Here is a 131,115-nt window from a genome sequence, read left to right on the forward strand (position 1 = left end):
ATTCTTGTCAGAGACTCTTTAAGTGTTTGGTACAGATCAATGCTAACAACCCTGTTTGAATTCTTTTATACGCACTAAAGATATACCTAAATGACTACTGTGTTATTTCGGTTAACTCGCTTTCATGCGGTATTTTCTTTTATTTTAGATTTGGTAAGCAAATAAAGTATGTACGCCTAAACGGCAGTTTTTTTCTACTTTGATTTGTTTGAAGTTTAAATTATCAGTATTTATTATAATTATAATATTGATTGCAGTTGTAACTGAAAGTGAAAAAACAGTTTCTAAAAAATAATCTAAATCATCTTTGTTATTTGTTTCCAAAAGGATTACCCTTCAGATATGTCTTGAAGTTAAAAAATTTCTCATCTACTAGTTTCATCTTATAGGTTAAAAAAAAATCCTTCATTGAAATCACACAGAAACATTTCAGTATGGTTGTCCCGTTAAAGTATATTCTATTTATTTTTTAATTTACTTAAATGTTATATCTATTACTAGATAATTGAATTGATTTTAATTAATATAATATAATTGAAAAAATTTAAAGTTGAAATTTCAAAAACATGCATGCATAAATGTACAGACATACCCAAACAACTGTAATTATCGTTTAGAAGATGCAGGTATATTCATTATATGAGGTTTGTTAAAAAAAAAATAATCAAATTGTTGAGGCTTATCTAGGAATTATTAATACTTGACACCTTCAAGGAGTAGTAAGCCTCCTCTATTGATACACATATCCCAATTTATTACCGTCATAAAAAGGTTTGGTTGGAATTACTTTCAGTGCCACGGTTAATTTTTTTTATATCTTAATCATGCGTTTTAATATGGATTTAAGTAAAGGAAACAAAAAATGTGGAGTTGGTTAGGAAACTTCAGGGTCTGTGGAAAAACTGTTGTTTCTTTTTTTTAAACAACTTGTAAATTAGCGGCACTGTACATGTGAGTATTGTCATAATTTTGAGTAAGAGAATTTAGGCCTCTTCCTGCTGATTTTTTTTTTATATCTTTTAAAATTTCCAATATTTATAGGTTGTCCTTCAGGCAAAAATGTATAAACTAGCATTACCACTGGTTAAAAAGTATCAGTCTTCTGTCTTTTTCGTTTTTTTGTGGATTTTCCCTACCATTCTAAACACGGATATTTCAATATTGTAGCCAATAAATCCATGATTCATCATTTGTTATAATATTTAAACGTTTTTCATCCTCTTTGTCACAGTTTAACAACAGCTCCAAATAAATGAGTCAGTTGAAATGTTGCGTTCATATGCTAATTCTCACACAGTTAAACAGCACTTGGAACGCATGAATTCCTTTACTTTTGTTGCATAATTGGTGTCTGTTGATGTTGATGGTGGCATTTCTGGTTCATATCATTATAAACTGAGTCATATCCGTTTTTAAATTGTGTAGACCACTCAAAATATTAAATACATTTTAAGTGATCATTACCTTAACCTTATGTTTCCATAAATATTTTTCTGAGTTTGAACAAAATTTCATATTAATATATTGCTTGCATAGATAACTTGATTGGAAAAATATCAACACACACACAATTAATGTCTTAAAACAATCGTGTTTGGTTTTGCTTCACACATTGGACTACACATTGATATAATTTTCTGCATCTGTGCAATTCAAAACTTTTAACAAATCTTGTGTTGTTATATATATCATTGTGTATGTGTTTTGGCTGCAAAAATTATTGATAATTTATGTATATGTTATCAAAGTAAGGACAGAAATGCATGTTTCAAAGCAGGTTTCACTTTTTATTGCTGCTGCTCCCGTTAAAGCCAATCAGGACTATGAACAAGGGGTGATGGCGACCGGAAGCGTCACAAGGCGGTTGTCTTCCCCTACGTGGTTAGGATGGAGTAGTTTATTTTAGTTAGGTATTTTCAGTCTTGCTTAAAACACGGTTAGATTTGTTTTGTTTTGAGTTCATTAAATAGTAGTACACCGATGGGAATGTCACTTGTGGCATTCGCATCGATGGCATCCTGGCTGAGGTAGACTGGAATATGTCAAACGCTGAGGTTTCGAAGATGACCTCCGGTAAAGCCAATAAGGGCTTGGAACGGAGGGGGTGGCGGAGGGTATCTTCTCCTACATGGTCAGGATGCTGTAGTTTATTGTAAATTTTTAATGTTGTTTAATAAGAAATCACAGATATTACAATACTCTTTCATTATTATTTGTATTTTACACTTGTTGATAGGTTTTTTCCATAAAACTTTTCCTGATTCTCACGCGCAAATATAGTGTGGAAAGTATTTTTTTATATATGGTCTACATTTAGTATTTTATCTAAATATTAGCCTATATTTTTTTTTTGCGTAATCGCACCTGTGCATATTATATGAAATACATTTACGTGCAGTTATTAGAAAATTACAGTTTAAACTGTATTATACCTTATAGTACAGGCAATTTGTCATCAAAATAGGCTATTTGAAAATCCTTGCCTACCGATTGATCTTTTGTCCATGCGTTAGCGGTGATGAGGGAAGCTTAACTCCCCTTTTAATTCTTGGCAACTTCAGCGCCACCTAGTATTTCAATTTCAAATTATACGGCATAACTTCAAAGACATTAATTGTAGAGGAGAATGTCCTCTACATTTTTTGTTTGAAAAACTTTTCTAAAATGCATAGATTCAGAGAAAAATGCATTTAAAAAACTTTTTGGGTTTTTCAAAAATCTATGGTAGGGGGATGTTAAAAATCTGGAGTTAAGCTTCCCTCATCACCCCTAACATATGGAAAAAACATCAATCAGTAGATAAGGATTTTCAAATAAAAATAAAAATTGACTGTACTATTATAGCTTGTCAAAATCTAAAGTATCCTTAATGCATTAATAAATAAGATATTAAATATTATTTTATTAATTCAGGTAGAGAAAAGTTTAAAAGTAAGGCTTTCTGTAATGATTAAGAAATAACACAAATTGATTATCTTCACTTATTTTCAGGCCATTTGCATTAAACCATTTGTTCATATTACGTAAAATTTAATAAATATATTAATAAAGTTTTATTTATTTTTTATATTTGTGACAAATTGCCAGGCTCATATCACAATATACATTATACATGCATATTTACCAATAAAGTAAATAAAAAAGGGACCACGACCTGAACTGTGACAGTCCCATATGTACTTCATAAAAGTCACACATAGATCTAATCTGTAAAGCAACTTTGACCATTTAACCCACAAGGTTTGAAGAAAGCCAATTTCATACTGTAAATCAACATCATATAAAATCTCTTTATTTCTTTGTGAATGTTTCTGTTTCTTTCATTGAAGTTTTTTTTTTGTTTGCCAAGATTCATCCTTCAATTGTTATGAATGTTTTTCAGCAGTCCGTAATGCAAAGTTCTTACCAGTTTGTATTATAAGTAAATCTTATTGATATTTGCTATGTATTTTATTGTGATAGATTTATTTTTTGAAAAATAAACTGTTTTTTTGCACCTTTCTGAAAAGTTAAATATGTTTATAATATTTTCAGATTAAAATAATTAAGTATGTGAGTAAACGTAAATACATTACCTGTAAATTAATAGTAGATAAATATATCATGTTTAAAATTAATTAAAAGAGATTTAATCACGCAAAAAGTCATTTTATGACTAATTGAAATTACTACAAAAAAAAATTTGAATGTTATTTTTGGGTTTATTGTACCAAAACTGGCAATAATAGAACATGAGAGATTACAATTTTTATGTATGGGTAAATTTTTTTATTGCTGGTAACAAACATATAAAGATACTATGAAACTTATTTGAGAATTAATATAAGGTGTGATAAAAAAAGTAAGAGAATTTTAACTTTAATAAAAAAAAATTACATATTCTATGGTGGCATTTTCCTCTTTAAAGTAATCCCTCACAGATGCAATACATACCAGTATTTCTTCCAACCCTCAAAAAAGTTTTGGTATAGCCTTCACTTAGAGATTTGTTCTTTATTTCATTTTCATGATAAATTGTAAATTGTTGTCCTTTTAATCAGTGGAAACAAGAAAATGTTACAAGTGACATGTCTGAAGAATATAGAAGATGTGGTGGTATCAGTATAGTGTTTTTGGCCAAATAATTTGTTGTGAAATATGAGTTGGAACATTTTAGAGGTGCAAAATCCAAGAATTGTTTGCCCACACTTATCATTTTCTTTGGATTGCATCGCATTTGTGGCCTAAAGATTCTAAGTAATACTGTTTGTTGGTCGTACAACCTTGTAGAAAGAATTTGCAGTGGATGGCACCATTGTAATAAAAAAAATTAGGAAAATCTTAACATTCTATTGAACTTGCCTTGTTTCTTTAGCTTTGGTTCTTCAGGAAAATTCCATGGAGATAATTGGACGTTTGTTTCAATATCATTTCTGTACATCTGTGGTTTGTCACCTGTTATGACATATTTCAGTAGTTTTGAATTATCAGCAGGTCAGCTAAATGTTGTTCTACGATGTTGATTTGGTTGAAAATTTAACAATTTTAGAATAAATATTGTTTGATACCTAAAATGTCAATCAAATTAGTTTCACACAGGCTGTAAGAGATGCTGCCTCTTCAGCAATGTCACCTTCAACCATTTCCCATCTTCAATCTCTTCAGCCTTGTTGAAACCATATCCTTGTTGTTGACATGATATTCTTGCCGAAAGCCTTCTATAGTATCTTTACCACTTCGCTGCACTTTATTCCATTTTTAATGTAAATCCTTTGTTCTGTAGTTTTCAAACAGAAAAAAATTGTCACTCATAGTAAATTAAGTCCCAATTATTCGGCTGCCAAATTTTAATTACGCATCTAATATGGCTAAAAATATTGGTGTATATATATATATATATATTACTTAAAGTGTTTACATAGCAAAGACGAACTCAATTAAAAGTACTTAAGATGGAGAATTAGAAAATTCAAATTTTTTTTATCATACCTTGTATAATATAGAATTAATTAAAAAGTTTAGTTTTATGTTCTTTTTTGTAATATTATGTACAGTGGCGGCTCACATATAGGCACTGTGGAACTATACTGCATCCTCCTATTTCCACTTGATATTATCGATAGCATTTAATATGAGTCCTTTTTTCTTTAATTTTTTCTTTATACTTTTACAATATATAATCCTTAAGCTTAATGTCAGTAGTCATCCCCAGTTTATGAAAAAGATACAAAAATATTTATATGGAACTGTGCACTTCACAGTTCCAGCAGGATGGTGTTTGGCTGTTCTGTGCATGCACACATAGGAAGCTGAATGCAAGGCTGTGAGGGAGAGAGCATTGTTTCTTCTGCAGTGCTGACCCTGGCGTGCCAGTGGAAGAATTTTTTTTTTTACTCCACTTGTGTATGGAACGTTCCTTGTTTGTTCCCTTTTCTATTTTATTCGACGGAAGGAATATAAAATCGGTTTAGTTGTTTTTTCAGTAGCCATCAGAAGATGGTGGAAAGCAAGGTCTCTGTGATTGACAAATCTGTCCAAAGATACGCTGGAAGGGCGAAAGAGAAGGTAATTTGTAAAAACTAATTACGTGTTTGTTTCTGTATATATAAAAATTTTAATTAAGCACCGTTGGACTATAGTTTTTTAAGCGGAGATTTTATTAAGTTATTATCTAATCATACTAAAAAATATTATCTGTATTAACATTTTATTATTTATTCAATTAAACAAATTATGGTTTTAAGCACAATGCGCTTAAAAACTGTGTACCGTGTTCTTGAATGTGGTAAAGTGTAGAATTAGATTATTATCCTGCTTCCATCAATTTTATTTGATTCATTTTTTTTCAGTTCTTTTATTTTACAGACAACTTTAACCACGGCCTTGAAAAGGCCAGAAAAGTTTTTCTGGAACAGCATCCCCAATAATTTTAACTACGAGCCGCCACTGACTATATAACTCATTTTCAGTATAGCAGAAGATCATATATTATGAATCATATTTAAGTTGATGATGTGAACTTAGTTTGAAAAAGAAATCAGAATATACCTTCTCATTTATAGTTTAAAACATTTTATTTCTTTTGACAGCAGTCAGTTTAAATTTCTATTATTTTATTAATAGATAGTACATTTATTTACAATAATAATTAATTAATTGTGAAACAGCATTTATACTTTTAAAATATCACCACAGAATAGCTATTACTTTTTCATTTTGTAACTAATTAGATTATTTTTTCTTTTTACTCTCATGCTGTTTCTGTGCCTCTTGTAGAATTTGCCTTTTATGTAAATCTTACATTATTATATTTTATTGTACGTAAATACAGTACCTATATAATAATCTCAAGAATTATTTTCATTTATTTTGTAGAACTTAATTTGCTTTTAAAAACTTTCTTTATAATTACATATAAAAGATATTTTTTATCATAGTTATAGATTTTGCTAATTATTACATAATACCTTATTTTAAAAAAAGTCACAAATTTACTCATTTATTCTGTGAAATAAAAGATTTTATTGCTGTATAACATTATTTCATAAAATTATAATAATTTATTATGTATCATGTATTTCACACCAAAGTATTTTTACGTAGTTGCATCAGTTTTCATGATATTAAAAAAAAAAAAAAAAAGTATATACATATACACGTTTTCAACATTTTGTTATATTACTATTACAAATATTTGATTATTTTAAAAGAACTTGTATTTACAGGAAGTATTTTAATATATTTAGCATTGCGTAATCTGCTTGCTTTTTTATACGTGTGTACTGATATTGGATTTATTATTTCATTAAAACTTTAAATATATGTCACTTTGTATAAATATGCCAGTTCCTTTGGCATTCACTATAATTGTTTTCAGATACCAGAGTAAAATTTATTACTACTTATTTCTAATTAAATAAATAAAATTTGTAAATCTAAATATAATAATAATATCGTACAATTTCATACTGATTTTTTAATTATTGACTTATGTTTTTTTTAATTTTTTTTTTCTAATTATTATGTAAGTTATAAATATATATACGAGGTGTGTTCAAAAAGTAACGAGAATTTTTGTTTTTTGGGAAGAATTTTATTTATTCGTCTACATTAATGTTATCTCCTTCCTAATAGTCCCCACTCAATATTATACTCTTATGCCAGTACTTTTTCCAATCCCCGAAACACTTCTATCTTTGGAATAGTGTTTAGCTCTATCAGCTATTCGCTTTTAATCTCATCTATACTTGTAAAATGACGATCCTTTATGGTTTTCTTTAGTTTTGGGAATAGAAAAAAGTCACACAGGGCCATGTCTGGTGAATATGGTGGCTCGGGTATCATTACTCTGTTGTTTTGGGCTAAAAATTGGTGAACAAGCAATAAAGTGTGAGCAGGCGCATTATCATGGTGCCAAAGCCGTGAATTGTTTTGCCACAAATCCGGGTGTTTTTTCAAATTGTTTCATGCAAACGGCATTGAACTTGTAGATAATACTCCTTATGGATCGTTTGATCTTGTGGTAAGAACCCGTGATACACTATGCCATTAAAATCGAAGAACACGATGAGCATAACCTTCACATTGCATCGTACTTGTCAAGCTTTTTCGGTCTTTGTGATCCAGAATGCCTCCACTGGGACGATTAAGTCGTAGTTCGACATCATATCTGTAAACCCATATTTCATCACCTGTTATGACACGTTTCAGTAGTTCTGCATCGTTTTTGACTTCATTTAGCACCTCCTGAGCAGCTTCCATTCGCCACAGTTTTTGTTTGAAATTCAGCATTTTGGAACAGATTTTATTGTCACATTTCGTACACAAAACATCCAAAAACATTTCATGGCATGAGCCGATTGATATCCCAGCATCATCAGCCACTTCACGGATTGTGATTCAGCAATCATTCCTTTGACTTTTTCCACGTTTTCATCGGTTGATGTGCTAGAGTGTCCGGGGCGCTTGTCATCTTCAATGTCTTCACAACCTTGGAAACACTTATACCGTTCGTAAAACTTGGCTTTGTTCATAGCAGATTCACCAAAAGTAAAATTTAATATTTTAAAACATTGCTACACTTTATTCCATTCTTACAGCAAAATTTAATACAAATTCTCTGATCTATTATTTATGCAAATAAAAAATCGTCAATCGTAACAAAACACGTGTTATCCTTTTGACACTTGACAACAGACTAAACATACAATATGGCTAAAAATGTACAGATACTTTTAAGATATGTTTACCAATACAACAACAAAAAATCCAGAGAATCGGACTAATACAACCTGCAAAATTTCAAAATTTTTATTACTGTTTGAACACATCTTGTATACACAATAATCCCTCACTTTTCATAGTGGTTACAATTCATGAACTTGCCATGAGTATGAAAACCCTTTCTTTATGAAAAAAGTGGGTTATTTTGCTAAATCACAGTCAAATAGATTTTTATATATAGTAAAAAAATAATAGACTATTATAAATGTTTACCAGAAATACATCCACATAAGATAAATATTTTTTTAGATTTTTTTTTTTGCCTTCAGTCATTTGACTGGTTTGATGCAGCTCACCAAGATTCCCTATCTAGTGCTAGTCGTTTCATTTCATTTACATACTCCAAACGTTGCCTGCCTGCACAATTTTTTCCTTCTGTCTCTTCGATATTAAAGCGACTATTCCAGAATGCCTGAATATGTGGCCTATTATAAGTCTGTCTCTTTTTTTAACTATATTTTTCCAAATGCATCTTTCTTCATCTATTTGCCGCAACACCTCTGCATTTATCACTTTATCCACCCATCTGATTTTTAACATTCTCCTATAGCACCACATTTCAAAAGCTTTAAATCTTTTCTTGTAGGTACTGTAATCGTCCAAGTTTCACTTCCATATAAAGCTATGCTCCAAACATACACTTTCAAAAATCTTTTCCTGACATTTAAATTAATTTTTGATATAAACAAATTATATTTCTGACTGAAGGCTTGTTTTGCCTGTGCTATTCAGCATTTTATATCACTCCTGCTTCTTACATCTTTAGTAATTCTACTTCCCAAATTACAAAATTCTTCTACCTCCATAATCTTATCTCTTCCTGTTTTTACATTCAGTGGTCAATCTTCATTATTTCTACTACATTTCATTACTTTTGTTTTGTTCTTGTTTATTTTTATGCAGTATTTCTTGTATAGGACTTCATCCATGCTGTTCATTGTTCCCTCTAATTCCTTATTACTCTCAGCTAGAATTACTATATCATCAGCAAATCGTAGCATCTGTATCTTTTCACCTTATACTGTTACTCAAATCTAAATTGTTCTTTAACATCATTAACTGCCAGTTCTATGTAAAGATTAAAAAGTAACGGTGATAGGGAGCATCCTTGTCAGACTCCCCTTCTTATTACGACTTCTTTCTTATGTTCTTCAATTATTACTGTTACTGTTTGGTTCCTGTAAATGTTAGCAATTGTTCTTCTATCTCTATACTTGAACCCTAAATTTTTAAAATGCTGAACATTTTATTCCAGTCTACGTTATCGGATGCCTTCTCTAGGTCCATAAATGCCAAGTATGTTGGTTTGTTTTTCTTTAATCTTCCTTCTACTGTTAATGTGAGGACTAAAATTGCTTCCCTTGACCCTATACTTTTCCTGAAACCAAATTGGTCTTCTCCTAACACTTCTTCCACTCTCCTCTCAATTCTTCTGTATAGAATTCTAGTTAAGATTTTTGATTCATGACTAGTTAAACTAATTGTTCTGTATTTTTCACATTTATCTGCCCCTGCTTTCTTTGGTATCATGACTATAACACTTTTTTTGAAGTCTGACGAAACTTCATTTTGATTTGTTAACGAAGCTATGTTTTCATCAGTTATGAGTCTGCAAATGGCACCTGTCTAGCTGTTCAGACAAAGACTTTTTTATGTTTATTCTTCTTCATGAATATTTTCCCATATTTACAGGCTTATATTTTAGACTAATGACATAAGAGTGGTTATAAATAATTTTGTTTTCTCAAGCTGTGGTCATTAGAATACAATGCAAATACTGAACAGTATACAGTTTTTTCAATTTTATTGTTAAAAAAGATTTTTTTTTTAAATTCTTGTGATCATAAATAGTGAACCCACAAAGAGCTAGGGGATTACTGTATATATTATTTAACTTGACATTTACACACTCGATATTTTTTTATGTATTTTTTCTCCTGCTGAGTTGCCATATCACTTCAACCGTGAAAACGTCTATTCAAGTTGTACTACTAAAAAATAATATTAATTTTTTATTTATATTTCTTTATTAGCGTTGTTATCATAAAAGATTTGAATTATTTAGATCTGTAAAATTATTTAGGGGACATTATCAGACGAGCTATTTCAAATTATGAATATATTGTGTTACTTTAAAATAACAATGTTATTATTTAACTGGAAAGTAAATGTAGAGATATAGTTTATTCAATAAGTTGAGTAAATTATATACAATGTATTAGTTGTAATTTTGTTTAAACTGACAACCATTAAATTTGATGAAAGAGAACATTGTTTCAGTCATCATATGATTGAAGAGTGTAACGATTATTTGCACAAAGCTTTGTATGTCTAACTTAACAGCATCTAACTTTAAGCATGTCTGGAGTTATCAGAACTTCAGGTGAAATTGTCAAAATAGATGAATCAATATTTACAAAAATAAAAAAAAAAACGAGTGCATCAGTGCACATGACTGAAACGAAGCTTCTTATGCAATATTGTATGAATTATTGTTAATTCAAAATAACATATATGCAATATAAACCAACAATAAAATATACATATTATAAAAAAAATATTTTTTAAATAAAACAGAGAAATTTAAACATAACATTGAAGTGTAATCATCTCATTTTATTACAGTAATTATTGGTTTTTGGTAACTGAAGTAGGATGCAAATGTTTGAGACTCTATTTTATCTAAGTATCTTAAAAAACAGTGTAATGGTTGTGCCATGTTTTGTTGTAACTTACACCGGTTGACTATTCCTTGATAAATTAATGTTTCAAAAAGAAATTGTTTAAATGCTTCTGATTTTTGTCACGAAAATTGGCATTGAAGTCACCAGATAAAATAAGTGATAATTCATGATGTTTGTGCCCCATCCATTGAGCAATTTTTTCATTAGCAGGTGTGTAAATATGAAACTGGAATTTTTGTATAGAAAATACACGTTTATTGTTTGAAAATGATAAAAAATATTTTATTCGAAATATTGTCCATCGCTAGCTATACATTTTTCCCATCTCTCTGACGATTTATGAATGCCATGCCAAAAAAATTGTTGCTCTTTGAGACAAACCATTCGTTGAGTCATTTTCATAAGAAGTGAAGCGCTGCTCAGCAAGTGCATGTCCCATCGATGCAAATAAATAGTAGTCAGATGGAGCCAAATCTGGTTAGTAGCCCGCGTGCGAAAGTGTTTGCCAACTGAACGCCTCAATCGTTTCCTTGACCGGTTTTGCTGTGTGTGATAGTGCATTATCATGAAGTAAATTCACTTTATGTTACCTTTTTTGATATTCTGGTCGTTTTCCATGGAATGCATGATTCAAATCAATCATTTGTTGGTAGCGTTCAGTATTAATGGTTTCACCAGGTTTTACCAGCTCATAATAGATCATACCCTTCTGATCCCACCAAACACAGAGCATTGTCTTCTTTCCATAGCAATTTGACCTTGAAATCTATTTCAATTGTTCGCCTGGAGTTGCCTATGATCTTTTACGCTGAGGATTCTTGAAATATATCCACTTTTCATCACATGTCACTATTCAATGGAGAAATGACTTTCCCTTGTACATGGCGAGCGGTATTTTACAAGTGGTTTTTCGGTTTTCTTACTGTGTTTTTTTCAGTTCATATGGAACCCATTTTCTCATCTTCTGGATCTTGCCTATGGCTTTCAAACATATGAAGGCAGCTTTTCTCATATTACATTTAATTGATCCGTGAGTAGTTGTTGCATGTGAGCCAACATCCTCATCCAACAATGCTTGCAATTTGCTGTCTTCAAACTTTTTTGGTGGTCTTCAATGTTCTTCGTTTCTCACATCAAAATCATCACTTTTTAATTTTTTAAACCGCTCAAAGCACTGTGATGCTTTGATAAGCATTCAATGCGATTCTGCAGCAGTTTTCTTTAAATGGTAACAGAAAATCTGTGCTGTTTCCAAATCGTTATTTGTAAGTACAAAACTCGACATGTTCAATGCTAATTAAAACTATGCTGTTGTATGAAACTTGTATTGTTGCGAGTTGAAAATCTTGTCAAAGAAAGCCTAGCTGTCAAAGAAAGAAAATTGTGCCAATGATACAGTTTGATGGTAACTACATTGACAGCTAGGGCCATCTATGGGCGAATTCTGGTTTCATATTTACACACATGGTATACTCTGCTATTACTTACAGAACATTATTATTTCATCAGTTTTTTTTATTTGGTGAAATTTATAAAACTGCCATAACCAATTCCATGCTGTTTTCCAACTTGCATGTAGCTGAATAAAAATTCCAATATTTGAAGTTCGTAGATTTATTTCACTTAGATTTGTCTTAGTTATATCAAATTTTGAGGTTATCACATTTGTAATGTATTTTATATATATATATATATATATATATATTACAACACCTGCAGCACGATTTTCATCTCTTTATCTCATGGAGATAAAACCCATAATTGTCGAACTTTCGTTGTTATTTAACGATAATCTTTGTAATTCTTTTAATGATGCAGTACATGTGTTTCTTTGTGGCCGTGATATATAAATTTAGTCTTATCATCATGAAGTGTAACAATATACAAGTTTTCAATGTTGGTGATGCATGAGAGTGCTACATAAAAAAGCTGTTGGGAATGTATTTTGTCGTAATCGTAAATGACTTCATTATATTTCCATCTTATGACTTATGTATGGTCATTGCACACGCTACCAACAAAGGGAAATGTTTTCGTTTGACAGTAATTTTTTTTTATTAGTTGTTAAAAAGTATGTTAGCTGTCTTGTTAAATTACAGAATTGATTTTTTTATAGCTAGTTGAGTAACTTTTTTACTGACCAATCTTTGGCAAATCAGGAAATCCCAACCAAACTTTGCAAATGATCTTATCTCAGGCATGAGAAACGCCTTTGTTTATTATAATTATATAAAATTTACCTTTTACAAAAGATATTTCATAAGCTAATCCACCAGTATCAGTTACCGACATTTTATGTCTTTTTTTTTTGATAGCAACCTTTTGTTGACCTCAGTCCAAAAATTACATCATGAGCTATGAAAATATCTTGTTGTTCAGCTTGCTGTAAAACAAAATTATTGTACACGTTTGCAGCTTAATTTGTTAGATACAAATGAACTGGATCGGGGCATAATGCATGAACGCGTCTATAATAAAGTAAGAGATAGCGTTTACAGAACACACGTTAGTATATATAGCACATGGTAAGCATAGTGGAGGAATCCGCTACGGTGTAACACTTGTTTTTTATTGGTTAATTCCCCATCCCAAAGCTTGTATTAAGAAGCTTAGTTTCAATAAGTTTTGAAGTTAACTGTTTAATAATGAGTGTTCAGCAGACTTAGCAGGCAGATAGAGAAATATTTTCTATCTGCAGTTTCAGTTTGTACTGTGATGTTATATTATTTGTAATCAAACAGCTCTGAAAACAAAGTAGTGTATGATAAGTGTTACATTTAAAATGATAGAGAGTGAAAATTTTACTCTTTCAAACTGGTCAACTTATACAAACGGTTGAAAATTGTAAAGGTCTGCCAAATCGCAACGTAAATGTGAAAGTGGCACAGCAAGCTACTGATGTTAATTTCTATGGTGCCCCTTCCTTCAGACATCAATCAATTTTAATATGACAATAGAAATTTTCCCCTCAGTCTGTAAGTTTATATTTTTCAACATTAATAACCGTTACAACTTGAAAGACGAAAGTACCTTAATACCTTCATAGTTAACGTTAAGGTACCTTAATTTGATTTTATTTATTATGAAATCTGATAATTGATTGTAATTTCTTTAGTCATTTTTTTTTTTTTGGTTATGCCATAAGTAAACAGCTTTACTGCTATTTAATAAGTATTTTTCTAATTAAAAATAAATAAGAATAATTTTTATGTTCTATAACAATGTAATTTAACAAATCTAAGCAGTGAATTAATTGTTTTTTAAAATTGATAAAGTAACTTTACTAGAGGGTTTTTATTTGGATATATTAGTCATAATTGTTTCGCATGATGAAGAAAAATTGTATCAGTTATAGAGCAGCAGCAGATGTTTATTTTAGATAAGCAGGTATTTACAATTTCCATGGTATTCTTAAAAGTAAAATATTAAGTATGTAAAATCAGTACTCAGATTTTATAAAATTCATGTATTATACATTATAAAACTATTTCTTTTGAAAAAAATTGTTTAGTTTTTGTGATAAATTTTGAATTACATAATTTATTAATTATTTAATAAAATTAATATGAATTATTTTTTAATAATATATTATTATTATTTTATTTATTTAATTGTTTTATAATTTTTAGTAACTTATGTTTGAAATAATATAAACAGCTGTGGTTTTTTCAACTCTTATCATTTGTTTATCTATTTCTACTTTCAAGATGATAACTTAATATTTGTTGAGTTAATTTTTTTTATCTTAATCAGATCTATGTTTGCTGTCATTTTTTTTTCTAATGAAGGCACAGGAAAGCGAGGTAAAAAAATATATCTGAGAAAATGTTTTATTAACTCTTTCTATATAAAATTTTTATATATGTTAATTTCGTTTACAGTTCAGCTTGTAAATTACCTATTTATAATTACATATATCTTTTTTTTTAATTTTTTTATTGGAAAAAAAACATTGTTAATTTTTGCTATAAAAAATGTAGGTGTGATTGTTGGAGGTTGTAATCTGAACCCATTAGGAAAAGAAAAAAAAAAGTGAGTTTATTGTTATGTATGCAATTTGGCTTTATCGATTTTTATATGTAAAAAAAAAAAAAATTTCTTTAAGAATTCATTCTACAATCCCCAATATTGATTTTGAAATACTATTTTATAATTAATTTAAGGCTGAAAATTCAAAAAACATAAACCCATGCCTAAGTATAGAAAATCAAGAGAACTATTAACTACAACAGTTAGAATAAATAGAAAGTTTATTACATATAATACTTTTTTGGGTAATTATTTAGTTGAGATGCCTCGCCCTGAAATCACAAAAACATATCAAATTCATTCAAAATTAATATTTATTCATTTAATTATGTATTTTGGTTGTCGGAAAATAGAAAATTAGTAAAAGTTTACATAGTGATACAAATAACACACGTGTAAAATTTTGTGTATCTCGCTTATAATTCCCCATAAATGGTGAAATTGTGTTTTATGATCACAATACTTCCTTTAAAATAAAAATTCAGCCATATGTCCATGGAAATGGTGTTTGGAATTTCCATAACGCGGCACATTGCTTCATACTTCTTTCCATTCGATCACAAAAAACATATCAAATCATTGTAAAATCTTTTGAAATGTATTTTATGATAGAAATGAAGTGTTGGAAAGGTAGATATTTGAATATTGATACACTTGATAACGCATATTCATACACATATGGTGTGTAAAAACCTTGCTAGTCAAAGTTAGCGAGCGTAGGTTAAGTTTGGTTAAATTTGCCGGAACGTTAACAATATAATTTAACCAAACTTAACCTATGCTTGCTAACCTTGACTAGCAAGGTTTTTACATACATATGTGTGTGCATTATTGAGTATATCAATATTCAAATATCTATTTTTCTGACAATACATTTCAAAAGATTTTACAATGGTTTGATATGTTTTTTTTTTGTGATTTCAGAGTGAGGCACCTCAACTAAATAATTACCCTTTTTTGGTTTTAACAAACATAACTTATTCTGGCTGAATGAATAATGAAATATCCAATAATATCATCTAAGCCATGATTTGTAACTGAAATGCTACATAAATTCACACAACTGACTGTTGAGCATTTCCTGATAACTGCTACACATTTTCTTATTTTTCATCTTTGTCAAAATTCTACATCTGTTCCATATTCTGAGTATGTGTTGCATTTCTGGATCGATAAAAGTTCAACTTACGGTTAACGATTAGGTGATTAAATGTTCCATCATTACTTACCGTATTATATGCCTTCCATAAATATGAGATAATGATGGAACGTGTTTCTAACAATGTCAATAAAATTATAGAGGTTTGGTGCAATGACTAGAAAAATCATTGTTGTTACAAATTCCTCTCCCAATATACACTGTTACGGAAGAATTTTCTGTTTCCTTGGTTATTCTACTTCTGATTCATCAATTTACATTATTATCTCAGGTCCTGAATTTAACAACGCTAATAAATTAATTTTACATTCTTCAAAAAATCATAATCAACTGTTAAAGAACTATCTGCTATTCAAACACTACAAATCATTTACTATATTGCCATACCACTTCCTTATTACATGAATGAGTCTCCTCTGTTGTAAAAATTCAGTGGTATTTTTTTCAATTAAAATTCAATCGTAATAATTAAACCTTACCAACATGCAAATGTAAATGAACAGTACCAAAAGAAATTTACAAGTAACAGCTTATTCTTTTACCTTGTATAATATTATCTAAGTAAATCCATAACTACTGGATGCAAATATTCTTATCTTTTAAATACAATGTACTAAATAATCAGTAACTAATGGATTTGTAACAAATCCAAGTAACTCTGATTGATTTGCATGGCATTTCTTCCACCACCACCCCAATCGGTCGCCCTGACAATGCCTGTGCAATGTCTGTGCCACAAACGGCTACTGAGCCTAAAAACAGTTTAGCGACCAGTGTCCAAACTAGTTCCTAGAGCTAACCTAAAAGCATGGTATCATAACCACTCGTTTGCATGTCCCACCTCCCACTTGTCATATGTCATTAAAATGGGTATGTGCACCCTGTCAACTACTAAAACATATGACTATCAATAATTAAATTTATCTTGTCAAAAACAGCAATTCGATGCTATGCCTAGGATGCTGAATGCCAGCAAGTACCTGTCCACCATTAAAGCGCTTGGAACCTTAATCTGGCTGATTGTTAGCCATATCTCTGGTTTAGCTTCCTACAGCAGCATAGTAGGAGTCTTTCCCCTTAGGCAAGATACTAATGTCGGTTGAACAAAGCAACTGCATCAAGGAACAATGCGGCTCTCACCACTTGTGAGTGGCCAACTTTCCCCTTGACCTCTAAGTTCCAGGGTGGCCTGTTCTTTGCCATCCCCCCCCCCCCTCAAGAATGGAACAGTCAAATATAATGTGTTCGTTTGACTGGACCTTGCCGCAGATGCACAGCTGCCAGGCAGAACCGAAACAAATATTAATTTAAATTTACATGGTTGGAGAGCATTCAGGCTCCTGTTGCCCTTAAAAACTAAGAAGAGGCATACTATCCTCCCAAATACTGTATAAACTTATACAAGGATCTTCCCTTAGTCGTGGCATGTCATTCTTGCTGCCATGCTTCCATCGTGAGGCTGTAAAGCACAAAAATCACCAGTCAGTTTCTTTCTTTAAAAGTAATGATGTTCACTAAATAGTCTTTGGTGAAGAGAATGAATGGAAGGAATATCTTGTATAGGGTTGTATTTTAGTGAGCTTGTATGCAAGTATAACTTTATTTGCCATACTGGTAAAGACCACAGGAAATAATTAACTCTTCCCTTTATCTATTATTCCTTGAATGGAATGTGTATTATTCTTTAAAACAGCTATGTCATTTTTGGTAATAACTTATGAGTCATGTTAGATCATCTTCAGCAGTTATAATTATAAAATTTAACACATATATTTCATATTAATATGTAAAGTTTCCAATAATTAGTTTATTAATAGATCGATTTTCTACATTATTGTCACCACCTTGTGCTAAATGCTTCATATGATTTCAGTTACTGGCTCTTGCGAAAGATAGTTTTCTTCAATTTTTATTATACCCTCCCTTTTTGGAATCTATGAGTGGTTCCATTTGAAAAAATTCTCTTTACGTAATATCATTATATTGATTAATTTAAAGGAATTAACTACATTAAATGACATAATTCTGTGCAACATACTTTTTTTAGCTTTATATTATGCAATTAAGGTAAGGTTTTATATGTGGTTTCCTTAAAAGAAATTGTGAAGTCCTTATTCTTTTATGTTCTCTAATATTTAAGATAAAGAATTTTTTCACAGAGATTTTGGTGCAACACATATCTGTTATCAAGGCATTACATTGATTTTTGTTTAAGCCACTTAACATGGTTTGCTTTTTCCATTTATTATTTTTTTCATTATGAATTCACTGTATAAGCTCCGGGCTTGTGTACAGGAATATGAAAATTGAAATTTGCTAGCATATGAAAAACGTCATGGTTGATCGAGATTCTAACCCAGGACCTCCAAATAAAAGGTCGAGACACTACTAGTCTATCATAGAGATTGGCAGAGTTGTCTGATTATAATTGTAGTTTTAATAAATTTTTAAAATTCACACATTTGTATAAAACCTTCTCAATGTGCAAAAATGAGATTTTTTCCTTTCTACAACAGTGATATTTTTGACGTTGAAATTGTTTGATCATGTGATTTTGTAATGTATTTTTCACATATAAGAAATCCTATGATGCCTTGCAGTCCGATCGATCAGTATGATTTAGCTGATGACTAATAATAGTTAATGCTTTACTACTACATAACTAATTTTGTAAATATACAATGGGAAAAAAATGTATGGTGCTTACGTATGATCGATTTTTGGTGTCTATTACTTTTGAGGCTACATTGGACCACTTAAGTCATCCATATTTCAGTTCCTCTTGAATTTCTGTATTAATCTGGCATTTTGATTTTTCCAGTATTTCTTCATTCTATCGGATCGTTGCTTCCTGATGTCATCTGTGACCTCCACTTTTTTAACGTTAAATCTATTGTTTTGAAGTGCGTAGTTCATTTTCATTTTATCAAAGGCGTTCTCAACCGTCAAGCCAATTTCTTGAAGATCTCTGTTTTTCTCAACATATTTTCCACAGGTTTTTTTTTGTTAATATTCCTTGTGACCAGTTGTTTAGGTTCTCAGGTATTTTTTATATGTGGATAAAATGGTAAATCCTTTGTTTTTTTCATCGTACTGAGAATCGGGTCTTTTTGTTTGTAGGCCGTTTCATTTGTGGCAATTCGCTACACTCCATCATTTGATAACTTTTATTTAAACAAGTTCTGATAATTCACTTTTCTGTTTTAAGTAATTGGTTCATTTTATTTTCATTCTTAATCTGAAAGATTGTCTCACAAGCATAAAGCGGCACTGGAAAAACTACTTTGTTATAATGGTGAATTTTGGATTTTATTGTAAGTTTACAAAGTTAGACTTTGTGCTCTTTTAATTTTAGTTATTCTGTTTTGCCGTGTTTGTTTTTCCTTCAATCTGCAGTGAATTATTTCACCTAAGTATTTAAACTGTTCAACTATTTTTATTTCTTTATCGTTAACTTTGATTTTGCTTATACAAAGGGAATTCACGGCCATTATTTCTTCCTTTTCATAAGAAATTTTCAGTCCAATCCTTTGGGAAATTTTTTCTAGGCTGTGATTTTTTTTTTAACTTCCATATTTACATCTAGTTAATTTTTACATGTTCCTATTATTGTTTTCATTTGTCAAATTTTAATTATGTAATCCAGTGTAATATTGAATAGCAGTTGGGAAAGTCCATCACCTTGTCTGAATCCGGTCTTTATCAGGAAGGGTTCAGACACCTCCCCTCTTAATTTAACCTTGGACTATGTGTTTGCTAATGTTAAATCTATCATTTTCATCAATTTTGGGTGAAGTCCATAATTTTGTATGATCTCTAGCAAAGTTGGTCTATGAATACAGTCATATGCCTTTTTAAAGTCAATGAAAGTTATAAATAATTGCTTGTTGTTTATTTTAAAGATTTCAGTTATTAATTTTAACATAAGAATCTGGTCTGCACAACTTTTATATAGCCTAAATCCACCTTGATATTTCCTTAACTGGGACTCTAATGTGTTTTTAACTTTAAGATTATTATGGAGAGCATTTTATAGGTGCAGTTTAACAGCGTTATCCCCCTGTAGTTGTCTGGATTTGTCTACCTCCTTTTTTTGTAAAGCGGGTGGATTACACCAGTCATTCAGTGTTCCGGTACTGTTTCTTCTTTCCATGTTCTTATCAAATATCTCTGCATTTCTCCAAACTGGCATTTTTCCAAACTTCGCAAACACTTTATCTTCACTTTGGTGTCTATATTATATATCAATCTAAATGGATAGGTGATGTTGAAAAGTCAGAAGATTTTTAAAGTGGCAGAAGAGATAAAAATGATTGTTATAGTGTACTCTTATATTTTAATTTTTTGGAACTAATAGAACAGTTCCGCCACAGATTTTTGTATACATTTTATTGTCTGTAATATGATGAAAAAACTTAATTTTAGAGAGAATAAGTAGCTGTTTTGTTTCCACCTTCTGAATAATATAAATGTTCGGCGACTATTCACTGGAAGCATGTAGAGTTAACTTTAATATTCTTCAATATAGTTCAGTGTTAAATATGCTAACTTAGTTTCGTTATTTTTTCAATGGTCAGACCTTTTTTCTAGTGTTTTAACATTCTGAATTGCTTGTTTCTTTAACTTTAATTTGCCAGTATTTTCTTTTCGGTTAAGCATTTTTTAAACAACTTCCAACATATTTTTAAAAAAAGTGCTTCAAGTACATAGTTTTTTCTGGTTCTATAGAGTATTATTAATGTTATTTTCAATCTCTAGACTTACATAAAACTGACAGAAAAATGGTTAAATGTAATTTTTTTAAAAATCTATATTAGAAACACCAAAGTTTTATAATTTTATACTTGGAATTTGTTAATTGGTTTTAGAAATAGTATTAAAAAAGATATGTATTTAACATTTTGAGTATTAATAATAATAAAATTTAACAACAAAAAAAAAAGGAAGATAATAATTTTTTAAACAGTGTAGCATGTGATACACTGGGTTGGTCTAGTGGTGAACACATTTTGCCAAATCAGCTGATTTGGAAGTTGAGAGTTCCAGCGTTCAAGTCCTAGTAAAGGCAGTTATTTTTATACGGATTTGAATACTAGATTATGGATACCGGTGTTCTGTGGTGGTTGGGTTTCATTTAACCACACATCTCAGGAACGGTTGACTGAGACTGTACAAGACATTTCACTTACACTCATACATATCATCCTCTGAAGTAATACCTGAACGGTAATTCCCGGAAGCTAAACTGGAACAGTATAGCATGTAAGAATTTCTTGTAATAACTACCAAAAATAATAATTAAATGCTTATTTTTATTCCTTTACAAGGACCCATATGTCCAGAATTTAACGTATCCTTAGAAGTACAATTAATTTTTTCCAGTAATTGTGAACTTTTCTAAATTAGTATTTTAGTTTGGTTTTAAGATTTGGAATACAAATTCTACAAAATATTTGTTTTTATAAAGAGAAAAAGCCACAGCAGTTTGTCTAACAATGTCAATTTTTTTCTTTATCGGTATGGCATCCAGATGTTATATACTATAGTTTTACCATTTCTGTAAAAGAGTGTATTTTAATTAGAATTTCTTTTTAAAAAAAACTTAGTAATTTACAAATATCAATAAATAAAAGATGAAAACCCACTAACTGATAATTTATTACTTAGTTACATAATTACAAATCTGTACTTTTCAAGAAGATGCCTGCAATTGATAAGGTGATCTGTTAGGTGGCGCCACTGAAGACTATCGCTATCGCTTAGTTAGTGAAGATAAATTATTTATTGCTTTAATATTAATAATAATAACAAAATCCATTGCTTAGCAAAGTTAAAATTGATATCTGATTATATTTATAACTTTTAGGTAATCTAACCAAACTTAACCTATGCTCGCTAACCTTCACTAATTGGTTAGAATATATTTATAATTCTATTTATTTATTTATTTTGTTATTTCAATATAGACTTTCACTGACGCCATATGCAAACTTACTGACTAACTATAGATCGCCTTATCGGTTGCAGGCATAGTCTTGAAAAGTACCTACAAGTCTTAGTTGATATTATAATTATTTAAACAGTGCTGTAATTTTTCTGTATGTTAGGATGTGTCAATTTGTGTTTGTGCCTTTTAACGTAATTGTATTAATGTGATATGACAGTATTTGTTGTTGAATATTACCTGAATTAATTTTAATTGTATGTATATGTATATATTTGTTAAAATTAAAATACTTTTTAATTTTAGATTTAAAAACTTAGATTTGGTGTAATTTAACTTATATTGTAAAATTTTGTTTCTGGCTGGATTATAGTTATAAAGAAAAAATATTACATCACAAATTTTGTTACATTACATCACTATATACAATTAAATATGATCGTGTATTAATTATGATGTATGTTCTAAATGTTGCAGAACTTTTTGGATGTATGTATAATCTAGTTAGTTTTATCTTTTAAAGATAATTAAATTTATCTTTAAGATAAATTTTAAAGATTATTTCCCTTAGGTGATGTACCATTTCTGGTGCTATTGTTACATTTGAAATCAGTCCGGTAGGCTTTGTTTTGGGATTGAACATCATAGCTGTTTCTTCAAATTATGATTAGCTGTTGTTCACGGCTTAGCATAGATGGATTTTGGATTTTACAATAACTTCTCAAAAAAAAAAAAAAAAAAAAAAAAAAACCATTACATTTTTGTTAATATTGTACAATAATTTAAAGGTGGATGTTTTAGTGGGCACGTTGGCAATCGATCTATTTACTTTGGCAAAGATTTTGGTCTTCTCATGTAGTGTCTATCATACAGACACCATCATGTAGTCTCTGTTGTGGGAACCTTTGTACACTGCAAACTTTGTTTATCAGCAATGTTTAGCGTTCATGAACAATGTACTCTTAGTAAACTACAGTTTTCAATCAGGTGCAAAATTGACCAGAGAGTTTGGTGAACTCACTTTTGTACAGATAATTTAAAATGATCCATGAGAGAAGCAGCCTTCCTGTCAAGTCAATTTCTGCCAACTTCATCATCTGTCTCTTTGACTTGATAGTCATGGCAAGGCAAAGCTTTCAGGGAAATGAATTCTTTTGAATTCAAACAGATTTCAAATGGTGTAAGAGATATTCGCAGAATAAACACAGATTCCCCTTGGCCTGGCCATGACTAATTAGACTGTTATAGCCTCATTTGCAGAAGAAATTTAAATCGCAATCTAGTGTCATTGCAGGGTTTGGTAGAATACAGTCATTATTTGTTATATATAGTTGAAATTAAAAATTTTCATAAGAATTTTTGGCCTCCCCCTTGGTCTTCCCAATTGAATTTTTTGAAAAATGGTGAAATATGGCTTTATATTTTCAGTGAAAAATCTAAATATCAGTTTTCACCATTTTAACAACTGTGGTTTCTGAGATATAAAATTTTCATACAAAAATTTGCACTCCAAATTGGATTTTTAAAAAATTGTGACACTTGTCAGTTTGGTTTTAAAAAAATTACACCAATTTTCACAACGGTAACATGATTTCTCGAGATGTAGATTTTTCATTATAAAATTCAACCCTCCTTTTGATCCCCTTACAAATGGAGAATGGAGTTTTCCAAAAATTTACCTTAGTGGGTGACTATGTTATAAAAAACAATGATCCTTCAAAATTCAACTATCTAGGTTAGGCAGTTTGAGTTGTGCATTAATAAGTTACTCATTCAGTCAGTTAGGACACTTTGTTGTATATATTTTCAATCATTTAAAATTATCATCGTTTCAGAAAGGATTTCAGTTTGGGAAATAAGAAAACATTTGTTTAGTCATTTCCAGCAAGTTTGATGCGTGAGGAAGCATACTTGTATTATTGCTTTTAGCGAAAAAAAATCATAAGTAGTCTATGAATTGGCACACCTTCATGAAGAAGAATCCAGGAGTTGTTTCTCCTGATGATTTCTTTAAAATTTTTACCAATTAGATATTTTATGTATAATATATATTAGCTATTTATTATACAAAAATATGAAGTATTCATATCCTGTAGAGATAAAAAAATCATCCTTTATGTAGATGGTCTGGCGTAAAATAAGTGACATTAACAAAATAAACACATGAAATTAAAAAATATATATGTTGTTATAACTATGAAAGAGGTGGATCAAAAAGTAAGTTACACCTTGCCGTATTCTTGAACTGAAAGGGATGTATTAATATCTTTTGGGGCAGCTCTGGTTGTGTTGTTGTCTTCACACTCCCCTAGCAACAATTATGTATGACATTCATTCAGTACATATGTAGTGTCGTCAATATGGCTTGTCCTCTAGAGATTTCATCCAGCATAGAAGTGCGTTCAGTAGTCCAATTTTTGTGTAAAAATTACAATTGTTGTGAAATTCATCACCAAACTGTTGAGGTGTACGGTGAGAATGCAGTGTCATGCCCCATTATCACAAATGTGAGTGATGAACTGCGTGCTGGGTATCTTTCAACTGCAAACACGACTAGTAACACGGAACGCGTGAATGAAATGATATTGAGTAACTGACAAATTAAAATTAGAGAGATTGCAAGTTATAACATCAGTTATGGTAATGTGTTTGCGATTATTCACAATTAGCGTGGTTACCATAAGATGTGTGGATGTCCTGGATAACTCCAGGACTGGTCCACAATTTTTGAAAGAAATCATTACAGTGGAAGAGAGCCGGGTGTTTCATTACACTCCTGAGACTAAACGATCGTAACATGAATGGAGACACAAAAACTTTGCGCCAGCCAAAATAAGTGAAAACATTCTCACATGTTCAAAAGGTTATGGTGACAGTCTTTTTTGATTCTGAAGGAGTTATTTACAGTGAATTTATGCCCTGAGGAACAACAATCATTGCCAAATCTTACTGTGAGACTTTAAAAAGATTATGTAAAGCTATTAAAGATCGAAGACCCGGAAAATTGAGTGATGGAGTCTTGTTTCTTTACGACAACGCTACACCTCATTTATCTCATGTGACACAGGAGTTACTCCAAAAATTCAAGTGGGAAGTGTGTTCTCATCTGTCTTGGAGCCCTGACTTAGCATCTTGCGACTACCACCTGTTTGGTTCTCTCAAGAGAGACCTGGGAGGGGAGAGATTTGCTAATGATGATGAACTGAAAGAAGCGGTCCTTAAATGGTTTAAGGAAATTGGACAACATTTTTATGAGAGTGGAATTGAAAGACTTGTCACAATGTATGAAAAGTGTTTAGAAAAACTTTGTGGTTATGTTGAAAAATGGATAAAAATATATAGTTTTTGTATATGTGGTTTCATAGAGGTTGAGGGAGTGTAACTTACTTTCTGATCATCCCTCATATTTACCAAGTCTAGACAGTTTGTGCATAACAACTTTTTTTGAGTAATCTCTTTACTAAACATTTAACAAATTCACTGAAAATGTAAACTGGACACTTTTCTTTAGTTTTTATCCCCATCTCTATGACAGCATTTTTTTTGCTCGGTCAACAAGAAATTGTTCGGTTTGCTCCTCTATTCATTGTTTTCTGCCTATAAGCCTAAGTTAGCCTGTCCAAACCATTTTCTTTATGGAATGCTACACCACTTCGTGTAAAGTGTAAAGGGGATAAGAATTGCTGTCTATCAATATATTAAAATTTTCTTTATCAAATTTTTTCATCTAATGCTTATGATTTATTGTGGGATTAATTCTTGTCGTGAATAGTTTTTAACTTCTCATTCATTATCATTTTATAGTAGGTACCATTTTTGGATTTTCTTAATGAATTAATATAACCGTGAAACATTTTGTCATAAACACATTGATTGAGATAACTGTTTCTATGTTATACACAAACAGTTATACACAAACAGTAATACACAATCAAGCCTTACACATTACAATTCAGTGTAGAGCACTGAAATCATGCACATGTGTTTGAAATTAATTTGCCTTTGAAGTGTTAAATCATTTTAATTTAATTTTACCTGTAAAAACATTATTAATTTATTAAAAAAGCATTATTAATACTTAATTTTCTCTACCGTTTAGTATTTGTTTTTCAAATTGTGATCGTGTGGTTGATGGTTTTTCATTAACAAACTGAATATATGTCTTGTCATGTTGTTGTCTAACATAAAGGTCACTTTACTTTCCATCTTGGTGGACTATCACAAATTTTATTCACCTTTTATACCAATTTGAATGTTTGATCACTTTTTTCTCTTAATTTTTCCCAACAGCCATTTATTAAATTTGTAATGAACTACTCATTAGATTATCTTTAGTATCTGACATAATTAAAATTGTATTGTAATTATTTGCTTTTTATTGTGGCTTGTGGAATTTTATTTTCAAGAAATATACTTCATCTTTTCCTTTTAAACCAGATTCTTTTTAACTGTTATCTTTCTGTTTGATAAATATCCAACATTATAAATTTAATGTAATTGACTAATGAAAATGGTTTATTTCTCAATATATATTTTTTCTGTTATAGGTAATAAAAAAACTGATTCTCTGAAATAGAAAATATAAATTGATACGTCAAAAAGAATCCATTTAAATTTATTTTAAAGTATTTTCTAAGGATTTGACTGCCTGTTTCAGGTATATTTCTAAAAATTACATTTAACCCGTTAATGCCTTTTTATTTTTTCGTACCATCTTTAAACTCATGAGGGGCCCAGCATTCGCGTAATAGAGACATTACCTCAGTCACACCTGTGAGCCGTGGCAGCAAATAAACCCACCCTAGCTTAGGGCCCATATTGGCCTCCCTTGTCGGGGTCCCTCCCAGCTCATCAGAACACCCTGACCTTCTGCTTCTGGAAGGCCAGACCACCCCTCCACAAGAGGGCTGCCCTTCCTGTGCCTATATCTATTCAGGGTCCAGGTATGCTCCCTGTGCATACCCTCCCCCCCATCATGCGAGCCTGCCCATCATACGTTACGGTCCTCATTGCGTCATCAACATGTCCTGACCTAAACCAGTTGCTTGCAGTTTAGATCTAGATGCCCTCACCAATGAGGCTGCCCCTTGGCCGTGCAAACCTGTTAATACCTGAATTAATTTTTTGTAACATTTATCGTTTTATTATAAATATTCTTTTATTATGTTATTTTCACTACAAGAATAGTGATTATATTATTTATTGAGCCTTATGTAAAAAGTAACATGAAAATTCAGCGCTTGCTGCTTGGCATTGCTAGATACTTATACTGTCTTGCTGGGCACGAGTAGCAATTGCCATATGGCATTGATAGGCGTTCTTATTCTCTTTGTTTAAAATCAAGTATATATAATTCCCATCAAGTGGAATTTTTATTCATTATTGTCATATATTTTTTTTTTTATAAAATTTTCTGCAAACCTCATTTTTGAAAGATTTACAAGAGAGGGAAATTTTTACAATTATTTGCAACAAAGTCTACATTGTTTACAGCGTGAATAAACCGATTTATTGATAGAAACTGGACTCTTCTTATTGACCCATGCACAAGTTCATTTATATATCGGAACTCATTTCCCAGTATCAACATTTTCCTAGCAGTGTATTGTAGTCAGATACAATTAGTATACCAAGAAATACTCTTATTTCTTCCTTTGTGTTGAAAGGAATTTGGGTTATTTGTGAAAAGGGTGTAACGGTTAGTCTCGGTTACAAATACATTTAGGATCTCATCAATAAAAGATAATTTGAAAATATCACCCGGAGACATTTCACAATATTTTGTATATTACTTTGTAGAAAAACTTTGCTCTGCACTGATACTTCATTGTTTGTCAGTGTTCTTGAAACGATTTTTTTTTGTACTTCTATCTTTTGTACTTCGACTTTTGTTGAAGTACTTCTATCATTATTTTGACTGAACACGAAGAACCATCTGAATCATTACTATGATGGTGACAAACAGATATGTTATCAAGTACAAAGCCAGTAGACACATCGGCTCCAATTCTCTACAAATCAGAATAAACTACTTCAGCTCCAGTGAGTAGCTGATGTTTGCTAAAGTTATTTATCATTCCATCATTGTCTTGATCAGCTGAATCTTCCCCTGAATGAATTTTCAGACAGACACCTGAAAACCGCAATTACGAATTAATAGTTTCACACACATACCATTTTATAAAAAAATAATAATAAAAAGATTATTTTGTGAACAATCTAGGAAAGATTTTCCCACATATTTTTAAATTGTGACATTATGGTAGAAATATTCAGAAATTCACTTTACAAGGTGTATCGCTGTAATTATTTTTCTTTGTGTTATTAGACATAATAGTTACGATAGCCATATCTAATTATCATCATTGTCTGTGACAATCAAAAGATATAAAAGAGCATTTCAAATATATGTCAAAAAATAATAAAAAATAAAACATTAAAATATCTAACAAAATCAGTATTGGTTGAATTAGCAGTGTAAACCACTTAGTAGTGCCACTTGGCATCTGCTATTCTTAGTTACAGTTAATAAAATAACTATCTGGATTATTGAAAAACTAGAATGTGATTTCATTTTTAGGATCACTAACCAACGTATTAAGACATTTGGCAGAAAAAAAATTGTGACAAGTGACAAAGAACTCTCTTTAATTTCCTTAATGAATTTTCCATTATAACCAAAATTACCGAAAGTAAATTTAGTCACAATAACTGGCGTATTCAAAATAGTAGTAATGTTGCAGTGTCAGCTTACGTGTAGGCACTGTGGAACTGCAGCACCCCCAATTCCACTTTATATCGATAATATTTAATATAATGAGTCCTTTTTTTTTTCTTTATGCTTTTACAATATATAATCCTTAAGCTTATGTCGATAGCCTGTGGATTATGAAAAAGATACAAAAATCATTGTATGGAACTGTACACTTCATAATTCCAGCGGTGTGGTGCTTGGCTGTTGTGCACATGCACACGTAGGAAGCTTCACACACGAGGCTGCAAGGGAGAAAGAGACTGTCGCAATGCCAACCTTGGTTTGTTGGTAGATGGTAGATTTTTTTACTGTGCATATATATGGAACATTCCCTTTTCAAGTTAAGTCAGTGGAAGGAATATGAAAATTGTCTAGTTGTTTTTTCAGTAGCGGTCAGAAGATTGCAGAAAGAAAGGGCTCTTTGATCGCCAAATCTGTCCAAAAACATGATGGAAATACAGAAGAGAAGGTAATTAGTGAAAATTAATTACGTATTTGTTTCTGTGTATGTAGAAATTTAAATTAAGCACCGTTGGACTATAGTGTTTTTAAGCAGACATTTTATTATTCAGTTAAACCGAATATGGGTTTTTTAAGCTCAATGTGCTTAAAAACTGTGTACCATATTCTTGAACGTGATAAGGTGTAGAATTAGATTATTATGCTGTTTCCAGTTATTCTATTTGATTCATTTTTTTTCGGTTCTTTTATTTTACAGAAAACTTTAACCATGGTCTGGTTAACGGCCCAGAAAAAGTTTTCTAGTGCACCCCCACTAATTTTAGCTACGAGCTGCTAATGAATGGTTGTACTCATTGTTACAAACCTTACAAACTATTTAATTGTATTTTACTAACAGCACCACTTAAATTGAGGGTCATAGAGAATAAAGAATTGTGGGTGCCATTTGGCACGCCTAGGCATTAATGGGTTTTTGGAAGTCGAGAGTTACAGCGTTCAAGTCCTAGTAAAGCCAGTTATTTTTACATGGATTTGAATACTAGATCGTGGATACCGGTGTTCTTTGGTGGTTGGGTTTTCAATTAACCACACATCTCAGGAATGGTCGAACTGAGATTGTACAAGACTACACTTCATTTACACTCATACATATCATCCTCTGAAGAATTATCTAAACGGTAGTTGCCGGAGGCTAAACAGGAAAAAAAAAAAGAAAAAGGCATTAATGGGTTACCCACCGGGTTGGCTAATAGTGAATGCATCTTCGCAAATCAGCTGATTTGGAAGTCGAGAGTTCCAGCGTTCAAGTCCTGGTAAAGGCAGTACTTTTATACGGATTTGAATACTAGATCATGGATGCTGTTGTTCTTTGGTGGTTGGATTTCAATTAACCACACATCTCAGGATTGGTCGAACTGAGAATGTACAAGACTACACTCATACATATCATCCTCATTCATCCTCTTAAGTAATACCTGACAGTAATTCCCGGAGGTTAAACAGGAAAAAGGGAAAGGAAAGGCATTAACGGGTTACTTACTAGATGTGGTTTCTTGACACAATGATAAGATCTAAATTAATTTTCTTTAACAATAATTTGATTTCAAATAATTTTATGTATTTTACTTTACAGTATACCGAATTATATTTTTCCTTAGAACCTTTCTTCTCCGGTTATATTTTTTTTGTATGCTTAAAAGTGGTTTTGGATTTTTATAAATATTGATATTGTTTGTTCTATGAATTTTTTTTTCAAAGTTTTGTTTTATCTTTGTAAAATAAGTATTAAAGAGTATCCAATACAGTAAGTTGTATATAAAATTTCAGTAAAATTGTCAGTTTTGTAATAAAAAATTTTGGAGTTTCTTCTACCTTTATAAATGAAAAACCTCCCTACACGAAAAAACCTGTTGGTACCTCGAGATTCTATTTATGTTTCGAATACTTTAACGTAAATATAAAAATAATTTACTATAAGATGTAATTAATAGAATCTTATAATATATGAAAGCTGTTTGTTATAAACCACTATTTGTAGAAATAATACATATAAAAGTAATTTAAGTTTAAGAATTGTACATTTAAGTTTGCATTTTAATTTCAGTTGAAATATGTTGATTTTATCTATGTTTCATTTGAATTTCTGAATACAGTTATAAAACCTCATATTTAGTGTGCCTTCATACGTAAGTCATTGATCATCAGATAGATATTGGTGAAATTTTTATTTATATTTCTTTTTAACTTTTGTTGTTTTTATTGAGCCTCCTGTATTATTCAGTTGTTATTCTTCTGAGTTGACAATATCAAATTTATATATTTTGCTATTAAATTGTTATTTTGTAGAATAATAGAATTATTGAAAACTTTTTCTCGTCAACATTTAAAGTTAAAGTTAAATGTATTATATATATTTTGCCTTAATTTGGAAAAGCAATTGATGAAACAATTTTAATGAAATTTTTGTGTATTGTATTTATTGTTATTTTAAATACTGTATTGCTTTCAATAAATGTATGATTATTTCATTTTGTATTCAGCTCAAAAAAAAATTATATATTGGCAAACATGTATTTTCATATAAAATATAATCCATTTTACTTATGTTTAAAATTGATGTAAATAAACCATTCCAGTGCAAGGTAGGAGTAATAAAATATTTCTACTGTGGTTGACAGACCTCTATATACGAGATGTGGCTATTAAATAACCAGACTAATGCTGTAAAATATTTTATTTTAGATTTACACATATTTAGTTATTATCCCTTCAATATAATTACACCCTTCCTCTATCCCTACAACGCTCCATGCGAATTTTCCGTTGTTCAAAACAGTGCTGGAAGTTTTCATCTCTGAGCTCTTTCGTGATGCATGCTGGTTTTTCTTTCACAGCTTCAACAGTCTGAAATCTTCTTCCTTTTAATGTAGATTTGACCTTAGGGAACGGATAAAATTTAGTGCCAGGTCAGGCGAATAAACCCACCAGGTTGGTTTAGTGGTGAACGCTTCTTCCCAAATCAGCTGATTTGGAAGTTGAGAGTTCCAGCATTCAAGTCCTAGTAAAGTCAAGTTATTTCTATACGGATTTGAATACTAGATCGTGGATACCGGTGTTCTTTGGTGGTTGGGTTTTTACTTAACCACACATCTCAGGAGTGGTTGAACTGAGACTTTAAAAGACTACACTTCATTTACGCTCATACATATCATCCTCTGAAGTAATACCTGAACAGTAATTCCCATAGGCTAAACAGGAAAAAGAGAGAGGTCAGACGAATACAGTGGATGGTTTAACTCTGGGATGTTATAACTTGACAGACAAAGCAGTTGAGCCGGTGCGCTGTCCTGATGAAAAACACAACTTGACTTGTTCTTCCTTAATTCAGGTCGTTTTTTTTTTAATAAAGACAATAGTTAACCATAGACGCTCAGATTGGATCAGATTAAAATTTTTTTCTATATTTTTATCCATTTTTGACATGGAAGGGCGACCCATGCAAATATCATCTTCATCATCTTCTCAGCCATCTTGGAAACAATTAAACCACTCAATAATCCATGCACGTGATAAACATTCATTGCCATATACTTTTTTTTTTTAATAAAAGACATGTTTCAGTAGCTGTTTTTCCAAGTTTCATTTGAAATTTCATGACAATTCTTTGCTTTTATAAAATATTTATAATTTTTTTGGCAAATCAAAAAACATTTAATCAAACGAAGGCCACGGCCAGACTAATATGTCTACAGAAACTGGACTGGCAACAATCGAAGGAGAAGACTTCACACTACACAGCTGTCAGTCGTATGAATTGTTGCATGTGCGATTTTTCTGTAATGGCATTAGTCTCGTTATTTAATAGCCACACCTCGTATAACACAACCAGGCATCAACGGTGATAAATAAATTTCATCTATTTATAAGAAAGTAATTAATTTATGTGTATTTTAATAGTACTGAATTTACCGTGCTAAGGATAAGTAAGCTGAAGAGTACATACAATCTATAAATGATTAGAATGTATGCATCAGTTTCAAATTAAAGTGAAATGGTCTTTAGTATTAGTAGTTAAAAATATAAAATAAATAATTTAATATGTTAACAGGCCTGATTTGGATGTATTGTATCGTACCATAACACATTCAATTTGAATTTATATATTAATTGATATTTATATCTGTAGTTGAATTATTACTATAAATGCACATTATGCATACCCATTTATAAGCCAGCGCATTAATACAATGTCAAGAGTCTTATCAGCTCTTAAATCAAGAAATAGAATTTGTAAAATTTGAAGGCTGACAATGTTTCATATATATGTTTATCTTTTCTTTTTTTTTTGTATAAAGATAAAATACAATGATATTAAAATGTAGTGATATATTGAAAAGTATTAGATGCTGAGTGCCTTACTTGTATCAAAATAAAAAAAAAAGAAAGTTAGATTTTTTTAATGCTCAAATTCTGCTGTAAATCAAACATTTTCTTGTATAAAATTGTAGAGCGAGACTGTTTGTTTGTAATGTGCATTAACCGTTAAACTATTAACCATTAACCGTCAATACTATTGTTAAAATGATCAAGTACTGTTTTGTATAATCTTGTTAGATGTAGATGTACCTGGACATGAAGTAAAAACACATTTTCGCTGTACATTAATTTTTTTTTTTAAAGCAGAAGCTTCTACTTGGTGTTGATAGTGTTCTACTCAGTGTTGATAGCGCGTTATTTACAAATTTTCTTACCAGTCTGCTTGTGGAGACTGTTTAGCCCTGATCTTATTATTTGCATAGTAATGAATAGTTTATGGTAAAGAATTCTTCTGGCAATAGAAAAATATTAAAATGTTTCCGTTGGATTTTTATTTTAAAATGTATATTGTTTAAGAAATTATAAATTTAAAAAATTTTAATTTACTTTTGAAATTGATAAAAATAGGAGAATAGATTACTTGGATGTTAGTATCGAAATTAACAATAAAAATAAAAATAGTCAATTTATTACCTCAGTATATAGGAAAGCCACAACTAACAAAACCCCGCAATACAGATATTCAAATCATCTGCAGTCACACAAAGTATAATGAAAATAAAAATAAATTAAACAAAGAAATTGATAATATAAAACGGATCCCTATATATAATGGTTATAATGAATCTTTAGTAGATATATACAAAAAACAAATGTAAAAAATTAACAATAATACATATTTAATACCAATAAATAATACACAAAAAATTGACAAAGGTTTATGATAAAAATAAATTTAAGCCTACATATCAGACAAATATATAATAAATCATTTAAGAAACAATAAACATACTGATTCACATGGTTTATACGGTTTGAGTGGAATTTATAAAATAAAATGTAGTAATTGTGATCATATTTATACAGGAAAAACCATTAGATCTTACAAAACTAAATTAATTGGAAAACTAAAACATTTTACATATTATAAAAATGGAAAACTGGATTTCTCTAATGTTTCTGACCTATTATTAATAGTAAACTTTTAATATCTGATATTCAAACAAATTTGGAAATATTAGAAATCAAAAAATATAATATGAATACAAATAATAGGGATTTAGACATTTTAAAAAGATTCTATATACATAAATATAAAAGTAGATTTAATTTGACCAACTTTCAAACAAGAGTATGAGGATGACACGATTATAAAACCACTTTTAGATGGCAGCACTTCTTCAGACATTGTTAATGTATAATTCAATTTATTTCAACTCTGTTTAATAGTGTAACATTAGCTAGCTAAACCATATATATAATTATTTTATTTAAACTATTTTAATTTTTTATTAATTGACGTCATATTTCTATAATGTAATTTTTTATTTATTAATATTTAATTTTAAATTTGAAAAAAAATTTAAATATATAAAAGATAATTTTTAATTTTAATTCTTAACTTTGAATCATTCATTTTTATATATAATTCATATTTAAAAAACCTAATTATGAAATATTAACAAAATTCTATTCTCTTTTATAAAAAATAAAAAAAATTGTATTACTTTGTAATATTTATGTATAAAATGTAATTTGATGTGAAAAATTTGAAAAAAAAATGTAATGCAACTGATGATGCGAGAAATTCGCAAAAACATTTTTACATGTATAATAGAATAAGGTAAGTGTCATCCTACTTTATTTATAGTTCTGTACTTAAGTTGATCAAATAAATATAATTTTATATATGTACCAGGTGTATAAATATGAAACCGAATTTTTGTATAGAAAATACACGTTTATTGTATGAAAACGATAAAAAATATTTTATTCTAAATATTGTCCATCGCTAGCTATACATTTTTCCCATCTCTCTGACGATTTATGAATGCCACGCCAAAAAAATTGTTGCTCTTTTGAGGAAAACTAATCATAGAGCCATTTTCGTACATTTTCATAAGAAATAAAGTACTGCTCAGCAAGTGCGTGTCCCATCGATGCAAATAAATAGTAGTCTGATGGAGCCAAGTCTGGTGAGTAACCCTCATGTGAAAGTATTTCCCAGCTGAACGCCTCAGTCGTTTCCTTGACCAGTTTTTCTGTGTGTGATTGTGCCATGAAGCAAAATCACTTTGTGTTTCTTTTATGATACTATGGTTGTTTTTCATGCAATGCTTGATTCAAATCAATCATTTGTTGTCGGTAGCGTTCATATTAATGGTTTCGCCAGGTTTTAGTACTTCATAATAGATCATAACTTTCTGATCACACCAAACACAGACGGCATTGTCTTCTATCCATAGTAATTTGGCCTTGAAATCGATGTTGATGGTTTGCCTAGTTACCAATGATCTTTTACGCTTAGGATTCTCTAAATATATACACTTTCATCACCTGTCACAATTCGATGGAGATTGTACCTGGCGAACAGCATTTCATAAGTGGTTTTTCAGTTTTCTTGCTGTCTTTCATTCAGTTCATATGGAACCCATTTTCCCATCTTCTGGACTTTCCTGTGGCTTTCAAACATATGGAGATGATTTCTCTTGTTACATTTAACTGATCCACAACTTTTTGTTGTATTTGAGCATCATCCTCATTCAATAATGTTTGCAATTTTTTCAAAATTTTTTCAGTGGTCTTCCACGTTCTTTGTTTCTCACATCAACATTGCCAGTTTTGAATTTTTTAAACCACTCACAAGCACTGTGATTTACCAATAGAATGCTCACCGTAAGGTTCGACAAGCATTTGATGTGATTCTGCAACAGTTTTCTTTAAATGGTAACAGAAAATCAATGCTGTCCCAAATCGTAGTTTGTAAGTACAAAACTCGACATGTTCGATATTATTTAAACTATACTTTTTGTATGAAACTTGTATTGTTGTGAGTTGAAAATCTTTGTCGGCTGTTAAAGAAAGAAAATGGCACAAATGATGCAGTTTGATAGTAACTATATTGATAAATAGGGCCATCTATGGGCAAATTCCGATTTCATATTTATACACCTGGTACGTATATATTTTCTTCCATTCATTTTATAAAAATGGCTTGCAATTATTCAACTCATATGATGAAGTAAGAATTACAGAATTGTTATGAGTAGAGAGAGTTATTTTTAAAAAATAATTTTAATATTACATTACTTATATTAATGTCAAAAGATTAGGTAGACATTCATTAGTAATTTTGTAATGCAGTTACATTTAAAACTTATTATTGCATGATCTGAAGAGGCTGTTCCAAGTTCCACTAACTTAAAAGGATAAATTTAAAAGTGTAATTATATTAAAAAAGTGATAAGGTATTTTTTTTTAAGAACTATTTGGTTTCTTTTTTTATATTTTATTTAATACAAATACTAATTTTGATTTGCACTTCTGTTAAATTTATATTTTCAAAATTTTAGTTTATTAAGAAGCTTTAATAACAATCTGAAATAAATGGTTGCATAAATATCTTCTATTAAAACATCAGGGGTGTTTGAGAGTGCATTTCAGAATTTCGATCAAGATTGGAGACCTTTTGTGAGTTCGATTATTTTGTTATCAGAGATGTGGCTACATGATGAGATTAGTGATTTTGAACTTGGTTGTACAAATTATAGCATAACTGCTCATTATTTATAAATGAAAAGTAAAGTGATGAGTTTTAATTGCTTTTAAAAAAAATATGTTGTTTTCAAAAGAAAACATAAGGATCTAATAAAAATTCAATATAATTATGCTTACACTGTTAGGATTTAATTGATGGTTGAACTCCAATCAACCTCTTCAGAAATAATTATTTTTTGTCTTCAGTCATTTGACTGGTTTGATCCAGCTCTCCAAGATTCCAAGATCTAGTGCCAGTCATTTCATTTCAGTAATACCCCCTACATCCTACATCCCTAACAATTTGTTGTACATATTCCAAATGTTGCCTGCCTGTACAATTTTTCCATTCTACCTGTCCCTCCAATATTAAAGCGATTATTCCAGGATGCCTTAATATGTGACCTATAAGTCTGTATCTTTTAACTATATCCAAATGCTTCTTTCAATTTGCTGCAACACCTCTTCATTTGTCATTTTATTTGATTTTTAACATTCTCCTATAACGACGCTGCTCTGGTTGTCCAAGTTTCAAGCTACTGTCCAAATATATACTTTCAAAAATGTTTTCCTGACGTTCAAATTAATTTATGATGTAAACAAATTATATTTCTGACTGAAGGCTCATTTCGCCTGTGCTATTTGGCGGCATTTTATATCACTCCTGCTTCGTCCAGCTTTAGTAATTCTACTTCCCAAATAACAAAATTCTTCTACCTCCATAATCTTTTCTCTTCCTATTTTTATATTCAGTGGTCCATCTACATTATTTCTACTACATTCATCACTTTTGTTTTGTTCTTGTTTATTTTCATGCGGTAGTTTTTGTTTTAGTTTCATCCATGCCGTTCATTGTTTCTTTTAAATCTTTTTTACTCTCGGCTAGAATTACTATATCATCAGCAAATCGTAGCACCTTTATCTTTTCACCTTGTACTGTTACTCCGGATCTAAATTGTTCTTTAACATCATTAACTGCTAGTTCTATGTAAAGATTAAAAAGTAACGGAGATAGGGAACATCCTTGATGGATTCCCTTTTTTTAATATATATATATATATATATATATATATATATATAATAATAATTATATATATATATATATATAATAATAATTATATATATATATATATATATAATAATAATTATCTATAATATATATCGTTTGAAAACCCATATTCCTTTGTACTAATATATTAATATAAACCAAACTGATCCACCCAAGTACAAAAATACACAATAAATAAGATGACACTTATTTTTTTATATCTCTACAAAAATGCTTTGTGGAAACTCATATCTTCAGTTGTAATTTATTTTAAACTGTTTATATCAAATTACATACTACACTAAAATTTATCAAGGTAAATATAAAAAGTTTCGACTTGTCAAAAATTTTCAATATGTCCTAGTACTTTCGCAGTCACTACTCCCATCATCGGGGATTTCATAGATGTTAATTCAAAATTAATACGTGTAACTTCTCCTCTGTATGTATAATTATATTTTTAATTAAAATTGTTATATTCATAATAGCCGATTGTGAAAAAAAATTTACATGTCAATAAGAATGTAACATCATGTCCGTAAGATGTTTATGTTCAATACATTCTCTCAATTCTATCCTCAACTGTGTCCAGCCATCCGGACAAATTAGAAAAATAATCAGTGAGATTATCAACTGAATTGAGTTGATTATCAGTTGAATTAAAATCCTGATCAAAATACAGTTTAAATTTGGTTCAAGATTTTCAACAGGTTCCTTCTCAGATTCCAAAGAATCCAATTAAAGTAGATTTCTTTGTGTTATTAGCTTTTTTATTCTTTAACGAAACAACTTTTTCATTCCACAGCATGGATTATAATTTTTGACTAGTATTTAATATTTTAACATCGATGTGCCATCCTTCATTTTACATAAAAAAAGCCACTTATGATCATACACTAAAGTGCAGTAGAGATTTATAACAAGCACATTGTTGGTTTAACTTATAAATAAATAAAAAAATGCTAGAATCTGTTATTTTAATGAAAATTCAATTGATAAATAATAATAATAAAAGTTGATTTTGGTACTAACAAATGCTGTAACTGATTAAACAATTTTTCTGATATTTTTCCTATCTAAAGATAAAGTCTGACTTTCATCAACAATTGGTGCCTAACAATGTGTTCTTAATTGTATTTAAAAAGAAAAAGAAGAATTTCTACTTATATTTGAACCCCTGTCATTTCTCAAAATATGATTCATATTTGTAAATTAACAATTTAACACAGCAATATATGGAAGAAATTAACTTAATTCCTAAAAACTCTTGAGTAGGCAAATTTGACTTAAATAATTTTTTTGAACATTTATTCCTTTCAATTATACAAAATGTAGAAACAATTTTTAATTTTTCTTCATCCATACAAAAAAAAATGTCAATCTTAGGTATATGATGCATAACATTGTAGTATTTTATCAAATCTTGAATGGTAGCATTAGCTGGATATCATTACAGGTTAGATTTGTTTATAAGAGGCCTAACAAATATATGAATTGCATAGTTTGTTGAAATTACTATCACAAATTAATGATTTTCAGCAGTGTTTCACAGTTTTATTTATATATGAGCATTCTTAAAAGACTTGTGTTATACAATATTCAAAATGTTTCACAGATTTATACTGTTATTAAAAGATCAAATTCTCTCATGGCGGAATTCTTTTTATTATAATTTTAAAATATAATTTTGACTGATGAAAATTAACATTTTTTTTTATTGAAAGATTGTAGCAAAATCAGTATCCAGGAATTTGAAATTTGTCATACAATTGTAAGTATTAGATACATAATAAAAAAATAATGCTGTTACCAAATGTTGGTGCTTTCAAAAAATAGTATAAGAGCTAGAGAATTTTTTAGATAATGCATTTATTGAAAACATTGAAGAGTTAAGTGGAAAGGTCTTAGTATTTAAATTTTTAATTTTCAGATTTTCATAGATATATTTAAAAAAGTTTTTTTCTTCATCATAACTGAAAATGTATGTCTACTGTTACTATCAACAGTAATATAGCGACATTATTTCTAATTGGTTGAAATGTTTGATTATGAAAATCATTTTTTTCCTAACTTACCAATGACATTGTTCTCTTGTAAAATAATTTTTTCTGTAGATATTTAATCTATCACTTTATTTATTTATTTTTTTTAACTTGGAATTATTTAATTTAATGGCATTATTAAGTATTTATTACACAATTAATCCTATTGTTTATGTATCAGTACATTCCATTACTGCTTACTCATATATATTTAATTTATTATTTTTATTAATAAATTAATTAGAAAATTTATTTATATTATGTTATATATATGTAGTTATTAATTGGATAAGTATGTGCAATCACATTAATTACATTTTGTAATGTTTTAATATAGTTATTTGTATATAATAAGTACTTTTATTTTATTTTTTTTTAGAATTTAAAATATACAACTTTATTACTGTTTTATTTGATAAATTCTATTTTCTTTAAATTATTTTGTTCATTTATTTTTAGACCCGCTCAATCAATATTTCCCTTTAATACGTCATGCAAATGAAATTACAGGTACTACAAATAAATTTTACATCAATATTTGCAAATCCTTTATTTATTATCCAAATAATGATAGGAACAGTAACATACTTATTTCAACGCACTTAAGTTTACAGTTGCTCAATATGTCCACCATTTGCCTCCAGGCATGCCTGAATATGTCTAAACATATTTAAAGATATATGCTGAAGCTCCAGAGTGATTGCATTTACAAATCTAGTTTTATTACTTTTTAGTTCATCCAGAATAGGAGAATCATACCTGTAAAAAGATTCCTTTCACTGCTTTCCATAAATAAAAATTTGTAGGTTTATGACCTGGAGATCTCTGTGGAAAAATGTTTGTAAATGAGCATATCCCCGAAAACTAAACAAATTTAGTGAAATACCAGCTGCAGGGCGTGGCTACGGCACGCAGCTAGACCATCCAGGCGGCTTCTTGAATGGAATTATTAGGTGTCCAAGATTGATTACCTCTTGTGTAAATATATTTATTTTTGAATGATGAAAATTGATATAACTAAAGTTAAATTAGAAATTTAACTCTAGATGATACTAACGAATCGGTACAGGTACATTCTGGTTTTTGGTTATAGTTAATTATTTTATGAAGAAAAATAATCAATCGCATATATAAATAAAAAATATGTAAAATAAATTTTTAAAACGCCACTCTTAAATTAAATGCACTGAAAGGAAAAAAATAATTTTTGGTCGTTATCTCAGAATGGATTTGACAAGCTTTGATGGTGATATATGAAAATCGTAGGTTCAGGTTAGAAGTTTTATTTTGCCAATTTTTTCATATGCGTAATGAATAGCCAAAACATTGTATAAAAGTAGTGGACATAATCTATCGAGTTTTTTTCGATGTCAGCAAATTCGTATTCCTTCAGTTGGCAATCATTTAATATAGATTGTGAAGATTTCAACGTCATAATGATTTTTGGGCATTCTGAACATTCATCACCGTAAGAGTATGTACTACCACATTTAAATTCATTAGCTCACATTTTTTCCATCGAAAAAGAAGATTCGTTTAGAGTGGAATTTAACTCTTTAACAGCTGGACTTAATTTAATTTCAGAAAATGTCAAAAACTTGTTTACTTTTCTCGATCGCCATAAACCATTATACATAACTTGCCATTTAAAGAATCATATTGACAAATATTTAGTCATGGGTGAAGTGAATAAAACGTAGCAACTTCGTACTGGAATAGCCTTTAAGTCGGATCGAAGTGAATAAACAAACACTACATCTAGGTAGTTATGTCGACCCTGACAGGAGTGGTATCTGGAAAACTGAAGGTACAACTACGGATAGTTATAACTATAGTGCAGCAATATTTGTCTTTAATGTTGCAACTTGTTTGTTGTTTCCTCTGCCTCCATCTTTCATTGCTCCTCTCTCCATGTCAATCTTAGCTAGTGTGCAGTCTTAGCTCATAACAGGATGATTTTTTTATTGTTCTAGAACACTCATTTTAATATGTCATCAAGTGAAGATGAATGGGATGTTAAGAACGCTGTTGACAGATATTTATTTGTCAAATTACTTTGAGAACACCTAGTGTTGTTGAAGAAGTCAAGAGTGCCTAAAGTTATTAAGAAAAAAAGGTGTATGTATGGGAACATGTATGTAGAATATGCCCTCAAGCTACAGGGATTAAAACGTCCGCACCCCAATTAAGAAAATGCTACAAAACATGCAGGCCAAAGTAAAAAAAGAAAACTGATAAAAAAACCAAGGGAAATAAAAAGATCAAACTTAAAGAATGGGAAAAGATTGTTTTATTAATATTGGGTGAAACAGAAAATCCAGTTTTCATCTGGAAGTATTTCCATTGGGATACCACAGCAAACTTAAGGAAACAGCTTCTTGTCTAAATGACAAACTCAGCAACCCACTAACGTCTCAATTAATAACTTTACTTATTCTCAAGTTGTGCAACAGGCAAATACCACATCTGGAAAGTCTTATGCGAAACCCATTATGAAAAAGATGGTGTCCTATGAAAATGAAGAAATGAAAGACTTCTCAACTGCAGAGACTAGTCTTGTTGCAGCAATTTGAACTGCAGAAAATCCAAATAGAGAAAAAAGAATTAGATAAAACTAAGTAAAAATAACACTTGACAGTGAAACACAGATTGACATAAACCTCAGATGTTTATATTTATGATATGTTAAAATAAAATCATAAATAACTTTTTCCTTTTCTTTTTGAAAATAAAATAAATAAATTTAAAAAAATAGAAATGTAGGCCAGTACAATTGGGACGGACTCTCTCTCTCAGCCTCTGGAACCACCATAAGGTATTACTTCAGAGGATATGTATGAAAGTGAATGAATTGTAGTCTTGTACAGTCTCAGATCAACCATTCCTGAAATGTGTGGTTAATTGAAACCCAACCACCGAAGAAAACTGGTATCTGTGATCTAGTATTCAAATCCATATAAAAGTAACTGCCTTTACTAGGATTTTAACCTTAAAACTCTCGACTTCAAAATCAGCTGATTTGTGATGATGAGTTTTAACCACTAGACCAACCTGGTGGGTTAATTTGCATGGTCTCGCTATGCTCATGGTTACTAGTTAAGCTGTTGTCTCTGGTTGAGTGACCAAACACTTTCTATTATGACTCTTTCTTTAATGTGTTTGCTGTTAAATAGATGTTGAATGTCAACCCACTGGCTTGGTCTAGTGGTGAACGCATCTTCGCAAATCAGCTGATGATTTGGAAGTTGAGAGTTCCAGCGTTCAAGTCCTAGCGAATTTGAACACTAGATCATGGATACCGGTGTTCTTCATTGGTTGGGTTTCAATTAACCACACATCTCAAGAGTGGTCGAACTGAGACTATAACAAAACTACACTTCATTTACGCTCATACATATCATCCTCTGAAGTAATACTAGATGGTAATTCCTGGAGACTAAACAGGAAACAGGAAAGAAGATGTTAAATGTCGCCTTCAGGTGTCTTGAATGGTGTGATCAGCCACAAAGATATAATACCATAGCTGGAGTCGCTTAGCAAACTAGCAGTGGCATCATATTGAGAAATTATGTCCTGAATATCATTCCTTCTCCATATTCTTGCACAGACCCCAGCCACTCGGCATTAATACTCGGAAATATTTACTCTGCATCACACCTTGCCGGAACATTTACACTTGCATAACTCTTGCGATTAATATATTTGTCCCTGAGTATTGATAGATGTTTTATTTTTATGTGGGTGTAACCTAATGCACCAACAATTTGTAAATGATAGGGATTTCCCACAGTAACTTTGCATTATTCATTTGTTGTGTTGTTCTGGGAAAATGAATGTAGTTATGACTTTTTTTAAGAATATGACCCATAACGTTGTTAACAGTGCTGCTCGCATATAGGCACTGCGGCACCCCTATTTTCACTTGATATTATTGATAACATTTAATATAAGTTGTTTTTTCTTTAATTCGTTATTTATAATTGTAAATATATAATCCTTAAGTTTAATTTTAGTAGCCATTCCTAGTTTATGATAAAGATACAAAAATCTTTATATGGAACTGTGCACTTCACAGTTCCAGCAGTTTGGTATTTGGCTGTTGTGCGCACACACACATAGGAAGCTGCACATGAGGCTGCAAGAGAGAGCACTGTTGCTCCTATTTGCTGACTCTAGCATGCTGGTGGAAGGTAGTTTTTTTCTCTGTATGTGTATGGAATATTCCTTGTTTGTTCCCTTTTCTAGTTTAGTCAGTGGAAGGAATATGAAACCGGTTTAGTTGTTTTTTCAGTAGTAATAAGAAGATGACAGAATGCAAGGGCTCTTTGATCACCAAATCTGTCCAAAACCATGTTGGAAGGGTAAAAGAGAAGGTAATTAATAAAAACTAATTACGTATTTGTTTCTGTATACATAGAAATTTAAATTAAGTGCTGTTGGGACTATAACGATTTTAAGCAGACATTTTATTAAGTTATTATCTAATAATACTAAAAAATATTATCTGTATTGACATTTTATATTTATTCGGTTAAACCAAATATGGTTTCTAAGCACAATGTCGTTAAAAACCATGTACCGTATTCTTGAATGTGATAAAGTGTAGAATTAGATTATGATCCTGCTTCCAGCTATAATATTTGATTCATTTTTTTTCGGTTCTTTTATTTTACAGAAAATTTTTAACCATGGCCTTGAAATACCCAGAAAAAAAATTTATGGAGCAGCACCTCCATTAATTTTAGCTATGAGCCGCCACTGGTTGTATTATATTTTTTACTCACTGTTGATGGGTTTACGCCAAAATCTTCTGTCATTCTACTTCGAAATCCAGAATCAACAAAATAACGTAAAAGTATTTCCGTATGATTTCTTGGGATTAGTGCTTTTCCCTGAATTTCATCACTACTTGGCATAAATTCTGAAGTTAGAAAATCAATACTTTCAGTCTTAAAACATACCAGTTTCTTGCATCTGCTCATAATAAATTTATACATTTTCCCTTCCTCACATGTGTAAACCAAATCGAAGGTTACTGATATACTGATAAATTGTACTGTACCTTACCTCAGATTCCAAAATAGAACTTATAACTACACTTAAGTAATTGTATCTTCACTTTAATCACATCAAAAATAAAGTTATAACTATCTTTTTGGAAAAACGAAGTTGTAACTATAGGAGGTAGTTGTAACTTGCTTTTATTCACACCAAAAGTAGTTGTAGCATCAACTCCTTTTTATTTACTTTACACATTGGGTAACATGTGCGCAATCTCTGCATCAGGACGAGAACTTTCTGCACGACTGTTATATAGGCTGATTTATATAGGCTTCATATCAGCTTGCCAGGGGTAAATTGGTTTGAATGTTCCCTTACCCTCAGTAATGCAAGTCCCTCAGTAGTGATTACAACTCTGCATAACCTCAAATTGTGAGGAAGTCCTTTTTCTGTTCCATAGGTTAAGTTCTTTGACAAACTGTATATTTAATTTATATTAATGATGTATTCAACATTTCTCTCAAGGGTCTTTTTACATTTGCTGATGATTTCTCTCTTCTAAGATATAATTTATACCTAAATGAAGTTGAGATTCATATGAAAATGCCTTAATCCATTCGTCCTAATAATAATTTGTAATTAATACTAAAATAAATTACATACATTTTTTGACTCTTCAATTTTTCACTGAAGTGAATGAAGTTGATAAGTGAAATTGCTTGGTATTAGGATAAAAAATGTTTTTTATGGGAATCTAATTTCAAGATAATTATGAAAACAATCTTAAGTTAAAAAACCTCCTCATAGCTGCATACTCTGCATTTGTACATTCTCATTTTATGTGTAGTATCATTCTATGGGAAGATGACAGAACAAAGGGACAAAGCATCCTCTGTTCTGGCAAAAGAGTGTGGTTAGAGGCATAGAAGAGCTAAGATAGGAAGCACCTTCCTTAGAAGCTTATAGAAAAAATAAAATATTAACTGTACCATCCCTTTACATATGAGTTTTGTTTTGAGCAAAGAGATTTCAAAAAAAAAACATAAGAGGGGTAAGTGAAAATTATAATGGACCTCATTACCACAGCCATCTTTGAAAGAAAAAGTAAAAGATTTCCTCTTTTTTAGAACATAACTGAAAAAAAAACGTAAACGTAAATAATTACAGTAACAATAAAAACTGTGAAACTGAAATTTTTTTTCAATTTCCTAATAATAAATTGTTAATGTTTATGCATGTATTTTTTGATTCTAGTCATTGTAAATCGAATTAAGCTTTTACATTTTAATGTGCTGTTTTTTTTCTTTTTTGTGGAATAACGTGCATTTTTATTTATGAATTACAAGAAATTATGATGTTGATAAATTCATGTTACAAATCAAGCATGCGAGATAATTTCTCGCTGTGTTAGTTACTGATATTAAAAAAAAAAATAGGTAAATACTGATAAATACAAATAAATACTAAAAAAAATTACATGCAAATACATAATATAAACGTATTTACGTATAATAATAAGTTTATAATATGTAAGTACAGCATAATATAAATGTAAAACTGTTTACTGTAAATAATTTTTCTGCCAAAACTGTTTTGAGTCAGGTTTTTTAATAGTTTTTTATTTTATTAATAGTAAAAGTTTAAAATAATTGCAGATTTATTTTTATTCAAAATTATGTTTCCGATTATTCGAATCATCTTGCAGTGAGCTGTATCGAAATTCCTGCGTAATTTATTATAAATCCACTACGATCGCTAGTACTGAATCTTGTAGCTAGTTTCTCTCCTTGTTAAAATGTAAATGTAAAGTTCAATCATTGTCGACCAAATTTGCGGTTATATTTATTTTAAATGTGGCGTGTTGTGCCATAAAGTATTTTATGTAGAAAAATCACGTTTAACGTAAAGTATGTAATAAACATTTTCATATTTAGGTGTTGAAAAGCTTAACAGCATAAATGATTTTGAAAGACGAGTTGTAAAATCATCTGTTATTATTGAAGTAATATCATTTTGTTGTTTAATCTTTCCAAATTATGTTCGATGATGAGTGGTAAATCACAAGAAGCTGTGGAAGGTAGAAAGAAAGTACGTTGTCATATGTTCTTTTAATGTTATGTTTATGTTACGAAAAATACCATAACCAATACCGGTTATGATTATGACATTGTTATTTTAATTGTATTTCTCGGGTATTCTATTATTTAGATAACACTTTTTGTTTAGATTTATTAGTACTTTTTGTTGATTTCCTCAATTTTTGTTGTAATTTTCGCTTTTTAATGATTAGTCATTCTCTAGTATCTAGGGTTAGTTTTTTTATGTAGCAATTTTAACTGTTCAATATTATAGTTTGTCATTTATGTTTGTAGTAACTTTGCCATTAATACCAAGTTTTCAGATCAGATGAATTAATTTTTATTTATAAAAATAACTTGTTCTTGTGATTTTAACCTTAAACAGTAATTGGATAGTGCATGTATCATCTAGTTGATTATGTATATGTGTTTGCTTTTAATTAGACTAAGTGGAATTTGATGAATTTCCATTTAAAATTTACATCAGCCTTTTTTTATACATTAAAAGTTTACTTTTTAATTAGACAGTAACATTAGATTTGATTTACAATGGTTATAATTTTTAAACGAAGTAATTTTTCAATTTAATTGATCTCTTTTATAGATTTTTAACATTTCAAAAAATTATTCATTGTATTTTTTATAACCATCTAACTTTAAATATGGATAAAACCGTGGCACTGTGCTTTTAACATAAATGTCACATTGCTGATCACATGGACAGAATTTCCATTAATGATAATGATAGTGATAGTATTTCTGTTGACTACAGAGCAAAATTTCTGGCTGTTTTATTAGATGACAAGTTCATTTCAGTGATGAAAATCAATTTGATTTTTAAAAAACAAAGAAATGTCTATCAACTTCATCACAAACTCCTATGTTGTTAATAACTCAATGACAGATAACCTCAGTTATCTCGTTGCATGCCTCAGTGATCAGCATTGCAGTTCCATTACTGCATGAGGATGTTTAGGGAAAATCTTTTCCATTATAAATCCTCCATGAAAATTATCACATGGATTCAAATTAAGACTGTTCTGGGACCAGTTCTGCCCACACACAAAATGATTAGGAAATTTGTTTGAAATGACATTTGTGTTAAAAGTTTCTTGCAGAAAGTCTAAAGCAACATTAGCTGTGTTCGTCTGGCTCCATCCTGTGTGAATCACTCGTTTTCTAATTGAAACCCTTTTGGAGGAATCTGAGGAACAAAATTATTATGCAGCATGTTTAGATAATATTCACTATGTTGAAAAAGATTTGAATATTGTGTACATTTTTTTAGTTTGTTGGTGCGTATTTTCAAACGTGCACGAAACTGTCTTTATGTAAGCATCACACTTTTCATTTCATTAAAAAATAACAGTCTTTATGTGCTATTCAACAGTCAGTTTTTCATTATCAGCCATCTTGGAACGACACACAAACAAGAGAAGAAACTGATATCCATGAACTGTTGTCACATCTGCCAGCATGAAACACATTAATTATTATTAACCTAAACAATTATTGCCAAAACAAATGTAAGTTTATTTCATGCGCCACCCTGTGTGTTTCCACTGCCATTTTTAATTGCAAATCATTTGAAAATTATTCCAACAAATTTATTACCTGTATAAATATTTGCTCAAAATAATTTCCAGTAGCACCTTCTGAATTATGAATTATTTTGTTGTAATTTTTTATGTTTATTGTATTTTCCTTAACATTATTTCAGTCGTTGTATTTAAGTAATTAATATGGATTTTTTTCACATCTATTTTTTATCTTCTAATTGGTTTTTATATTTTACAATTTATCTTATATAATTAATCTATTTTTTTTAATTATTATTATTAAAAATATGTTGTATTTTTCATGCGTACTATCATATCAATCAACCATGAAGTAGAAACTTACCTTAGTTTCTATTATATAGGTATAATGGCCTCAAATATGAATTGTGAGACATTGCCGATGGTTAGGGGGCTTGACTGCTCAGTGATGCAGAGTAGCTGGACTGAAGGTGCAACCATATCATAGTGGTATCTGTTGAGAGTCAGACTAAGGAATGATTCCTGAAAGAGAGCAGCAGCTTTTTCAGTACTTGGTAAGGACATAGGTGACTTAAACTGCCATATCAACATCACTTAATCTTCTGAGTAGTGCGCAGCTGGAAGCAATGGAAAACTACTGCTGTTTTTTCCCAAGAAAATATACAACAAAGATGGAGGCACCTACCTTGGTAAAATATTCTGGAAGTAAACTAGTCCCGTGTTTGGATCTCCAGGTGGGGACTGCTAAGGAAGGGGTCACCAGAAAATTAAAAAAATAGTATTCTATGAGTCGGAATGAGGAATGTTAGATGTCTAAAAAAGTTTGGTAGGTTAGAAAATTAAAGAGGAAAATGGGTAGGTTAAATGTAGATGTAGTAGGAATTAGTGAGGTTCGATTTGAAGAGGAAAACTACTTTTGGTCAGGTGATTTTAGAATAATTAGAAGAAGAAGAAGACAGGAAAGAGAGTAGAGCATTTTAAAATGCATAGCGATAGAATCAATGTAATAAGGATAAAATTGAAACCTAAACTGACCGTGCGCGCCAACGATTGTTAACGTCTATATGCTTACAAGTGTGCATGATGATGATGATGAGGTAGAGTGTGTATATGAAGAAATTGACGAAGCAATTAAACACATAAAAGGAGATTAAAATTTAATAATAATTGGTGATTGGAATGCAATCACTGGAAAAGGTAAGGAAGGAAATTAGTGGGTGAATACGGGCTGGGCAAAAGGAATGAAAGAGGGGACTGACTTAGAGAGTTTGGCATGAAGTATAATTTAGTAATTGCCAACACCCAGTTAAAAAATCGTAGTAGAAGAATATACTCATGGAAAAAGCCAGGTGATACAGCAAGGTATCAGATAGATAAACAAAGGTATCATGGTTAAACAAAGATTTAGAAATTAACTTGCCGACTGCAAAGCTTACCCTGGAACAGACATTGATAGCGACCATAATTTAGTGGTAATGAAATGAAGATTGGGGTTTAAAAACCTGAAGAAAAGATGTCATATGAATCTGTGGAATTTAGAGTAGCTTGAGGAAGAGGAGGTAAAGAAGATTTTTGAGGAGGACATCGCAAGAGGTCTGAGTAAAAATGGTAAGGTACAAACTATAAAAGAAGAATGGGAGAATGTTAAAAAGGGAATCCTTAAATCAGTAGAAGCGAACTGAAGTGGAACAAAAAGAACTGGTTGAAAACATTGGGTATCAGAGAATCAGCAAATTAACAAAAGAAGAATGGATCAAAGAAAAGTGTTTAGAAGTAGAAAGAGAAATGATCATTGGTAAAATAGACAAAGCATACAGGAAAATTAAGGAGAATTTTTTGGTACATCAGTTAAAATCTAATATTGTGTTAAATAAAGATGGTATTGTCAATTTAGGTTGGTAGGTTGGTGGAATATATTGAAGAGTTGTACAGAAGAAATGAATTAGAAATTCGTATTATAGAAGAAGAAGAGAAAGTTGAAGAGGATGTAAAGGGAGGTACAGTACTGAGATCTGAATTTAATAGATCATTAAAAGATTTGAATGGGAGAAAGGGTCCTAATAGATAGATTATACAAACTGATGTGTAAGATAATTTTTTTTATTGTTGTACAATCCCCAGTTGTTGTTTGCTCACTTATATTGCATGTAACTTATTTTCATTTTAAATAATACTTTGTGTTAACATTGCTTTTTTATTATTAGATTGGTTGTCTACAAGTGGATGGAAAAAATTATGATTTGTTTACTGGCAAAAATACCATCGGTAGTGATGATTCATGCACTGTTGTTCTCAAGAGTAAGGTAAGATTATCATAATTTCAGTTTTAAGTATATAAGAAGATCCCTTTATAATGCTTAAATTATTCTTGTAGGTAAATGATTTGAATAAATGGAAGCACTTAATACAATGTGTGTCCAATGTCATATGACAGAACGTTTTTATTGTGTAATTAATAATTTATGATAAAATATCTCAGCCAAATATTTTTATATTTGGCTGAGATAAGTTATGTGCTATTACTGTCTTAAATAATAGCCAGAAAGAAAAAACTCAAATCATTTTTATGATAGGTATACTTCTTTTAATAAATCTTTAAATATATTTTTAATCTTAATAACAATATTTTTAGTTAATCCCTGAGGAGTATAAATGAACAAACTTGATGGTCTGCCAACCCTTGAATACGTAACATATAATTGCTATGGAAAAAGCACGGAATTTCCAGATCCAACCCACAAATTGACATTGTTTGGCCTTGTCATTGCAAATGCCAAGCGAATTGGAAATTGCAGACGTTTGAATGGAATGGGCGAGTCTGAAGGAATCATTGGAATCTATGGTAGAAGAACAACTTCACCTTGAAACTTGCCGTTTAAAATGTTAGCTTCAAGAACATTGCCCATGATTTTTTTTTATGACCAATTGCATGCCATTACATAGCTTTGGTGTATTCAAATTACGAAGCAAAATGATTGGTGAACCAATCTTCAATCGCAAGTTATGTGTGGCATTCCAGGTAAATTCAGTGAATTCAAGAATTCAACAGGATAGTTGACAACTTCTCAGGATCGACAACAGTGTCGATCGATTTGAATATTTCATTGCGAGACAATGACTATTGTATTTTAAATTGTAAATTAAAATCAAATTTTAGAAATTTTTTTATAAAATTAATTGGCTACAAAAATTATAACTTCAATTTTTTAAATATACTTTAAACTATAATTATTAAGTAACTTATATTTTAATTTTATAAATGATATAATTTATTTTACAAACTCCATTTTTATTTTCAAAGAGCCGTTCAATACTTCATAAGTTGCATAGAATCAAATGAGAACTGACAATTTAAATTTGTAGGTTAAGTTGATTGTTATTGAATGCACGTGTATACATCATTAAAATTCATGAAAAATTATGTAAAATACTCACTTTAATATTCCACCTTATAAATTTGCACAATGTATATTTTTTAATTACACTTTAAAACGTTATTTCAATAAAAATAATATAATATTCTCAATAAACATGCAATTCTAGTACATAATAATTTTAATGTAATAACAACACTAAGCTACGACGCAAGTAGCTGATATGCAAGAAAGCAACAAAATAAAAAAATTTCCTAGAATCCGATCGCTGCACCAACTACTGGGTCTGACTGATATGCCAAAAATTAAAAAAAAAATTCTAAAATGCAATCGAAGTGCTGCCTACCGGATCCAATTGTGAACCTTAACCATCTCAAAATCAACAACAACACATAAATAAATAAATAAATTTAAAAAACATTTTCTATCTGATCAAATTGTGAATCTAAACCCCATCTTCTAATCAACTTAATCACACACACAACATTTCATCGAAATCACTCCAGCTGTTTAGGAGGAGTTCAGTCACATACACAGACAGATGAATATATATACTTGCATGTGTGCATTTGTGTGTATACATATTTGTACACATTTGTATTATTCAATTTTATCCATAGTTTTACATGTTGACTTTTCATATGCGGAAAGGTACATTTATTTATTTTACAGTATTATACAAATATACATATTTACTTTTATCACATTCTGTACACTGTTGTGGGATTTAGTAAGTTTGATTAGGCCAGTCGAGATCCTTGATCTATGCAGGGACTTGAATTCAAGCTCATTGTGTGGATTTGATAATTTGAAGAATATCTAGTACTTCTGGTGGCTGTTAAGAAGCATGAAGGTAATCTCAGAGCATAGAAACTTGTGGAGACTTATTATCCTCAGGCAGAAAAGCTGTAATTTCAAACCCAGCAGAGTAGGCTGTACTGTTGGCTCAGGTGGTCATCTTGCCAGTTCTGGGATCCTATGCTGCAAAGTGAGTTTTCCCTAATGCTTTGTGCGCATGAAAGAATGTAGTGAATTGGTTGGAGCCAGTGAAAAATACCATGAGTTTGCCGTACCTGAAACTCAGTGATCCTCAGATCAGGTTTACCGTAACAAACATTTTTTTCCTACGTACATACTGCTGCTGAGCTGTGTGAATTGATTGTAACGCATTCGTCATGTGTAATTTTCCGGTGGAATTTTTGAGTGGACAACACTAATCTTTTTTTACTGATCTATGACAACAGTGATAAGAAGAGGTAGAAGGTTGAAGGATGGTCTGTACCCTTGGTAGGCCATAAACTTATTGTGGTAACAGCTGACACTCATTTTCGAGAAGTGGTTTTTGATTATGCAGTAGGCTCAGTTATCCAGCTCATGATTATCTGGCCTCAGTAGTATCTTGCCTAGTTAAAAAAAAAAAAAATAATGTGATTCTCCATAATAAAATGAGGAATAATTTACTTTGCCAAGATGTTGTAAACAGGTGTCTCCCAGAAAATTGTACTTTTCCATATATCAACATTTTATTTGCATAACACAAGTTGAAACATGCAAAGCGTGAATTTTCCCTGCCTTGTTACCTCCTCTTCACTTTGTCAGTTTTGTATCGGTTGTCAACAAGTGGGGAATACGTTTGCCATTGTTCCTGGTTACATTGGTAAATTGTTTGGTGTGCTTTGTTGTTTTTTTTTTTTATTAAAGATTGCAAAATGGGTGATAAATGGAAAAGATTGTAGTGACTCTGAAAAGAATCTAATGCTATAAAGCGACTGGACTCTGGAATTTTTTTTTGCAAAAACTATAGCTTCAGAGTTAGAAATTGGGAAAAGTACAGTTGGAAACTGGAAGAAAAATCAGAAGTGGAATGAAAAGGTAAGCGTAAAGAAGTTAAGGAAGCTTTATTTTTGTGACATGAACACTTATAAGGAAAAGGCTTGCAGGAAAAAGCATTGTAATTTAAGAAACAAATATAAGGAGAAGATTCAAAATTTATTACCAGTGATGGACGGTTAGATCATTGGAAAAAAAAATTCAGTATTGACCAGATTACCATAAGTTGGGAGGCTTTATCTGTTGATGTAGAGACTGATTTTTCATCCTTTCTTAGTTTAAAGACTATTTTTTTAAGCCTATTGAAAAGGATGGAATTTCTGGGGAGCAGTTGTACTGCTGTGATGAGATCGGTTTTAATAATAAAATGCTCCCTACAAAAACATTTACATAAAAAAAAAAGAAGCTGCTGCACCAGGATGCAAGTAAAGGAAGGAAGGAATTACCATCTTGGCTTGCAGTAATGCAACCGGCAAATGCAACCGTAGGTTAATGTTAATAGGAAAATCAAGGAAACGTAGAGTTTTTTAAAACTGAAACATCACGAATTACACACACACATCCAGATAAATTCAAAAATCTTTAAAACACAAGTCCAAAATTAATTCATACTGTTTTTCATACTGAAAAACATGTGAGAGATGACAATTTGCTGAGAAAAGCTGTGCTACCTCTTAATAACGCAGCTTTGTATCTGGCCACCGATGAGCTCACAGATTGAGACATCAGTGCTGTATTTTTCCAGTTAATGTGGTGGTTGTTTGTCAGCTGCTGGACCAGGGCATCCTCAAAATGCTAAAGAAAAAGTGTCATCAGCATCTTCTCAGTTCGTTGGTATAAAAAGACTAATAGGTATGGGTGTGGCAGGAAGTGTGTATTTATAGAACACTGGTCTATCCGGCATGCCCTTCCGTCTCAGGCCAGATAGGCGGGAGTCTTCTGTATTTAATAATAGGCTAGTATTGCAGTCAATGTTTAGAAGGTAGCACATTTCTTGATTAAAATTCTGTCAGGGATAAATAATACTTCTACCTGTTTCTGACAGGGTAGGTATTGAGTACAATTAGAAATTTGTAAAAATATTCTGATGTGTGACTAATTATGAAACGAGATGAATTAAGTAGAATTTTTTTTTAAAGTATATTACCATCTGTCAAACAACACATATACAAAATTTCAGATTTAGTCATAGGTTAGTTTTTATTTGACAGCCATTTACGTATGTAGTGTTTTTTGATACAATGGAAAAAACTAGTATCGATCTGTAATTCACTTTTTATTTTTGGATGGAAAAGCGAATGAAGAAATAAAAACGGAAGCTGGTTTCTGTTTACAGGAAGTATTTACCATCTATGACAACTGTAAGATATTGGTTTAATGAATTTAAACGTGGCTGTACATCTGTTTTTGATGAGGAGTGCCCAGGTCGCCCAGCAGATGCGGTTACTGAGGAAATTGTTGAAAAGGTCCACGACTTTATTCTTGCTGATCACTGAAAGAAAGTGCATAAAGTAGCAGAGGCCATATGTGTGTTGTTACAGAATGGCAATAAGCATTTTACAGAATGAAAAAGCTGTCAGCCCGACGGGTGCCACAATTAATTGCTCACTTCGGACAACCGGATACAGCTATCAATTTCTTAGCAATGTTTAGACTTTAAATGAAATCTACAGGAGATTTTAAATTGAGTTGTCACCATTGATGAAACCAGGATCCATTACTATATGCCAGAGATCAAACGAAAATCTAAACAACAAAGCAGTTGGTTTTTCCAGGCAAATCTGCCCAAAGAAGGCCAAGATGGTTCTTTTGTATGAAAAGGTCACGGTTAAGATTTTTTGGGATGCAAAGGGCATAATCCTCATAGACTTTCTGGAAAAAGGAAGCTCAATTACGAGACAGCACTACAGTGAATTATTGGACCGACTCAACAAGAAGTTGAAACAGACATGGCAAAACAGAAAGTGCTGTTTTATCTCGGCAACACACTAGCTCACTCACTCCTGAATCGTGGCAGCCAAATTGCATGGATTGTTCTATCAATTGCTGCTGCATCCTGGCTCCTTGTAACTTCTTTCTGTTCCCAACATAAAAACGTGGCTTACAGGGGAATAATTCAGCTCAAACCTATTTTGAAGAGTTTGACAAATTGTATTTTTTGATTTTAGGGTTTAAAAAATGGCAGGGATGTTGAGAGAAATGTATCCCTCCTAAAAGGAGATTATGTTGAAAAATACAAAAAAGGTTTTTCTGAAAAAACCTGCATTTTCATTTCTAACGTGAGTACTTATGTGATCCATCCTCGTATACGCCAAGATTTACTTTAAATGTTTATCATGGGGACTTTTGTTTCCGTCTAACTTTTTTACTTCCAAACTTTACATTTTATCATGATCATAGTGATTATGCTATAAATTTTTATGGAGATCAGATCATTAAATGGTTACGAGTATTGCTTCGGGTTTGTAATTTGTTGACCTAATAAACCCTATTGTTAGTTATAATATTATAACATTTTGTCATAATTTATTGATTTGTTTAATTTATTTACCTGTGTAATCTTTTGTTTAGGCCATTAGTAACCAACATGCAGTTATATCTGTGGATGATCCATCATTCCCTATGTTATGCGACAAAGGGAGTAAATACAAAACAAAATTAGGAAAGGTAACATTTTTTTCATTATGTACTGTTTTAATGATAAGTATTGAATAAACTTTCATTTCGTTATCTTTTATGATCAAGAGTATTTATAGGCGAGTAAAATCAGATTTGATGGATAATTACCCATTTATTCTTGATTTTATTATTTGTAGTGTGTTTTGTTTGAAGTATTCAACAACAAAGTAATTTTGAATGATCTTTTAGATTAAAGTTTTTGGATAAAACTGAACTGATTGCAAAAAAAATATTCATTGTTTGTTGTATGTGGGATTTCCAAATGAAGGGTCCAGTTTGTATTTATCATTGTAATCTATAATTTATAATATACTATTGCACAATAGTAATGTAAACACGTCCTAGTGTGAATTTTAATAACTTTTGATACATCATAATTGCCTGTTTATAAATAGACTTGTCGTGAAAAGTTTTATTCATCTCTGCATTTCCGGTTATTATAACATTTGTTAATATTCATCATCCTGTATTTTTATTTAGAACACAAGTTATTTCAGCTAAACACATAACTGTATTCGTTTTGTTTTAGTTGAATGAAGGTAGATTGTGTCGTCAGTTAAGCTTTTCCAGTTTGTACTTTAGGTGAGATAGTAAAAATGAATTTTGTAAAATCTTTGCCTTGATTTAACCGGCAAAAAATAAAAAATTGTTCACTTAGTTAGGGAAATCTGTAATCGTGCAGCAGGCCCTAAATATGATATTCCAGAATCATGTATAAGAGATTGGAGAAAGAAAAAAAAGATAAGCTTATGGATAGTTGAAAAAATTGTAAAAAACATTTCATTGCAGAATTCTGAAATAAATGAGCAGTTTTCTTACATTCAAGACGTATGTGAACAAGGATTTGCTATTTGAACAGAGATTGCACAATTAATTGTTGTAAAAATCGTGGGGGAACTTCAAATGCTGGATTTTAACCTTTTCAGATCATTAGTCTTGGAACTGGTTATGTACGACATCAGTTTTAAAACACTGTTACAAAATCATTTTATATGGCATCTAAGTCAGTTATTTTGTCTTATATTCACAAAGGAATCAGTTTTATTACATAATTTGATTGACGTTTATACGATGTAAAATGTTTTATTTAGACTAGAAAAAATATGACCAGTTTTTTCTCAGAAATGTGCTTGTGTGTGTGTATGACTTGTGTATTATAATTGCTATGAGGATTACGGATTTATTTATTATTTACAAAAATAGCTTATCTTACTAGCAACATATCGATGTATTGAACGCATAATAAACTATGATATATACGGCACACAAAAAAAGGAATTTGTGGTCATAAATACGTCACTTTTACTTGAGGTCTATAAATAATCTTTTCTGACAAATGATATCGGTAAACATGTAACACACATCATTCGTAATGAATAACAGTATACAGTAAAAATGGTTTTTTTTCAATCTGAATAGCCTTTTGAGTGGTGGGGATTTTTATAAAACGTAGTTTTCTAATTCTACTTTCACTTATAACATATGTTACTAATCTGTGATTTATGACATGGGTTTTTCATCATATTTTTCCCAGTTTTCAACCGATTTGCTTGAAAGTATTATTTTTAAAATCAGCAAACTATGTTTCATAAACGCAAAGAAAAACAAAATTTTGCTAATAAAAAACGCGGTAGAAATGGATGCACAAAAAAAAATCTGCAATTAAATTATTGTAATTTATTTACTGTTTCAATTTTTGTTGTTGTTACAGGCATAAAAAATATCCAATTGTAATGACTTTTTTGTCAAAATCTTAAATCTCTTTAATGTACCGTAATTTGTTTGAAATTTTTTTCACAAGAAGGTAGCATATGACTGACTATGAAGGGAGGCAATCAGATACCAACATATTTTCGCGGAGTGCTAATCAACCGCAGATCATTGTGATTGGAGAAGGTTAAAGCAAGTTGAGGATGGTTAAATTGTTTTATGAAAAGGTATAAATTATCAGTAAGAAAATGTACATCTATTTGTCAGTATTTTCCAGATTTTTTTGAAGAAAAATGATTGGCTGTCCAGAGAGAGACCTGTAATTCAGTTCCGATAAGAAAATAAAATTTTTAATGGGGCAGGCAGGACTGTTTACCTTACCTTACCTTCTGTTTACCTTAATATGCTAACAGAATCAACAATTAATGCTGTCAGTGATAAAACTGTTCCCTTGTGTAGTTGTAATGAAAAACAGTGATGACAGTACTTGCAGATAACAAAAAACTCCCACCATTTATTGCATTTAAAATAAAAACCTTTCCAAAGGATGAAAAATTACCTGTTTGTGTCATTGCTAGTTTCCAAAAAAAAGGTTGGATGGATAATGCACTAATTCTAGAGTAGGTAAAATGTGTGACGCAGCAGTGGCCTGGTGTTTTTTAAAATTTAAAAGTATGTTAATTTCGGACAGTTTCATCGGCATGTAACAACAATGTGAAAAAAAAGACTGAAAAAGTCAAACTGTACAAGTTATTATTACTACTGAAATGATGTCATTACTCTAGCCACTTTATGTTTGTATTAATTGGCCTTTCAAAGCAAGCCATTTGAAATGTTTTTTATTTAGAATGAATGGCGATTACAGTCCATGAAACGACTCCTACAGGAAGACTGAAAAAGTCAAGTTTGACATTATTATGTCAGTGGATCTTAGTTACCATGGGATTATAAATAATAATTTAATTGTAAAGAGCTTCAAGGAAAACGGATTTTTTTTTTTTTTTTGTTAAATCTTTCATATCAAAAAAGTCAGAGGAGATCTCTTGTCACATCCCAAGCCTTCAGTAAATTAAAATCAAAATTAATTATTTCCCTCTTTCAGTTAATGAAAATTAAATATTTTGACCTTCTATATTTTCTTTATTTTTCAAAACTTCTGTTTTTAGGTGCAAATAAAGAATTTGTTGATGAATTTTGGGCCCTCCTTGATCCTTCCAAAGACCCTTCAATTGTGAAAATCTGACAAGATTCACAATTAGCAAACAATATTTGAGAAAATTATCATAATCTATAAATATAACTTTCATTATTTTAAATGTTCACATTATAGTTTTCTTATTTCTTAATGTTTTAATATAAAATTGTTGCAAGCAAGCCCATTTCTGTCCCATGTTATTACCGTTGGGTATTAAACAGAAAAATGATCTGTTTGAGGCTATCCACGAATTGAGCCGCTTTTTGATATCGTCAAAAGAAAACTGAAGTTGGTCAGACAGGTGGTTCTGCACAAATCGAAACAAGTGAAAATCAGAAGAAGCAATGTCTGTTGAATATGGCAGGTGGGTTAGAACATCTCATTCGAGGAGCTCTAGCGTTTCCTTGACTGTTTAGCAACATATGGCCAGTGTCATGTTGGAAAATCAGTTTGTCATGTCTTTTGTTATATTCTGATTATTTCTCTTTTAATTCTCGATTTTACTACATGAGTTGTTGTTGTTAACAGTCCCCAGTAATGGTTTCGCCAGATTTTAAACACCTTTGTGATTCCATCCAATACAGAGCAATACCTTTGAACAATGGATGTTCAGCTTTACTGTTGATGGGGTTGGTTGGCCAGGTTTGTGCACCATGATTTTTAGCGCTTGGGATTGTCATAATGTATCCAATTTTCATTGATAGTGATGATAAGATGCGAAAAACCCTTCTTTTTTTGGCATTAATACAGTAATTTACAAGTGAGAAAATGCCTTTCGATGTACTTTGGCTTCAGTTCGTGTGGCAACTGATTTTCTTACTTTTTTGAACCACTCCCATTGATTTCAAATGTTTAGAGATGGCCATTTTGGTCACTTTTAATGCTTCTCCCAATTCTTTAAGCGTTCGACATTGATCTTTGTCCAGCAATGCCTCAAGTTTTTCGTCTTCGAACCTTATTGATTAGCTAGGTTGCTCTTTGTCCTCCAAATCAAAATCTTAAATTTTGAATTGTCTAAACCAGTACTCACATGTTGAAATCGATAGAGCATAATAGCTATAAGCTTCGGGCTGTAAACAAAGACATTTAGCTGCCGATTCCTTCAAAAGTAAAAAGTAACGCTTCTCGCAAATGTGTTTCATTGGCTCGAAACTCAACATATTCAGTTCATTGTAAAAATAATATATTGTTTACACTTCAACCAAATGACGTATACTAATTCTTAAGGCCTAAAGATAGGGCTTTTATTAGCAGGTGAGCTTTAGTATAAACTGATACCATTAGGTACCAGTTGCACAGTCTCTTGTAAATTTATTAAAATTAAGTTATATATTTCTTTCATTTGATTTTTGCTTATCACCCAACTACAATGATATGAGTTGAGTGTGTGTGTGATAAAAATTAATTTTGTTAGAATAAAATTTACTGTTGAGTAGTTAATGGTAGTAGTATATGACCACACCTGGGTGAACTTGCTAGTAATTTTAATTACTTATAAAATTTTAAAATTTGTACTACCTCATTTTCTGTTACCTCATGCATAAATATAAACAGATCATTTTGTAGAATCATTTAAATGGGCGTGAAGTTAACAATATTTATTTGCGAATTATAAAATTGATTTTGTATTTTTTTCAGACTGTTCTGGAACCTAATCGTATTTATTGTTTTCCTGATAATGCAAAAATTACATTTGGAAATGTCAAGGCTACATATGTGAAGGTAAGAAATATTCATTCATTTTAAATATTAATTGTATACTCCTAATCTTACATTGACATTACAAAAACTGGTTTGCCCTCCCCCTATTTATTTTTTGTCATATTTCTGACACATATATAAAGTATTTGGGAAAAATATTTAAAACATTTTTTTAGATTGTTTCTTTTCATTTAAAAAATCTGATGTGGGCACCACATGATTTCCTTGTATGCCTATTAAATTAAATATGCACATTTTTAAAAAAATGAAAAGTACATAAAATCTTATTTTATTTTGATATTTTTTCATATATATATATATATATATCCAGTAAAAAGAAAAAAATATATACATATATATATATATATATATATATATATATATATATATATATATATATGTATATATTTTTTTCTCTTTATTGAATTATTGTTTATCGTAAAGATTTTTTTACAATCAGAGGTTAATTATTAGTAGATTAATATATTTAAATTAAGTCGATTTGAACCGATCTGCCTTCCCCTTCTAAGATCCAAATATTTCATTAATTAAAATTAATGAATACCACGTATGGTTATCATTGGAAATCTCTCAATGAGGGCTTATTGTTGTAGTTAAGAAAAAGTCCAAAATCCAGTTTTTTTATTTTTTTATTTTGGGCTTTTTTTTGGACACATTTGGTTCAGTCAATTGCAATCAAAATGGGAAATACACAACTAGATGTTACACAGTCCTAAATCCAAAATTTCAACATCCTACGGCTAATCGTTTTTGAGTTATGCGAGATACATAAGTACGTACAAATTTCACGCTGAAACTAGTCAAAATGGATATTTCCATTGAAATCTGAAATTTTGAATATATCTGAAATCTGAGATAGTAATATTTGAAATATTGAATATGTACATATTTATTTATTAGTTGCAGTGATAAATTATATGTATTTCAAGTACAATCTAATACTTAATATAATACTATCTAATACTTAATATATAGGTAAACGTAATACCTATACTTAGGATTGGAAAATACAATTTAAAAAAAATTCGTACAAAACTAAATCATAGCCCACCAAAATTTTAAGCTAAATAAAAGTTCATACGGCAGATGTATATATAGTTTTTATCCATTTCTTAATTTTACATCCATTGTTATTTTTTCTAATATCTAAAGTTTTTAGGTTATTTGACAGTTCATTATAAATTTTGGTAGTTAATTTTACTACTCTTTTGATAGGCTGCTCTTTTACTGTTGGAAGAACAATATTCTTATTTCTTATCCCACTAGTTTGATTGCATACATTAATTTGTAATTCGTTATAGTGAAGTTTAAGTGATTCAAATTGAAAGGCTTGCATAATATTTAATGATAATGAAGGCATTTTTTTTTCGTAATAATTTTCAATAATTTATTTTGTTGACTTTGTTAGATATCTTATTATGCTGTTATAAGCCCAATCTCGTGCAACAATACCATATGTCATTAAGTTGTGAAAAAAGACATAGTAAATTGTTAACATCAGTTGCCAAGACAGTATTTTGTAATTTTGCAAAAATGAAAAGTATTTTGTTTTCTTAATTATGTATTCAATATGGATGTCTCCAAAAGATTTCAACTCTTTTAAGAAAAGTTTGATAATATAAATATAATTTCTGGCAGCTACAATATTTTTGTATATTTAAAACAGTTTTAAGGATAACTGATTTATACAAAACCATTCATTTATTTTGTTAACTACTCGTATATGAATATTTTTAGAAACTTTCTTCTTAAAATCTTTTCCCAATCTCTAAAAAATATTTTTTTTTGTTTTTTGGCTTTAACTTTTTTTATTATTAATAGCTAGGAAAGTCATACAATACTTTGTCAGATTTTTATAGATGAGATCTTAAATAAATGTTCAGTATTTCCAGCTGAGTTTCAAGATTGTAAATCCTGTTACAGCAAGCCTAATCTGTAGAAATTTGATATTCTTAAGTATCGATATATTTGATTCTTTTATCAGACAATTTGGTAAACATTTCTTCATCAACAGTAGCAGTTATGCGTATGAAATGATCATACTGTAGGCAAATGTAATGTGTGCACATGCACACACACACATACACCTCTCTCTCTGTGTGGGTGTGTGTGTGCATGCGTTTGTGTCTGTCTGTCTGTCTCACAATCACACACTCATTCACTCGATGATACAAATAACAGGTCTCAAAACAACTTGAGCATAGAATAAGCATAATTATATCTAAATGCAGTAATTTTAACAACTTTATCTAAACTAGTATATCCCTCAAATACGAATGTAACACAGTGGAAAGTACAGGTGCATGAGTGAACGTAAAATATGTAACATATATACATAATAAAAATTTGTATTTAAGGATCTAACTGAAATTATGACTAATTACTAAAAAGTAACAGTTTTTTAACTTTTGAAAAATTAAGGGACAAATCTGCTTGCTGTTCCTGGATAATTCAAATTCTGTATTATAAGTATTACAATTCTTTATAATAATTTAGATTCAGAGTAACAGTACAAGGTGAAAAGATAAAGATGCTACGATTTACTGATGATATAGTAATTCCAGCTGAGTGTAAAAAGGATTTAGAAGAAACAAATCAGTGCTGTGGATGAAGTCCTACGTCAGAACTACCGCATGAAAATAAACAAGAACAAAATGAAAGTAATGAAATGTAGTAGAAATAACAAAGATGGACTACTGAATGTGAAAATAGGAGGAGAAAAGATTATGGAGGTAGAAGAAGTTTGTTATTTGGGAAGTAGAATTACTAAAGATGGGCGAAGCAGGAGCGATATAAAATGTCGAATAGCACAGGTGAAACGAGCCTTCAGTCAGAAATATAATTTGTTTACATCAAAAATTAATTTAAACGTCAGGAAAAGATTTTTGAAAGTATATGTTTGGAGCGTCGCTTTATATGGAAGTGAAACTTGGACGATCGGAGTACCTGAGAAGAAAAGATAAGAAGCTTCTGAAATGTGGTGCTATAGGAGAATATTAAAAATCAGATGGGTGGAAAAGGTTACAAATGAAGAGGTGCTGCAGCAAATCGACGAAGAAAGAACATTTGGAAAAATATTATTAAAAAAAGAAACAGACTTACAGGCCACATATTAATCCTGGAATAGTTGTTTTAATAGTGGAGGGACAGGTAGAAGGAAAAAATTGTGCAGGCAGACAACGTTTGGAATATGTAAAACAAATTGTTAGTGATGTAGGATGTAGGGGGTATACAAAAATGAAACGACTAGCACTAGAATGGGAATCTTGGAGAGCTGCATCAAACCAGTCAAATGACTCGACAAAAAAAAAAGAAAGTATTGTAAGTGTTAAAATAATTTGTTTTTTCTTCCATTAATTGAGGCAACCTTTTTTCATTCAGAATCCTGATGAAGATGAAGACGATGAGGAAGAAGAAGACTTTTTCTTGAACGCATCACAGTCACAAGTTCATGAAACAGATGACGTTACCGCCACAGCCTCAACAACTGAAGAGGGTCTGTATTTATTCTGTTATTTACTCTTGATTTAAATTTATTTGTGAAGCAAATTAATTATGCAAGATATCATAATTTTAAATTAAGGTTTGGTAGTGTTAACGATGTTTTCTTTACGCAGGAAAAACTTGAGAATTTTAGTTCTGATTATAATGAAATTACAAAATATAATTGAAACCAATCAAGCTAATCCTTTTGTTATATTAATAAATCTTAATTAATTGTTCAGATTATGTTTTAAGATTTTTTCTTTTTCAGAAATTTTAATAACATTTTTTTATTTTCAACTTGCATTTCAGTCATCACATTTAAACTGAGATGGAGGACTTTATTTAATGTTATATTAATGGTTCCATGTGAGAAGATTGCTTATGGCACATAATTTTTACAACTTTATTTATTATTTTTTACTGTAGCAATATTAATATATTAGTTTTGTATTTTAAACTGTAGCAAACATCGATAAAGTTTTTCTTTGCACATCAAAGGAAAACTTGAATAACTACTTTATAGATTTTTTTATATAACATACACAATTATGTTTATTAAATTTTTAAAATATTTGTAATACATAAAACATTGAATATATTATTGTTTTTGAACAACTAAGAAAATGTATTTTAATAAATAATTTTTGAAGTAATGAAAACTGGAATAGAGTAAACAGGAATGGGACATTTTTACATTTGTTTGTTGTGGATAGTGAGCACACAAAACATCATGACCAGGTAATTTTTCCAGGTTTACTTCTCTTTCTGCTACAACTTGTTTTTTGTTGTTGTTGGGACTATAAAAGTAAATTGTGATGGTGCTTGTTGATATGTATCCTGATCCCACCTAGGGGAAGACACCCACCTTGTGACAATCCTGGTTCACACCACCACCTCCCCCTCAGGGCTTTATCGGAAGTCATCTTTTAGACACTCTGAATTTGATAACACAACATAGTTATTGGTTTGGTCTTAATATATTATAGTCTTATTAGAACTGTAGTATTGAATGTAAATTCAGTAGTCTATTTTATTAACAGGGTTAAATTCATATATGATATGGCTGTGTATGCATCAATTGCTTTAAGAGAGGTATAACCACAGTCAAGAGTCATCTATTATTGATCACGCTGTTATAAAGAGAATTTGAGCATTTTTTCCCTTTTTTGTTATGAGGTCTGTTCAGAAAATAACCAAACATTTTTAATTATACGCCAACAGAAGTATTTAGTGACGTACAGTTGACAGCATTGTGTTCCGCAAACCTCCTCTGTAACCAGATGTTCTTGGATTGTTGATATCTCATTTAGTTTTCGTGTTATTGTTAGTTGAGTGCAACGTGCTTCAGTATTAGTAGCAATTTTTGTAATGTGCAATTTTTGGGAATGATACAACGTAACATTTTGTATGAAACTGGGGAAAACGTTCACAGAAATGTTTCGACTTTTGAAACAAGCTTACAGAGATGATGCTCTGGTTTGTATGCAATGTTATGAATGCTTTTCACGATTTAAAAGTGTTCGTCGGTCAATTGAAAATGACGCTCGACCAGGAAGGTCTTTGACTTCGACTGGTGATACCTACGTTCGGAAAATCTACTATTCGGTGTTTGCAAATTGGCAGTTGACTGTCAAGAGAACTTGCAGAAGATCTCGAACTTGCATCTCGATTAGATTGTGCCCTGACATTTTGACTGAAAAATTGAACATTCGAGTTGCAGCAAAGTTGGTTCCTCGTTTGATGACCGAACAGCAGAAAGAACATTTCATTTAGTGGACGTGTCGGCAACCTCTTGAACAAGCCAATGATGAAACATTCATACAAAGGATCATAATGGATGGGTTGATGTCTACAACATTGAGACAAAAGTTCGGTTATCCAGTGGATTGGCAAAGGATCTACATGCCCCAATAAAACACGTCAGTCTTGATCCAATGTCACAATGATGCTTTCTGTTTCGTTTTTAATGGAATTATGAATTTTGAATTCTTGCCTCTACCTGAAACTGTAAACAGTACGTACTATCAAAGCATTTCGTAACAGTTATGTAAAAAAATCCGCAAAAAGAAACTGGCGTTGTGGGCAGACAACTCATGGTTCCTTCATTATGACAATGCATCTGCGCACTCAGCTTTGTCAATTCGTCAGTTTTGTGGCGAAAATCAGAAAATCAGATGATTGTTCGTTCTCCCTCCCTTAGCTTACCTATTTGCCAGATTAGGTCCTTGCGATTTTTTCTTATTTCTGAAATTAAAATTGATGATGAAAGGACACCGTTTTGAGACTATTGATGAAATTAAAGCAAATTTATCATGGACCTTTTAAAGTCCATTTCAAATGAAGCTATCAGGACTGCTTCATGAAGGGGAATCACTGCTGGTAAAGTGTATGAATAGGGGAGGAAAGTACTTTGAAGGGGACAAGGACCAATAATCTGTAAAATTAATAATAAAGATTAAAAAAATAGAGTTCGTTTATTTTCTCAACAGACCTTGTAGATGTAAGAAGTTACTTCTCAGGAAAATTATACATGCTGTTAACTGATCTATTTTCTATTTCAAGAATATTGGAGTAATTTCTTCTTTATGCAGTGTTGCAGCTATTGTTAATGTGGAATTTTGTAAATCTACAGAAAGTGCTAAAAATGTGAAATAATTATAGATTGTGGCATTTCTTCCTGTAAGTTTTATTAGAATCCATTGGTTTGCTTTCCTATGCAAATTTCTAGATTACTTGTGCAAAACATTCCACAGTCAACCAATAGTTGGCTTATCAGAATTGAATTTTTCCCTCAAACTGGAAACTGGATATTAGGCTGATATAGCAGTGGATGGTTTGTTTGGCAGTGTGTTGCCAGAGCTTGCAGTGTTCAAAGGGCATCAAGCATTTCATCTACCGTTGTGTACTTTTCATTTTGATAACATTGTAGAAATTTAATTAAATAAAATTATTTTTAATTTTATTTGATTTTTTTATTTATAAATTATCTCCCTTATTGGAACTAAATTAAGAATTAATTTTTCTTTCTTTCTTTTTGTCTGTTGTCATAAAATTTAAGAGCCCAAAGAGTGTATAGAAATGCCTCATTGGTGTAGTTGTTCAGAAATGGTCAGAGTAAGACAGTAAGCTGTCAGCTTTGTAAACGGTTTGCTTTGTGTTCTATTATTACAATAAGTTACTAGGTTGTGTAACCTCAAGCAGATATAATTAGTAACAGATGTTTATAGTTTCTTTTTTTTAAATAATAATAATAATTATTAAGTCACATCTGAATCTGTCACCTCAGTGTTTTCTCAGGGTCAAATTTTTCATTATCTATATTATATTCACTGTTCTCAGTTTCACAATCACTCTTACTGTCATAACCATCAGTAGGTCAAATGTTGGTCTTCCTCAACCAAATAAATACTGTATCAGGTTTATTAGTGTCACGTATATATGTTTATATCTTTTATAGTTTTATTATTATTTTATTTTATAATACAATGATTTAATCTGTTAACAATTAATTACTTTTAACAATATACTAGGACCATTCAGAAAGTTCTTGGCTTGATACCGAGATGGCGACAAATATGACCAAATGATTATAATTGTCAAGTATGATCCTTTATCATATGTCCAAAAACCACTGTGATTGAGGAAATTGTCACAAAAATTACAATTTTGTATTAAATGATCAACTGAAGGTATCGGGGTTTGTTGATGGAACAATTATCTCTATAGATTGCACCCATTACAATTTACACAATATTTTGGGTATGGAAAAGCTTTCTGCTGGATGGATGCTATGTTTGTCACTCGAAATCATGTTTGTCAGTCAATCGAAAAATGGAATGAACTTGAGAGTGTTTAGACTTACTTAAACATGATTCTGCCTGAGTTTCTTTGGTGTTTTATAACAGCATATGAAATATGGATTCATCATTAACTGCCAGTGATCAAACAGTAAGTTGGAGTAAGTGAAAATGTGCCAAAGAAAGAGAAAACGTCTGCAAGAAAAGTCATCACTATGGTTTTTTGGGATTTTTGTTGTTTGGTGCTCATAAACTACCCAAAAAACTACCCACCAGGTTGGTCTAGTGGTGAACGCATCTTCCCAAATCAGCTGATTTGGAAGTTGAGAGTTCCAGCGTTCAAGTCCTAGTAAAGACAGTTACTTTTATATGGATTTGAGTACTAGATTGTGGATACCGGTGTTCTTTGGTGGGTATGTTCTTTGGATTTAACCACACATCTCAAGAATGGTTGAACTGAGAAAGTACAAGACTACAATTTATTTGCACTCATGCATATCACACTCATTCATCCTCTGAACTGGTATCTTAACGATAATTCCCGGGGACTAAACAGGAAAAGAAAAAAGATTACAATGAAATGAAACAGAACTCAAGAATGGTGGGAGTTCCAATATTTCTCCCTACAGATTGCAGAGCTTGGACAATGTCCCTTGCTGCTGTATCTTTCTATTATCGGGCGAGTTTCATCGGTTATTTTGTGGCGGTTATAAATTTTAAGTTTTATTTATGGACAGATTTGGAAATTTGCATTCCTATCTGTATGGACCAGCATGAAATTTATTTACTGGGTCTGACCGTGGGAGACTAAGCTTTTGAGCCTAGTAATTCCGGCGTGATTCCACTTCAGTCCATCCGCTAAAGTCCTATCAGTACCAGCACCTATGGGCTAGCAGGAATATGCCTATCAGGGCCCCCAGTTTTTTGGAGGGAGAATGCACCCACTTCTCTGGAGGAAGTCGCATATACTGACTGAATGAAATTGCGGTTTCTTCGTGGGACGGTGTGGGGTGTTGTCTAGGTTTTTATAGTTTTAACAAATTTTAATTGTGAAAACTGTCACTTTCGCGGTCGGAATTTTCGCGCCGTTTCCATTTGTAGGTTACGTGATATAGAGGCTCCTAAGCCTGGTTTGTTTTTTGACTCTCGTACCGCTTCTTCACGGTGGTTCGTTTAATACGGCATAAGGCCGTTTTCTTATACCCTGTGTAGTAGGGTCCTCTCGGCAGATGTCCCGGAGATGGCCGCGTTCGGACACGGCCGCTCTCCCGAACAGTTTGCGTGCCTGCGCCACCCCTACCTTTACGGTGTGCAGTCCCGCATCGTAGCGAAGATTGACGCTTCTGACGAACTATGGTGCTCCAAATATTGTCCGCAAGCTGTTTTTGACGGCTTCTAATTTCTTTTGAAGCGTGGAGTTCAAGAAAGCTCCCCATGCCGAGTGAGCATATGTTAAAATCGGCAGGACGTATAGCCGAAAAATGAGCAGTTTGATTGCCAGTAGATATGGGCTGGCACTGTTCAGTACAGGGTATAGTGAGGCCATGACGGCCTTTGCCCTTGGGTCACATATTTAACATGTTCTCCTAAGGTAAGCCGTTTATCCAGTACTACTCGTAGGTACTTGACTGTTTTCCCAAAGGGGATTTTCTCTCCTGAGATTTCCAGCTGCCCGGCTGGAGCACGTGTCTTGTATGTAAACATCATTGCTACCGATTTATTACCGTTAACCTTGATTCTTCATACATGGAGGCATGGCCCTACCAGTTAACATTTCTTCGTTAATGGTTGTCATTGCTTCATTAATCCTATTTTTTAAGTGGTTTAGGTCGTGAATTTTTTGTGTATAAACAACGCTTTTGATGTATCCCTGCAAGAAAAAATCGCAAGGTGTCAGGTCTGGACTCCTTGGAGGCCAAAGTACGGGTCCTTGCCGGCCTATCCATCGATCTCCAAATTTTTCATTCAAAGCGTCCGATGCATTGAAGTGTGGGGGAGCACCATTTTGTTAGAAATGAAGTCGATGAATATTTTCAAGTTCATCCGGCTGAGGAAAGCAATAATCGGTTAACATGTCAAGATACGCAACTCCATTAATTGTTTTTTCAGCAAAGAAGAAAGCCCTATTACACGATTTTTCATCACACCACACCGAACATTAACTTTAGGCGAATCGTGTTGTTTCTCGATAATTGCGTGTGGGTTTTCATTCAGAGCCCCATATTCCTGAATTGTGTCTGTTAACGCATCCATTCACGTGGAATGTAGCTTCGTCTGTAAAAATTATATCGTCTAAAAATGATTCGTTTTCACTTATTCTGTCCGACATTTCAACGGTGAAATTGTAACGTTTTACACCATCATCAGGTCTCAATTCCTGCAGTATCTTATAAGGATAATCCTGCAGGATTTTATAAAAGTGTAATTTCAGTTTTTTATGTAAAACTTTGTGAACTATTGATTTTGGAATACCTAATTTGACGCTTCGGCGGGGGATGGACTTCCCAGGACTTCTAATTGCCGATCCTCTAATTAGTTCAACCGTTTCGTCTGGTACACTTGGTCTGCTGCCGGTTGATTTCTGTTTCTTAACCGATCCGGTTTCTTCGAATCGTTTGCACCAACGTGTTATGTTATTTTTGTGTGGTGGATCTCTTCCAAATTTACGTCGAAACTCACGTTGAACTAAAATTACGGATTTTAATTCGTCCATCAATAAAAGACACTTTGCTTTGTCTTTATCCGAGAACACAGTAACTCACTAAACTCACCGCAACAACAATACAAGAACAGACGTTGTGGTTACAACTGCTGATAAACAAACTTTTGGGTTGGAGGCTTTCAGGGATACCAATATAATATCTAGAAATTTCCCTACAATCTTCTTATGAATTACTGAAACCACACCATTCTTTTATGATAACCCTGTACATTACAATAACTAATATTGTTTAGAATGAAACATTTTATAAACACACTCGTTTTACGGAACAATATATACCCACAAATATGAAAGTCATCTATGAAACTGAATGTTACACACATGAGAACTCGCACTTGAATGAGAATTAAAAATATTTCTCAAGTCTGCACAACAGTTTATAAGTAAATATAATGACAGAAATAACTACTGAGTGGATGATATGTATATAGTAAGATGAAAATAGGAAGAATGAATTTTTGTTCATTTTAATTGGTGTGTAAATGATAAACATGATGACTTATGTCTAACAAATCAATGTGACAACAATTAATGGACTCTGTAATAAATATAAATAATCAAAGCTATTTAGTTGATAAATAATATAATAAAATACGTTCACAAAATGCTTTGCTTGTGGCGTTAATGCATGATGCTACCTGAAAATAAGAATGGTAGTTAGAAAAAAACTAAGCCTGATAGAAGAATTCCGATTTCATATTTGAAATCAGCATGAAAAATACTATAAGAATCGGTTATTCGCTCTCATTTAACAAAATCATTGTTTATTGTAATTTTTGACACCTTCGTAACTTTGAGAGAATATGTCTTCAGAAAATGATGTATTCAGTATATTTTACTTTTCTCAATAGGGTTTCCAGTCATCATTGATGGAATTAATTTTCTCCATAGTTAATTTTCAACATTTGTGAAAGAAAATGTTGTGTTATGACTCGCCACATGCTTTTTACGACTGACCATACCATCTCGATCGGATTCAAATCAGGATGGTATGATGGGAGTCTAAAAACACGATGAAAATTTGTCAAAAGTTTGTCAAAGTGATATTTTTGTACTGTAGTTTTAATGTAACTTTACTAATTCTTAAAACTGTAGTTTCAGCGTTTTTGAACTACACGGAATATGGGTTTTCTCTAGCCAATCTGTTATATCTTTTCTTCTGGAGTTAGAATTTGGCATTTTATCAATACCTGTATTGTGGTAAGGGGTGTTATCAACAACTGCTACTGACATTGGTGAAAGATTTTGAATCAATTTTTCACGCGCCCATTTCATGAAATTGTCTACATTCATCTTGTCATAGTAGACACAATTTTTTGAACTGGCTTTCCAAGTTAGTAATACGTTTGGAATAAAACTGATTGCTAGTGTGATTACTATTATACAGTCACCTTTATTAATCAGCACGTGAAATCCCTCAACAATACCATCAGACCACGACTTTGACGAACAATGCGAACTTAAAATGTACGTTTCATCCAAATAAACAATTTTAGAATTGCTTTGTCTATACTTAGCCATTGCCTACAAATATTTAATTCTCTTCTACCTGATATCGAATTTCTCAATTAAACGTTTGTTATTTTTTTTAAAGTAGGTAGTTTATTCTTGTTTGAATGAAACTCATTAACTGTTTAAAACAAAACTGTCCAGTTCACTTACAGATTTTGAATATCATTTATACTTTTTCGGCGTGCTGAAAGAACACGATTGGGATGTTGATTGAAGAATCATGTCTTTATTTTCTCTTCTGAGTTTTTGAACCTGTGTTCTTGATATCTCACAAGCAGCAACAGTTCTTTCTTCGCATTTTTGAATGTCAATTATATGTTTGTCGTCAGTTAATTTACGTATTTTTAAAGCTTCTTTTTTCATAAAATGATAAACATTATTTATAATTTCACGTGCTTGACTCCTAAGTGTGTTTTTCTTAAATACAGATTTAAATTCTGCCATAACAAACAAAACACACGAACAAAAAATAATATAATAAATTTCCAAAAAACAATGAGTAATCATAAAATAATATGACCCCAATGACCCCACAAGAACACTACTCGAATACCTTCACTGAACACGATATAAGCTGGAGTAAAGTTTATTTCTTTACACACATTGTGTATTACGAATCATCATCATCATTCACTAAAGGCTATGCCTTGTCGATTTAGTCACGTCACTCTCATCTCCACTTCTCTCTTTAAGTCATTATATGAACTAAGGCCCATCTCTTCTTTAACATTGTTAATGATGGTTGTTCTCGGGCTACCTCTAGGTTTTTTCCCCAAAACCTTGCCCTCAAATATATTCATGAACTGGTCCTGTTGTATTACATCAATTTCACTCTTCTTCTTCTTCTTCGTATAACATTTAGCAAGGACCTCCTCTCACTCACTTTTGCTAACGCTTGATCATTTCTTTTTACCCAGCTTGTTCTTTTTATTCTCCTTCAAATCTACATTTCCATTTCTTCCAGTCTTTCTTTGTGCTTTCCCAAGCTTCCGTGTTTCACACCCATAAGTTAGAACACTCGAATGACAGATCTAAATACAATCATGACAAAAAGACATCATTTCTAACTGCATGTATACATTTTTGTAGGCCTATACATAAAACCAATTAGAGCATTAGTCATTGGCTAAGGGATTGTTATTGTTTATAAAATTGAGTCATTAAACATTTTTATATGTGTAATCAACTCAAGTGGAAATAACTGAACACACAACAACATAATGTATTTTTTGGGTGCCTGTACCATTTGTAAGTTGAAAAAATAAATAAAAATAATAATTACACGCAAAAATAATGTTTTCTAAAACAGTAATATAATAAGGTGTCAGCATGTGATGTCACAAGCTCATAGATCCGCTGCAACAACTATACAGACATGATGTTACATTTTTATTAACATATAACTTATTTTATTAATTGATAATCGAATATTATGAAAGTAATGATTTTATTTTCAATTTAATTATAATTATTTACAGGAATATTAAATTAATAACTTCAAATAATCCTTGACAAATATAGGCGAATCCCTGATGAAAAATACAGTGATTCTTAACTCTTCATTTCTTTGTAAACCAAAAGAGATGGAAAGTGTAAAGCTTTTATAAAATAAAAAATTTGTTGATCTGTATTCTTTGCTTTGTATGCTTCTCTTTTCAGTTTTCACATCTACTTTTTACAATTTTACTGTTAAAAAATTCAGAGAATGGCCACAGAAAAATGGAAAGTTGAAAATCATTTTCAGAAACCAGGCCTCCTACTGTCAATACAATTTTTTTATTCCTGTTATTAACTTTTCTCAGGATATTATATGATGTAATTGAAGTCTCTTAAGTATTGGAAAACCTTTTTTAACCAAAAATGATCTTAAAATAATTGGCAAAAATGTTTAATTAAATAAAATTTTATGGAACGATTCATAGATTTTTATACAGTTTTTTTCATTTTGGAAAATGAAAGGGTGATAATTAAATATAAATGCTAGTAATTGTTACTTCATTTGATTTTTTTTTCCCCAAAATATTTAATGTCAATCACTATTAACAAATAACATTAAAATATTGGTTTATTTTTCATAAAACAGGGCCTTCTACTTCAAATAAACATGAAAACTCTGAACCAGTTGATGCAGAAAGAACACCTGTAAAGAATGATGACAAACCAGTTATAATTGAAGAATCTCCTGATTCGAAGGTAAGTTCTGGCAGTTGAGTGAAATACATAATATTGAATATTATTTTAATATTGTTTAACATACTTAATTGAATATTTTTTTGCTTACTTTTAAAATTTTTAGTGGAAATTCTCAATTAAATGTGGTACTTAATTAATCTTTTCCTAGTGTTAAGGTAGGATAAGGGAACAAAACAGAAGTCTTGGTATAAGAATGGGTAGAGACAGCAGTGTTGCAAAGGACTGACAGAACACCGGACAATGATTCTGATGATTATGGTAGTAATGAAGATAGGATGTTGTAAACATTAATTTAAATTAGAATAAAGCTACCAATACAGCTACCCAGAATCGTTTTTATAAGTCTTGACAAAAATATGACACTGCTTCACCTGCTAAGCTATGAATAAAGTATTTTATTAATTTTCCTTTTACCAATTAGTCTGCTTAACACATTACTAGAATTATCAAATTTTTTAAACTGTTTTGGAAGTGAAGGTAGTATTTCTCAACTGGAGGTGCCTGTACGAGAGTTCATTCTGGCTTATAAAATAATTAATAAACGTTGCCGTCACATGAAATGCCTTGTCAGATGTTACTTCCCACCTTAAAATACAATTCTCATCTTCATGTAATTGTTGTTCACATTTGCATGCAGAAAGTAATGTAACAGTTACTTTGTAATTTAATTCTTTATCATATTCTCTTCACGGTGCTCCAGAAGTGTTGCGATAGGTTTAACTAAAATGCGAAAGAAAACTGAAAATGGCATTTGATTTCTAAATCTTTGTAGCTTCATAATTCGTTAGAATTACAATATTATTAGATTATCTTCTCATGCCTGATTCTTGACACAATTTCAATAAAAGTGGTGAACTTAATAACTTTTCATTTAGTCGCTTTGGAAATAAAAATTCAATACATTTTGTAAAGATGCATTAATGAGTATCGTAATGTGTAGGCAATTATGACTTTTTTCATCTAATGAAATAAAAAACTCGCTAACTTCCTAATGTGCAACGTTGACAGAAAGTTTGTACCTTCTTACTATCAGAAGCACACGCGTGAAAACTCAAATGTCCTACGGAATACACTGATAGACAAAAAAAAAATCTTTTTAATGTTTCTATAAGTAAGATAACCATTGCTTTTTTTGCGTACATTACAGATCTGTAAATAGAATTTTTCTATCACCCTTTCTTTTAAATAAATTACACTTAAAAAAAAATTAAGGGAAAATATAGTTAAAATCTGTAAAATTTATAATTTTGCATCGTCATACCTGTGTTAGAATGATTTTGCTGATTCTTATCTTTTATAAATAGCCTCAGGCACATCCTGAATTAATGTCCAACAGTAATCAGCTAGCATGTTAGTATACCTTTATAGCAGCTTTCCATCACTGAAACGTCTTGGTGGTAACATTTGGGTTCATCACATATATCTCCGAGGTTGTCTGGGAAAAAATCCAGATGTGAGTGGAGGAAATGTATTTTCAAAGCCATTTCACATCCTGTAGCTCTGAAGTAAGAAGTTAATTAACAATATCGTAGTAATTGTCGGATTTTTGTTTGCTAAGACAATTTTTGCAAACGTCTAAATGAAGCCCAAGCTGCACTTCCTGCATTATTTAACATAGTTATATGCGTCATCTTTGACTGACTTTTTTATTTGAGGACCAACAAATATTCCTTCTTTAATTTTTCCTTCGCTTACATTTGGAAATTTGTGCCTATGTACAAAAATCTAGGACTATCCTAACATTTTTCATTAGTCCTAGCTGGATATGGAGAGGTGGTAAAAATATTTTTTTTGGGTTCAACTAAGGGCTCGTGAATAATATTTTTCCCATTTGCAGTTAAGTTGTCTCATTTTTTCCATTCTTTGGTAACATAATTTATCCCTAGCTCGGCTGTCCCATTTGCAAAGAAAGCACATGTATTTAGTATAGCCTAACTGCATGCCTAACAAAATAGCTATAACTTTGAAATCGTCACACATGTTCCAGCTATGTTTTTTATAATTTTTTTTTTCAAGAACGTCTTTCATCACATCGTATGTCTCTTTCAAATTAATACCATAAGCGATTGATATCGAAGGATATTTGTTACCGTTGTGTAGTAGAACCACTTTTAAACTACCCTTGGACAAATCTATGAAAAGGCGCCAGTTTTGAGTTTTCAGCATCAAAAAATACATTAAAATCATATATCGCATGTTAGGAAACAAAAATTATGTTCATGAGTGATATTTATAAGGAAGGCTATACAAGTTTGATATGGAATCTCTTGTATCTGCTGAAAAAGAGAAAAGACTAGTTGTTTGGGCAGATGCAGAAGATATGTTAGAAATGGTGGTAGAAAAAGGCACTTGATCGGCAGTGTCAACATCAAAATCGTGGTAAATGGTGGTCAAGAGTTTTTCAAAATTTGGTTCTCTGTGTTTCCAAAAGATTCTTCATTACAGATATACGTATTCAAAAGGTGGAACAACAGGTCCTAAGTGTGATAACATGCGTCAACAGATTGATTTCACTGTGCATGTTCCTTCATATAAAAGAAACCTGCAATAACATTCAACTGCTGTTCAAATTGACAAACACTAAACATTTCACTCAAGTTTGTATCAGATTTCAAGATTCTGATCATGATCATGGTCAGCAAACAACAGCAATATTTCTTTGCCGTTATTCCTTCATTACATCAAGTGTAATATAGTTGATGTTTCTAATAATAATAATGATGTAAAAACTTATGGAGATTTTCACAAGGAACTATAAGCTGTTTTGTTCCATGGGCAAAATAAAAATGTCACTAAACTCTGCTGCAGCACTGTTAATCCACTGTTATTTGACGAGCACGATAGCATTTACATTATTCAGGAATGCATTATTCCCAAACTTCATATTTTACTAGGGTATGTAAATAATTTGTTTCGGAATAGTTTGTTTCCTCTTCTTCTAAGCTGTGAAAAGGGTTTGTTATGGTCTCCAAAGTTAAAGCTTGTTCCCCACTCTAAACATTATCAGGGAGACATTTTTGAAGGAAATTCTTGTGGAGTATTGCTGAAAGAAGCCAACAGAGTTTTCAGTCGTGAGATCTGTGGTGACTTTGGACCTTTAAGATTAGTGCCATATGTTTCAGCATTCAAAGAAATGGACAAAATTGTGAGCACTTATTTTTCTATGAAGAAAGATAGTGAACGCAGAAAAGAACTATGCAAAGCATTTAAAGCTACAGGTTTCTCAATCCTTAAAATTCCATGTTGACATTCAGCCATATGATCTAGATCATATGGCTGAATGTTTGAAATTTTTGGACAGTGCTGGAACAAGCTGGACACTGGTCCAGCAAGCAGTATATTCTTGCTTCTGGGTAGTCGAGATGTCCCGTCCTAGGAGAGCTGCCCTTGCCCTTCCAGGCCCTAACCAACTAGGTTCCAGGCATGCTTTTCCATGTCCTTACCCTCAACACGCCCTCTCATACCATCAGGGTCCTCTGTGCCATCATCGGAAGTATCTGAATTCTCCCGCTCTTGGGTGTGGGCGAACCAAGGTGTCCTAGGCAAGGAGACTGCCTGCCTGGCCCTAGACGACGCCACTTTTCGTCTCGACTTTATTTTTGAAATCTCTTCCCATATAATTTTTTTTACCCTAATGTCTCCCGCTCTCTTTGGTGCCATAATACCTCCTTTCCTCTGGGACACTGGTCTGAGCAAGCAGTAGAGTCTGTCTGTGGAAAATTATTGGAGTAAGTTTAAAATAAATCTGACGCATCTGATTCAAAGAGATTAAAAAAAGCTGTGGTTCAGTTTTCTTCACAGAATATTTAAATAAATATTTGTTTTTATTGCGTGTGTTTATTATGGTACAAATAAATTCTTCATATGTTATTTTTATTTAATTACTTTAATTAGTAGCAAAATTGTATTTCTGCTGAGCAGAGCAGCTTTAGTTGTTTGGGCAAAAACAATTTGTTTAGTTAATATAAAAAAAAAATAAATATATTTATTAGTAAGATAAATTATTTTGTAAATTTAAAGAACTTGATCAACCTAGGTACAGAATAATAAATAAAGTAGGATGACATTTATCTTATTTTATCATATATAAAAAACGTTTTTGCAAATTTCTCGCATCCTCAGTTGTCATCCATTTTTTTAAATTGTCTAAGTCAAATTATATATTACACATAAACAGTATCATTTTTTTTAATAAAATGCAATAAAAATTTTATTAAATTTGTTTTAAATGCAAATTATAAAAATCAATAATTTAAAGTTAAAAATTAAAATGAAATGTTTTTTAATATTTAAAGGATGTTCCCTATCCCCGTTACTTTAATCTTTACATAAAGCTAGCAGTTAATAAGGTTAAAGAATGATTTAGATCCAGAGTAACAGTATAAGGTGAAAAAATAAAGATACTACAATTTGCTGATGATATAGTAATTCTAGCCAAGAGTTTATATGATTTAGAAGAAACAATGAAACGGCATGGATGAAGTCCTCTGCAAGAACTACCGCATGAAAATAAATAAGAACAAAATGAAAGTAATGAAGATGTAAAAATAGGGACAGAAAAGATGACGGAGGTAGAAGAAGTTTGTTATTTGAGAAGTAGAATTACTAAAGATGGATGAAGCAGGAGCGATATAAAATGCTGATAGCACAGCCAAGACGAGTCTTCAGTCAGAAATATAATTTGTTTACGTGAAAAATTAATTTAAATGTCAGGAAAACATTTTTTAAAGTATATGTTTGGAGCATAGATTATATGAAAGTGAAACTTGGATGATCAGAGTACCTGAGAAGAAAAGATTGGACGCTTTTGAAATGTGGTGCTATAGTAGAATGTTAAAAATCAGACGGGTGGATAAAGTGACAAATGAAAAGATGTTGTGGCAAATAGATGAAGAAAGAAGTATTTGGAAAAATATAGTTAAAAGAAAAGACAAAGACTTATAGGCCACAGCAACCTGAAATAGTCGCTTTAATTTTGTAGGGTGAGGTAGGGGGAAAAAATTGTGCAAGCGGGCTACATTTGGAATATGTAAAATAAATTGTTAGGGATGTAGGATGTAGGGGGTATACTGAAATGAAACGACTGGCACTAGATAGGAAATTTTGGAGAGCTGCATCAAACCAGTCAAATGACTGAAGACAAAAAAAAAAAACATTAAAAATAAAAAATTAAAATAAATAATAAATAAATAGTTAAAGTAGAATAAATATGTATTTGGTCTAGTATTGTAACATTGGCTAGCCAGACCACACGTATATTTATTCTATTTTAACTTAATTATTTATTTTTATTTTAATACTTTTATTAATTGACATCATATTTTTATATATGTAATTTTTAATTTTTGGATTTTAAATGTTAAAAAATATTTAATTTTAGTTTCAATTTTTAACTTTAAATTATTGATTTTTATAATTTGCATTTAAAAAAAATTAACTAAGTTTTTTTGTATTTTATAAAATAAAAAAAATTTTTATTTTCTTGATAATGTTTGTGTAATATGTAATTTGACGTAACGATTTTTAAAAAAATGTATTACAACTGAGAATGCAAGAAATTCGCAAAAAAATATTTTTGTATATATGATAAAATAAGGTAAGTGTCATCCTACTTTATTTATTGTTCTGTACTTAAATTGATCAAGTTTTTTTAAATTTATGTACTTGTACAGAGGAATATGATTCTCAAAAAAATTGTTATATATATTTTCATATAGACAATTATCATGTATAGACAATTATTACCGATAGGATTTTAATTCTAACAGATTTTAAAGCTGTGTAAATGCACAAATCGAACACTACTTTCTGTTTTCTTCCAAATTTTTGTTAAACTTATCATCACGTCTTAAAATGCATTTAATTTAAAATTAAATTTATAATTTATAAATTTATTTTTCTTTTTAAAAATAATTAGTATTTAATGAAGCTGTAGATGAAAACTTGATTGTCATTAAATCTTAAATGAATGTACAAATTACTTTTATCTTTTAAATAATAGAAAAACAAAAAAATGAATTTCTAAAAATATTTTCATCAGATCTGAGCCAGGACTCGAAAACCGTCAAGTATGTTAAATTACAAGTTTTTTTTTTGGAAACCTCTGTTATATTTTATTGCAATTGAAGAAAATAAATTCAATTTCTTGAAATGCTACAACATTCCTGATTTCTGTTTTCTGTATCTTGAAGAGCCTTTTTTCCCTTCCTCCTAGGATCGGCATCCTGCTCCGATAGCATTACTCAGTCCTAGAGGTGCCATAACCTCAAACCTCCCGGGCGACCATGTTGAGCTCGGTTATGTCGTTCCCAGCACGTGGCAGGCCCCCTAGAGGGCCTCCACCCGGGACTCCGGTCTTTTCTCCCATTCTGTGGACCCCATTCACTCATCGAATTGGGATGCAGGAGCATTACCACCCCTCCAGAACGGGGCCGTCTGCCTATCTGTAATCTACCCCAAATCGCAATCATCTTCCTCCTCTGTGAATTTACGACGCATTATTCTACTCACCATAGCGCTTATTACTGTAGAAATTCCTTTTGAGTTTTGAAGCTGTTTGGAAATAGCAACAGTGCTCCATTATTCAGTGTGAGATTTGTATAAAAAATGCATAATAAACTACTAAGAAAATATGTGGTCACATTTAAATAGATTTCCAAAAAGCCTATGACTCCATAAGTAGGATTTCCTTAATATTCGTGCTAAAAGAACTTAAAGTAATGAGTCTGTCATAGCCACACTGTCTAACACCTGTAACAAAGTAAAACTCGCAGATGAGATTTCTGAATCGTTTAAAATCATACTTGAGTCAGATAAGGAGAAGGGCTTTCACTATTGCTTTTAAACGGTACTCTATAAAAAGTAATCAGACAATGGAACCAGAGACTGAATGAAAACAGCAAAATCAAAATAGGTTTAAAATGTACTTGCCTTTCCTTTGCGGATGATATCACTCTGCTGGGAAGAAGCTGAAATGCAAATCTGGGAATTGCCAACCCAAGTCGCCAAGATCAGATTGAAAATTTACCTAGAAAAATCCAAAATAATGTTCAACATAAAAGATGCACCACAGAACCTTTCAACAGACAACCACAAGATTGAAAAAGTGCACCTGTTGAAGTATGTAGGAGAATGGAAAAAACGCATCCAAAAAAAAATTGGTGGAAAACAAAATGCAGAAGATGGAACTAGAATTCTAACTTGCCAAAAAATCTCTTTCTTTTTGGTGTTTCTGACGAAAAGGTCTCTTTCCTGGAAGTCCAAACTAAGTCACTATTGTAATAAAACCAAAAGTTCTGTATGCAGCAGAAATGCGAACACTAAATGGCAAAGGACGAATTGAAAAATTAAAAAAGAAAGAAAAATCCTTGGACTGAAATTCCAAAACGATAAAACATAATTTATAACAAACAAAAAAATTATAAATTGATGACCTTTGAAAAATTAAGAAACTCTCCGACATGATAAGGAAAAAATCTGCTTCAACTGCCACATCAAAAGATCAAAATAAAATGACTGATTAAAGAGAAACAGATTTTAGTCTTCATGTCCAAGAAAAAATTGGAAATTAAAGATCAAAAGAAAAACCATGAAAATAAAAAAACAAGAGACAAACGTGAAAGAACTAAGGATCAATGAAAGTAACATCACTGATAAACAAAAGATCATGATACTGAAAAACAATTTTCAAGAAAAATTCTCAGAGCCGTCAGGGGATCAAGATGTTGTTAGAATGGAGGAAAGCCACCTTAGAAAAAAATATTGGAAGAAGAGAAAAGAATAACAGAATTGGAAATAACTTTATGTAACATACCATTAAATGAGTGAATACAAATAACTTGATCTAATCTACCATTAGAGAGGTGAATTAAAAAGAAACAAAAAAACCAGAAAGAATTTGTAAGTACTTATGATTAGAATGGTGCAAATCAATTTTCTTCAGTTAGTTGCAAGAAAAGAGTGATTAGTTACTTTTACAGGATAGAAAACACAGTATCATAAACTTAATATTTTTATAAGTCGTGACCCTTTGGTGGCCAAAATTGTGAGACCATATATGGACCATTTTTTTTCTATGACCTGCCATTTTTCCAGCACACTTTAATCACATCGCTATAGAACTCATGATGGCATGATGCCCTTCCAATCTCTCTAAATACACAGCATAACTAACCTTCCTGGGTGTCAGTGTGGTGGACTTTCCCACAGATATGTGGAGCTTCTCCTTGCTTTGATCATGATCTTTTTCGCACATTGTTGTTGTAGGTTATCCACTTTTCATCAGTCATGCAACTGCTTCAGAAGCCGGCTTGATTTCTTTACGTTTCAGTATAGATTTGCAGATAGAAATTCGATAGAATAAATTTTTTTGAATCTGGTCACGTGACACCCAAACTTTGAAGTTCTTTTTGTAGCCAACTTTCTCCAGTTGGTTTAACACTGTTTGGTGATGGATGTTAAGGTCATTGAAGATGTCGTGACTGCTTACATGCCAGTCTTACTTGATTTTTGGGAGAGTAGTATGCTTTTTAGACTACTTATTACATGTGAAAATTATGAAAGGTCTGTATTTTTCCATTATTTTTATCTGTTTAGCAATTCCTTGATTTATAGTTGAATTTCAGAAGCTTATTGAGTTAATAAGTTATGTTGAAGATGAACTGTTTTTTTGTCATTAGTCAATAAAAAATGCCAATATGTGAACCATCGTTCTTAATGTTCATTACTACAGGAATCAATTTTATTGGATGTGCTTTGGTCGTTGGTTTTTTATTTCACACCTTCATAATTCCAGGTGATATGAAATCTTCTGGGTATGAGCGATACTATTTACTGTCTTGACCAGGTCGCATTAAAAATTAATTTACTTCAATATTTTTCTTGTAAAATTTATAGTAGATACTTTATTGTTTTTTTTATTTTAAAAATGATTGATTTGTTATCAAATAGTTAAAAATGTAAATCTCCTTTAATTTTGTTTTATATATTGAATTTTCATTATCAATAATTATAACCAAGCGTAAAAAAGTAAATGAATGAATATTTATGTGAAAAATTAACCAAACATCTATGTGAAAAATACTGGTTTACAAACGAAGTGCACTTTATTTACAAAGTAGGATCAGATGTTATTGTAAAAAAAAAAAAAACATTAACATGTAAGTAACTTTTACATAGATGTACTGACTAATGTCAAAAGAGGAGGAAAGCAAATAACAAAATCACTGTTGACTCTGATATTTCAACAGAATTTTATATATATACACGAGGTGTGTGAGAAAAGTAATGAGTCTGACTTTTTACTTACCAAAGTTTTTATTTTTTTCAAACAACAATATTATCCCCTTCAAAGTAGTTCCTTTGGGCAGCTATACACCAGCAGAGTCGTTCCCACCCCTGGTAGCAGCGCTGGAAGGCTTCAACTGGTAGGGCTTTTAACTGGTTGGTCACAATCTTTTAATTGTTCTCCATAGTTCCAAAATGATGTCCTTTTAAGACATGTTTCAATTTCGGGGAAAGGTAAAAGTCGCGAGAACTCAAATCAGGTGAATAGGGAGGTTGAGGAATTGTAGGAATGCGTTTTGACAGCAAAAATTCCCTGATGGAAATGGCCGTGTGACACGGGGCATTTCCATGATGAAGCATCCACTTGTCTGCACTGTCTGGTCTCACGCGAATCACTCTTTTCCTGAGCATTTCAAGGACACCTTTGTAAAATACTTGGTTGACAGTTTGTCTGGAGGAACAAATTCTTTATGCACGATACCCATACTGTCAAAAAAGCAAATTAGCATGGTTTTGATCTTTGATTTGCTCATTCGACATTTTTTCGGAGTGTGCCACTCTTTGCTTTGCCGCTTTGTTTCAGGATCGTACTCAAATATCCAGGATTCATCATGTGTGATCACACAATTGAAGAATTCTTTGTCATTGTCAATCCTCTCAAGATCAACGCACGTGTTTCTTTGATCTTCCTTCCGTTCCGTTGTGTGGTTTTTCGGCACCAATATTGCACAAACCTCTTTCGCTTGTCCAAATCGTCTGTCAAAATTTGACGTACGGTGAAAGTGTTTAAATTTAACTGTTCACTCATCATCCTTATCGTTAAACAACGGTCTGATCTCACAAGAACAACCCTCACACGCTCAACGTTTTCTTCAGATTTTAAAGTTGAAGGTCTCCCTGAGCGAGGTTGATCTTCTCAGCCTTCCCAAAAATGATTTGTGCCAGCAGAAAACTTGTGCTCTTGATAAGCAATGTTCCCCATAGGCCTGTTTCAATTTTTCAAAGTTCACACTTGCGGATTCCCCAAGTTTAACACAAAACTTGATTGCCCAACGTTGCTCTAAATTCAGATGCTCCATTTTCATAACACAAAACAAAAACACAACTTCACTGATGGTTCTGTCAAAAATAATGTGTTGGCTGAACGGAGTTGAAACTTGTACTGAGCATGTGGAAGGGATAAACAAACCGGTCTAGCACAGACCGGTAGACACAGTGTTGCCAGATTGCTCGCAGTGTTACCAATCATTACTTTTCTCACACACCTTGTGTGTGTATGTGTGTATATATATATGCATCCTTCATCTGTACTTTATAAAAGTTACTGCTAATGGAATATTAGCCATGATTAACAATTTGTTATATGTATTTGTGTTTGTCAAGTATAATCCGGTTTTAACCTATTATTAGGAATAAGGTATTGCTTACAATATATTGTTTAACGTTCCTGTTCTCATTTCTGTATTTTTTTATTGACAAGGTCAATAATTTTCATGATTTCTTTCCGATTTGTATTTCACATTGATTGTTGTATAGTTATCATATTACGCGGTTGATGTTGAGTATAGTTTATTGTTATTAAAGTGGTTGATTTTATTAGGAATTTACATAATAATGTTCAATTGTGTTTGAATGGGCACAAAATTCAGGCGTCTTTCTGAAAAATAGGACAAGTTAAGGTACTATAGGAAGCAGTGGTAATTATAAAGTTAGTTTTTGGAAGAGGACGTGGCTAGAGGGTTATTTGTCTTCTGTTCTAACATTTGATTAAATTTTGTACAGGTGAGTTTTTCAAGTACCATTAGTTGGAATTGTACTATTATATGAGATATGCGCTGTTTAATCGAGGTATCAAATCACAGAGTGTCTGTGGAAATAGACAAATCTTGTTTCAGTTGTTGGAAATTCTTAAGCTGGATCCATCTACTATAGTGTAGGTATTTGGTAGTATTTGCTGGTAGGATAAGGAATATTTTCTGTATGCCGATGAAATGATGTTTTGTTGAATGTGATTCATGAATATATTGAAACTTACACTAATATTGTGTTTTGGATTTGTGGAGAGTGTATGGTAGGATTGGGTTTGAATTTACAGCGTAAAATGATTGACCATGCATAACATTTCATTGATCTGGTATGAGGTGCTCTTAATCAGATCAACAAATAGTGGTGGGCAGTACAGAAATCAGAGGGAATGTGGCACTAGGAGATAATTGTTACGTTCGTACTTTAGTTTTTTTGGCAGAAGCAGCACTACTGTGGGAATATGTTCAAACAAATTATTAGAATATCATGGCATTTTGGCTACCAGCATAATGAATTTTTTGAAGAGCAAATCGACATTCTGGTAGCCTTACGCGACCAAAGTGGGTAATTCTATTTTTTTTTTTAGATTATTTTATTAGTTTACATTTCATGTAACTGATGAATGTCTTGAACTAATGCTCGTAGATGTGAACTTTGACAATTTCATAAGAACGTTAAGAGTAATTGTGAAATTAAGAGGAATAGGGTTCAAGGGATTTAAAAGAAAAGACCTAGAAAATCTTCTATTGTGTTATTTAGTACATTTTCTGTATAACATCATTACTGGAGTTTTATGAAATTAAGCGCTATTTTGATTAGATTACTGGATGGATATTGCAAAATTTTTGTGTTTCTTTCTTTTAATGTGTATGTGTGTTTTATATATTGTATTTATATTTATTTCACAGCCCGCTGCCTCTGTTTTTGAAGATACACTTGTAGAGAATTATGATGATGATGATGATCCGAAACTAGAACAACAACCTGTAGGTGAAAAGAATCATCACCTGCATGATTATAATGAAGATTTATGCTCTGCTGAAACTCAGAACATTGACGGCTCGTATGAATTTATTGATGAAACTGCTACGTACATTGGTGTTCCTCCTCATAACTCTAACAAAAATTCTGAAGCAAAACCTAAACAAAATAGTGTCCAACCATTGATTATTGAACAGTCTATTAATGAGTCTAATAACTGTGAAAACAGTTTTAATGACAAAGCCAGAATTTCAGATGTGATTCAAATTGATACCTCTGCAGAAAGTGAAACGTGTATTCGTAAATCAGAGAATAGTGTAGAAAATGAAAGTATAACTAAAATGAAAGATGACATGTATAATGATTCTGATTCTTTTCATTTATTTTTAGAAGGAACACAAATCATGGAAAGCTCTGTTGATTCTAATGCCAATGATTTTGTCGATTGTAGTATTACACCCATTAATGGTAGTATTGAAAAGCCTAATCATAATGCGAGTAGTGAAGATGCAGACAAGAAAAAGAGAGATAAGGAAACAAAGACTTCTTCAAATTTAGGTAATTGCACGAAAGAAAATATTGAATCTAAAAATAAAAGTCTTAACCGCATTGATAAGACAGTTCTATCTTGTGATAAAATGGAAGTTACACATGTTTTAACATCGCAATTGATTACTGATCAAACAAATTTTCAGAACATTACTATGGATATAACAAAAGAAAATGTGACAGAAGAGGTTGAAGATAAAGAAAGTAATCTAAAAGTGGGTAGTACATGTAGCGTTGCTGGATTACAAATTAATGCATCTTCAGATGATATCGAAGGTTTAACATCATCGTCTAATATATCTGAAACAAACAGTAAAATAACTGAACAAAAGAGTTGCCTAGCTTCTGAAAAATATATAGATTCTAATCCGTCTAAGCCAGTATCTGTCGTTACTTCTGTAAATCGCATTTCAGAAGGTGGAGAAGCAGAAATTCTTAATTCAGAAACTGAAAAAATTCATTGTAAAACCATGCGTGCACCTCTTGAGTGTAACGATATTGAAACAGAACATTCGAATGAAATTGAAACTAATCATGATTTGAGCCGCCTTACCGCTGGGAAACTTAACAAAATAGAAAAACAGAAGCAGATAGAAGTCTGTGACATTAAAAGTGAAAAAAATACTGAAAATTCAAATTTTAATGACCTTCAGTCAAAACTTACATCGAGCAAAAAATTAAAAAAGAGTTGTGAAATCAAAGATCAGTCATATGATAGCGATACAGATGAAGATATTGATTTTCTTGTCGCTCAAAAAATCGGTAATACCAAGACATCTCTGTGTAAAAGGATACCATTAGATGATACTGACAATACAGTCGTACAAAATAATGCCGCAACTTCAAGCTCTGAAAAATTGAAAAGCGGTTCTGAAATTGCAGTCCAGTCAGATGCTAATGATGTAGACAGTGATGTTAATTTACTTTCTACTCAAAAAATCAATAAAGCAGGAGTAATTTCAAGCAAAGGGTCTCAATTTCATGACGCTGTTAATATAGAGGCAAATAACCCTAAACCATCAGCTTCTTCTACCTTGGGCAGAGATATAAAAAAGAGTTCTGAAGTAGGTGAACAGTCAGATGATAGTGATACAGACGAAGATATTGGTAATTTTGCTGCTCAAAAAATCACTACTAGCAAGACATCTCAGTGTAAAAGGACACCATTAGATGACGCTGGAAATACAAATATGCAAAACAGCAGTAAAATCTCAGCCTCAATATCTAATAGAAGATTTAAAAGTGGTTCTGAAGTTACAATACAATCGGATAGTGATACAGACGATGATATTTGTCTTCTTCCTACTCAAAAAATCAGTAATGCAGGTGTAGTTTCATGTGAAAGGATGCCATTATGTGATACTGATGATGCAGATTTGAATGGATCTAAACCGTCAGTTTGTACCTCAGACAGAGAATTAATAAAAAGTTCTGATATAGTAGATCAGTCAGATGGCAGTGATACAGATGAAGATATTGGTCTTCTAGCCACTCAAAAAATCACAACTACTGAGACATCTCAGTGTAAAAGAATCCCAATATATGATACTGATGATGCAGAATTGAATGGATCTAAACCGTCAGTTTGTACCTCGGGCATAGAAATAAATAAGAGTTCTGAAATAGTAGATCAGTCAGATGGTAGTGATACAGATGAAGATATTGGTTTTTTAGCCACTCAAAAAATCACTGCTACTGAGACATCTCAGTGTAAAAGGGTACCATTAGATGATACTGCAAATACCAATATCCAAAACAGCATAGAAACCCCAGCCTCATTATCAAGTAGAAAATTAAAAAGTGGTTCTGAAATTGCGGTTCAGTCAGATAGTGATCCAGACGAAGATATTAGTCTTCTTGCTACGCAAGAATTCAATATTGCAGAAGTAGTTACATGCAAAAGGATCCCATTACAGGATACTAGTAATACAGAAGTGAATGTCTCTAAACAGTCAGCTTCTACGTTAGGCAGAAAATTAAAAAAGAGTTCGGATATAGTAAAGCAGTCATCAGATGGTAGCGATACAGATGAAGATATTGGTGTTTTAGCCACTCAAAAACTCACTACCACCAAGACATCTCAGTGTAAAAGGGTACCATTAGATGATACTGCAAATACCAATATCCAAAAGAGCACAGAAGCCTCGGTCTCATTATCTAGTAGAAAATTTAAAAGTAGTTCTGAAATTGCGGTTCAGTCAGATAGTGATCCAGACGAAGATATTAGTCTTCTTGCTACGCAAGAATTCAATATTGCAGAAGTAGTTACGTGCAAAAAGATCCCATCGCAGGATACTGGTAGTACAGAACTGAATATCTCTAAACCGTCAGCTTCTACGTTAGGCAGAGAATTAAAAAAGAGTTGTGATATAGTAAAGCAGTCATCAGATGGTAGCGATACAGATGAAGATATTGGTGTTTTAGCCACTCAAAAACTCACTACCACCAAGACATCTCAGTGTAAAAGGGTACCATTAGATGATACTACAAATACCAATATCCAAAACAGCACAGAAACCTCGGTCTCATTATCTAGTAGAAAATTTAAAAGTAGTTCTGAAATTGAAGTTCAGTCAGATAGTGATACAGACGAAGATATTAATCTTCTTGCTACTGAAGAAATCAATATTGCAGAAGTAGTTACGTGCAAAAGGATCCCATTACCGGATACTAGTAATACAGAAGTGAATGTCTCTAAACAGTCAGCTTCTACGTTAGGCAGAAAATTAAAAAAGAGTTCGGATATAGTAAAGCAGTCATCAGATGGTAGCGATACAGATGAAGATATTGGTGTTTTAGCCACTCAAAAAATCACTGCTACTGAGACATCTCAGTGTAAAAGGGTACCATTAGATGATACTGCAAATACCAATATCCAAAACAGCATAGAAACCCCAGCCTCATTATCAAGTAGAAAATTAAAAAGTGGTTCTGAAATTGCGGTTCAGTCAGATAGTGATCCAGATGAAGATATTAGTCTTCTTGCTACGCAAGAATTCAATATTGCAGAAGTAGTTACGTGCAAAAGGATCCCATTGCAGGATACTGGTAGTACAGAACTGAATATCTCTAAACCGTCAGCTTCTACGTTAGGCAGAGAATTAAAAAAGAGTTGTGATATAGTAAAGCAGTCATCAGATGGTAGCGATACAGATGAAGATATTGGTGTTTTAGCCACTCAAAAACTCACTACCACCAAGACATCTCAGTGTAAAAGGGTACCATTAGATGATACTGCAAATACCAATATCCAAAAGAGCACAGAAGCCTCGGTCTCATTATCTAGTAGAAAATTTAAAAGTAGTTCTAAAATTGATGTTCAGTCAGATAGTGATACAGACGAAGATATTAATCTTCTTGCTACTGAAGAAACCAATATTGCAGAAGTAGTTACGTGCAAAAGGATCCCATTACCGGATACTAGTAATACAGAAGTGAATTCTAAACAGTCAGCTTCTACGTTAGGCAGAAAATTAAAAAAGAGTTTGGATATAGTAAAGCAGTCATCAGATGGTAGCGATACAGATGAAGATATTGGTGTTTTAGCCACTCAAAAACTCACTACCACCAAGACATCTCAGTGTAAAAGGGTACCATTAGATGATACTGCAAATACCAATATCCAAAACAGCACAGAAACCTCAGTCTCATTATCTAGTAGAAAATTTAAAAGTAATTCTGATATTGAAGTTCAATCTGATAGCAATACCGATGAATATATTAACCTTCTTTCCATTGAAAAAATACCTACTACTGAAACATCTCATTGTATACCAATAGATGATTCTGTAAATACAAACATACAAAACACAGCTGAAACTTCAGTCTTGGCATCTGATAAAAAATTAAAACGTAATTCTGAAATTGCAAATCAATCAGGTAGTAGCGATACTGATGAAGAAATTGATCTTAATGCTACTCAAAAGATCACTACTAATGCAACATCTGTTTGTAGAAGGATCCCAATAGATGATACCATAAATAAAACGTTACAAGACATTAATGTATCTTTATCTAATACCCCAGGAAAAAATTTAAGAGAATATCATAAAATCACAAATCATCTAGAAAAAAGTGTAAATAATGAATATAATGATCTTCCAACCCAAAAAATTTCTACTGGAATACCTCAATGCAAAAGGATCGTGATAGATGATAGTGTGAAAATAAATATACAAAATAGTGCCAAATCTTGCACAGCATCTGTGTCAAGAAAAAAATTAAAAATAAGTTCTGGAAGAGTAGTTCAATCAGATGATAGCGATACAGATGAAGATATTAGATCACTTGCTACCCAGAAAATCACTACTACTGAGTCATCTCTCTGTAAAAGGATGCCAATTGATGAAACTGAAACTGTTAATACTCAATTTGAAAGCGCTGAATTTCCTACTTTTCAATCTTGCAAAAAATCAAAGTGTTCTGAGATTGTAGTTCAGAGTGATGGTAATGAATTGGATGAAGTTAACAGTACAATTTCCACTCAAAAAATTACTATTGCATCATCTCTGTGTGAAAGGATGGAATTTGATGGTAATGTGAATACAAAAGTAGGTAACTTTGCTCCTGTTTCTGCATCTAGCAATAAATTAAACAGGAGTTGTGAAATCGCAGATCGGTCTGATGGTACTGAAACTGATGGTCATTTTCCTGCTACAAATAATGTCACTACTAATGAAAAGAAAATTTGTAATATTGAAAAATGTGGGGAGAGAAAAACAGATGGATTTGCTGTTTCCAATTTGTCTGAGACTCCTGTTTCTAGTAGCAGATTTAATGAGCACCCAGAAAACTCACCGCTGGCAATCGATTGTAAAACTGACAATATTGATGAAGGTATTGTTAACTGTTCTACCCAAAAACGTATCTGTTCTAAAACTAAGGCGTGTAAGCAGATACCAATTGATGATAATTTTATCAGCTCTAAATCGGATATTATTAAAGCTGAAACTTCTGTCTCCAATACACCTGCTACTATCGTTACCGATGACCTAAGTGTTTCTAAAAAAGGTTGTAGTGTTGAGTGTAATGATGGTATAAAACGTTTTGATAATCAGAAGAGCACTGTTTCAGATACTACAGTCGACTCACTGCCTGATCAGGAAAATCATCAAAGCCATATCTCTGAAAACAATGGAAAAGATGTATCAGTGTTAACAGATTCTGCAAACTCAAATATAAATGCAAAAAATCAAACTGTCAGATTAAACACCAAATTTGTACGAGTCAATAAATCTTCTAGTGAATTGAAACTTGATGAGTTGTCTGTCAATTATGATCGATCTCATAATGTAACTGAAAACACTGATAAATCAAATTCTAGAAAAGAGATTAATGCTACAGAACAGGTAGACGCAGAGTTTGATGAATCACGAAGTGGTGATGCATTGCCATTGTTATCATCGGTAAAATGTGAAGGTCCCAGTAGTCAATCACAAACTTATCCATTATCAAATGGTTCCTATACAGATCAAGATGAAGCACACAGTATTTTAAAAGTGGAAGATCCATTAATTAAGGAGGAGGTAAATGCATTTTCATCTTTCATTTCTTCTACTGATGTTTGTAGAGATTTAGTTGAAACTGTATGTGAAAACAGCTGTGATAATGACAAAATGGATTGTTTAGTTGAAATAAACACCCGTCTAAAATCTGAAAAACAAAATAATTCTAACCCGTCTAGTAATTCAGTTAACAAAGATTCTTCACATATAGAAATAGAAGAAAGGAGAAATTCTGAAAGTAGTGAGGTAGACTGTGGTTCTTCTGACCAATCATTCTCTACTGGTATTACATTGTATCGAAACTCCTTTCCTACCATAGATGAAGATGAAATAGAAAATGATAATTATTTGCAGGAAGTTGGTGCACTTATAGAAGATAAAAATCCATTGATTGCAACATCTCCTGGAAGATTGAAAAGAAAACGTACGCCGACGCAAAAAGTTAAAGATATGTCGGACAAATCTCAGAGCAAATATAGTTGTGATTTAAGAAATATTGATAAAGCGAAAAACCGTGAAACTGGAATAATCTCTACCAGCGACACATCATTGAAAAGAACAAACGCTAAAAAAATGGCTCGTAAAAAAACAGATATAGAGAAAAGTAACTTGAAAGAACAGGCAGAAACTTTTCTAAGCGAGATTGATAGCAAAGATCCTAAAATCAGTAATGATACAAAATGTAGAAATAAACCGATGACGTTATTTGTAAATAAAACTAACAGAAACAGAACAAAATCGAATACAAAGTTAAATGAATTATCTGTTAAAAAGAAATCTGTAAAAAGTATTAATAATGAAGTGAAAGAGTGCGCCTCTTTAATTAATCCAGATATTTTTAAAGTAGTAACTTCTGTAGTTGAGGCAGTTCATGAAGAACATAATGAAAACAAATCAAAATCGATAAAAAGTAAACAACATATGGCAAGCGAAGAAGAAAATAAATCGATTTTACCTGCAAAGAGAAATGAGAAAACTATTCATTCTAATGACCTGTTGTCTGTTGAAGAATGTGTTCCTCAAACGTGTGGAATTTCGACTGGAATTAGAAAAAAAGAATTAGAAATACAACTTGGAAATAATGTTGATGTTAGTGATGTCAAAATAAACTCTGAAAAGAAGATTAAGAAAAAAGTAAAAGTAGGTGTACATCTCACTTCTACAGAATCGAATGAAAATTTAACATCAGGTAAAATATCCGAAGCTGCTGAACAGGTATTTTTAAATACTGTTCAAAATTCAATAGAATCCAGAAAAACTAGAAGCTGGCAGAAAAAATACAAAACAGATAATGTTCATTGTAATACAACTCTTTCGGATATTTCTGAGTCCAGTTTAGCTCAGTCAGTAGTTAAAAGTAATATCGATAAAAAACTGAAAGCCTGTGAAAATGATTCTTGCGAGGATAAGATCAAATTTCAAAGGAAGGATTCTGTTAAACTCTCTGAATTCACGGTAAAACTTCAGGAATGCAGCACTGCTTCTGCGGGTAATAAAACAGCAGTAGTTAAAGTCCCAGTGGTAAATATATCTGACTCTGTAGGCATAGATTTTGAGATGGGTTCAGAGCAGAATGAAATGGATGTTCAATTTACAGAAACCTCAAACACCCGGAAAGAGAAAAGGAATAAACAAAACTCTCTTGCAGAATTAGCATCTGAGGGTGATGTTCAATCATCTAGCTCATTGGTAGATAAAGTTAACAGTAGTTCAACCAAATTGGACCGTGATAATTCAGGCGAGAGCACAAAAACAAGAAAACAAGTTCTTAGCGATAGTATTACGGGTGAGATGATATCAAAAAAACAAAAGCCAAGTTCAGATATTATTGAGGGGAAAAATTCAAATGAAATAGATAATGATAGCACATCTGAGCGTATAAAAACAAGAAAACAAACGCTGAGTGATGATATAGTGGATGAAGAAAAGGTAATTGAAGTTCATAGTGGCTGTATTACTGGTGGAATGAAAACAAGAAAACAAAAGCTGAATTCAGACAATACTGAAGTAAAAAATTCGGTTGAAACAAATAGCGATAGTACATTTGAGTGTAGCAAAACAAAAAAACAAAAACTAAGCGATAAAGAAGAAAAACTGAGTGAACTTCATAGCAGTGGTATCTCAGGTGGGATGATAACAAGAAAACAAAAGCCGAGCTCAGATATAACTGAGGTAAAAAATTCAGTTGAAATAGATAATGATAGCACATCTGAGTGTATAAAAAAACAAACATTGAGTGAAGATGTAGTTGAAGAAGAAAAACTGAGTGAAGTTCGTAGCAGTGGTATTACAGGCGGGATGAAAACAAGAAAGCAAAAGCTGAATTCAGACACAACTGAAGTAAAAAATTCGGTTAAAACAAGTAGTGATATTTCATCTGAGTGTAGCAAAACAAAGAAACAAAAACTGAGTGATGATATAGTTAAAGAAGAAAAACTTAGTGAAGTTCATAGCGGTAGTATTACAGGTGGGATGAAAACAAGGAAACAAAAGCAGAGTTCAGATACAACTGAGGTAAAAAATTCAGTTGAAAATGATAATGACAGCACATTTGAGGTTATCAGACCAAAAAAACAAAAACTGAGTGATGATGATATAGTTAAAGATGAAAAAGTGAATAAAGTTTATAGTGTTAATGTTACAGGCCGGATGAAAACAAGGAAACAAAAGCAGATCTCAGATTCAACCGATGTAAAAAATCCAGTTGAAGTAAATAACGATAGAACATCTGAGTGTATAAAAAAACATACGTCGAGTGGTGATATAATCGAAGAAGAAAAACTGAGTGAAGTTCAAGGAAGTAGTATTACTGGTGGGATGAAAACAAGAAAAGAAAAGCCGAATTCAGGCACAACTGAAGTAAAAAATTTGGTTGAAACAAATAGCGATAGCACATCTGATTATAGCAAAACAAAAAAACAAAAACTGAGTGATGATGTAGTTAAAGAAGAAAAATTGAGTGAAATTCATAATGATGATATTACAGATATGATGAAAACAAGGAAACAAAAGCCAAGTTCAGATACAGCTCAGGTAAAAGTTTCAGTTGAAATAGAAAATGATAGTACATCTGAGTGTATAAAAAAACAGACATTGAGCGGTGATATAGTTGAAGAAGAAAAACTGGTTGAAGTTCAAAGAAGTGGTATTACAGGTGGGATGAAAACAAGAAAACAAAAGCTGAATTCAGACGTAGCTAACGTAGAAAATTTGGTTGAAACAAATAGCGATAGTATATCTGAGTGTATCAAAACAAAAAAACAGAAACTGAGTGATGATATAGTTAAAGAAGAAAAACTGAATAAAGTTCGTAGCAGTAGTATTACAGGCAGGATGAAAACAAGAAAACTGAAGCTGAGTTCAGATACAACCGAGGGAAGAAATTCACTTGAAGTAGATAGTGATAATGCATCTGATTTTATCAAAACTAAAAAACAGAAGTTGAATGCAGGAAAAGAAAATGCGAATAAAGTTGAAATAAGTAATAATATGGATGATGTGAAAACACAAGAAAAAAAATTGAATTGTGATCTTACAGATGGAAAAATTACAAATGAAGAAGATATTGTAAACTCTGGTAGGAATATAAAAACGAGAAAACAAAAGATCAGTGCTTTCTCAGCCGAAGAAAAAGGTTCAGCTATGTCTAGTAACGTCGATATTACAGATGTGACTGTTAGAAATAGTAAACAAATGCAAAATGCTAATTCAGATGAAGAAAAATCTATCTGCATAGTTAATAAAGGTGATTTTACTGATGGGATTGTAAAAGCAGGGGAACAAAAAGTGACGGCTGATGACGTAACTGAAGAAAAAAATGTGTGTGAAATTGGTAATTGTAGTTCTAGTAGGAGTACAAAAACAAGGAACCAAAGTCGTAGTAATGACTCTACAGATCGAAATGTGAGACCTAGTAAGAGAAAAAAAAGTTTTGATTTAAGTAAAGAAATCGTTACTAATATAACGTCTGATTCAGCTGAAGAACAAAATGCAAGTGAAACTGACAGCAATAGCTCTGGTATGAGTATGAAAACAAGAAAACAAAACCAGAATGCTTCTGTTACTGAAGGAAAAATTACTGATAAATCAATTGATTATATTAGATATAGTAATACAAGAAAAAGAAAACAAAAACCAACACCTGTTGTATCTGATGAAAAAATTCTAATTTCCACAGATTCTGTAGAAAAAGAACATAAAAATAAAAAACCGTGTTTAAAAACTGGTACACTAGATGTTTTCAGTGGAACTGATACAGATAAAAGCAGTACCTTCGACCAGAATGCACAGAATTCATCGATAAACAATGATGGTCAAAAGAGTTACAGGAATAAGAAAATTGTAAGCGGTAACAAGATAAAATTAGATGTACAGAATAATATGGTACAAGTAGAAATTCCTGCCGAAGAAAAGAGTGAAACTGTGATCGATTCAGAAGGTCAGGAACTTGAAAATTTCAGAAAAAAATTTGATGAGAAAATAGTCAAAGAAAAATCTTTGGATTCTGATAAAAACAACATTCGAAAGAGTCCTAGGCATAAGAAAATTTTAGATATTAACAAAGATCAACAATATAATATACCAAATGACTATAATGTATTACAGTTAGAAAACAACCAGTCTGTTAATGAAGAAATAGATTTTTATCATAAAAGTCCAAAAAGACGAGCACGTTCTGCTGCAGTTTCTTCAAATTTTGCATTGAAGAGAAACCAGAAAAAAATTGAGGTTAACAAAGTTATTATAAGCCCGGAAAATATTGATCCAGTCGATAATGTTGCATTAACCTCAGAAGGAGTACTAAATGAAAAGATGGATCTTGTTCATGCTATTTCAAAGAATACTGATGAAAATTCCAAACGTAAATATACACGTAAAACATCCAAACTTTCTTTAAATACTCTTCAGATTTTAAAAAAGGATGATTCTTCCATGAGCATTTCTTCTGTAGGAATTGATGATTTGATAGATTCTTACAGTATTAGTAATTCAGAACAGAATAATAGCACCATTACTTCTACTGATTCTTCAACATCAAGCAAATCGGTTAGGAGAATGAAAAGTAATAAAAATGTGAATAAGCTAGAAAATAAAAAAAATTCAGATGTAAACAGCAGTAGTGATAATTCAGAAATTATTGTTAAAAAATATGTAAGACGGTCAAGAACTAATAAAGAATGTACTGGAAGTGGTGATGAAGATGTTACAACAGCTTCTGAAACTCTTACACCAAGAAATTCAGTAACTCGAAGTAGCCTAACTCCATCATCAGTATGTAATAAAAAACATATCTACTTTTTAATAATGCAGGTGTACAAAATAGAATATCAGGGTTTAAAACTATTTAATATTTATTATTTTTGACTTACAGTAATGAATCAAATAAAATGAAAGAGTAACTCTTACACTTTTTTCGTAAAAGTATTTGGAGGGAACACCTCTTTTCAAACTGCACACATTCAGTCGATAGGAGAGTTCGTTCTGTACTTTAACTAGCATAACTGGACTAGTAGAAGTGACAGCTGTTTCAGTCTGACGCCTCAAATTGAGTAGATAATGGGGACACTTACACAGATGCTTTATAATTAACATTGTACATGCTAACTTTTCCGTTAAGATGAAATGTTGACTCATCATTAAACACAATACAATCAACAAACATTAAAATCATGAATCAGCATTCACAGCATAGTTGATACGGTTCAAAGCACCCCCCAAGGCAACCGGTCCTTGCCGTTTAACAAAACAGTGACCCCGGAGTGTCATGGCAACATCTCTGCCCACCCTAGCTATCCTCCTTCTGGGGCTTTCCCATCGGAGAAACTCTCCCCAACTTCACTAGGACACACCAACCTTCCTCTTCCGGATAGCCAATAGCCCTTTTTCTAAGGAGCTAGCCATCCCGCCCCTACTCTAACAGTTCCAGATGTGACCCACTCATACCTTTCTTCTTTGTGTCATGATTGGGGAGTCCCGACCAACCCTGACTCTTGAATATGGGCGGACCCGAACACCCTAAGCAAAAAGACTACCTCCCTGGCCTTGCACATCGCCATACTTTGACCCTTTTATTTTTAAATTATAACATTCCATTACACATGCATGAGTGCACCTCACCCTACTTCTTCTATTAAAAGAAATCCCCTTGATCATGTCATCATCAAGCATCGCATGGCCGTTACTTCCTCCTAGCAAGCATTCCTCATCACATCCTGTTCCTAGCCTCATAGAGCTGCCTCCCTAAGTCTGCTCTCCTCTTCCATTGTGCCCTGAATTCTGCCGACAATTTTCTCTACAGCATTCTATTCCCTCCTGCCTAGGATCATGTACCACATGATGTTATCTGGCGTGAGCCATGCCAGTCCCATCTGTACCCTGATGTGATACCACCAAGCACATCCAACCCCATAGGGGAAGTTGCCTAGTGACATTCCGGTCGCCACATCACCCTCCCCTATATCTAGCTCTGATGGGCTTTAACAGGAGTCGTCTATCGCCCTCTGACTTTTTACATCTCATAGTAATAAGCCTGGCGTCGTTGGGATGCAACCGATGTAATTCCCTTGATAGACATTTACGTTGGTGATTTATTAACTCAGCTTTTGCCTTTGCTGTAGGCCTCATCTGGACATCTTCCCACAAAGCACGGTTAAAAATCATATGCTCTGGTGTGTCTACTAGCGTACAATATCCACACCCTGGGGAGGCTCTTCTTCCGAACCAATGTAAGTAAGCCATGAAGTTCCTGTGGCCAGAGAGGAACTGGGTAACCCACCTTCCCCATATTCTCTTTGAATCCATGGCCCAATCCTGAGGATTAGTCTCTTCGTCCAGGGGCTTGTAGTGGTGGCTTCCCACCACCTGGTGTGCCACTCCTCCAGTAGAATTCCACATGTCTCAGCCTTTGTCATCCCCTCGTACCTTCTCATAAGCTGTGTTGCCCTCAGACGAATCGAGGGGACCCTGCTGATGACATCTACCGCATCGCCTGAAATCGTACGATACGCAGAGGCCACCTTGATCGCTGCCTTGCTCTGGAGTGAGGAGAGCAGCCTCTCATTCCTCGCTTTCTCCAGTGCCCACACTGACACCGCATATAGCAGAACCGAGGTGGCGATTGAGAGGATGAGCTGTCTCTTCCTGACCCGGAGTCCCTGCTTCTTACTCATTAGTCTTGTAAGAGCATCAAGGGTCCTTCTTGCTTTGCCAGCCTCCGTAAGATGGTGAATAAAGAGGCCTGACTTGTCCAACCACATGCCGAGGTATTTAACATTCGTCGACGTGCAAACTCATGTATCCTTGACCGTTATTTCCAACTCCCTGATTCGCCTATGGCCAACCATCGCTACAAACGGTACTGATACCTATGTGTTTCCTTAAAAAAACATATTTCACACGAGCATCACTAGTTCGTAGCCAGTCTTCCTAGACAGATTTTTTTTAGGATTATGTAGGAAAGACTATCTTCCGACACATAACCCTCAATCATCCCATTCTACACAGGCATCAGATTGTTTCAAACTGATACTGCCAGTGATGAATGTTGTCACTTGAAGGATCGTAATTAAACTTTGTATGGAATGCACGTAATGCAACTAGAGGTTCACACATAGCAAGTTGCAAACTACACATGGATCTCCATTCAGGAGTCACCTTCTTTGCTAGTGGCATTGCCAAATTGAAAGATTGGGAATAAACACAGACACCTCATCCAAGAGGTATACCTCTCATATTAAAACCCTGATATTCGTTTTTGCACACCCAGTGTAAATTATTAGCTCATTAAAATTATTTTGTGTTGCTAATGTTTTATTTTTTTCTAATTGGGGGCCTAGAGAAGAGGAAATATACTGAAAATTAAATAACAGTTGATGGCAGAGAAATTGAATGATATATTTTATCAGAGCAGAAATGATGCACTCAAGTTTGAAGGCATAAAAAACAAAATATCCACCTGATCTCAAACAAATTGTATCAAAATTCACGTAATTTTATTCTATTTTTAATAATTTTGAACTTTTACATTTTATTAATTTTTTAGTTTTCTGTTGCATAAATTTGATCGTTTTATCATTAAAGTAATAAATATCGATATGCAGTAATTTTTATAGAATGTAGCCCATTCTGTTAAATTATCATCCTTTCATTTTCAAATCTGTACCTTTTAACCATTCAGCAGTTATTCAGTATGTAGAACCATTTTATTTTTGAAACTAGACTACATATAAACATGTGTCCATATTAGTGAAATCTGCTTTTTCGGGCTTCCTGTATTTGCAATTTCATAATTTGCGGTGTAATATTTTGCAATGTCTTTTCTATATTCATGGCTAAAATTTTCCGTATTCACGTACATAACATTATGTAGTGACATTAAAAAATAAAAATGGTAAAAGATTTAATGGAGCAGGTAGAGTATGAACTTGAAGAGGTAGAAGATACGATCTCTGGAAAAGAGTTAAATGTCAAAGCGCTTACCAAAGGCATTAAACTATTCCATGATCTTATCCAGTTTGTTTTATAGATGCTGATCCATCTTTGAATAGAAGCTTACTCTTTAAGTACAAAATTGAAGATGCCATGCAAGAATACACAGAAGTTCACACGGATTTAAAAACAAGAGTGAGGAGGCAAGGAAAAATTACAAATTTTTGTAAATGCAATCAAAAATACTGTAGGTTGGATTTGTAAATTTCCTTTACTTTAGTTTTAGTGTACATAGTACTGTAGTGCTGTTTTCTTGACTTTTTAAGGCGATTACAGAGTACGATTTGAACATATGATACCATTTTCTAACGCAGTACAATTAGCTTAACAAGTTGGGCATCAAAAGTCTTAACTAGAATTCTGTACAGAAGACTGAGAGGAAAGTGGAAGAAGTGTTAGGAGAAGACCTATTTGGTTTTAGTAAAAGTATAGGGGGACAAGGGAAGCAATTTTAGCATTCAGATTAATAGTAGAAGGAAGATTAAAGAAAAACAAACCAACATACTTGACATTTACAGACCTAGAAAAAAGAAATTTGATAAAGTAGACTGGAATAAAATGTTCAGCATTTTAAAAAAATTAGGGTTCAAGTATAGAGATAGAAGGACAATTGCTAACATTTACAGGAACCAAACAGCAACAGTAATAATTGAAGACCATAAGAAAGAAGCCGTAATAAGAAAAAGGACAAGGATGTTCCTGGTACTTTTTAATCTTTACATACAACTAACAGTTCATGATGTTAAAGGAACAATTTAAATCCGGAGTAACACTGCAAAGTGAAAAGATAAAGATGTTAAGATTTGCTGATGATATCAAACAGCAACAGTAATAGTTGAAGAACATAAGAAAGAAGTCTTAATAAAAAAGGGACTCTGACAAGGATGTTCCCTATCACAGTTACTTTTTAATCTTTACATAGAACGAGTAAGTAGTTAATGATGTTAAAGAACAGTTTAGATCAGGAATAATTATACAAGGTAAAAATATAAAGATGATACGATCTGCTGATGGTATAGTAATTCTAGCTGAGAGTAAAAAAGATTTAGAAGAAACAATGAACGGCATGGATGAAGTCCTACGCAAGAACTACCGCATGAAAATAAACAAGAACAAAACAAAAGTAATGAATTGTAGTAGAAATAATGAATATGCACCACTGAATGTAAAAATAGGAAGAGAAAAGATTATGGAGGAAGAAGAATTTTGTTATTTGGGAAGTAGAATTAATAAAGATGGACGAAACAGGAGTGATAAAATGCCGAATAGCATAGGCGAAATGAGCCTTCAGTCAGAAATATAATTTTTTTACATCAAAAATTAATTTAAACGGAAAGGATTTTTGAAAGTATATGTTTAGAGCGTAGCTTTATATAGAAGTAAACTCGAACGATCAGATTACCTGAGAAGAAAAGATTAGAAGCTTTTGAAATGTGGTGCTATAGGAGAATGTTAAAAATCAGACTGATGGATAAAGTGATAAATGAAGAGGTGTTGTGGCAAATTGATGAAGAAAGAAGAATTTGGAAAAATATAGTTTAAAGAAGAGACAGACTTATAGGCCACATATAAGGCATCCTGGAATAGAGTCACTTTAATATTGGAGGGACAGGTAGAAGGAAAAGATTGTGAAGGTAGGCAACGTTTGGAATATGTAAAGCAAATTGTTACGGTATATGAAAATGAAACTAGCAGCACTAGATAGGGAATCTTTGAGAGCTGCATCAAACCAGTCATATCTGAAGACAAAAAAAGAAGAAAAATGCTGTACATACTGTATGTACTGTAGTGAGTTTTTAAACAGTTTGGTAAGTGCTTACAAGTAAATTAGAAAATATCCTTTATTTTGTTAAATATTTTTGTATAGTGTACCTATGTACTGTACTAAACCAGTATTTATAATCAATATTGCTGCCTGTATTTCATCAATAACATTGCGTTAAGTAAGTTCACATGTTTTTTTTTTTTTTTTCATTTTTCATAGAACCCCTAACCATTCTTCCTTAAATGAGTATTATATCCATTCTGTATTTGCGGCATTTTTCCAGCCTTTAAACCCCCCCCCCCCCGCGAATAAGGAGATTTAATACATAATTCCTTTAATTAGTTATTAAAATATATAGAGTAAATTTAATGGGTTAAGGGTAAATTTATAGAGAGTAGGGGTCAGTTCTTTCCCTCAGCTACTTCACTATGGGTATGTAGTTTGCCAAACTGTTTCTGTTGTAAGTTATATGTACTGCTTTTTCCAAATGTTAGTCAATTATAGTCCTAATTTACTGTTACCTATTCTTGAATTTTTAAAAAATTTTTATTTTATAATATATAAACAAAATTTTGTAGTGTGTTTAGTCTTGAGTATTGGCAAGGATGTTTGATTTTGTCCTATAAACCTATTGTAGAGTTTTGGGTAAGTGTAAAGAAAAAAGTTTGCTCTTTTCTGCATTGAATTAGATTTAAAAAAGGGGTTACCTTTTTTAATTTTTTTTTTAAATGTTTGAAACATTTTGCCTTGTAGTTATAAGTGTATCGATGAGCTGTACAGTCTCATGAAATAAAGTAGATCTATTTCCTGTTTATAATCATTTGTTAAAAGTCTTAATAATAAAATATAATGGATTGATGAGAGCTGTGTTAAACTAATTCTGAATCTGTTCTTTTTTGTTGTAAACTGTTGAAATTTTAACAGCAATTTCCTTTTTGATGGGCAGCATATATATACATATAATTCTCACTACATCTCTAGTTTCATATAATATTGATATAATAATGTTTTTTTCATTTTCACGCACATACATTGTAAAAATACAAAATAAAATACAATTTATTTTCATAGTTTAATAAGAAATTCATTTTCCCCTTGTTCAACTCTTAATCGAAGGAATAGAAATTTCTTTTTCAAATTCATGGAATGCATGTCTTGAATTATTTTTTGATTACAAAATGTATTTTTATAATTTCTACAAAATTGTTGTTTTAAGAAGCGTATGTTTAGATATTTACTTAGAAGATTAATTGATGTACAGACATCTGATTCCATAAGTCTGGAAAAAAATGTATAAAACTTACCTATTAAATGATGCTACTGGTTTTAGAACAAAAACACCCAATTTATTGCGATTATTTGGAAGAAGAATGTGCAATCAATAATGAGAACTTTTGTGATATGCTAGAGAATAAAGTGAAACTCATAATAAGGAAGAAATAACCGGTTCTCTCTCAAAATTTGTAATTCTTCTGCACAATTATGTCCGCTCCCGTACCACTCAAAATATACTTAAAGCGATTTAAAACTTGTCAGGTGGTGTTGCCACTGAACTGTAAGGTAGACAGACATCTACCTTACAGTTCCAATCTCACATCATCAAATTTTTTTTTTGTTTTGTCTTAAAAGAGTTTTACATTGCGACAATGAGCACAGTATAAGAATGCAGTACAAAAATTGCTCAGACATGAAAGTGAAAAATCATTACCACTAGAATAAGAAAGATTTGATAACTGCCTAAATGTACCTGAGGATTAGGTTGAAAAGTAGTGTCAGTTTTTAGAGCTGCCATCTTGTATTTTTTTTTGTTTTTATTTCGGTAATTTTGGGCATTTGCAACAACAAAATAATGACTGTTATTTTAATTTATTTCACTGTGTGTTAACACAATGTGTAGATGATTAGCGTAGAAATTACATTTGCTTAGTTGCATAAGATTTCAATTATCTAGATTATATGTTTTTATATTTTGTAGGGAAGATTGAGACGTAAAATTAAAATGAAAGAAAACGTATTGTTTACTTATGTTTCCGATGAAGAATATATAAGTATGGTTTCCAAGCTAGGTATGTATGATAATTTTTTTTTTAACTTAATTAGATATAATTCATTATTATTATTTTTCTTTTCCCTCGTGTGATCAGGGTTTTAATTTGCACAGACTGTGTATGCCAAGTAAGTAGTACAAATACTATTATGATTCTGTATTAAAAAAAGAATGGACAGCGTTGCATGTTTTGAGTATGACTAATTTCTGGAACTCTCTGTACGTGTGTATTAAGTTCTAACTGGTAGTACATGTGGTGTGATTGTGAGGTCTGAGATCGTGACTGACACAATAAGAGGATGATGATGATGATGACTTTTCTTTATTTCCCAGAGCCTTTTTATTTCTATTGTTAGATTGGTTTGGTGTACTACTTTAGCTGCTGCATTATGTCTGGCTTTGTATTTGTTTCTGGCTAGAGCTCTGCATCCACCTATGATGTATTTCACTGTTTACTTTTGTTGACGGCATCTCTTGCATGTGTCTGGGTTGCTGATTACGTACTTTTTGTAATTTTGGGTTGCTATGACTTTGCCTTGGATGAGAAGTAGGAAACCCTCTGTTTTGGGGAAGAGCTGATTATCCTGTAACCAGGTGTATGATTGTTTTTTATCGATGTAGTCTTATGTTACATCTGATCTGTATTTTTGATGGAGTGTTTTTTTGCGACCAGATGTTCATCTGGTGCTGTACTTCTGCTATGTGACTTGTGTAGGATTGGGCGAGGGGTGTATAGCGTTCATCTGCTTTTACTATTGCTGTATGTAGAGTGGTTTCCTTCTCATGAAAGAAATTCCTGATTGTCTGTGTTGTTTTGTATGTATTCTATATATGTGTGAGATTATTCTCTTCCCTTCTTTTCACCCTGTGGTGATTCTTTCTTTGCGTGTGTTAGGGTGAGTAGGATAGGATGTTTGAGGATTAGGATATGGTTTGTTTTCTAAACCTGGGTGTGATGCCAAAGGAGTATGCGAGTATGGCAGATTTGTTGATGACTTTTATTGAGGTTTTTGGAGTTTAGTTTTGTTTTTAGAAATTTGATAAGCCGGTTTTAGAATTCATTTTTGGGTTGCAGTTTGATATTCTGATGGAAGATATTCATTGGCCTCTATTAATGTAGAGTATCTTGCATTTAATTATTTCGAACTCCATTTGGATGTCAGAGGTGATTTTGGAGGATTTCTTTTAGTTTTGTCTCTGTATGGCTGCATATTGTTTAATGTCATCCATGTTGAGGAGATGGTAGTATTTGTTTGTTTTTTGTATCTGATGTCATAGCCACAATCTGTATTGAATCATTGAGGTGAGACAGAACCAGAGGGTGTGAATGAGTCTCCTTGGAGAATGCCACATCATTTGTAGAGGTCATCTGTTTTGATTTAGGTTCACCATGGATTTGTGTAAGAAACTGTCCGAGTTATGTGTTGAGTTTATAAATCCCTAGAACTTTGATTAGCCAGCTATTGGGGTATTGAGTCAAAGGCTTTCTTTAGTCTATGCAACTGGTGTGAACGTTTCAGTTATGTTTTTCAGTTTGTGCCATGATGTTTGTATCAATGATGAGTTGTTCTTTGCATCCTTGGGTTTATTTCCTGAATCCTTTTTGGTCTTCTGAGACAATGTTGTTTCGGGTTAGGTCTAATTCTGTCTTCTTGCAGATTGTTGCAGTGGTGATCTTGAACAGGGTTGGGAGGCAGGTGATAGGTCAACAGTTTGATGGGTTTTTAATGTTGGAGCTTATGGGTTTGATGTATATTATGCCTTGGGTGAGAAATTTAGAGTGTGTGAAGTTGAAGCAAGACATGTGAATACTTTATGTGTTGAAGTGAATTGTTTATACCAAAAGTTTTGGATATTGTTTACGCTGGGGCATTTCCAGTTATGTGTGTATTTGATTGTTGCTGTGTGATTTCTTGTGTTGTGTGATGTCTCCTTGTTTTGTTATGTGTTTGTGATTGTCTTCTGCTATGATCCAGGGGCTGTTATTGTTGTGAAAGTTGGGTTTTGATCAGAGATTTTTCCAGAAATATGTGAGCTCTTGTTTGTTTGATGGTGTTTTGGTTGTTTATTGTTTTTTTATAGAACTCTTTCTCACTACTTCGGAAGATATTGTTCATTTCCTTTTTATTTGACTCGTACCTCCAGAGTTTTGCAGTGTAAAAAGATAGTTTCTGTTTGAGTGAGTCATAGATTTCTGATGGTGTTTCTTGGGATGACTTGGATTTGAGGTTGTTCACAGCCTTTGTAATGCATTTCGAGGTATTGCTATTAGCAAATTGTGTGAGATGCCCTAAGTCGTTTCTGATGTTATTGACTTAATTTTCAATTCCTATAGCTAGAAGTGCGGGCTCAGTCCTACCAACCATAGACACTCGGGAACAAAATTCCCACTTATATTTGATTTATCCTCGTACAAAGATAGAAATTACATTGTGAAAAAGAAAGTTTTCGTACATACGTATGTAAAAACAAAAATGATTTCAAAGAGAATATTGATTGAACAAACAACATTTAGAAGGATATTATTTGTTGAATACTCCTGCTATCTGCAGTAAAGTTTTGAAATAAAAATCATGTTCTTAAAATATTATTAAGTAGCTTTTTATACCATTAACTTTTATCAGGTTTTTTCTTTCTTTTTATTGAAGACTGTTGTCATCAGTGAGTTTTTTTTATCGACCTATTTAAATTCTTTGATGTTATATGTATTTTGTGTTACTTTGCAGGTGGTAAAGTAGTAGAATCTCCGGATGATTGTTCTGTTCTGGTAACTGATAAAGTGAGGAGAACTATAAAATTTCTGTGTGTATTGTCAATGGGTAAACCAATTGTATCGCTGAAGTGGATCACAGATTCTAATAAAGCTGGTTGCTTTCTTGGTTAGTTAATTCTTGTTTCTTGTGTAAATTCATAAGTTATGTTTATAGAAAAATATTAATTCAACAAATGTTACCTTGTTGTTCTATGAATATTTAAAATCATAGATTGATTATCTAATGAATACATAAAAAAAGTTTGTTTATAATAGCTTATTTGTTACATTAACTATAACGAGAACATATTTTCTTAACAATAACAGTATATCTCACTGTTATAAAGTTTTCTGTCTTACTTTAAGGAGTAGTAAAACTTTTGGAAAACAAAAATTAATCATCTGTAATTAATTGAAATTATTATCATACTGTTAAATACTATTATACCCTTAGCGTAAACTAGCTGCAGGGCGTGCCTACAGTACGCCTCTGTGGCTAGGTCCTTAGAGTGGGTTGCCCTGGCAGGCGGTGTCTCAGAGTTGGATTATTAGGTGTCCAAAATTGATTATCTCTTGTGTAAAAATATGCATATATGCAATATGTATGACTACACTTTGTACTTAGACAGTTACTGTGGAAGTAGTTGGTTAAAGACACTTTGTAGGTTTAACTGTTCTTTGCGTAGATCAGAATGATATAATTCTTATTGCGAGGATTATTTTTTTTTCAAGGTCCAATCGGGATTCGCTCAAAAATCGGATAACCTTTCCACATATGTGTTGCGCAGCATCTCTAGTATGGCCTTCAATCATACCGCGTCACTTAATTTACTTCTGAAAATGCAGTTAGCATGTAAACATATCTACAACAATAGCATCTCCGCCAAGTGTGAAGTGTGGGCGATAATTTGATTTCTTCAGGCTGAGGGGTGTAATGCAGCTGAACTTCATAGACGAATAAGTAATATGTACGGTGAAACTTCAATGAGTGACAGCAAAGTGTGACAATGGTGCAGGAACTTTAAAGCAGCACGCACAGTTGTTCGTGATGCCGGCGGTTGGGGAAGGAAGCGAGTGTCAACCGATGATCTCGTTCAGCGAGTGTATGAGGCAATTCGAGAAAATCGTCAGTCCATTTCGAAACTGAAGAAACAAAAGAACAATCCAAACAGTGGATGCATTCTCATTCTCCCAGTAAACCAAAGAAGTTCAAGTGAACCTGCAACATCGAGCTGCAGACCAGCATAGAAACATGGCTGAAAACACAGGCGGCTCCATTCTATGACGAGGGTATTGGAAAGTTGGTACCATGCTATGACAAATGTCTAAATCGGAGTGGCGACTATGTAGAGAAATAGCGTAAATATGTATGTACTTGTTACAAATAAAAAATTTTTTATTTTCACTGGTTTTAATTTCGTGACTGATTGGACCTTGAAAAAAAATAACCCTCGTAATAACACTGATAGACAAAAGTTTTTTTAATGTTTTTCTAAGTGTGATACCATTTCTTGTATTGCTTTTGTGCATACATTACTTTTATGTAAACACAATTTTTCTATCGTAATTAATTTTCTGTCTAATTAATGAATGACACATTTGCTCAGATGCAATTGTTATATGTCAGTAGACTATTTCAATTGTCACAAAAGAAAAAAACCTATTCGATATAAAATGATGTAATGTAAATAACTGGATAATATAAAATTACCTGTGCATCAATAACGAATACTAATGCTCCACAACCTCCAAATATCATATCTGAATCGAAACTGGGATCAGGAAAATCAATCTGACCAAGAAAATCCCATATTTGAAACTGAACAAATGAAGAATTGGAAATATCTTCTTTTACAATCTTGTTAGTACTAAACAATGTTTCATTGGGAGACATCTTTTGAAATACAACCTTCTGGATCGATGATTTTCCACTCCTGAAACATATCAAAGAAGAATTAGATATACTTTTTTTAAGCTATGTATAAACTTAAATCTAAATTGGTTTTGATACTGATTGGTTATGGTTAATCTTGTCCACGAAGGCTCAGTCTTCAGTTTTAGATATGATGTCATCATATGTGACTGTAATTCTTTGTCTAGTATTGTTTATTTATAGGTTACAAATTATGTTAACAAGTTTAAAAGTAATTTTATCCTGGAAATGAGTGAAAATAAAAAAAGAGTATATATATTGTACTCTGTCAGTGACTGAAAAGTCACTCACTGACTGTGAAGTAACGGAAAAAATTAAGAAAGACCAACAAAAAAGAAAGATCAACATCAACCAAAAAACAATTTAAAGAAGGCTGGATACAAAAAAAGCCTGGTGTTATGGTGCCACTTTTTTTTTTTGTCTTCAGTCATTTGACTGGTTTGATGCAGCTCTCCAAGATTCCCTATCTAGTGCTAGTCGTTTCATTTCAGTATACCCTCTACATCCTACATCCCTAACAATTTGTTTTACATATTCCAAACGTGGCCTGCCTACACAATTTTTTCCTTCTACCTGTCCTTCCAATATTAAAGCGACTATTCCAGGATAGTATGTGGCCTATAAGTCTGTCTCTATATATTTTTCCAATGCTTCTTTCTTCATCTATTTACCGCAATACCTCTTCATTTGTCACTTTATCCACCCGTCTGATTTTTAACATTCTCCTATAGCACCACATTTCAAAAGCTTCTAATCTTTTCTTCTCAGATACTCCGATTGTCCAAGTTTCACTTCCATATAAAGCGACACTCCAAACTCCTGACATTTAAATTAATTTTTGATGTAAACAAATTATATTTCTTACTAAAGGCTCGTTTCGCTTGTGCCATTCGGCATTTTACATCGCTCCTGCTTCGTCCATCTTTTGTAATTCTACTTCCCAAATAACAGAATTCTTCTACCTCCATAATCTTTTCCCCTCCTATTTTCACATTCAGTGGTCCATCTTTGTTATTTCTACTAATTTCATTACTTTTGTTTTGTTCTTGCATAGGACTTCATCTACGCCGTTCATTGTTTCTTCTAAATCCTTTTTATTCTCGGCTAGAATTACTATATCATTAGCAAATCGTAGCATCTTTATCTTTTCACCTTGTACTGTTACTCCGAATCTAAATTGTTCTTTAACATCATTAACTGCTAGATCCATGTAAAGATTAAAAAGTAACAGAGATAGGGAACATCCTTGTCGGACTCCCTTTCTTATTACGGCTTCTTTCTTATGTTCTTCAATTATTACTGTGTTGCTGTTTGGTTCCTGTATGTGTTAGCAATTGTTCTTCTATCTCTGTATTTGAACCCTAACGTTTTTAAAATGCTGAACATTTTATTCCAGCCTACGTTATCGAATGCCTTTTGTAGGTCTATAAACGCCAAGTATGTTGGTTTGTTTTTCTTTAATCTTCCTTGTACTATTAATCTGAGGCCTAAAATTGCTTCCCTTGTCCCTATACTTTTCCTGAAACCAAATTGATCTTCTCCTAACACTTCTTCCACTCTCCTCTCAATTCTTCTGTATAGAATTCTAGTTAAGATTTTTGATGCATGACTAGTTACACTAATTGTTCTGTATTCTTCACATTTATCTGCCACTGTTTTCTTTGGTATCATGACTATAACACTTTTTTTGAAGTCTGACGGAAATTCCCCTTTTTCATAAATATTACACACCAGACAATCTATCAATCGCTTCCTCACCTGCACTGCGCAGTAATTCTACAGGTATTCCATCTATTCCAGGAGCCTTTCTGCCATTTAAATCTTTTAATGCTCTCTTAAATTCAGATCTCAGTATTGTTTCTCCCATTTTATCCTCCTCAACTTCCTCTTCTTCCTTTATAACACCATTTTCTAATTAATTTCCTCCATATAACTCTTCAATATATTCCACCCATCTATCGACTTTACCTTTCGTATTATATATTGGTGTACCATCTTTGTTTAACACATTATTAGATTTTAATTTATGTACCCAAAAATTTTCCTTAACTTTCCTGTATGCTCCGTCTATTTTACCAATGTTCATTTCTCTTTCCACTTCTGAACACTTTTCTTTAATCCACTCTTCTTTCGCCAGTCTGCACTTCCTGTTTATAGCATTTCTTAATTGCCGATAGTTCCTTTTACTTTCTTCATCACTAGCATTCTTATATTTTTTACGTTCATCCATCAGCTGCAATATATCGTCTGAAACACAAGGTTTTCTACTAATTTCCTTTTTAACATTTTCCCATTCTTCTTCTACATTTTCTACCTTATCTTTTTTACTCAGACCTCTTGCGATGTCCTACTCAAAAATCTTCTTTACCTCCTCTTCCTCAAGCTTCTCTAAATTCCACCGATTCATCTGACACCTTTTCTTCAGGTTTTTAAACCCCAATCTACATTTCATTATCACCAAATTATGGTCGCTATCAATGTCTGCTCTAGTGTAAGTTTTGCAATCAACGAGTTGATTTCTAAATCTTTGCTTAACCATGATATAATCTATCTGATACCTTGCAGTATCGCCTGGCTGAGTGTATATTCTTCTTTTATGATTTTTAAATTGGGTGTTGGCAATTACTAAATTATACTTCATGCAAAACTCTATAAGTCGGTCCCCTCTTTCATTCCTTTTGCCCAGCCCGTATTCGCCAACTATATTTCCTTCCTTGCTTCTTCCAATGCTTGCATTCCAATCTCCAACTATTATTAAATTTTCATCTCCTTTTAAGTGTTTAATTGCTTCATCAATCTCTTCGTATACACACTCTACCTCATCATCATCATGGGCGCTTGTAGGCATATAGACGTTAACAATCGTCGGTTTAGGTTTTGATTTTATCCTTATTACAACGATTCTATCACTATGCGTTTTTAAATACTCTACTCTCTTCCCTATCTTCTTGTTCATTATGAACCCTACTCCTGCCTGCCCATTATTTGAAGCTGAGTTAATTAATCTAAAATCACCTGACCAAAAGTCGCCTTCCTCTTCCCACCGAACCTCACTAATTCCTACTACATCTACATTTATCCTATATGGTGCCGCATGATTTAATAATAAAAAATCAAATGGATCAAATTTCCATCTGTGAATCGTTGCTAAAATGGAACAACATCAAGACTATTTTTTAAACAGCTCATTATTGGCAATGAAAAATGAATCGTGTACAACAATAACGTACAGAAAAGATTGTAGTTAAAGCAACCTGAAGCTCAGCAAACACTGCATGATAGAATCTGAAAGGAATTGTTTACTACGAGCTATTTCTGCCAGTTCAAACAATTCTTATTTAATGTATCAACAATTGGAAAATTATGCCAAGCAATTGAGATAAAGCGACTAGAACTGATAGAAAAGAAGGTGTCATCCTCCATCGTGACAATGCCGAACCCCAAACATCTTTTGTGACTCATCAAAAGTTAAAAGAGCTTGGCCGGGAAGTTTTCATGCATCCGTTAAACCCTGCGCTGTCAAAATACCATCTTTGGGGTTTTTTGTTCAGTTTAACTTTTACCTAGTCCACTATGTTGAGGGAAGGGTAATTATTAAATATTATTTTATTAAACTATGATTATATGAAGTTCATGGTTACTTAATATTTGTTAATTTATACAGTTTTACTTTGTTGCAGATCCATGGAGGTATTTAGTTAATGACAAGGAAGCTGAAAAAAAATTCTCATTCAGATTGGCAGATTCCCTTAAGGAAGCACAACAAAATCTTATGTTGGATGGTTTTAAAATTTTTTCAACTCCTTCTGTTAAACCGTCTCCTGAAGAAATGAAAAGTATTATTATTTAAAATCCTTATATACTTTATTTTTTTTAATTCATCAGTTATTATTATGTGCTTCAATCCATTTGAACTGACCCAAGGGTGGTTGCTTGACCAATTCAAAAAAAAATTGTCTCAGGACCTTAAAACTACTTTTTTTTTTTTTTTTAATTTTATTTAAGCAGTTTACCTGTGGTGGCCATTTTTGTTATGGTGCTCATATCTATTTTTATGGATGTAAGGGTTTACGGAAAAAATCCTAACTAAAGAACTGTTGGTCCTGGAAGGATGAAACAAAAAGCAATTTAATCGTATTTACTCAAAGTAAAAGATTGGTCCAGCGGTTTATTTATTTATCTCTCTTCTTCGAAACTAAGGCTCAATCATCCCAGTGGAGGCATTCTGGATCACCAAGACTGAAAAAAGCTCGACAAGTTGGTCGAATGTAAAGATTATGCTCAGTGTTCTTCGATTTTAACAGCATAGTGCATCATGAGTTCTTGCCACAAGGTCAAACAATCAATAAGGAATTTACCTACAAGTTTAACGCCGTTTGAGTGAAGCAATCTGAAAAAACACCCGGATTTGTGGTAAAATAATTCATGACTTTTTCACCACGATAATGCGCTTGCTCAAACTTCATTGCTTGTTCGTCAATTTTTAGCCAAAAACAACACTAATGGTACCCCAGCTGCCATATTCTCCAGACGTGGCCACATGTGACTTTTTTATATAACCAAAAATAAAGAGAACCGTAAAGGGCTGTTGTTTTTACAAGCATAGATGAGATGAAAAGTGAATAGAGTTAAACACTATTCCATAGATCGAATTCCAGAAGTGTTTCAGGGATTGGAAACCGACAAATGTATAATATTTAATGGGGACTATTTTGAAGGGATAACATTAATGTAGACGAATAAATAAAATTCTTTCCAAAAAACAAAAATACTTGTTACTTTTGAACACACCCTTGTTATAGACCAGGTGAAGCTGCGACAGGGGGCTGGTTTTATTATATTTTTATAAATAAAAATAAATAACTAAATAAAAAATTTTAAAATACGATAAAAACGTTAACCTGATAGAAAATTTATAAATGGTCATGGAAGGACAAGAAGTCATATGTCTGGAGACAGGCTTCTACTGTCTGTGGAAAACTGGGTACACTCGAGCAAGCACATATTTCATGCCATCTTGGCACTCCAGTTGTAAAGTGTTCTCGTTTGCATTTTATTCCGCTTCCAACCTGTGCGAAAACTAGTTATCAATCTTAAACTTACTGTCCAATGATACAAGGTTTGTAATTAAAGTAATGAGACTAGTTTTTTTTTTTGGCAGCCAAAGTGGCAACACTGTTACTAATAAACACTTTGTTATATGAACAACTGATTTATATTAGGTATTAATATTTTTAGTCTATTGTTGCCACATGAGGCATAAACAAACATTTTGTGAAACGAGTTTTTGTTGTGCGTTACAAAAATGAGTGATACTAATTATGAGCAATGTTGTGCAATCAAGTTTTGTGTTAAACTCTGTGAGAACGCTACTGAAACGTTATCATAATTGAAAAGGGCATATGGAGACGACGCTTTGTCACAAGCCCAAGTTTTAGGTGGTTTAAAGCATTTTCAGATGACTGGGAATCTGTTGCAGACGATCTGGAAGTCCGTTAATGTCAAAAAGTGATGACAGTGTTGAGCAAATCAGAGACTTGATATGATACGACTGACGATTAACTGTCAGAATGATTGCAGAACAATTGCATTTGAATCCTATCACAGTCTATAAAATTTCTACAAACGAACTGGACATGAAAAAAGTTTGTGCAAAATTGGTCCCAAAAAACTTCACTGTTGAACAGAAAAATAACAGGATGGAAGTGTGCTGCGATCTTCTACCGCGAATTAAAACTGATCCTGATTTTCTAAAAAATGTTATTACTGGTGATGATATTTGGGTACGACCCAGAAACAAAACGCCAGAGCAAGGAGTGGCACACTTCAAATTCACCATGTCCCAAAAAAGCAAAAATGAACAAATCAAAACCATGCTAATTTGTTTCTTCGATAGTAATGGCATTGTCCATAAAGAGTGTTTGCCTACAGGACAGACTGTAAATCAATATGTTTACAGAGAAATTCTTGAAAGACTGCAGAAAAGAGTTGCCCGCATGAGACCAACCATCAAAGACAACTGGATGCTGCATCATGACAATGCACCTTGTCACCCTGCACTCTCAATTAATGAGTTTTTGGCAAAGAAAAACATTCCTGTAGTTCCTTAAACACCTTATTCACATAACTTGAGTCCCTGAGACTTTTTCCAGTTCCAAACTTTAAAAAAACACCTCAAAGGTCACTATTTTGGAACATTAGAAAACATTAAAAAAATGTAAGTGACCATCTGAAGGATATTCCGGTTTCTGAATTCCTACGCTGCTATGAAAAGTGGGAAAACCATTTGAAGCATTGCGTGGCTTCCCAAGGGAAATATTTTGAAGGTGATACAGTCAACTAACTACAATATTTTAAGGGGCTGTGTTACTCGTAAAACATACCTAGAATTCTGTTTTATTGCTGAATTACTTTCACTGTCAGAAATTATACTTTTTTCTTTTTCCTGTTTAGCCTCTGGGAATTACCAATCAGATATTGCTTCAGAGGATGATATGTATGAGTGTAAATGAAGGGTTTTCTTGTACAACAGTCTCAGTTCGACCATTCCTGAGGTGTGTGATTTATTGAAACCCAACCACCAAAGAACGCCGGTATCCACAATCTATAATTAAAATTTCATTGTACTTGAGAACATATTGTTTTCATTGTTTGTGGCGTGAACAGTATAAAACTATTTCTTTTGTTTTTACTGTTCATTTCCAATCGAAGATCGATTGGATGTTTATAGTCTGATGAACTGTAAATAATCTAGTCAATTGGAATAGTTACTTTAATCCTTTAAGAATAATATTGTTGTTATAAAAAAACTAAAAAATTTTTATTCATTTTTAGGTATTGTAATTTGTAGCGGAGGTGAATTTATTGATAAAGAACCGCGAAAATGGCCTGAACAAACCGTCATAATTTCATGCGAAGAAGATAAATCATTGTGGACTAAATATAAAAAGCGAAAGTTTCTTGTTCCAATTGTCAGTGCAGAGGCTGTGTTGACTGGTGTATTGAGACAGTCATTCAAGCTTGAAGATTATCAAATCTGAATGTTTTAGAAAACGAAAATTTGTACCGTGTGCCAGAATAAACACGATCATAATTTTAGCATCTTACTTGATTTTACTCTTGTTAAAAGTATGTAATGTACAATATTTTTAAAATTTTATAGTTTCTTTTTAGAAAATAGCACATCGTATGTTTTTTAGTTATTTATATATTGTATATACATATATATTTTATACATAAAATTTTTTTTATTGTTAGAGAATTAGTCACATACTGAAACTGTTTTATTTCATTTAATTGCTGATTATTTGTGATTATATAAGTATTTATCTGGAAGTAAATAAAATCAGTATTCTTTTTCAATAATCATTATTGTGTATGTGTATGAGAGTTTAAACATTTATTTCAAAGTTTATTATTTATACTACAGTTTATTTTAATGTATGAAATGTTTTTAATTTATTATATTGCAGAAATGTATTATTTGTGTTACCATAGCTGAGTTAGATTTTTTTTTCCGACCAGATGTAAAATTCTAGTACATCTCCTAGGACTTTTGCAGGCTTATCTTATTAGTAGCTATCTTATGAGCATAGGTACCTACTGAATAGCCTAGCTGACTGTCCGATCTGCTTACTTCCTCTTTTGTCTCTTTCCTTAAGATCATTCTCACCATTTTTTTCACCACCAATTAATTCTCTCTTTTTAGCATTTTACAAACAATTTTATCTACAGATATTCGTCCAAGCACTCTCTGAACGATGTCTAGCATACACAATTAAAAATCGCTGCTCTGCCATATTACATTGTTCACAATAAATGCAAGCATCCGATTGAGCACTTCTGCTAAATAGGTAGAAGTTATAAAGGTTCTGTGATTTACCTCCTCCCATTTCCTTCTGACCCAGGGGCTTCGGTTATGTATTAACTAGTTGTTCCACCTTCCCGATTGCTGCATCTTTCCACCAAGCGTAAATCTGTGTCCCCTAATTGTGCTCCCCTCTTACATTCGCATAGCTGCGGTGCCGTAAGCTCAATTGGAGTAATGCCTGCCACCACAAATGCAGCTTCAGCAGAAACTGTTCTGTAGCAGGTAGCAATCATCAGGGCAATCTGGCATTGCAATCTCACCATCGTTATTATTAATGTATTTTTGGTCTTTAAGTCACTCTCTCATACTCCATAAAGTAATGTCCACACCACACTTGCCCAACACCCTTTTCTTTGACGCATATGGTGTATATGTAAAATAAAGGAAAACTACATTAATGCTTTACAACATAAATTGCCATTTCTTATGATTAAACAAATTTTAAAAATGTATTTGTTTAATTTTTTCCATCACAACCGGTTTACAAAACTAATTATATTATGAAACTTCAAACGAACTTTTCCTAAATCTGTTGCATGTGACTTTTTATTAGAGATAAAATGTATTCTCTCAAAGTGTCATTATTTTATTATGGTACGTGTGTTTTTTTTTATTATGCTACACTACTTGTCTGTTAATAATGTCATTCTTTTGCAAGAGCCGGCTGTCATGTAGTTACGCGTTTCTTTAAATAATTTCACTGAAATTTCTTAATTTTACTATTTGCATTATTTCATTTATTAAAACACTTCCTTATTTACTTTTATTTATATCTAATTAATCTTTGGAGTCGTCTACACATGCGTCAGTAAAATGGGAGAACAGGAATGAATATTATGCTTGCAAGGAACTGCCGAATTCATACTTGTGGAGAAAGTGGCATAAGTATAATTAAATTTTTTGAGTAAATATGGTAAAATATTAATTCTTCTGCCCGACCGAACAACAGTATCGACTTTATATTTTGAATTAAGTTAGGTTAGGTCTATTAACTAACTGTTGTTCACAATAATTTCTTGTTATTATTCACGAACAAGAAGAGGTCTGTTTGTTAAAACAGAACTGCTTTGATGCTCAGCGATTTATCTAATCTCTCTAAAAATTACATAATTTGAAATCGATGTAATGATGTAAAAACTGAAGCTAATAAGCCTATTACTGAATCAGATTTGATTGTCTTATCTTTTTGTAATCCGTTACTTCCTGATAATTTTAACTTTATGTTAATTAATATTTACCACTATATAGATATAGCATGCTTATACAAATGTTAATTTTCATTATCGTTTAATTACAAAATTTTATTAATTTAGAAAAGATATGAAGCTTTAAATCACAAATTGTCTAGTCCATCGCAATAATGAGTAGTTGCTTTGTATAATAGTTTGTTTTTTTTTAAGAAAAAGATATCTTTTAAAAAAAAGTTGATTTTTTAATAATAAAGACGTGTGTTGAAAAAATTGGTTACTAATTTTTATTTTAATATATATTTAAATTTCCTGGTATAAGTAATAATATCTTTTTTATGAATTTATATACTGTGTTTCAAGTTGTTTTACCGCTCGTAATTTTGTCATAATTGAAAAATTAAAATTTTATAGCACTATTTTATATCATAATAATCTTTTTTACCTACCGTTTAACCATCCTAGTTTGGGTTGTTGATGGGAAAGGGAATAAAATTAGGGCATGTAGATCTCATTTTTGTAATGGTGGTAGATTAATTGAATTATGCATACATATGTACATTTATCACTAAATAAGGTCACTGATTACCAAAACGTAGTTTTACAGAATTGTAGATTTATATTTCTGAATCATCTCCATCGAGATCTTGAAGTAATTGTATTGTGTATATTTATCCGACAGATATTCAACTTTAACTCCAGTCTTGAAAATTGAATAATATTCTAATTTTTCCACAAACTACGTTGTTTCACCTTTATCATTACTGTTGAGGAGCATCTTTATCGCTTTTAAGTGTTGGTAAATTTCTTAACTAAGCTTATAAATAAGCAGTTAATATAAAGATCTGTTTAGTCTATTTTATTGAACAAACTGACTACGAAAATAATTTCTAAATGCTTGTCTTCGCCAGGGTAATTAGTTATTTGTGCTAAAAAATGTACTAAGTAAGACACATTAAGCAAAAATGAAGATAATTAACACAGTAATCTTTGGTTCCATGAATACAATGAATTTTTTTTTTTTAGTTTTATGTATTTTTAGAAATATCAGTTAATTATAAAAAATCTCAAACAATATTGGAAACTTCAGGCTGTTTGCCAATAACCAGTAACTTAAAATTTATGGCTGGCCTCCATGATTTAACGAATCAATTAATTCATATATTTTTCTCTTTGTGCTTTAAAATGTTCTCTAATTATAAATTTTTAAGTCCCTCTTGCCTGCATCCCACCAAAAACCGAACTGGATATCTGATAAAAACAACAGTTATCCAATAGAAAGTGGTATAAAAGTTTTAATTTAAGTTTGTTGAAAAGATACTTCTTTGATATTCAGTACTTTTTTAAATCTTAAACATATATGCTTTATTTTTATTTAAAAAAAGTATTATGCTAGGTCTTTAAATTAATCACGGTATCATTTGATATTTCTAAAATAATATTTTTTACATTAAGATGTATTTTTTAGTTTGTTTTTTAAATTATTATTGTATGATATTTTGTTGTCTCTCTTAATTTGAATTTTTTTTAGTGGAAAATAGTACCTGGGTGGTGATTATTATTATGTGTTATGTTAACAAATTAAAGGTTTAAAACAGAAGTGTGTTATGTTTGTGTAAATATCGTAATAGAAATGACGTAAGAATATATGTTTTATGTGTGGCATCTGATAAAATCTTGTGTATAATCAATGATTCTGCTGATACAGTTCTATATTAAAGTTTATATAAATTAGATTGATAGAAAAATGCTTGTTAAAAAATTAAGTTTCCCTAAATTTAAGGTGGAAGAACATGCACTACGTTAACTTCTTTTTTTTTCTTTTTTTTTTGTATTGCATTTTAAAATATGAATTTTTGTAAATGAATCATTGTTGTCTTAAAGGCAGTTTGGTCTTATCACTGTGATTGCAAATCCTAGTTATTTATTATATATATATTTTTTTTTGCAATTGTTTAAAATAGTTACATTTATTTCGTTACATTTTTAAAGTGGGAAAAGATTTTAATCCCCATTTTATAGGATTTGTGAACCAAGAAAAAAGATTTATACGTATATATGATTTTGCACATCACAATATGAGGAAACAAAGTTGCTTCATATTAGATCTATTATTGTTTTGCCTAACTGAAGGTTGATCATTATTAAATTAGTGTCATCGTTTATTGAATTCTATAAATAAAGTTATTTATTGAATTACTCAAGGTATATTAATTTTTTAGTTACAGTAGAATTTGTTAGTTTTCTTTTCTGTAACCAAAGCTGCAGATTTATACTAAAAATTTGTAACAAGTAAAGACTGTTTATATATGTATTTATTTGATTATTATATTAGAAACTAAATAAATTTAATTTTGTTTATAGTATTATTTTATGTTATGTATTTTGGTAGCATTTTATATTAAGATAAGATATCTGTATAATTTATTCTCTTATTAAGTTATAATTTTTTTTTCAAAGATATATTTTTATAATAAATATAAAGTGTTTCTGATTTTTTATTATAATAAATTATAGTTTTAACTTAATAAATTATGATGTGTACATTTCTGGTTGTTTTTGTTTATATGTCTTATTTATCGTTTATACAGGTGATTTTTTAGTCCTGTTACCCAATCGTTAATGTCTGGTAATTTTTTTCTTAGAAAGGGAAATTTTGTTTTGTGACACGAAGTTGGTAGTGCTACTCAACTGGTATAGATACGGCAGTGCGAGTTGATTCTCCTTGAGCTGTGTAAACTTTTGTGCCGTTTCCAGTCGTGTTATGAACAGAATGTCTTTTACCATACAACGAGTTTTCATTCTTGAACAATATTTTGCTACAAAATCGTACAAGAGTGTAAAAGAATCATTTCAAATTAAATTTGTTGGTGTTCCTCCGCCAGAAAAAATGTCAATTTCTAGACTAGCAAACCGATTTCGAGAAACAGGTAGTGTTTGCGACAGAAAACGTAGCGGTCGACCGACTTGCTTGACAGATGACATTTTAGAGAATGTGAAAACAAGATTGCTCAATTCTCCACGGAAAAGTTTACAAAAACTTTCCACACAAGTTGGTTTGTCATATTTTCGAGTGTTCAGAAAGCTCCTAAAAAATTGAAATTGTATCCGTATCGCGTGCTATTAGTCCAAGAGCTTCAGCCTCCAGATTTAAACAAGCGATTGCAATATTGCTGTCAGTTTAGGTCTCTCGTAAACGATAACTGAATCAAATTTTTAAACACGTTGTTCTTTAGTGATGAAGCTTGGATCCATCTCGATGGTTATGTGAACAGTCAAAACTGTCGAATTTGGGCGGTTAAAAATCCTAACCCTTTACAAGACAAAAAATGCATCCTGAAAAAAATTGGTGTGTGGTGTGTGATATCTCATCATCGTATAGTCGGACCCATATTCTTCGAACAGACAGTAAATGGTGAAGTATACAGGAATATTGTGTGCCAATTTGTGTCCCTCCTGGAATCTTAAGAACGGTATTGCTGGTTTCAGCAATACGGTGGTGTTACATGCCACACATCTCGAGAAACCGTGGATTTTCTGCAAGAGTTTTTGACAATCGAATAATAAACAAGGGCTTATGGCCTCCAAGGTCCCCAGACCTCACATCTCCTTACTAGTTTTTGTGGGGCCATATTAAGTCCGAGATCTTCAAAAACAGTCCTCACACTATTGATGAACTTAGTCAATATTACAGACTTAATCATGAATATTTCCAATGCAACTCTTAAAAAGGTTTCTGCTAATATGCTGAAAAGAGTCCATGCGTGTAAAACCGCAAGGGGTGGGCATTTTGAGCATATTCTTTAACAATTATGTAAGTAATAGCTTTTTATTAAATTTCTTTTCTAAGTAACAAATACATTTTTTTATCCCACCTAAATTTCCCTTTCTTAAATTACATTTAAAATTGGATAACAGGATTAAAAAATCACTCTGTATAACATGTTCTTCTCTATTAGCTGCGGAAACCTTTACAATTCATTTATCTCGTTACTAAAAATGAATGTACCCATTGGTACATTCATTTTTTGCTTAACATTATCTGTACCAGCATTTTCTTATGACTGTAGTACTTATAATCCTTTTCAGGTTTAGTTGCCACAAAATTGAATTTACTTTATACAGGTTAAACAACATAAAACTGAAACCATAATGAAATCGCTACCCAACACTATTTATGAAAGACTCTTGCACAACTAGCGTGACTAGTAGATGTATATGTTACTACTGATTTTTACTGTTGTTTGTCAAGTGGTTACGTGTCAGTCAGTATATATTTTGTTGCAGTGCAGTTGTGTTTGTGTAAAATGCCTTATTCAGTCTAGGAGAGAATAGCTATACTTGAGACCTTTATTTGTTCTGGATCATTTGAAGAATCATAGAAAAATTTCTGAATGCCTGTATCCCAGCGAAGAATACCATACACGATTTAGTTAAAAATTTGGTGTACAATAGGTTCAGTTTCAAATGCAAAATGAAATAGGTAACCTTCCATTAGCACGTCATTGCCGATATTGAACGGAGAATTACTGTCTAAAAAATCATTATGCAAGTTATCCCAACAATCCAGTGTTAAATACACATCTTCTTGTAAAATTCTTCTATAATTAGAATTGAAACCATACCACATTACAACTGTGCAACAACTGAAGGATACTGACAACGAGCTGTCAGCAGAGGATGGTGGCCTCAATGTTGTTTATTTGTTTATTTTTCCTTTGGAACTACTTAAAGGAGAGAGTTTATGCATCTAATCCCCACAATATTGATGAACTGTAAGTGAACATCAAGCGAGAAATAAACGCAATTGACAACATTTTGCGTCAAACAACTCTCAATATGATCAGTCAAGAACAAAAGTGCATCAATGTCCAGGGTGGTCATTTTGAATATCTTGTAATAATGAAGTAAATAAACGCAATATTTAAATTGCGTTTTATGTTTCCTTATTTAATTTATACGTATCATTCATAAAATTTCATTCCAACATAAACTATCGATTCTGCAGTGGTTACGTTATGAGTGAGTTTTTATATTGTATAACATTGTCACTTGCTGTAGTAAAACAAAAAGGTACCACTTGCAGGGATGAATGTTCTCTTTATAATGGCTTACAAGGTTAGGCAGTCAGCTTACAGTGGAGTTTATTGGTGCCTTGTTGCAGGATAGTAGGAGAGGGGTCCCTCCTTTAAATCCAGAATGGCATTTTCCAACTTTGCTCAATCTTGGAGTAAACTTCATTTACAGATTTTCAATTGGTTCAGGTATCATATTTTTTTATTTACCATAACAGCAGCACTAGTTAAGTGGTTAGTGTTTCAGTCTCATAATCAAGAAGTCTTAGGTTTGAGTCCCCCATGTTGTCTTATTTTTTTTAGATATTTTGCAAGGATAATTTTGTTGCAAGAAAATTTATTTAAAAGCATCATTTTCTTGAATTTTGAATTCACTTGTTCAAAAAGAGCAAAAAATTATTTGATAGGAGTTAAACCATCAAATTTAACTGTTTATCAAATATAACTATTTTGCACTCAAATCAAGGTTGGTCGTACTTTACTCCCCAATCATTTTTATATTAACAAGTAAAAATTTTTTTCTAAATTTGTCTTTATAAAAAGCTAAATAAATAGTAATCTTTATCAATTACTTTTTAATATATAATGTGATTTTAAACCGTGATAAATATATCAGAAGCATCTTAAAATGTAAATCATTTTTCATTGTCCTCAGATGAATTTTTAAACCACTGGTTTCCAGGTATCTGGAATTTTTTCAAATAACTATTTCAATCAGAAATGATTAATTTAAAAAAATAAATAACTGGTGTGTTACTTAAGAAAAAACAACAATTAATAACGTGTTTGGATAAATTACTATTTGTAAATAGTTCTATTTGTAAATATTTCTTGCCAGAACGGACCGATTTCACTGGTCAACATGATTTTTGTCTCACAAGTACCAATAGATGTATTTAATGCAGTTTTTTATCCTGTCAAGTACGTATTCAGAATTTCTCCATCACCCAGTTTCTTTGTTATTTTAATTTTTTTAAATATTTTAAAACGTTTTTTGTCCATTGTCAAGTAAAAGCTCCTAGAGCATTGTAAATATGATTGAACGAAATGAGCTAACTCAAAGAGTAGCGTTGCTACTGTTGTGAAGGCAGACATGTACAAACATGAGCTAGTGTAGCAAACTAGTAACACATCATTGTGAGTGCTTTGTGTGTCTGAATTATTGTGTATTACATATTTACAACTTTATTTCTTTTACTTAGTAGTTAGTTACAAACTGCATAGTTTGTTTAAATCATCCTAACAATTTTTGTTATGTATTTGGTGAAGTGACGCTCTAGTCCAAAGGTGAAGCCTTAGTAAAAAAGTGTTATGAACTTTATTTTGGCTGTAAAGTCTGGGACCAAACAAGAGCCTGGACTCCATAGTTTTTTATCATGTTCTAGGCGTCTCACTGCATGGAAAAATGGCACAAGCCACCTGCCATTTGCTATCCCTATGATTAGGAATGAATCTAAAGATCATTATTCTGACTGTTATTTCTGCTTAACAAACATTAAAGGGATTATGTGAAAATCAAAACATATAGTGATGTACCCTCACTTGCAATCTGTAATCCACACTGCGAGGAATTGCTCGTACCAAAGCCTCTAGAACATGAGACATTAGATGAAGAGAGCTCAGAGTAAGGAAGAAAAATAAACAGATTCTGGCGATACAACTTCTGAACAAAGCAGTTCATCTGAGCCTCATTTACTGACTAAAGAAAATCTTAATTATCTCATACGAGATTTAAAGTTATCCAAAAAACAGTCAGGCTTGATTCCCGGCTAAAAGGATGGAATCATCTTCTGCAAAAGAATACAAAGATATATACTTATCGTAATCATCATTCTGAATTTAAAGACTATTTTTCTGAAGAAAGTGGCTTAGTGTTTTGTAATGACATTTCTTCTCTTATGGAGACACTTTGTAATGAACATAACCCAACAGAATGGCGCTTGTTCATTGATTCCTCTAAAGTTAGTTTAAAAGCTGTGCGTCTGTATAACGGCAATAAATTACCATCAGTACCTGTGGCTCACTCTGCTAGTTTGAAAGAAACATATAAAAACTTTAAATCTATATTGGAAAAGCTTCAATATGCAGTCTATGAATGAAATATTTGTGATGATTTGAAGATAATTGCACTTATTTTTGGTCTACCGCTTGGTTACACAAAGTACTGCTTTTTTGTGTGAATGTAGGGACAGAATAAACCATTTCATTAGAAAAGAATGGCCTAAATGCAAATCACTCATTCTTGGAACAGAAAAACGTGAAACATGACCCATTATGTAATCCTAAAAATGTGTATCTACCTCTTTTACATATCAAACTAGGATTAATGAAGAATTTCGTAAGGCCATGGACAATACTTCTAGTTTAATGTACTTAGAATAGAAGTCTCCTAAAATTAGTGATGCAAAAATTAAAGAAGGAATATTTGTGGGTCCACAAATGCAATGATCACTAATACATGATGAAAGGTTTTAAGAACTATTGAACCCACTGGTGAAAGCAGCTTGGCAAGCATTCAGAAATGTTACTCAGAGTTTTTTGGGAAATCGAAAGGTGGAAAATTCCTTTGATATTGTCAATGATTTTATAAAATCTTATAAAAATTTGGTTGTAATATACCCTTAAAAGTACACTTCCTGCATTTGCACCTAGATTTCTTCCTGGAAAATCTTGGCGCAGTGAGCGATAAGCATGGGGAACACTTTCATCAGAAGATTTCAGCTATGGAAAACGGGTATCAAGGCAAATGGAATCCTAATATGTTGGAACTATCAAGAGGGATGTTTCACAGGTGAAATATAACAGAAAATTGTAATTAATTACTTTCTAGGCGAGTCAGATGTTTGAATATTGTGTAGTTAAGAATGCAGAAAGTATTAAAATGTTTGAAATTAAAAATGTCCGTCTCTCGGAAACCTTGTGTGACGGGGAAAAACCAATATCATATTTGAATTCAGGAGAAAAAATACTTTCAGAATCACATATTTTTGTCACTGAGGCAAAAAAAAATTCTTTTTTGTTCCCCAGTGTTAGTTACAGTAACTCAAACCAGGAAATTATTAATTTTTATCTATTATGAAGGAAGTTTCAACAATATGCCAAATATAAAACAATACTTTCCCGTGCTAGTGTGTACTCATTGCAAATAATTGATACCATAGTTTAAATTGAAGGAGATCAGTTACTGTTGTACATAAATTGAATGTTCCTTTTTTTGTTTATAGTGATGTTTTCTTAAACTCAGGAATTATTTGATTGACTCTTTTAATTAATGCACGTATTGAACGTTAAACAAGACTTGAGATATAAATTTATCTTTTATTATTATTATTTATTTTTATATAAGTCTAATATTTTGTCAACAGTAAAACTTAAACCGAGAAAGCGTAAAAATTTGAAATTTTTAATTAAAAAAATATGTAAAACTTTTATCATTCACTAAATTTAATAAATTAGATGAAACGATTATTTATAATTGAGTTTATTTATGGAAAAAGGAACATGTCCAAAATAGGATGTTTTTGGAAAATTGGAAAATACTGTTAAAAGTTCATACTATTACCAAAAAATTTTGTATTGATTAATTGTATCTAAAAATGAGCTGCATATGATGGAATGAAACTAAGTAAAAACAATTTATTTCATGGCTTCATCAAATAAACATTCATTTTCCATTCAGTCTTAAAATAAACATGAAAAAAGTTATGTAAAATACTATATTGACCATATATGTTTTATTAAGAAATTAGAAAAAAAAAGAAGAATCAAGACATTAATCTTAAAAATAGTCAGCATTTGTCCATGTAAGTTCTTCATTTTCATCATTTAATGAAACTGTTGATGTTCATCCAGTATGAAATATACAATCTTTTGTAGATCAGTAAGCTTTTCTGTCTTTACAGGCTTTAGTTGCTGGAAGAGGAACATCTTTTCCAACCTAAATACGAGGGTTATTTTTTTTTCAAGGTCTGGTCGGTCGCGAAATAAAAATCAGATGAACTTTTGCACAGCATCTCTAGTATGGTCTTCAATCACTTTGTTTAGTTCTGAACATGCAGCTAGCACGTAAACATGTCTACAACAATAGCATCTCCTGCCAAGTGTGAAGTACGCTACCACAATGAAGGAGAAGATTTTTTGAACAAAATTGTCACAGGAGACGAGACACGGGTCCATTTCAAAACTGAAGAAACAAAAGAACAATCCAAACAGCAGATGCATTCTCATTCTCCCTGTAAACCAAAGAAGTTCAAGCGAACCTTCTCCAACAGAAAGTGTACGGCTTCTGTGTTCTGGGACCGGAATGGAGTTCTCTTGGTGGAATTCATGGAACGTGGCACGACCATCACTGCAGCCTCATACTGCGTGACTCTTCAACATCTACGAAGGGCGATTCAGAATAAGCGGAGAGGCATGTTGTCATCAGGCATTGTCTTTCTCCATAACAATGCTTGGCTGCACACTGTAGCCGTAACAAAGAAGCTCCTGCAGCGTTTTCATCGGGAAGTGTTTAATCACCCACCATACAGCCCCGACTTGGCTCCATCTGATTTTCACCTCTTTGCTCACATGAAACGCTGGCAAGGAGGACAACATTTTGGCGCAGACCAGCGTAGAAACATGGCTGAAAACAGAGGCGGTTCCGTTCTATGATTAGGTTATTGGAAAGTCGGTACCACGCTACAATAAATGTATAAATCGGAGTGGCAACTATGTAGAGAAATAGCGTAACTATGTAAGTACTTGTTACAAATAAAAATTTTTTTATTGTCACTGTGGTTTTAATTTCGTGACCGATCGGACCTTGAAAAAAAATAACCCTCGTATTAATATTACAAAACCTTCAATTAACTCCATTGTTGTTATATACAAACTCATTGTATTCATAGTTGAAGATGAAGTGTTTGCATTTACTTATAGCAAATGCAATCTTTTAATCTTCAGTGCTTTTTAGGCAAAAAAAGTTTTGAAAATCAAAATAAAAGTTTTTAAAATAAAGTATACTTTTATTGCAAACTTTTTTTATTTGAAATTTGGGCTGTGTCTGTTATGACATTTTTAATCATTCATTTATATTGTCCTGGAGAGTAAACTCTTAACATGGCACTTAACTATTTGTTTTAAAATCCAGAAACTGGGGACATACAACTATTAAAAAACAATGACTCCAAAATCAAAATATTTTTATGTTTTTATATGAGGGAGTTTTGAAACTGGTTGATTTGAAAGAATGTTAAATTTTTCAAACAAAATTATTTGGCCACAGTCAATAAGGTTATGATTGCCTGGGTTATCATAAATCAAAAGAAAATGCTACTTAAAAAAAGAAAAAGGAGGCTAGATTCCATAAGTGACAAGGGGGCGAATTAATATTTTTTAAAGATAAAACATATTTTTAAAAAATGGTTCTGTGATATTTCATATCTCAATTTTTGCTTAATTGAGGGGATTATTTAAGAACTCTTGAGGGCAGGCTATTCTCCTATTTTATTTTAATTTTCTTCTTAAGATAAAACATATTTAAAAAATAATAATTATATATAAAACAAAATAGTCTGATTTCAACTTTTATTAACTCAGTAGAGTTAGATAGCATGAGATCTTTGTGGTGGGGGGAATAAAGGCCTAAACATCTTTAATGTTTCTGGACTTTTCTTCCTTTTTTAATTTTGAATATCACAATACTTCATTTTATGTTAATTAAGAAGCACTGGGAGTTAGAGGATCATAATGGAAGAGAGGCTGAAACTATTAAAAACCATTATGTATTTTAATTATTTTCTTACAGTAGAACAAATTTTTAAAAAAATGTTTGAGTATTTATTAAATATCAAGTTATTTTTTTTAGAGTATAGAGATCTGACCAAATGCAAGAACCTCTTCTTCACCAATATAATTTTTAATCTTTTGAAAGTAAAAAGCATTTTGAAAAAGAAAAATTTAAATAACCCAAAACTTAAATTAATTTAGTGAGTTGATGTATCAAGGGAGGCAGTAGGATGTAAACCTTTTCTTTTATGGTATTTTTATATTTTCTGAAGTTAGAATGAATTTTATAAAATAAAAGCTTGATTATTACAAAAAGTTTTATGTTTTTGTTGGAGCAACTCTGGTTGAAGAAATTAGTCCACCCTAATGTTAGGGTCAATGGGAGTTAAGAAACTTTTAATTCTAATGATTTTATGTTTCTGGTCCCTTAGAGTCAAAAGTTTGATGGATTTGTAAAAAAATAGTTTTGACATGATAAGAATATTTTTTTATCCGCATATTATTAATTTATTATTGTAAAAGGGTATCTAAGAATACAGAATTGAAGGTTATACAAGAAGTTACATAATTACTATACAATCTATGAGCCTGAGGAAGTAGTAAAACAGTGTAAGAATTCTTTATAATCGTTTGAGAATATTCCAAATAAATGAACACTGTTCTTTGGTCTTACATAAGAGTATAGAATTATGATTATCAAATTATGTAGAAATATACTGTCTACATACACTGTGGCCTGCATTTGGGTCCAACTGTAATGTAAACATATTTCAAAACTCGTGACGTGTTAGAAGTATACAATCAAAATCTTTAACTACAGAATTTTTTTGCAGATAATTTTTTAACTCGGAACACTAGAAGGAAAGAAAATCATTTGTGAAAAATTTTCAAAAAGTGTTCTTTAGAAAAAAAAGAGGTTGAGGTCTTCTTTATCTTGAGAAATGTTCTCGCCCCCTAAAACCATTGTATTTAAATTAAGATTGATGATATTCTGTTCTTTTGAAAAATATGCTATACCTTAAAAAAATAAAAATTGAGGTAATGGAAGAAGATATGTATGCTTTCTTGCTCTCCAAATGACCGCATCCTTCCTCAACAACAAAAGTATATGCATTGCACTATTGCAATGTATATACTTTTTAAAAATATGTTGTACCTCTTAAAAAATTAAAATTAAACATAATGTTTCCAAGAGGCTCAATCCTCCTTGCCTTTCAATTGTCTCTAGTGTTTAATTTTTTAATTAAATGAAACTAATTCAAAATTGAAATGTGTCATGTTTCTTGGGAGGGGGATCAGTAAAAGCTTTATC

At 31.8% G+C, this 131,115-nt stretch overlaps 1 protein-coding gene across 2 annotated transcripts; it reads left to right on the forward strand.

The window, feature by feature from the left end:
- Positions 1–46,749: 46,749 nt before the first annotated feature.
- Positions 46,750–121,503, forward strand: LOC142317398 (uncharacterized). Of its 2 annotated transcripts, XR_012754730.1 has the most exons (12): positions 46,750–47,045; positions 50,778–50,876; positions 56,349–56,444; positions 61,000–61,083; positions 64,465–64,579; positions 74,684–74,793; positions 86,793–98,189; positions 105,146–105,236; positions 107,944–108,096; positions 113,583–113,738; positions 116,737–117,030; positions 119,642–121,503. XR_012754730.1 is itself a non-coding variant. In XM_075353938.1 (11 exons), exons 1-11 carry the CDS (start codon positions 47,001–47,003, stop codon positions 116,940–116,942), a joined length of 12,552 nt encoding a protein of 4,183 aa, XP_075210053.1. In that variant the 5' UTR covers positions 46,750–47,000; the 3' UTR covers positions 116,943–121,503. The 2 variants fall into 2 exon arrangements, 1 of the variants encoding a protein (XP_075210053.1); XM_075353938.1 differs by having other exon boundaries at positions 116,737–121,503.
- Positions 121,504–131,115: the final 9,612 nt, after the last annotated feature.

This window comes from Lycorma delicatula, chromosome 1 (assembly GCF_047948215.1).
Source record: "Lycorma delicatula isolate Av1 chromosome 1, ASM4794821v1, whole genome shotgun sequence".
Lineage (NCBI taxonomy): Eukaryota > Metazoa > Arthropoda > Insecta > Hemiptera > Fulgoridae > Lycorma > Lycorma delicatula.

What these genes read in the sequence shown, in the direction of transcription:
- LOC142317398 (XM_075353938.1), top strand. Translation starts at nt 47,001, where the DNA reads ATGATGAGTGGTAAATCACAAGAAGCTGTGGAAGGTAGAAAGAAA. An exon ending in AGCCTCAACAACTGAAGAGG is followed by an intron (nt 64,580 to 74,683) that starts GTCTGTATTTAT and finishes TTCATAAAACAG; the next exon opens with GGCCTTCTACTTCAAATAAA. An exon ending in AAGTATGGTTTCCAAGCTAG is followed by an intron (nt 105,237 to 107,943) that starts GTATGTATGATA and finishes GTTACTTTGCAG; the next exon opens with GTGGTAAAGTAGTAGAATCT.